General features: G+C 45.3%; 4 protein-coding genes across 14 annotated transcripts in view; 1 reads left to right on the forward strand and 3 right to left on the reverse strand.

Annotated features, from left to right (window-relative positions):
* Nucleotides 1–6549: 6549 nt before the first annotated feature.
* On the reverse strand, nt 6550–104867 carry KCNS3 (potassium voltage-gated channel modifier subfamily S member 3). Of its 9 annotated transcripts, none has more exons than XR_013837014.1 (4): nt 32723–32820; nt 30073–31599; nt 7083–7267; nt 6550–6685 (listed from the first exon to the last, which is right to left on the reverse strand). XR_013837014.1 is itself a non-coding variant. In XM_079969920.1 (4 exons), exons 3-4 carry the CDS (start codon nt 31541–31543, stop codon nt 28062–28064), a joined length of 1545 nt encoding a protein of 514 aa, XP_079826046.1. In that variant the 5' UTR covers nt 31544–31599; nt 34306–34478; nt 56263–56474; the 3' UTR covers nt 27257–28061. The 9 variants fall into 9 exon arrangements, 5 of the variants coding, with proteins under 5 accessions (XP_079826048.1, XP_079826046.1, XP_079826047.1 ...); XR_013837015.1 differs by having other exon boundaries at nt 6550–6839; XM_079969920.1 differs by lacking the exons at nt 6550–6685; nt 7083–7267; nt 32723–32820 and adding exons at nt 27257–28135; nt 34306–34478; nt 56263–56474.
* On the reverse strand, nt 84799–86257 carry MSGN1 (mesogenin 1). Its single transcript, XM_079970905.1, has one exon. It carries the CDS (start codon nt 85701–85703, stop codon nt 85215–85217), a length of 489 nt encoding a protein of 162 aa, XP_079827031.1. The 5' UTR covers nt 85704–86257; the 3' UTR covers nt 84799–85214.
* Nucleotides 104868–112040: 7173 nt separating the features above from the next.
* On the reverse strand, nt 112041–134845 carry GEN1 (GEN1 Holliday junction 5' flap endonuclease). 2 transcript variants are annotated; one of them, XM_079969751.1, is made up of 14 exons: nt 134715–134845; nt 128462–128656; nt 126617–126803; nt 125798–125974; nt 124424–124534; nt 121883–121956; nt 121179–121270; nt 119882–120032; nt 117177–117213; nt 117004–117084; nt 115970–116100; nt 114798–114859; nt 113800–113943; nt 112041–113545 (listed from the first exon to the last, which is right to left on the reverse strand). In XM_079969751.1, exons 2-14 carry the CDS (start codon nt 128620–128622, stop codon nt 112155–112157), a joined length of 2799 nt encoding a protein of 932 aa, XP_079825877.1. In that variant the 5' UTR covers nt 128623–128656; nt 134715–134845; the 3' UTR covers nt 112041–112154. The 2 variants fall into 2 exon arrangements, with proteins under 2 accessions (XP_079825877.1, XP_079825878.1); XM_079969752.1 differs by lacking the exon at nt 134715–134845 and adding an exon at nt 133578–133668.
* Nucleotides 134846–135255: 410 nt separating this feature from the next.
* SMC6 (structural maintenance of chromosomes 6) overlaps nt 135256–144179 on the forward strand; it is a 34756-nt gene continuing 25832 nt past the window's right edge. The window contains exons 1-5 of one of the 2 annotated variants that reach the window (XM_079969730.1): nt 135256–135468; nt 139420–139627; nt 140907–141024; nt 142303–142408; nt 143537–143673. In XM_079969730.1, coding sequence (XP_079825856.1) covers nt 139487–139627; nt 140907–141024; nt 142303–142408; nt 143537–143673 — 502 coding nt within the window. In that variant the 5' untranslated portion in view covers nt 135256–135468; nt 139420–139486. Of the gene's footprint in view, nt 135539–139419; nt 139628–140906; nt 141025–142302; nt 142409–143536; nt 143674–144179 lie in introns of both variants that reach the window. The other variant, XM_079969729.1, reaches the window with a different exon arrangement.

The raw sequence follows: 144179 nt of genomic DNA on the forward strand, positions 1-144179 counted from the left end.
CCAGCTCCCTCAGCCAATAAAGCGAGATGAGCACCGCAGCCCCAGAGTCGGCCATGACTGGACCTAATGGTCAGGGGTCCCTTTACCTTTACCTTTAAAAGAAGATTATATATATATAGTTATCAAAAACTGAGTGTCTTTTTAGAATAAAAATCTGAATAATCTAAATACTGGTACCTCAGGTGAAGTACTTAATTCATTCCGGAGGTCCATTCTTAACCTGAAACTGTTCTTAACCTGAAGCACCACTTTAGCTAATGGGGCCTCCTGCTGCTGCTGTGCCGCTGGAGCAAGATTTCTGTTCTCATCCTGAAGCAAAGTTCTTAACCTGAAGCACTATTTCTGGGTTAGCGGAGTCTGTAACCTCAAGCGTATGTAACCTGAAGCATATGTAACCCGAGGTACCACTCTTTGTGTGTGTGTGAGAGAGAGATAGAGAGAATTAAAAAGAATTCAAAACATTCGTTCCAAGGTAATGCTAACTCCATATGCTCATAAGGGGATATTATTCCATTCAGGGGATTCCAGGTACCAGTTCCCTTTACGTGCCTGCATTCTCTTATCATTACATCTTCTGCTTCTCATCTCATTTTTCTGCAGACAGAGAAATAAATTTTCTTCCTGGAGAAGCTTAAAGCTCTGGATTCTGAGGTGCTCTGTTTTCTGAAATATAGCCAGCAGTATAAATTCAGACGGCAGGGATTATAAATCTCCATGAGGAACATAATGCATTCCCTTCACAAGAGGAAAACGGGGGAAAAGGAAAACAACATATAGGCAGATAAAGTCGTCTTGTGTTTGCATAAACAAGATAAGTATAAATTATTATGTAAATGATAATGATTTTTCATCTCAGCTCAGTTCATTCAGAATGGGTTATTTTTTTACCCTGGGCCATTACTCATAGATGGCCCAGAAAACTGGGCTTTATCTTTTTTAATTTTTTGCAGGAGAAGAACAAGGACTGACAGCGTTGGTTAAAAATATGCTTCTGTTGTTTCAAAGTTAAACAGGATTTATTGTGGTTTTAAAACCTCTCTTACTTGACTGCAAAACATGTCATTGAGATAAGCCTACATGGCCACATATCTTTAAAAGGAAGCTAAACGTTTCTCTCACCATGGAAAGATGTAACCTAGAGCATCACTTCACACATTGATTTTACTTATAATTTGTGTTCTGCTTTTCCATGCTGAGATCCAAGTGGTTCACAATAATAACAAAAGCATTAAATGTTTCACAGATACAAGTTGTCTCTACTCATGTACAGGTATTTGTAGATTACAAAGGTAGAATTGACGTCTAGGGGGGAACTTTCAACAACATTCAGGGTGTACTGGTTTTTACTTTTTGAAATATGGCAACTCTACAGCAAGCAAAAACATTCCTCTTTAACCAGGCCTTGGGTTGACTGACATCCAATGCCCTTTTAAAATGGGGGTTGGGGGGTTGGGGGGGTTTACTGGGCTGTTGTTGTTTTTATTTTGATTATGTATTCTGTGTTTTTATAGTGTGATTTTATCCTGGGAACCACCCTGAAACACTAATCAGCACCACCACCACCACCAGAATCATAACCATAATCATTGGTACAAAGACTGTACACTCATTGAATGTAATGTATGAACATCCCTTAAGAAATACGAACCTGTGATTCGGCGGCAGCCAATGAGCTTGCCAGTTCCTGAGCAGAATTTTCTTTCTGATGAGCACAGAACCAGTTCTGCTCTACAACAGAGATTCATCATTTTTGCAGGAGGATACAAAATACAATATGGGACGCGGGTGGCGCTGTGGGTTAAACCACAGAGCCCAGGACTTGCCGATCAGAAGGTTGGCAGTTTGAATCCCCGCGACGGGGTGAGCTCCCGTTGGTCGGTCCCTGCTCCTGCCCACCTAGCAGTTTGAAAGCACATCAGACTGGAAGTAGATAAATAGGTACCACTCCAGCAGGAAGGTAAATGGCGTTTCCGTGCACTGCTCTGGTTCGCCAGAAGCGGCTTAGTCATGCTGGCCACACGACCCGGAAGCTGTATGCCGGCTCCCTCAGCCAATAAAGTGAGATGAGAGCCACAACCCCAAAGTCGGCCACGACTGGACCTAATTGTCGGGGTCCCTTTACCTTTACCTTACAGAATACAATAGGCAACATCAGCAAGGTAAGAGAAATATCTGGCTGGGACCTCTAGGCTTTGGTAACTCCAAATATCAGAAAGGGGGGTGGGTTATTCCAGCCTAAAGGTATAAGCTGATTGTAGCCCCTTTGCTTTCTCCACAAAAAAAAGTCTACAAAAGCTCTTCACTTTTGTGGTAAAGCTATAAAACAGCCATTAGATATTTCTTAAGCTGGAAGAAAACAGGGATCTCACCCTTTGCAAAAACAACCTTGTTTTTTTCAGCTCCTAGGAGTCAAAATAACTTAGAAACAAGAGGGTAAAAGCACCAGTAAAGGAAAATGTTTAAGAAGGGAACTGGAGCTGTGTATGCATAGATGTCAGATGCTGTGATTATTCATCATGAGCCAGCATCATGCAAATTCAGATATGGAAGGCAACTTTCAATTAGCTGGTCATGCAATACTTACCCATAGCCATGTTTCATAATCAATCACGTAGAAACGTTGCTTGCCTGCTGTTTATGACCCATGCTGCTACAAGACTAATGCGAAAATAAAAACTCTAATCATTATCAAGAATAAGAAGGGGAAGGAATGTGAGCCTCCTGCTGCGAAATACCATGGGGGAAATCGCCCCAATCTTGGTGACATGTTGGTGTGGATGTATATGTGGCTTGGGGACTTTGATCATTTCTATTTGAACTGCAGCTGGTCCTCATCCTAATTCCAAATGCCTTCTAGAAGTACTCAGTTTGAGACCTCTAGCAAGAATGATCTGTCCCTGCTGGGCGGGAGGAAAGGAGGCATAGAAAAGAGAGAGAAAGGAGGGGGCCCCAGAGAAAAATGGGTCAGAGAAAGAGTGGGGAAGCAGGTGACCTACTCACGTTTGAGTGCAGCTGACAGGGCCATCTTAAGCTAAGGTTACCAGACGTCCCTGTTTCCCGGGGACAGTCCCCCGATTTACAAATCAGTCCCCATACAAAATCCATTGAAGTTGAAAAGTGTCCCTGGATTCATTGAAAAAAAAATCTGGTAAGCTTATCTTAAGCATATCCGGCGCCGTGGCACAAAGCTCCCTCTGCCCCCCCCCCCCCCATTTCCCAAGTTTGTTTTTTTCCCCAGATAAATTTTTATTATTTTCTTCATATAATCTTTTCCCAACAATCCTTATTATCACAATATAATCCCTTTGACTCTGCCGAGTCTTGACTTCCCTCCCTCCCCGCAGCTGGTATATACATCACATTCTTATCGCGTATATTATTCTCATATCTCTTCTATTTTACATTGAAGGTATTATTCCAGTCCTGCTAGTGTCTTTAAACTTTTATAGTTCTCCTTTAAATATTCAATAAATTTACTCCAGTTGTTATTGTATCTCTGGTCCTCTTGGTCCCGGATCCTCCCTGTCAATTTGGCAAGTTCCGCAAAATCTGTCCTCTTCACCTGCCACTCCTGGATGTTTGGTAAGTCTTGTGTTTTCGATTTTGGGGCCAATAGAGTTCTTGCGGCGGCTGTGACATACATAAACAAATTCTGATCTTTTATTTTATTCTCTCTTCCCACTACACCTAGCAGAAATACTTCTGGTCTTTTGGTTTCCCAGAGTTTTTTAGGGAGGACGGCACTGCCGGTGGGGCTGGAGGTGGCGGGCAGTGGCTGGAGGGTGGCTCCTCCGGCGGGGAAGAGACCTGGACGCGGTGCCTCCCGGCTCAGCCAGCCATTTTGTGCCATGGGGGCCATGGCAGACAGAGGCTCTGGGCACTGTGCTGCTTCAGCACGGCATGGCAGAGGCGGGTGAGGGCAGCAAGCTGATGTCAGGAGGTGCCGCGTCCAGCCTCTGCCTCTTCCATGGCGCCCTCCAGAACTTGGTGCCCCGGCACCCCGCGCCACTAGCCTCTATGGGTAAGACACCCCTGGTAGCTGACAGAAATTGGAGGGGGAAATGTTGCCTAATTCTGATTTAAAATTTGGATTAGGATCCGGGTTTGAAGACTGAAAAAATGGTTTGTTTATGAAAAGTAAAAGAGTTGGCTATTAAGGAGTAAGAGTTTTGTGTAAGTTTGTAAAGCTGACAGAGAATCAAAATACTTCTTTCCCTTCCCCTATGTTTAAAAAATTCCTTGTATTTAACTTCTGTATATTTTTATAACTTCTGTATATTTTTCCTTTGTTTTTCAAGCTGTATTAAAAAATAATTTTAAAAAAGGACCTGTGAGACCAGGGGCCAGATTCAACTGAATAGCTGTGCTAGTTGGAGTCACCACAAGTCTTGCTAGTGCAATGGGAGCGTCTCTACCCCTATTGTTCAGCCTGGACACTGAGGTCCAGCTCCGAGGGCCTTCTGGCGGTTCCCTCCCTGTGAGAAGTGAAGTTACGGGGAACCAGGCAGAGGGCCTTCTCAGTAGTGGCGCCCGCCCTGTGGAACGCCCTCCCTTCAGGTGTCAAGGAAATAAACAACTATCTGACTTTTAGAAGACATCTGAAGGCAGCCCTGTTTAGGAAAGTTTTTAATGTTTGATTTTTTAAAGTGTTTTTAACATTTTGTGGGGAGAACCCCCAGAACGGCGTACATGAGAGTGGGAGATCATTCCAACAAGCAGATGGAATGATGGTTAACTGTGCAACACTGAATTCTTCCCCAAGATTCAAATGCCCAAACAGCCATGAAGCTCACTGGGTGACCACAGACCAGTCGCAGTCTCTTAGACCAGCCTTGTTGTGAAGATAAAACAGGCAGAAGACAAATAATACATGCCACCTCGAGATCCTTTGGAGAAAAGGTGGGATATTAATAATAATAATCAATAAAATACAATACTTGGCAGTTTCTATGGCATGAAAAGAGATCACGGGGAGGGAGGGTTGGGTTCAATGGGACTGCACTGTGGAAATCAATAAAATTAGACGCGTTGAATGACTACATAATGACTACATAAAGGGCAGGCACATCGAACTTTATTACCAGAGACATCCCAGAGAATTTAGTTTCATGCTGACAGGTAAAATATACTGCATTGACATTCTGAAGTTGGGGGACTCCCAGTTCCCATCAGCTTCAACCAGCATGGCTAACAGTCAGGGATCGTGGGAGTTGTGGCTGGCCCGGACATATTGAGTGTCTCCTGTCTTTAATTCACCAACCCAGTGGTAAAAATGAGACAAGAATGGCCAGGTATCGAGCGTCAGACTTCCTGAAAGACCCATCACTCACATTTATCACAGCTATACACATAATATAACTGGCTCAGCCAAGGCCAATGCTTATTAAACTGACAACCCTGAAGATATGGATCTCCTGTGTCCTTGTTCCCCTTTTCATGTTCTGAATTCCCTTCTAAAATTGACAGAAACTGGACACACCATGTTACACAACATAGAGGTCTTCACCAAATGGGTCTTCATCAATTTCAAATGCTAGTGTCAATGGGCTTCCTGTGACATCCTTTTTTTTTTTTTTTTTGCTGCAGAAATTGCTTTTGGGTTTCATTGCTTGCATGCACGAAAAGGGGGTGAATCTGAAGTGTATAGCTTTCAGTTTACAGCTCTCCCTTTCTTGCTTCGGTTCCGAGAAGGGGGGAACATGGCCAAGGACTCGACGTGAGGAATCGCATTACTGAGCTGGAATAAGAAGCCAAATCTGGGACAGCTGAGGCGGTCTTGTTTACACGCATATATTCAATAGTTCCTCCTCACCCCACTGCAACGTGGATGCCATTTAGGAGAGTTTGAAAGTCCCAAAGACATTAGAAGGCAGATCACGGGAACCACGAAATATTGTGACGTGCTGATATATCTCAATGGGTCTGAAATTGCCCATCCCTTCCCATATCGCTCCTGCTCGCGGGAGCCAGAGTGGTATGGGGGGCTTGCCCACTTCGCCGAGATGAACAAGCCCCCTACCACCCAGGCTCCCACAAGCAGGAGCTGTACCGGAGCTTTGTTAAACTGTTCTGCTGAGGCGCAGGCACTTTAAGAAAGCTGTCCCCTCGCCTTTTGCTTGATCAGCCAAGAAGCGGCCTTCTTTAAACCGCCTGTCTTCCAGCTAATTGAGGCAATTTGAGCTGGCAGTACATCACAACCGCCACCAGCCCAGCCCAGGCAGGCAGGCAGGAGTGAGGTGCAATGTGCTGTCAGCGGCTAGGGAAACATCATACCAGTTTCATACTGAGTCAAACCATTGGTCCATCTTGTTGAGTTATTGTCAACACTGACGGGTGGCAGGCTTCCAGGATTTTAGGCCACCCTACCTGGAGAAGCCAAGTATTGAACTCTTGACACTTCACTTGAAGTGAATGGTCTGCTGAGGAACCAAGGACTGAGAACTGAGAGATGTTATTAGACTGGATTGTGTGTGGTTTTTTTAAGCGGGTTTGGTTTTAACTATTGCTGCTGCGTATACAAGCACACACACACTAACAAAAGGACACTGGTGGTCATGACAAAATTTTATTGGTGTTGAGGTAGCCCGCCTTATCGTGAAGTAGTTTACCGGGATATTTGCCCAGTTGGCCTATTGGAAGTTTTTCTTCTCCTTCTTCTCCTTCTTCTTCTTTAAAATGGACATTTCTTAACAAGAACAAGCAAAGGAAGAGCAAGCAGTATCAAGTATAAGTCACAATACATGGTTATTATCGTCATCGTTTGGCAGCGGGAGGAAATGGCGGCAATCATCATGAGAGGAAGCATTTGGCAGAGTTAGGCAGCCCCCCGAGGACCGATGCTTTGTTAATTCATGTAGGGGAGAGGGAAGGGACACACAAAAAAATGGACATTATTAGGTCATATGGGGGTTAGGTGATTCTACAGAAACTCTCCTGCTGGCCGAAAGTATAAAATGAGGCTATCAATGGCATGTATGGCTTATTCTTAGTGGGATGGGGGACTGGTGCGAAGCTGTAGCAGCAAATGCACAATAAGCTGTAGCAAAATCCTGTCAGCGTATGGCCTCGTGTTTGCCACTTACTGCTTCTGATTATCTCCCCTAGTGCTGTGTAAGAGAGCTCCCTTTCACCATTCTGATTAGTTGGGTGCTGAAGTCTCTCTTCACTGTGCATGGATTTCATTTGGCTGTGCTTAGTGCCAGAGGGTAACCAGCAGACTACAGGTCCCGTCACAGGTGGGTCTTCGAAGAGACTAAAGATGCACGCTCTATATGAAGGAGACAAACATATTTTCTTTTAATGCCGAGCCCCGGGTTTCGTCAAAAAGCAACTCAAGACACAGCCGGTTCCACGACGTGCCTGGAAATCGTGGAAACTGGCATGGCGATGGGGCTTTTAATCTATTCGTACTGAGAATTAAGTTAGCACCAACAGTGTCGGAAGATAGGAGAACAAAAGCACACCTCTTTGTATAAAGAACACACACACACACAAACACCACATTCAAAAGTTGTTTACGCCCTACCCCAAAGGCCTCTGCTTTTCAAGCTGCACATGAATTCTTCCCCTGCTGTTTTCCTGTGGACAAGCTGTATTATTGCAGGTGGGGAAGCTGCAGATGTCAAACTACATCTACCACCATTGTTGGACCATGCTGCTTGGAGCTGGAATCCAAGTGGAGATTCCTCAATCCTGCTATAACAGAACTTTCAAAACCTTTAGGCACTGGGCAAGGTTATATAACCGATGGATGATCTCACTAAGGCTGGGCGATATCTGGTTTTCAACATCGTGATATATCACCAGCTGAACATCACGAGGCATTGGCTGGCTCCAGAGTTTTCCCCACACTGTGATTTTTGCATAGCATAGCATAGCATAGCATAGCATAGCGGACGCACACGCGTGCACACACACACACACACACACACACACACACACAATGATTCACAACATATTGTCAGGTTCAAAATTATGAAAACGACATCACAATATGGACTTCAAAACGGTTTTGGACGATATATCGCCCAGCCCTAGCATGTCACCGTGATGTGGTTGTTCTTCTGTCCCCCTGCCCCTGCCCTGCACTCCTCCAGCAGAATGAATTCCAAACTACATCAGCCACAGAATATCAGTGCAACATTTCTTTTGGTTCTATGTTGATTTTTTTTATAAAAACAAAACAAAAAACAAACAAGGGTGAAATTGAATTGCATTTCTGTCTTGTTGTCAGGCTTCAGGGAATCTCCCCACCCCCACCCCGTGGCAGTAGATAAGCAGAAGAAAGGAAAATGAGTCTTTGAAACTTTAATAATCACAGTAAGAGAACAAAGAACTCATCTCCCAGAAATGGCGGTGCTCCCAATTAAGGATCACACCCCCTTCTGTCCCTATTAATCTACGTCACTTCTACGTCTTGTAATCTGAGCTTGCACCTTCTGCACTTTCTGTTCTAACACTTTCAGAGCTCTCCATGACTTTGGAGAAGGGTGTGTGTGAATGCTGTCCAGAGATGGTGAATCTGTTAATCCTCTCTCTCCCAGTGTTTCTTCTCCTAGCTGTTCCCCATCCAGTATTTCCCAGTTTCTGCCTTCTGAACTATGCCCCTCTGCAAACCACTGTTCCAAATCTATACTGTCCTCCTGCTCCTGGGAAGATTCAGGATAAGGATCAGGTGGATGGGGAGGCTCCTGCCATTCCTCCTCAGTGCAGCCCTCCTCAACACTTGTCAAGAACACTGGTGTATATAATCATCGCAACAGCATTACAATGATAAAACTCAATATTACTCTTACTATTCAGCATAATCCAGTCCATACAGTGCCCATGTGCAGAGAATGCCCTTGGGTTTCCCCCGCCCTCCACCCTATCATGTATGAGCAGCGGGGGGAGATGAAAGTTCAGCCTCATGAGTTCATCAGGCAGCTGTGCTTTATACAAGTCACTTGGGCTCCGTGGCACAAGTGCCCTGCACCAGGTGGAAAGGGAGAACCAGATAAGGATCTAAGAGGCATGAATGTCCCTCCAACTCACCCTGATGGCCTCTTGCATTGCCTGCCCATGCAGTCTTGTTTGCATGTGCAGAAGGGGTAAGTTGGACCCTACACATTGCACAGCAGTGGTACACTCTTACAATGGACTGTGGCGTGTCCATTGCGTTTAGACAAAAATAAATAAATCCAGAGTTTTATCCCTGAGTTTGAATTTGCAATTTGCAATTTACCGTGCACAGCCCAAAAGTAATCTAAATGCCATTCATCTCAGCGGGTGGACGTGCTTAAATGTCTCCCACAGAAATCAATGGGACTTGAAAGTGCTTAACCTCATACACACAAGTACTGAACCAATTGATGAGACATCCTAGACTGTCCTACTCAGGGGTGCCAACTTGAATAAAATAATGGGGGCGCCCAGGTAAGCCCTGCCCCGCATAATCGATCACAAGATACAGCACACACACACTATTTGAATGGCAATGCCTATCAACTTTTGGGGGGCCCCAGCCCCCTCAAATATTTTATAGGAGGAGGGCAAAGGACCTTGGCCCCTAGGACTTGACTCCTATGGTCCTCCTGTAATTAAAAAACATGTTCTTGGATACCCACCACCCTTTTCTTCAGATCTATGTACTTTATTTCTTATATGCTAATGATTTCTTGCAGTGGAAAAACACACATGAAAGGTTAGACTCTGGTGTGTTTTCCAGAGGCTGGATCTGTTTCATGTGCTCTAAGTATCCTGGTCAAAGTACCTAGACTAAGGGTACATAGGTGTATAGATGCTAGCAGGGACTCAAAATAAGGATTGGATATATGGGAGCAGGTTGCGCTGTGGTCTAAACCACTGAGCCTCTTGGGCTTGCCGATGGGATGGTCAGTGGTTCGAATCTGCGCAATGAGGTGAGCTCCCATTGCTCGGTCCCTGCTTCTGCCAACCTAGCAGTTCGAAAGCATGTCAAAGTGCAAGTAGAAAAATAAGTAATGCGGGGGGGGGTGTAAATGGCATTTCCGTGCGCTCTGGCTTCTGTCAGTGTTCCATTGCGCCAGAAGCGGTTTAGACATGCTGGCACATGATCTGGAAAGCTGTCTGCTGACAAACGCCAGCTCCCTTGGCCTGAAAGCGAGATGAGCGCTGCAACTCCATAGTCACCTCTGACTGACCTTAATCATCCTTTTAGCTTTTTACCTTGAAATGGTGGTGGCTGAGGCCCATTGGGATTGGTGGAGCGGAAGGCAGGGTGACGACAAGCAGGTGGAGCCAAAGACAATGACTGGCAGAGCCAGAACCAATGATAGACAGAACCAACTAAATCTAGTTCTGTCCTCCTACTCTTCCCTGCTGAGTTCCATCAGGCTAACACTAAAGGGTGCTACTTTCTGGGTTGGTTGCAAGTGAGAAGGCAGGCTAAAAGGGATGCGGGTGGCACTGTGGGTTAAACCACAGAGCCTAGGGCTTGCCAATCAGAAGGTTGGCAGTTCAAATCCCCGCGACGGGGTGAGCTCCCGTCGCTCGGTCCCTGCTCTTGCCAACCTAGCAGTTCGAAAGCACATCAAAGTGCAAGTAGATAAATAGGTACCACTCTGGCGGGATGGTAAATAGCGTTTCTGTGTGCTGCTCTGGTTCGCCAGAAGTGACTTAGTCATGCTGGCCACATGAGCTGTATGCCGTATGCCGGCTCCCTCGGCCAATAAAGCGAGATGAGCGCCGCAACCCCAGAGTCGTCTGCGACTGGAGCTAATGGTCAGGGGTCTCTTTACCTTTTTAAGAAGGCAGGCAGGTGAGGGGCTGGTGGGAGTCAGACTGAGGCCGCTGGAACAGTGCCCATTCACACTAACGGAGCAGCCTCTGCTGTTGACATAAGAGCTTTTATTAACATTATCAATTGCGCATTTTAATCTGGCAAGTGTTCATTTGCAGTATGAATATACTGAGGACCTTTGTCTGAATGCAATAAAGTGCATCGCTTCATTACAACTTGCTATAATCAATGCCGACCTAATTCCCGGCTTCCCTTCCAGAGATCAGAGCTACACACAAGGCAGTCTAACACCTTTTCTAAATGCATGTGAGCAGGCTTAATATCTCTCGTGAACACTGAAAAAATGCTTTTCCCTACAGCTGGGACTTGCAGTCTTGAAGCTCAGAGGGAGGAAAGCCAACACAAAAAACATACTGGGAAGTGGGGGAGGAATTTTGCAGAGACAAACAAAAAACCCCAAGATAGATGTGGTGAGAAGGGTTATGTCCCCCAACCTGTAATCACAGATTTCCCTCTGCAAATGCATGTCCACATTAGCACCACGAGGCCAACACAGGGCTAGGAGCATCACATTTAGCCTTAAAATGTAGTTTCATTCTGAGGTCAACCCAGAAGGCTCGGTGCTGATGTCTAGAACTTGCTTACTGGTGACTGAGAAAGTGCACCAGTGTCTCTTTTGATGTTCTACGCGGCTGCCAGTTTCTCTGTCTGTGCTTGCCAGCATTGGCAAGGTGACTGAGAATGGGAAGTCAGCAGAGGGGGAAAACAGACTGTGTTTGGGTAACCTTGCACCCAAGGGAGACTCCCAAAACACATTCCCCATCAGAACTGCCTTGGACAGTAACACAGCTTCCCCTTTTGATTCACAGTTTCTCTGTGACATTGGCAGCAGCTACACTAATCGTCAGCCTCCTATCAGATCTGTTTGTGTGCCGCACTGCCAGCCAGAGCAGACCAGGAAATGCATGGCCAAGATGCCTATCAGGATATAAGCAACATGCAACTTATTGGCACAGCTACTGTTTGTAAATGCAGCTGTGTGAGAACAGTGCAGAGGGGAGCAGAGAGACAGTCTCCCAAGGTTTTCAGGAAACGAGAACTATGTTAATATACTGGGAGCGGCCGCCGAGACCATATAACACCGGTCTTGAAAGACCTACACTGGCTCCCAGCACAATTCAAAGTGTTGGTGCTGACCTTTAAAGCCCTAAATGGCCTCGGTCCAGTATACCTGAAGGAGCGTCTCCACCCCCATTGTTCTGCCCAGACACTGATGTCCAGCGCTGAGGACCTTCTGGCGGTTCCCTCGCTGCGAGAAGCCAAGTTACAGGGAACCAAGGAGAGGGCCTTCTCGGTAGTGGCACCCACCCTGTGGAACGCCCTCCCACCAGATGTCAAAGAGAAAAATAACTGCCAAACTTTAAGAAGACATCTGAAGGCAGCCCTGTTTAGGGAGGCCCAGCCAGATGGGCGGGGTATAAATAATGAATTATTATTATTGTTGTTGTTGTTGTTGTTGTTGTTGTTGTTGTTGTTGTTATAACATATGGGCCTAAGAAGAGCCTGCTGGGTCAGATGCCTTTTCTCACTGTGGCCAGATAGATGCCTTTGGAAACGCCAATCAGGATTCGAGCATAAGAGCGCTCTTGCCAGCAACTGGTATTCAGGAGGATAGCTGCCAACGTTCATTTTGTGAAGTTGGAAGCACCCTGGATCCTGGTTTCAGTGGACCACTGTTCAGTTGGAACAGTGACACAAATCCATCAAGTTAATGCAAGAGGGATCCACATATCCCTTGGTTTAAAGGCCAAACGAGATGAAATGAATGCAATTCACAAAATTAGCATTTTAAAAAATAACATTTACAAAGTAAATAGCAGGTGAAAGGGCCCTTGATATGGAGAGGCAAGGGGCTTTAACCATAATCCAGATCAAGGAGGGAGGCACACTTGTTTGAATCCGAAGGAAACCTTCAACTGGTAGGAACGGGAGCACTTTTTCCTAAGCAAAAAGGTGCAGGGGCCCCAATCTGGCTCATGAATACAGTGGGAGACAAAGGGTTAAAGCCCCTTACTTCCTACCTGGGTTGTAATCCAGATCCACCCTCCCCTAAACCTGCTAGTAACTTTTTAAAAAATAAACTGAGTGATAGCTGTATTCCTCTTCTTTACACACCAAAAACCTAACCTAAAAGTAGATATAAAAAATATTAAAAATATGTGACATTTGCACACTTAACCACATGACAACATTATCCATTCCAACCCCAAATCTAACCGTATTTTCAGCCTCATGTGAGTCCTAATGTTTTCTTCCAGATATATTTACCTTCAAATAAAAAGTGAAGCATTGGACAGTCTATGTCTAAAGCTTTTTTAAAACACCAGAATTTGCATTCCGTTTTTACATAGCCTTGTCATACCCAGCACCTATTTTTGACCTCTATCGTCTCTATTTAACCCCATTTTGCAGCAAAACTTTATGCATCTTTACCCAGAAGTCTCCAACTACTTGTAACCAACTGAAGATGTTTGGGTGCCAGGATGACACCTGCATCTCCACCATCTGGTGATCACTGGACCTGGACTGCTTTCACAATCAGTTATATCCTATCTGAATCAGTGACCTGATTGGCCTGCAGCAGCAGCCAATCAGGCTCCTGGATGAAGTGAATCAGCAACCTGGTTGGCCTGCAGGAGCAGCCAATCAGGCTTCCGGAGGAAGTGAATCCGCAACCTGATTGGCCTACAGGAGCAGCCCGGAATTAGCCAATCACGTGGGGCCCAATGTGTAAATAATGTATATATAGCTAGACGTTTTGGGGAAAGTTTCCTTCATTGCTACTATGAGCTGAATAAAGAGCATGAAATTCACACTCGACTCTGAGTATATTTCAGGAACCAAAATGCTTTTTCTGTGCAGCCTTTCAGTTTTCAAAGCTCCTAACCCAGCTTGAGGTTGCCCTCTGAACTAGCCATATGTTTCACTGAGGATCGATCACAGTCAGTCCATCCTTTGAAACATAAGACTTGAGAGCTGTCTTGCCCCAAAATGGCAACTAGACATTCCATTTTTTTCTAACACTGCCCAAGATTTCCAAAGGAGCTGAGTCTTCTTGGATGCACTTATTTCCAACCAATTTCTTTTCATTCATTTATACTCACCCTTGCTTCTACTGTTTAAACCCCATGGAGGGCTGAAGAGCACCGGGTATCGAAACTGAAAAGGTTTTAGAGGATGGGCCTTAGTTTCACAATTAACGGGCAATTATTGTGTGCCAAGCTCTGAGTGAGCTTTCCCTTGCCTGCTCATTTAAAAGAAGCCGGGGAGGGAAGTCAATTACTAGACATAAAGAGAGATTCACTGGCAATAACTGTAATGACTTTTTATCTTCCGTTCAAACCAAAAGCATGCGTGTGCATACAAACGGAAACTTTAAAATAATGCAAGCATGTTTTATTCTTAGATTCCTCCCTCTCACTGCCTAGGCTCCCTCTGAAAAGATGAAATGAAATTGTGATGGTGTCAATATGTATGGCTATTTAAAACATATATTCAAAAAGGCCTCATTAGAATGAAAACGTTCCCTTTCTATATTCATAGTCTCTGTCCAAAAATAGGCAAGTCATTGTGAAATCTATAATCGTATCCCACTCCCCCGTGAATCTGTCTGCCCATATACCTTCTCTTTACTTTGCTGAGATGGGTAGGAATGATTGAATCGGGAGGCAAGGAAGGTAAACAGATCAGGCAAAAGATTCCTGCATTGCAGAAGGTTCGACTAGATCAGTCTTTCTCAACCTGTGGGTCCCCCGATGTTGTTGGACTACAACTCCCATCACCCCTGGCTAGCAAGGCCAGAGCTCAGGGATGATGGGAGTTGTAGTCCAACAACATCTTGGACCCACAGGTTGAGAACCGCTGGACTAGATGATCCTAGTGGTCCCTTGTAACTCAGCAATTCCACAATTCTAACTCATGCCATAATGGCTGTGGCTGATAGGAATCTTGATACATGCCTTCCTTGCGTTCTACAAACACACACACATTCAAAGGATGATGCCATCCCTGCCTCTGTCTGAAAAGAAACAACAAAAACTGTGGTTTGATTCCAAGACTCAAAAGATACAGAGAGTGGTATCAAAGTCCGCTTATTTCAGTGGGTCATACCCTGAGTATGACTTAGTTGGATGTCACCCAGAGTGCTAATAATAATAATAATTTATTTATACCCCAGCCACTCTGGGTGGCTCCCAACAGAATATTAAAAACACGATAAAACATCAAACATTAAAAACTTCCCCAAACAGAGCTGCCTTCAGATGTCTTCTAAAAGTCAAGATAGTTGTTTATTTCCTTGACATCTGATGGGAGGGCGTTCCACAGGGCAAGCGTCACTACCGAGAAGGCCCTCTGTCTGGTTCCTTGTAACCTCACTTCTCGCAGTGAGGGAACTGCCAGAAGGCCCTCGGAGCTGGACCTCAGTGGTCGGGCTGAACACTGGTATACTGGGCTGAGGCACTGGATCTGCCTCTTGGTTGGAGTGCTTAAGCTGCATTTCTTGTAATATTTGTAAATAAACTCAAATATTCCAAGACACCATAAGCCTCCAATGACCTCCTTCCAAAGGAAGACAAACCCAGGTAAGAACTGCAGCCCTAGAACTTCTTACTGCTTGGAACAGCCTTCATGCAAAGACTTTCAGATCCTCCCTCTGAATGTTGAACAGGGGGAAAGGTTGCAATTTGATTTAGTGTGATTTTCATTGTTTATATGAAATCACCATACTTGTAGCTGCTCCAAGAAAATAATTAAGAACTGTTTGATGTTGTGTGTGTGTGTGTGTTTTTTTTTAAGATGCAACCCAGACAGCATTTTCTTTGATGATCCACTGTAGACAAACATTATAATAACATGACTTAAAGAGTTTGAAAATTCAAGTAAATAACCGCAAGGATCTTTTTTAGTGGCAGGCAAAAGCTTGGCCGCGTTTCCGAAATGATGAAAGGGGAAAAAGTACTAATGGCCATTTTGGCAGGATCTGAAATGAGGGTAGGTTCCAAAATGACCACCTCTGAAGATCAGCAGAAAATGCAATTCTATCAGCAGTTTCTGGATCAGCAGAAAAACCTACATGAGAGGTATGATACGCTAGGCCCTGCCTTCTCTCTGTGTCCTCAACAAAGCCTTGGCAAAATGAAGAGCACGTACGCATTTGCAGCTAAAAATGCAGAGAGGTTGTTTTTTCACCACAGGAAAACCACTGGAAAACAGAGGGGTGGCAGGGATGTCTTCATGCAATGCGCATTACATGATTGGTTTCCCTGGAAGCTCCTCCTAACTGGGACAGGGGGTGGGCGGGTGTGGGGGATTCCCTGGTCCTGAATGGGGTAACTGTGCCCCTGATGGACCAGGTGCGCAGCCTGGGAGTCATTTTGGACTCACAGCTGTCCATGGAGGCGCAGGTTAATTCTGTGTCCAGGGCAGCTGTCTACCAGCTCCATCTGGTACGCAGGCTAAGACCCTACTTGCCCATGGAATGTCTCGCCAGAGTGGTGCATGCTCTAGTTATCTCCCGCTTGGACTACTGCAACGCGCTCTACGTGGGGCTACCTTTGAAGGTGACCCGGAAACTGCAATTAATCCAGAACGCGGGAGCTAGACTGGTGACAGGGAGTGGCCTCCGAGACCATATAACACCGGTTCTGAGAGATCTGCATTGGCTCCCAGTACGTTTCCGAGCACAATTCAAAGTGTTGGTGCTGACCTTTAAAGCCCTAAATGGCCTCGGTCCAGTATACCTGAAGGAGCGTCTCCACCCCCATCGTTCAGCCCGGGCACTGAGATCCAGTGCCGAGGGCCTTCTGGCGGTTCCCTCATTGCGAGAAGTGAGGTTACAGGGAACCAGGCAGAGGGCCTTCTCGGTAGTGGCGCCCACTCTGTGGAACACCCTCCCTTCAAATGTGAAGGAAATAAGCAGCTATCCTATCTTTAAAAGACATCTGAAGGCAGCCCTGTTCAGGGAAGTTTTTAATATTTAACGCTGTACTGTTTTTAACACTTGATTGGGAGCCGCCCAGAGTGATTTATTATTATTATTATTATTATTATTATTATTATTATTATTATTACTCCTCTTTATGAAGATGCAGTCTGTGCACATGTGCAATGACTGTCTCTACTGTACACACCTCAGCTTAACTGTGAAATGAACGATGCTTACATTTTCAAACAGGGTGGAAAATGCACCTAATAGCAGAGTTTTTCAAGAAACTATAGGATAGATACATATTGCAGCAAACTTTCTGTGTACATGGCTTCAAACACCAACAGTGGGCTTGTGATGATGCCGGAGTAAATAATAATGTGTAAACAGCCCTAAATCAGTGAGGGGGTTTTTTTGTTTTGTTTAGGGGGGAGGGGATAGCATTTATGCAACTGTAGGGTTGCCATATTTCCTGAGGTAAAAACATGAACAAAAAAAGTTGCGGGAATACAAATTATTAAATGTGTTAATACGAACTGAAGTTAAAAATATTGTAGCTGTTGGATTACGATGAAGACCAAAATGTAATTGGATTAAATAAGACTCTGGAAGCAGAATTAAACAAAATTATCGTACCTTGAAATCTAGCACGTCTAAAATGTGTAATTGGCTTTTTAACTGATTGGTATTTGAATTAGAATGGCAATTTGGTATTGATACAATGTACCATATATTGGACTTTTGTAATTGAAAATTAATTAAAAATATATTTTCAAGAAGAAAAATATTGAGCTTTTTTTAAAAACAATCACCCACTTGCCCCCCGGCCAAGCGGTCGACACCAGAGCCCAAGAAACAGCCAGACCCCAGGTTGTCTGCACCTGTGCCTGAACCCGAGCCACTCACATACACACACATTTTTTTTTAACCCTCCAAAAGCCGAATTGGCTTAAAATTGTAAAAATCCCCCCGGATGCACATGTAGGCACCTCAAAGGAGGACATGTCCAGGATTTCCCGGACATATGGCAACAGCAACTGTGTAGACAACTAAGACATTACGGTACATAGGTAGCTCCCTGTAGAGAAATTTCAAGCATCTGAACTGTCAGGATGAGCAAGAATGGCTGGTGGCACCCACACAAGAACCCCCAGGGAGGACATAGAATAAAACTAATTTTCCCAAGGCAGCTCAGAAAAATATCTTCGCGATGTCCTATGCATGTTGATTCAGAAATGCACTCCACCGAGTTCAAGAGGACTTATTGCAAGCAAAGTGGGCAGAGGATTAAGACTGCAGTCTAAAACAATTAAACCACAAATGTAATAATCGAAGAACAAAAAACAACAACAAAGGATACAAGAACAGCAAAGCAGCAACCTCAAAGGGGTTTTTTCCTCTTTGCAGTTAATGCTAACTGCACCGTTACTTGCAACATCAAAGGTACTGCTTTGCACAGATGACTAATGAACAGGCACACACAACAACCCCCCCCCCAACTATTAAGTTTTCAGGATTTGGCCCACGGGATTCCAGCAGCAGCAGCAAGCACTGTTTTCTCACAAGAGCACTCTGCATAAGCCACACATTCCTGTAATGCAGCAAAGCCCTGGACGCAGTTCAGCACACCGCACATTAGCAGAGATTAGCTTTGTGCCAACCTTTCTTAAGGAAATGCAGCAATGTTTTGACAGGTACCCAGCCAGCACGTATAGCAATCTATTAGGCAACCTTGCACATATTAGCATTTCATTGGGGGGGGGATGCCCTCCAGGTGAGGGGATGGGGAGTCGGAACAAACCTATACCACTGGCCACACGCTCTTGCAGCTCACTTAAGGAAGTTAGTTTATCCCACAATGAATCATAGGTGATTTCATTTCCCACATTCGTTTGGGCTTTCTGTCTGTGCCAGAGACAGTCATCCAATCTTAAAGCTTATAGATATTTGTCTCAGCAGCCAAGGGAAGATACGAAAGTGCACTATGCCCAGGGCTGAAACTAAGTTCCGGCACCTCTCAGCCCCTCTGCCATTATAAGAGAACAGGTAAAGGAGCCCTGGACAGTTAAGTCCAGTCAAAGGCGACTATGGGGTTGCAGCGCTCATCTCACTTTCAAGCCGAGGGAGCCGGTGTTTGTCCACAGACAGCTTTCCAGGTCATGTGGCCAGCATGACTAAACTGCATCTGCTGCAACGGGACACTGTGACAGAAGCCAGAGTGCACGGAAACGCTGTTTACCTTCCCGCCGCAGTGGTACCTATTTATCTACTTGCCTATTTGCTTGATTGGCAGGAGCTGGGACAGAGCAATGGGAGATCACTCTGTCACGGGGATTCGAACCGCCAACTTCTGATCGGCAAGCCCAAGAGGCTCAGTGGTTTAGACCACAGTGCCACCTGCGTCCCATGTATAAGAGAACAAGGGAGGCCTTCATGGAGAGTTTTGGCACCTCTTTTTCTAGAAAAATAGCACTGAGTCAGACCATTGGCTCACCCAGCTCAATACTGTCTGCAATGACTGGAGCGGCCCTACAGGATTTCATACCTCAGTCATTCCCATCCCCGCCTGGAGAGGAATCCTTAAAGGATCCTGTAAACATAAATTCAGAATGCCTTTGCTTGCCAGGAGTTTTTTTAAAAAAATATTCTTACAACCAGCAGTCTCACCAAACTATTTGTTTCCTTACTCTGCTGCTACACATACCAAACGCCAACAATATATTATACTATAACTTACACTGGTGGTGTTGTTATTATTATTTATTGAATTTATAGCCTGCCCTATACCCAGAGGTTTCAGGGTGGCTCACAGAACAAAATCAGAATATAAAACCACAAAATATATAATCAAAATAAAAACAACAACCCAATAAACCTCCCCACAAAAGAGCCACATTTTAAAAGGGTATAGGATGTCAATCTGGTCAACCAAAGGCCTGGTTAAAAAGGAATGTTTTTGCTTGGCACCTAAAGGTGTATAATGAAGGTAACAGGCGAACTTCCCTGGGGAGAGCATTCCACAGATGGGGAGCCACTGCAGAGAAGGCCCGTCAAAAGGTGAGAAATGGGACTCACTGTACTCTCCTGATCTACATCCCCAAACTGGTTTGGGCATTCACGACTCAAAGCTCAAGATAGATTCACTTTCCTAGGCATATCATTATGGGTATCCTGTGAAGAGAGAGCTTGAATACTGTAGCCAGAATAGCACCCTCTGGATATTATAAGACAATTCTCACCATCTCATTGAAAGAGGTGGGTTTGCTTAGTGTGGAGAAGGGAGGTTTAAAAGAGAAACATCAAATACCAAATACTAATATTACTATGAAAGGAACATCAGCATGCTGAAGGGTTTTGTACCTTGGCTGTCCTTTGAAAGATGGGCCCTGGGAGGCAGGAAGGAGAGGAAGACATTGCAAAATATTACCCTCTCCAGAGGACATGCTTAATGCTCCCATGGCAAGTTATCAAGTGACTCTTGTGTCACTAGCCTAAAAAGAACACCCTTTTCCAAGGCATGACATCTTATTAGTTTTCCTTTTCCTAAAGTGTAAGCAGAATCCATAGTCACTTCCCTTAACTGTTACAAAACAGTGGGTGGAGTCATAAAGATGCCCAGAAGGGCTGGCTGAAGCCTTTAAATTATTCCCAATCTTAATCTTTTAAATGTTCCCTAAGACTCTCATGGAGCATTACCAGCACAGAATGCAGATGCTGATGAGAGAGTCTACTTACATCTCCATCCACTTTCTCTCTCACTCGCTGAATGGTCAAACCAAAGGCGATCGCTATGCCTCTAGAGCCCTAGTGATCAAGCAGCCAGCAGAGGGAGGTGTCACAATGAAGGGCGTGTCACAAGGACCTCCGCAACCTAGCAACCACCAGCACTCAACTGACACTGCTCTCAACTGACACTACTAAGTTTGCTTATATGGCTTTTTATCCATGTTCAGCTTTTTACAAATATGTAAAGTGAAATCTATCCCTTTATATTCATGTTTCCATTGTTCCTGCATCTACTGAGCATTAGCTATCTAATCTACCTCTCTGCTTCTCTGGTGCAACTGCCACAAACCAAAAGGCTATGGATAGGGCCCTGTGTCTTCGACAATTCACAAAGTGATTCATTGCAGCTCAGCAGCAGCCCTCTCCTTCTTTTTAGTGTCATCCTGTATCAGTGGCATAGCGTGGGTTATCAGCACCCGGGGCAAGGCAAGTAATTTGCACCCCCTAACCCATGGATTTGTGCCCCCTAACCCGTGGATTTGCGCCCCCTAACCCGTGGATTTCCCTAACCCCCAGATGTTGCGCCCGGTGCGGCCGGCCCCCCCTGCACCCCCCACGCCACGCCACTGTCCTGTATTGCTGAACAGTGGAAAATCAGAAATCACCCCTTGCGTGTTTATTAATTTTATTACCCTCCTTCACTAGCAGGTCCCAGGGCAAGTTACAACTATCTGGAATTATTGTTGTTGTTGTTGTTATTAATTAAATTTGTATACCACCCTATGCGCACAGGTTTCAGGGCTGTTCACAAGATAAGATCACAAAATACAAATACATAATAAAAACAAAAACCCAATAACCCCATTCCCAACACATTTTAAAAGGGCATTGGATGTCAATCAGATGGACCAAATGCCTGGTTAAAAAGGAATGCTTTTGCCTGGCACCTACAGGTGTATAATGTAGGCACCAGGCAAACTTCCCTGGGAAGAGCATTCCACAGATGGGGAGCCACTGCAGAGAAGGCCCCTTCTCATGTTGCTACCCTCTGGACCTCTCAAGGAAGAGGCACACGAAGAAGGGCCTCAGAAGATGATCTCAGAGTCCAGGTAGGTTCATATGGGAGCAAGCTGTCCTTGAGGTATTGTGGTCCTGAGCCATTTAAGGCTTTATAGGTCAGAAGCAGCACTTTGAATTGGCCCGGAAACTAACTGGTAGCTATTGAAGTCGGGTTGTTACATTACAATGAAGAGAAGGGCAGAGATGCTCAGAATAAATAAATTAAAACATGCCCCCTCCTCTGTGCCATAGTGTGATTTTTTTGTCTTTAGCCTGCCTGAGAAAGGACATCACAGTGCTTGAACACCAACCTGCTTGAACACCCACATGCTTCCCTTAACAATTTGCTGTCACCACGGCTATGAATTCTTATGCCCTGAACTAGTAGTGCAAAACTTCACCACTGCCTCCTTTACGGCCCCTGGGCACAATCTAGTAGATAAAGCTAGAATGGGGGGGGGCGCCAGGGGCGCATTGGAAGATGGCCGACAATACCATCTCTCCGTCTTACACGGGGTAATTAGAGAGGCTGATATGGGAGTATGCAGCCTCCCTTGTTACCCCAGGGAATGGGGAAACACTGCCTCGCCTGCTGTTGCCATAAATCACCCCCGAGTTCGAAAGAAGGGGGTGAAGGCACTAGGCGCACAGCACCCATGGGAGACGGCTCACCCGGACGCTGTCTCTGATTGCGCGAACTGGTTGCAGGAGCTCAAAATAAACAATTAGTGAGAAGCAAATGCACATATTTCAAGTGAAGAACGGGAGTTAAGACTGCTAATTGAAGTGACCTCTGTGAAGTAGAGCCACGGGTTGGATTCAACAGGACAATAAATCAAGAAGAAGATACATCAAAGGGTCGGTATGTCGGAATGGGACTGAAAGGGGGGGAAAACTTTTCTTTTTTTCTCTATGTGATTACCTAACAACACCTCTCCAAGAAAGAATCGTTGCACAATTGACTATAAGCAGGATGATTAAAAAACTGTGTGGAAATAAATTATTAACCAAAGGTTTGCCTTATGGAGACTTGGAAAAGAATAAGGGCTTTTGGAATGACGCAGCTATAAAAAGAGAGTCGCCATGTTGGCAGGTTTTGTTGAAAGATTGATGATCGAGGAGGAGGAAGCAATGGATGTAATCATATTGGACTCCTGGCAGAACCTCCTCGGAAGATCGAGAAAGGGAGTGACAGGCCTGTGAAGATTAATGAACGGAAGGTAAAATTGTTTCTCTATGGAAGTGATGAAAGGCGGCAGCTGTCTGAATATGACTCTTGGATGAATGGAAAAACCCACACAGGATTACAAAAACATTTGTTTTCAACTTGCTTGCAGAGACTATCAGAGGCCACCAAGAAAAAGGAAAAATATATGAAAATAACAAGAAGAGATGTGGAAAACAACAAGAAAGGATTTGACAGAATTGTGAACATTATTTGGACAGAATTGTGGATATTAAAGCAGCAGCAACAAGATGATTGGATACCTTTTGGAACTTGAAATATGGGTACCCCCAACAAAAATTTAAAATTTGGCTCTGTAATTTGGAATTAATGTTCTTTGATTGGTCTGTTAATAAAAATTATTTTTTTTAATAAAAAAAAAAGATAAAGCTAGAACATTTTACGTAACTGCTTTGGAGAACTTTTTAAAAAATAAACAGTTTATAAAGCTTCTGTTATATTTAAAGGAGAGAACTTAACGACGACTCACCAAATTATAAGGCATATGTATGAACAAAACAAAGGTTACAAATGAAGTCCGATGGCAAGAAAATAAATCTTTGGAGTACAACTCCAACTCTCTCATGGGGACTGGGGATAGAATCTCACCCACAGTACTGATTGGTATAGCCTGTCATTAACCTGAATTTCTGCACTTGCAAGGTTATAAAGACAAGGCTTAAGCGTTTGTGGATAGCATGCAGGGTCTCCTGTGCCCTGCATAGGTCCTTACCTCTTAGTCAGGCTACAAAAAACAAAACAGGAATTATCCAAACTATGCAGAATATGCACCTTTCCTTATTTTTGACAATTTTTCTTATCCCAGCTTTTCTTATCCCTTGTATACATTCTTGACCCAGGTTACATGAAGCTCTGAATAAGCCTCTCTAACTTTACTCCAGGGAATAAAGTTTTGCTTTCTTAAGTTTCCACCACAAACAGAAACTTGACACTCTTCCTACTTTCACATTGCAGAGATTACTGTGCTTTAGAAAGATCAGGAGAGTAGAAATAATTTCAGATAAGGTTATCGGTTCCTGCCAAAATTCATCCACCCCAAATATTTTCCCTAATGTATTATGATCTGGAAGCGGCTGGAGTCAAGATGCAATTTTGCGCCAAGTGAAATGATAATTTTTACTCAAGTCCTATGAACTCTCGCAGCTATTGCTTCATGATTGGTTAAAGCAAGAAAAACATATCCCTCTTTCTTGGATATAATTCAGCATTATATATGCTTGCAGTCTTTCAGGCTCACAGCCAGTTATTACATCCAAAATGGCAGTCCCAATCCACAGCACCAGGGAAAACTTGAACATTTTGAAAAACATAGCAATTTCATATTCAAAAGCAAGCCAGCTCCCTTTAGGTAGACTTGAACAATAAAGAACCAGTTTGACATCAGGTGAAGATCAGGTGGGCAAAGCTTGGCCAAAATGGCCTCAACCTTGAGAGTAAATGGGGAAGTCTGATTAGACCCATGGGCCTGAGGTTCTCCAATTCTGGAGTAGAGCGTCTGACTAGGACTGGGCTTAAATCCCTGCTCAACTACAAAACTCATTTGGTCGGCTACTCTCTCGTATTCTGTTCCAGGACAATGTGATGTCTTGCAGAAACTACAACTCCCATCATTCCTGACCTTCAGCCATGTTGGCTGGGGCTGATGGGAGTTTTCACCCACCAACAAGATCTAGCAGGAACCATGTTGGTCTTTCTTGGCCTTTCATGATGCCCCAAACCAGCTGCCTGAGGCAGTTGCCTCACTCTGGCTAACAGTAGGGCCAATCTTGCCAAAATGGAAATAGTAAGGTAAAGGGACCCCTGACCACTAGGTCCAGTCGTGGCCAACTCTGGGGTTGCGGCGCTCATCTCGTTTTATTGGCCGAGGGAGCTGGTGTACAGCTTCTGGGTCATGTGGCCAGCATGACTAAGCCGCTTCTGGCGAACCAGAGCAGCGCGCGGAAACGGCGTTTACGTTCCTGCTGGAGCAGTACCTATTTATCTACTTGCACTTTGATGTGCTTTCGAACTGCTAGGTTGGCAGGAACTGGGACCGAGCAACGGGAGCTCACCCCGTCGCGTGGATTTGAACCACTGACCTTCTGATCGGCAAGTCCTAGGCTCTGTGGTTTAACCCACAGCGCCACCCGCATCCCAATATGGAAATAGTCAGGGTCTAAAGTGAAGCACAGTAGAGGAAAGGAGAAAGGCTAGGGCCCAGCTCTCCCCAAACACTCATCTCTCCTGTGAAGTGGCACAGAGATTTCTCAAGTTAACAATAAAAGCCACTGAGATGGGCTTGTTGTTTGGACTAGGGCTACTCTGAAGCATTGGCTTCCCATAGACTTTCCCGTCCTCTGTCTTTCTGCAGACAAAAGCATATAAGCAGAGAAGATCTTAGGAAATGAAAACAGCACTACAAAAAACAGGCAACTTTTTAAAGGATTTGCACGGCATCGAGACTGAAAGATTCAGAGAGAGTAGGAAGCATACGCTCTGTAGCATCAGTCACAGCAATTTTTCTGAGCGCTTATCAGTGTGCCACACAAACTGCAGAATGTGGTTCTTTGGGGCTTTAAAAAGTAATAATAAAAGACAGAGACAGAGAGGTGCTCAGCGCACTGAAAAGTTGTAATGGGTTTATAAGAGCTATTGATTAATCTGAGAGCATTAAAAGAACTTTATCCAGACTTTTAGCAGATCTTGGTCATTTCACAAAGAATAAGGGACTCAGGCACAGGCGGTATGAGTCAGCATGCTGTAAGCCAGCTGCGCTTGTGGAGGCTGAACTTACTGCACTGACATTGTCCTTCAAAACTCACAAAAGCTGCTTAAAAGGAGTGGTTTAGCAGGGACTTGCTATACTCATAACTGCATGTACCAGCTGAACCAAGAAGAACCTGGTAACTAACGATGCTTCTAGCCATTCATGTCTTCCAGGGTGCATCTCTGCACAACAACCTTGTCAGGTATTCCAAGAAAACTGTTGCATGCAGCAAACCCAGTGCTTAACTTGCCTTCAGCCAAGAGAATGTCTGTGCTGGCACATGGAAGAGCAAAGAGCAGCAAAGGCATATGTCTGCCTTGCCCAGCCCACCACCAGCTAGCCAGGGCTGGGCGATTTATCAATATATCATCCAAACCCAGTTTAAAGTCCATATGGCGATATCGGTTTCATAACTTTTGACCTGGCAATTATCACAAATCATGATGTGTGTTAGGGCTGGGCGAAATATGATCCAAAACCAGTTTGAAGTCCATTTTTGACTTGCCAGTATATCATTAATCATTACATGTGTACATATGTGTGTGTGGGGGGGGGGTGTTATGCAAAATTCACAGCGTGGGGAAAACCGTGAAGCCAGCCAATGCTTCTCTCAATTCCTGCAGCCCCTGCTAACTCTGCCAGCTCAGTTCTCCCCTGCCTCCAGGTGTGTGTGTGTGCAGCAAATCACAAGAGCAGCGTCAGCAAAAACCACGATGCGGGAAAAACTGTGAGGCCAGCCAATGCCTCTGCACAGCTCCATCCTTATTTCAGACATCATGGCATATCGGAATATTGTGATGTTTAGCTGGTGATATATCATGATGTTGAAAACCAGATATCCCCAAGCCCTGGTCAGTGCTATCAATTTGATGTCCACGGTTTATGCCTGTGCTTCTCCCTCAAAGACCCCTTCTTAGCCACTGGGGCAAACTTGAGTTGCTTATACAAATTCAGCTAGAAGTGTCTAGCCCACTGGTAGCTAAACGTGAAGGTAAAGGTACCCCTGACCATTAGGTCCAGTCGTGGCCGACTCTGGGGTTGCGGCGCTCATCTCGCTTTATTGGCCGAGGGAGCCGGCGTACAGCTTCTGGGTCATGTGGGCAGCATGACTAAGCCGCTTCTGGCGAACCAGAGCAGCGCACGGAAATGCCGTTTACCTTCCCGCTGGGGCAGTACCTATTTATCTACTTGCACTTGACGTGCTTTCAAACTGCTAGGTGGGCAGGAGCTGGGACCGAGCAACGGGAGCTCACCCTGTCACGGGGATTTGGACCGCCAACCTTCTGATCGGCAAGCCCTAGGCTCTGTGGTTTAGACCACAGCTCCACCCGTGTCCCACAGCGCCACCTGCGTCCCCACTGGTAGCTACTACCTCTGTACTAAGCCAGAAGCTATTAAGCTGCAAACCTACCACCCCATCCTCCAGAATTCCAGCAAATCCTTCTCCCCAAACCAGTCTTTTCACTGAAAGCTGTCTACTAGCCCCTATATATCCAAGTCAGAAAGCCCCATGTTTTGCCTCTCCTAGTTCCTATGACTTTTAGAGAAGGGGTTGGCCAATGGCCAATCTGCAGCTACAAGTACACCTCTTCTGACTTCCAGTCATTTAACAGTGGGAATAATAAAATGGCACATATCCCCCCCCCAAAAAAAAAATACTATTATACTGCTGCAATGAAGAAAGCTGGAGTACACGGAATCATGGATTCTGTGTGTAAGTGCAGAAAGTTCAGTTCAGGTACTCAACACAAATTCCTGGATTCGGTGTTATTTAATCCTTAAATTGTACGTCTTTTCCACCTGATTCTGCTTGGTGGATCTCAGAGCTCTAACAAAAAACAAAGTAGATTCACAAGACTTCAGAACATTTTTGGCAGGTAGCCCTCAACAGCAGAAGAGAGTCAGAATAATAAAAATTACTCAGAAAGCATAAAAAGATACTGGAGGCTTCAGCTTCTCCACTCAGCTGATATTACAGAGTTTTCCTCATCACCACTCTTAACGGTATCTGAATCATTGGTCTCTCTGTTTTAAACACCACCAGGCTGGTTTGTGAGAATGATTGACAAGAGAAGGCTGCTTAAGTTAAGCTTTTTAGTGTCGGCTGAGCAATTTGGCTGCCTTAAATGGAGGTATGGGGGCTTGGCCATTCTGCTGCGAAGACCAAAAATGGAGTGCACCAGCAAAACTCCCTTGCAGTAGTAGGTTCTGCAGCTCTGGGAAGCTCCTGCTGTGTGTATACAATGTGTGATTTCATATGAGATAATTTAGCCTCCTCCAGGTGATTACAAGGATCCCTGTGGGCTTTAGTGGCCGGGTGGCTATCAGAATTTCGACTTGCAATCTCACGTACAAAGATGATAGCACCCCTATTCCATTTATAGTCAGGCGTAATGAATTCCTCCTACTGCAATCAGCGGAGAACCAAGCAAATGCTTCACTGCTTTGTCATGCGTCCTGCTGTCACCATCACCAAAACAAAGGAAGTACACAGAGGATATAAAACCCTGAGCCCATAAACAGGGGCAACACTTGACATTTAGTCCGGCTTCGTGGTCAGCTTGACATAGTCCGTAGCACTGCAAGTTGCGGGAGCACTCTGCCTCCCCCAAACTAGAAATTAATTGGAAAGAGAAAAATAAATGGAAATGTGTTTCTATGTGCAAGGATGGATTCACTTAAGAAGTCCCAAGATCCAGAAATTAAGACAGAAGTATACTGCCAAATTTGTACAACTGCTTGGCCAACACTATTATGGGGTGTACCTTCTCTCTGACCGGGGGAATGCTATGATTCGGATTTGTGGAAGTTGGCAGCTTAATTTTATGCTAGGGCCAAGGAAATATATGATATGGCTTCTGGGTTCCTTCCAGCTCTGCTATGCGTCCATTTAAAAAGCGAATTGAACCGAGTGAGTTGGAAGGAATAATATGGCTGACTCATTGCCTGACCCTGCCATCCACCACGTCGATCTATGGCTTAAGGGTAGGTTCGGACACTAAATCAAAGATGGAGAAACTAAGGCCTGAGGCCTGAACACAGCCCCTTCCCCCAGCTCCTCTTTGTGACCCACAGTCCTCTCATTGGATGCCATCCCACACCAGGTTTGTACAACACCTTCCTCAAGTGCTTCTGCCAATTGGAAGGTCCCCTTGAATAATGCTTCTTGCTTGCCTGTGTGCGTGTTTGTGTGTGTAGACAAGTAAGTAGGTAAAAAAAAGGTCGCCCAACCCTGTGGTGAGAAATGAAGGGTGAATGGCTGGCACATCAAGTGGCAATGCGCACATCTTTCCTGAGATCAGGCAGCTAAGCAAGACATGCATCTGAAACAGGTGCCTGTTCCTGCAAAACAAAATAAAGTGCCGGCATTTTGCACATCGAAAGGCAGGAGTTGGGAAGCCTTTTTTCTCTCCCTGGATCTGGCAGGTAGGGAAAGCCAGGGGTGGGCAAGGTTAAACTGGGTTTGGATGGGGTTACACCCAAAACCAGCCAGGACCAGTCATGCTCCCTGTTCCCCTTTATCCCCTTCCTCTTTCTCCCAGCCCAGCAGGCTGCTGGAGAAAGGACAGATCACACTCGCCAGATGTTTACACTACAGTCATACCTCATGTTACGTTTGCTTCATGTTACGTTCTTTCAGGTTATGTCCCGCGGCGACCCGGAAGTACTGGAAAGGGTTACTTCAGGGTTTCGCAGCTCGCGCACAAGTGCTAAATCACGCTTCGTGCATGCGCACAAGCGCCAAATCGTGCCGCGCATCTGCGCAGATAAGGCATTTCAGGTTGCGCTTTTTTCATGTTGTGAATGGGCCTCTGGAACAGGTCCCGTTTGCAACCAGAGGTACCACTGTACTGTAAATTGCTTGCAAGGGGCTTTCAATTTCTTCTCGATCACTCCATTAGTTTCCATTCCACTCCCTTCCTTCCTCCCACCAGGCTTCCTCCACTGGCATGGAATTAGGCTGAGGGCTGTATGCAAGCTACAGGAAACACAAGTGAATTGCACCCACCCATAACACAAAAGAAGGCCTAGGTGAACTATGGTTGAGGAGGAAAGCCTTTTCCTAGCCCTGTATAATATCGAATTTTAACCTCAAATGCTAACAGGCCCCCTGGGTTAGTTTAGGACTATTTGGTTTCTTAGCAAATATAGTTTCGTATGCACTTCTGTTCATTCTCAGGTATAATCACCCAAATAAAAAATTACATTTGTCCCAGCACATTTCCTGTGTGCTAGTAACCCACTATTTCCCAACGCACAATCCATTCAAACCACACATTCTTTAAAAGGTTATCGGACTTGGTTGCCAGACCAAGCACACTCAATACCATTTTCTGAAGCCATGTGAAAGAAACAAAAAACTAATCCACCACACACAGTCTATCTATCCTTAAGCCCCATCTAAACTGTAAAGAATGTGCAACATCATCAGAGCCAAGAATGCCCTAATATGGCAGAGAGTTAAGATACCCTGAGAATTTAAGTGCTCTTTGTCAAAGCTGTGCTAATATTAGAAGTAAAGAAAAGAGATTCAACTCATTTTCCTGTACCATTCTGCAAAGATGTTGTGTTATAAACATCGTCAAGATCTTGGATGCTTGAGGCGTCGGTTGAATCTTGATCGTTGGCTACAAATCCTACTGAAGAAAGGCTAGAAATAAAGGAGTGCATCCTTTTTGCATAAATATCCCTAATATTAAAATAAGGGAGCTCGTTTGTCTTCTCCTTGGGGTCGTTGTTGCACTGGTCCACATCAATATCCTTCTGCTTCTGGTAGTATTTGGAAAACTTGTTGAAAATGATCGTGATGGGAAGAGCTACCACTAATATTCCACAGATGATGCACGTTGTGCCAATGATCTTCCCTCCAAGAGTGACCGGGTAGGTGTCTCCATAGCCAACGGTGGTCATGCTAATGGTGGCCCACCACCAGCAGATTGGGATGCTCTGCAACTCGGATGTGTCATCATCTTTTTCCACAGAGTAGACCAGGACGGAGAAAATGGAAATCCCAACAGCCAGGAACAAAAGCAGAAGTCCAACTTCATGGTAGCTGTGCCTCAAAGTAGCACCCAATGACCGCAGCCCAACAGAGTGCCTAGCCAGCTTCAGGATACGGAAGATCCTCATCAAACGCAGGATCTGGACCACTTTCCCCATGTTCTCGATGTCTTCGCTTTCCTCCTCTTTGGTGTCCACGGCCAAAGTGGCATAGAACGGAATGATGGAGACAAAGTCTATGATGTTCAGCGGGTTCTTCCAGAACTTTTTCTGACTGGGAGCAGCAGCCAACCTGATCATAAGCTCAGAGGTGAACCAGATGATGCATATGATCTCCACTATTTCCAGAATAGGGTCTTCTATCTCCCTTTCGTTGGCATCCAGCTTCTGGAATTCCGGCATGCTATGGATGCACATGGTCACAATGGATGCTAGGACCACGCTCAAGGAGGAAACGGCAATCAACTTGGCAGACAAGCAAGAGGCAGGGTTCTCCATTCTGACCCAGATGTTCTTGCGCAACTCCCCCAACCATTGCTTATCAAACTTCTCGAGCTCCTTCTCAAAGATGGACGACTCGTCGTCAGAAGAATCCAGGCTTCCGGCATTGCTTTTCTGGTCCCACTCCTTGTCTAGTCCCTCTTCTTTCCTTTCTTGGTACCTGTTGCTGCAGCAAGAGTCAAGGAAGAGCTCGTTGATTCCCCAGTACTCTATTTCCTGGCAGAAGGAGAAGACACAGAGCTCTTCCATGATGTGAAGTTTCCCTGTGTAATAAAAATTCAGCACGTAGCGGAACAAGGAAGGGTTCCGGTCAAAGTAGTATTCCTTCTCTGCAACGCTGTAGTCATCGCACAGTTCCAGAATAGCTTCTTCTGAATGGCATTTGAGCAGCTTCCCAAGTCTCGTATGGGGAAATCTGAGCAGTGTGCTTTGGCCAATGGACTGCTTAAAGCCACCCACATTCAAGTTGACAAGCTCCTCATCTTGTCCCGGCCTGTGGAAGAATTCGCCGTACACCATTTTGAATGCTGTAAGTGTTGTGGCCAGCCGGCAAGGCACATAATATTACATCGCACCTAAAAAGCAACACAAGGTACACTTAGGTAATTCAATCTCGTTTTGTTCTCATTGCAAACACTTCTCATCTCTGCTTACTGCGAGTAGTCATATTAAAGGAAACGGGGAAGAAATAAAAATCTCACATGCAGCACTAAACAATTCAGCGAGGCAAAATTAAATTACTTACAAGGTTTATTAAGTCAGAGTTATAAAGCTTGATTAAAATAAAGTCTGGTTAGCACTACCTCCCCCCGCCTCCCCCAAACACCCTGCTGTGGAGAAAAGATGGTTAATTCATTAAGCTTGTCCTGTCCTGTAGCTGAACTATATTTAAATTAATGTTCATCCTTCCAAGAATTAAAGCGTAACTCTGGTAGGCTTAACTATAATGAATCTCACAAGAAAACAATATTTAAGTCTGTAATACATTTCCCCCTGTTTATACATGCATGGCTGTGTCCTTGCAATTACCAGGTTACCAAGATCCCTTCCTATGGGGAAAGAGTGGGTGGGTGCCCCACCCCTCCATCACACACTTCCCATTAATCTGCAATGAGAAAATTTTGTGTTTGATTCATATACAGTGGTACCTCTGGTTAAGAACTTAATTCGTTCTGGAGGTCCATTTTTAACCTGAAACTGTTCTTAAGCTGAGGTACCACTTTAGCTAATGGGGCCTCCTGCTGCTGCTGCGTTGCTGGAGCATGATTTCTGTTCTCATCCTGAGGTAAAGTTCTTAACCCAAGGTACTATTTCTGGGTTAGCGGAGTCTGTAAACTGAAGCGTCTGTAACCTAAAGCGTCTGTAACCTGAGGGACCACTGTACTTTCTAAGGGGAAATAATTGTTCAAAGCATGATGAACCTACCTGGACCCCGAGATCATCTTCTGAGGCCCTCGTTTGTGTGCCTCCTCCTCGAGAGGTCTAGAGGGTGGCAACACAAGAATGGGCTCCCTGTCTGTGGGATTATCTTCCCAGGGAAGTTTGCCTGGCGCCTTCATTATACACCTTTAGGCGCCAGGCAAAAAGGTTCCTTTTTAACCAGGCCTTTTAAAGAGAGGTAGATTAGATAGCTAATGCTCAGTAGGTGCAGGAAAAACGGAAGGTTGAATATAAAGGGAAATTTTTCATTTTACATACTTGTAAAACGCTGAACATGGATTAAAAGCCATATAAGGAAACTTAGTAGTGTCAGTTGAGAGGAGTGTCAGTTGAGTGCTGGTGGTTGCTAGGTTGCGAAGGTCCTTGTGACACACCCTTCGTTGTGACACCTCCCTCTGCTGGCTCCTTGGTCACTAGGGCTCTAGAGGCATAGCCATCTCCTTTGGTTTGATCATTCATGGAGTGAGAAAGAAAGTAGATGGAGATGTAAGTAGACTTTCTCATCAGCATCTGCATTCTGTGCTGGTAACTCTCCATGAGAGTCTTAGGGAACATTTAAAAGATTAAGATCAGGAATAATTTAAATGCTTCAGCCAGCCCTTCTGGGCATCTTTATGACTCCACCCACTGTTTTGTAGCAGTGAAGGGAAGTGACTGTGGATTCTGCTTACACTTTAAGAAAAGGAAAACTAATAAGATGTCACGCCTTGGAAAAGGGCATTCTTTTTAGGCTAGTGACACAAGAGTAACTGTGGATGCTGCTTACAATTGAGGAAAAGGAAAACTAACATGTCATGCGTTCTTTTTAGGCACTTGATAACTTGCCATGAGAACATTAAGCATGCCCTCTGGAGAGGGTAATATCTTGCATTGTCTTCCTCCCCTTCCTGTCTCCCAGGACAGCCAAGGTACAAAACCCTTCAGCATGCTGATGCTCCTTCCATAGTAATATTAGCATTTGGTATTTGATGTTTCCCTTTAAACAACCCTTCTCCACACTAAGTAAACCCATCTCTTTCAATGAGATGATGAGAATTGTCTTATAATATCCAGAGGGTGCTATTCTGGCTACAGTATTCAAGCACTCTCTTCACAGGAAACCCATTATGATATGCCTAGGAAAGTGAATCCATCTTGAACTTTGAGTCGTGAATGCCCAAACCAGTTTAGGGATGTAGATCAGGAGAGTAACTGTGAGTCCCATTTCTCACATTTTAACAGGCCTTCTCTGCAGTGGCTCCCCGTCTGTGGGATGCTCTCCCCAGGGAAATTCGCCTGGCGCCTTCATTATACACCTTTAGGCACCAGGCAAAATTGTTCCTTTTTAACCAGGCCTTTGGTTGATCTGACTGGCATCCTATACCCTTTTAAAATGTGTCTCTTTTCGAGGGATGTGTTGTTGGGTTGTTGTTTTTATTCTGATTATATATGTTGTGATCTTTTCTGTGATCGTAATGATGATGATGACCATGGATCTTAAGGATATGGGAACCTGTGTGTCACAGAGCAAGCCGGTCAGTAAATCACACTGTGAAAGTTGGAGTTAACTCCTTGTTAGCAAAAACTAATTGTGCACAGCACAATGAGCACAGCAACGTAGGAAACAGTTGATGAGACTGAAGGTCCCCACTTTCCTACAGCTGCCTCCTCTCCAGGGGTTTCCCCAAGATATCAGAGACTACGTCTGCACATTGCTAATCTCTCTCCTGCCCTTTTCATGCCTCTTCTGGTTCTGGGACACCAGAGGGAAGTTGACTTCATTTTCCTCTCCTAGCCATCCTTACAGATGGGTGCCTTGGGGGAAAAGGGGATATTTGAACTTATCTGATTTTGCTACTAACCAGAAGTGATCTGAAGCCTTCTCTTAGGGTACTTGTCAGTTCCAGAAGCATTTCCTGTCGCGGCAGTTTGCGTTTACAAGCATGGCGGTACTGCATACAAGAGAGGACTGAAACAACTTTCCTGGTTTAGGCAAAGGCCAGAAAGTTTCACGTTCGGCAAAATGAGAGGATACCTGTAGGAAAGAAAGAAAAATCATTGACCATTTTGTCATCTACACATATTCCAGTAAAAGTAGGCTAGGAGCACAGGCAGGGCTGGCCCAGTGTGGTGTAGAGAGCCAGCGTGGTGTAGTGGTTAAGAGTGGTGGACTTGTAATATGGTGAACCGGGTTCACTTCCCCACTCCTCCACAAGCAGCTGCTAGGTGACCTGGGGCTAGTCACACTTCTCTGAAGTCTCTCAGCGTCACTCACCTCACAGAGTGTTTGTTGTGGGGGAGGAAGGGAAAGGAGAATGTTAGCCGCTTTGAGACTCCTTAAAAGGTAAAGGGACCCCTGACCATTAGGTCCAGCCGTGACCGACTCTGGGGTTGCGGCGCTCATCTTGCTTTATTGGTCGAGGGAGCTGCCGTACAGCTTCCGGGTCATGTGGCCAGCATGACTAAGCCTCTTCTGGTGAACCAGAGAAGCGCACGGAAAGGCTTCCCGCCGGAGCAGTACCTATTTATCTACTTGCACTTTGGCATGCTTTCGAACTGCTAGGTTGGTAGGAGCAGGGACCAAGCAACGGGAGCTCACCCCGTGGCGGGGATTCAAACCGCCGACCTTCTGATTGGCAAGTCCTAGGCTCTGTGGTTTAACCCACAGTGCCACCTGCTAAGCGGGATATCAAATCCAAACTCTTCTTCAATGTCCCACCATGGCCACACACCCCACTGCTGTAAACCCAAGTGGCCATACACCCTGTGGCACCCATTGCAGCTTGCCTCCAGGTGGCGGCAGAGGAGACACAGCAACAGGTGGGCCACGGCAGCTGCAGGGCATGGTTGTGAATGCAGGGGGCTCTCTCACTGCTGGAGCTAAGCAAGAGGCAGCAGCAAACAGCCAGCAACAGCCAGCACCCAGCAGTGGCAAGTGCCAGGTGGTGGGTGCCTGGCAGCAAATGTCCAGTGGCACACAGTGGCACCCCTAAGAGCCTGCCGCCATGTGGCAACTGCCTCGCCACTTTTTGTGGGCGAGAGGGCCAGCCCTGAGCACAGCGGGAGGGAAGAAATTAAGCGGGAGATTGATAGGCAATCAAGTGATTTAAGATGTTGTGGAAGATTTAGGTTTTGGGTGAAGGGAGATACAAAACTATGGTTTGAAGCTGGTTTGCTGTCAAACTGCAGCTTTCTGGTTTGTTTGTGCTATAGTTTGTGCCATTTGAATTCTGCAGCGAACTATGGATATTGCAAATCATGGAATGAGGGAGAATATGAGGTTCCAGCAGATTGGCTCAGTTCAGATGTCACAAACTCCATTAGGCTAAGACTTATGTATAACCAGGATGGGGAATACGTAGTTCTTCAGATACCGTTGGACTCCAACCCCAGTTACCCCTAGCCAGCATGCCCAGTGGTCAGGGGGGGTTGTAGCCAAACATCTAAAGAACCAAATGTTTTCCATCCCTACTTTAGGGGAAGGGCAGGTACAAACAGAACCAAAATTGACAATAGACTGGTCAAAGATTATTAAGCCTCCTGTTTCTTATTTAATCAAAATGGAATTAAAAGGGGTTGTGCACTAGATTTTTATCAACAGAGGAATCTGCATGCACCTTGTTAAAGCCAATTTCACTTCAGGGGATAAAAATCAGGGCTCAGCAATCTTCCACTGTACTAGGCTATGATTCATGGCTCAGATTACATTAATACCACCCATTACTCACTGTGATTACCTAGTGCAACGCATCCATTCAGTTAATTAACAGACACAGGTTTAGGCAACGTGGCAAGTTCTTTTGATTCCAAAAGCATTCCAAGCCAACTTTATCAAGAAAACACTATTCTAGATCCAAGATGGTGGCCTGTATCCATCTCTTTGTCCAAAGGTTTTTCCATTTTCATTGCTTTTCAATGGCAGCAACTCAGTTTAAGGAAGAGAAGGCTATCAGCAGCTACTAGCCATGATGGCTAGGCATTACCTCCACTGTCAGAAGCAGCAGACCCCTGAAAACCAGTGGGTGGGAATCAGAGATGGCTGTTGCACTACTTTGCTAGCTTCCAATAGGCATCTAGGTTACTGTGGGAACAGGAGGCTGGTCTAGATTGGCCACTGGCTGGATCAAGCAGGCCTCTACTTATTTTCTTGTGAAAACCTTTATTCTGAAGGTTACATGACCAGAGACCAGATATATCTGGGCTTTCTGTAACAAAATACTACATACGAATGGAAAACTCATACTCAAAACCCAGAATAGACGCATTAAAATCAATGGACTAGTTGGGCATCACCTGTAGTGACGAATGAGGTATGCAGCAGGGAATTACTAACTTAGTGGGAGAGGGTCAGGGATGAGGTGGTGGGTAATATTAGATTGAACCTACACAGTGCTGATATCCCCATTGACTGGTCCTCTCCCCTCTGGTTAAGTTGCAATGTCTCTGCTGCTGGCTGGGCTGAGCTAGCAGGAATCCACACCGAGCAAGTTGGCGTTAACTCTTTATTAGCAAAAATAGGATCTTCACGCAGGTCATGCCCCCATGAAGCAGCTGTTGACTGAAGGTCCCTGTCTCCCCACAACCGTCTATGTCTCCACCACCACTCCCCGGGCTCTGAGCCTCCTTCCCATGGAGGTTCCCCAGCAGTTTCCTCCCATCATTCCTCTGTGTCCAACCAGGCAGGGTTCCTCCTCACTGATGTTCATGAGCAATATTACTTCACTGCGACAGAGAGTCCATTTCATACACCATAAAGGATTTGGGGGGTCTGTGAAAATTCCTTAAACAGATACATACAAATAACAAAGTGAGTGTCTGCAGTCCACTAACGTACATTATTTAGATGTTGACAGATGAATGGGTTGAGTTACTACAATAATAATAGCTAACAAGACAGCTTAATAAGAAGCTGGCTGTGCTCATAATCCAACATATATATTTCTTTTCTGTATATTTTATTACCTGCGAGAACAATACGAACACTGCAGAATAGTCTGTTGTTGTAAACAAAATCTACCCTTATTTCCTTGTGGGGGACACAAGAGTCCCTATAAAGTCCTTTGTAGGTTCTCCATCAGTAGGAGAAAATAACAGAGGCCAACCAGAGAATATTGAGAAGCAAAGCAGCTAGTAAGCCTGATCTTTATAGAACTGTTGTAAGAGGGTGCTCCACTCACAAGCAGGAGAAAGGAGGAGGACCGAGAACAAAGGTGTGCCCACCCTTATATAGACATTTTTAATTGCCTTCCCTGGAGCTCAAGACCACCCCTCCATACATCATACCTATATCACAGAAGGTGTGTAACCCAAGACCACCCCCCACAAACATCATACCTACATCACAGAAAAGGCGGTCTACAACAGAAATGTGAATGTTGTTGTTTTTCCTGTCTGCCAGGTTATCTGATAATGCCTTATCTGATTGCCCTTCCTAGTAGTCTGCCCATTCCTTTGAGATGGTGATCACCCAATTCCTGAGACAATGGGAAGGTTCGCTCACCCCCTCCCTCCTTGCAGAGAAAACATTTGGTCAGTTTGGGAGTAAAAATGGTTTCAAGGCAGTCTTCCTGTGCTGCTCCAGACATGTGGTCCACATATCTATGTACGTGCTTGGTTGGTATATTTATGAACATTTATTATATATATAAGACCTTAAATTTTTTATTACGCTGTATACAATTCCCAAGAAAATCAGAATTCTACAGTTTTAACACAAATATTCTAGCCCCCTCCTTGTAGATAAAGTTGACTTTAATGAGCCATTCACTTAGAAGTGATGACCTGTTCATCCGTATTCTGTTCTGACTACACACAGCTGGCTCAGTGACTGAGCACTTCGGGAAAATTGAAAGATCGCTATCACCCTGACCTAAGGAAAGTGGGTAAGTTAAGATAGTTGGGCTTAGTTTAAAGATCACCTGGAATCTTTGCCTCTGAGCAATATGCAGGAAGCTTCCATTTGGGGGTGGAAAACTCCATAATGAGTTTTCTTGAATGGTTGTCCTTCAGTTATACGACTCTGCAGAGTGACTGTGAAAGGCAAGAATAAGCAGAGTACCTCATTATGCCTTATCAAGACCAGCCTGTTCCAGCAGTAAAATAAAATGTCTCCCTTCAGACCAGTTTTAAAGACCACTAATCTTATTTCTCAGTTACTTTCAACAATACACAGCTTCTAGTAGCGACAAACAACAACAAAATCAATGCTGCCCAACGTGAACAATAAAAGCTAGGTCCTTAAAAAGGATAGAGTTTCCAGTGACAATTGAAAATCAATGTATTTTGGCCCAACACTTTCAAGAAATTCAATTAGCATGAAATACTTTTTTCCCCTTTCCTTTTTCAGTGAGGAGTCTGATGGACCGTTCTTCTCTAGTTTATCCTCTCATCAACCACCGCATAAGGTTGGCGGCCCTCAAGTGTTACATGAACTTTTACAAGTGAGACCATAATATAGTAATATTATATTAGACTGGATTCCTGAATCCACGACAGTTCCATGAACCATGAATCTACACACCATTCTAGAACCTAAGCAAGTTGAAAATCTTATCAAAACTATCTGATACTTTCCATAAACTCATCTCTCCAAGGATTAATCTGCTATGAAACAAATGAAGATTAAGCTTCAGTCCCCCCTAATCCCATGGGGCCCCAGAAGTGACTTTAATCCACATTGCTTTTTTAAAAAAAATAATAATGGGGCTAGTAGACTCAAATCAATTTATTTTTTCTTTTATATATTTCAACAATCCCAAAGTTTGAAAGTCAGTAGCACAGGTGTTGCAGACAACCTCACTGAAGATGATGACAGTGGTTACCCAGACCTCATTGCTGGTTGCGAAGGGGCCCCCTTAACAGTTCAGGCTTCAGGACCCCCCAAAATGTAGGTCCACCACTGCATCTATCATAAGCCACCCTGGAAATTTTGAACTATGTGGTGATACAGAACTGGGGGTCTAGAAATAATTAGCTTGGCAATGCAACAGCCACCCCCACTTCTGTGTGATTTAGGGCTGCACATCAAACTTGCAACACATGCAAAGGTGCAGGGCTCGCCTAGAGAAACATGGCTGTCCAAAGCCACCCTCTCTTAATATGGTGGAAGTGAAGTCAGCTTCCAGGGCAAGAGAAAGGGTGGGTCCTAAGACAGGAAGTGCTAGGATTTTCTTTGCATCTGTCAGTGGGATGGGGACAGAGAAGCTAAACTGGAGCCAGAAGTTTGTGGTCAGTGAAATAACCTCTGTCCCAGATGTCAACCTTGAAGGAGACAGATTTTTTTACCTCATGAAGTGTGATGCCCCTTTCCTTTTAGAATTTTGACCAGATGTATTCATCTGAAGCCACACCACAATTAAGTCGTCCCAATACTAGATAGGTTTTATTCATGTCATTTCCAAGCAGAGAACGATACAGCAACGTATGCACATTTAACTCATACACATTCAACTTTGTGCATGTGGCAAAATTTCCTTGGCAATCCCACCCGCCATTGGACCCAATGAGTTTTCACTGTACACAATTTTGGCATCAGTCACAATCCCAGGAATGTCACCCTCTCCTCCATTGCGGGCTCACTGTACTTCATTAATGCCTCCACCTCCACTTCTCCAGTATCTGAACTTTCGTTTTTGAGGGATCTCTAGGATACTCTAGGAACTTTTGTTTAGAGTAGATCCACTGAAAGTTAGTGGGTCTGCTCTTGAGTAAAAATTAGTGTCTCATAGTTAAGTGTCCTGTAGCAAATGTCCTGTTTCATCATGAAGGGGGGACATTCAGAAGAATGCAGGAATTGTAAAATCACACGACGACTTCATCATTACAAAAGGAAATGTGAAAAGCCTTAGGTTGGCAAGGCAAGGCTTGTTTGCCTTCCATGTACCATAACATAACTGAAGGTTAATGGATTGGTAAGCAGTAAAATAGACAGGGGAAAATGTAGGCTAGAATAGCCTGCATAACACTGTTCATTGCATTTATATATGGGCCATTAGCTTTAATTTCCCCCCCCCAAGAGAGAAAGATTGGTCCCATAAAATTGAAAGTGTTTGAATTTGGAAAGTGCATGCCTGCAGGTTTAAAAACCAAGCGTATATTGAAAAATGCCATAAATTAATATATTTGTGATTCTTAAAATGTCTAAGATGCGTTCACATAAACAACAGCTTTTATATCTTGAAGTCAACAAAGGAGAATTTAACTGACGGGAGAAATAGCTTTAAGTCATTTGGTATAAGCAAAAGTCGTTTATTTTATGAGTTCATTATAGTGAGAGCCAACATGTCACAAGTCTGTGAGAAAATGTGCACGCATTTGCAAAGCTTTGGTTTTCTAAAATGGCGACAGAACCCCCTCAGATTTCTGCAAAAACCAAGCCCACCCCTACAAAGAATTATATGAGTTGATTATGTTTCCCTCTCAGGTGCTTCAAAATCCCAGAGATGACACCAGCGCACTTGACGTAAATTACCTTCCTGAGAGCATATTTCAGAATTAATCCATGTTACATCCATAAGACCTCAACCCTCATCAGCCTATGTTACATCTGTAAGCCCTCCTCTGAAAGGAAATTACTGAAAATGGATGAAATACAGAATTTGTTTTGCAGGGTCCTTTTTAACTGACTGCATGTGGGATAGCATTTCTTCCAAAGGCCTGCAACAGAAACCATAAACAAGGGGGAACTGCGACAAATTGTTGCATTGCGCGGTGCTCCCATTCAGGGTTCCAGCCAGCTAGCTAAGCCTTCTTTCAGAATATTCCATCCAATCACCATTCTATCACCCAGTTTTCCATCCCTTCTCCAACTGCAAGGATTCCCTTGTCAATGAGTAAGCTCAGTCCACTACTGGGCTGCATGGGGGGTTTTTTTTGGGGGGGGGGAGATGGGATTTTTCATTCCTCATTTTTCAATCTCCCCACTTTTGTACTTCTGCAAACCTTGGGATCCCCTCAAGCCTGCCGATACTCCCTGCTGTGTAGGGATGGTGATGTTTCGGCTACATAAGGATCCACACTTTGAGAACGAGTTTGCTGTTGGTATAAGGGACAGCTGCAACGATTTTTCTGCTGCTTATATCTAAACATCCCCTTATGCTTTGAGCATACAAAATGCTCTCAGCTTCCAAACTGCCCCCCCCCCCAGCCCAATGCTTAAAATTACAACCTTGGGTTGCTGCTGAGAAAGAGGGCAAATATATTTAAATAATAATAATATGATTATTACCTAGCACACAACGATGAAAAATAAATGATGCCGGATTTGTTTAATAAATGCATACACCACATAACTACTCATATATTTTATCCTAAATTTTGTTTAAAAATGAAATGTTAAGAATTAAGAAGAAGATAGGGCTTCTTTTTTAAAGCAAGCCTTAATATCTTCCTTCTTGAAAAACCCATATCTGGTTTAATTTTGAATGCTTGCCGCATGGAGAAAGAGAACAACATCATCACCATCGACGACATAAAACTGGATGAATTAAGCATTTTAAATGCCTTTAAGTTCAGTGGGAGACTTGCAGCCCAGTCTGACCTGTGTTCATGTCAGAGTAAGCGCCAATGGCATAGCTGTCATCTTTTCCCTTTTCTTGCGAGGAATCCTATTCGGAATAAGGGAATTTCCCTTAAAAAAAGGGAAACGTTGATAGCTATGGGCAATGGTCCCCAGGGGGTTAACTCCCAAGTAAACATTAACAGGATCTGGCTGTTAAAGCCACTCATTTAAACTGCTCCTATTGAAGCCAATGGGATGAAGAGTAAATAGCTCAGGAACACAATTTACACCAAGCAGGGCTTGAACTGATGGCTTCCGGGTACTTAAAAAGTCACATTCAGCCCTCACTGAGGACAATTTAAAGGAGTGGTGGAATGGCTTCATGTTCTTGTTTGACACAAGCTGCTAAAGACAAAGAGATGGCTGATGGGAATTGGAATCCAACAATACCTGGAAGACCAGCAAGTCCTAGTTTACAGCTTTATTGCCATAATAACCCATCACAAGATTTAAGCACCCCTGTCAATATATGTCCATTTGGGCTGATTAATTGCTGAAGATTGCGAGTAGTACCATAGTGAAATGCTAAATGTCCCTGCTTCGTCTACAACAGATTCGCACCCAGGTTCCTCATGGGCTAAAGTCAAGCAGCATTCGCTCACGTCCGTTCTGCAACACTTGTCATTATTGGATTGATTTTATTTTGTTGCGGAGAGAGGAGATGTGATAACCTTTTATTGAACAAGCCGTTTCAATTAAGAGCCGGCAAACTTTCTGCCCCCAAGGAATGGGCCGTGTGCTTACTTATCCCACCAAGGCTGGCTTAAAACAAACGAACAAAGAGGTATTCCTTTACATATATCCACTGCAGTTTTTCGACAGGGCGCTAGTTTATTGTTTGTTTGTTTGTTTGTTTGTTTTGCTTCTGCTTTAGCCATTTGGAGAGAGATTCCACTGAAAAGCTTCACAGGGTGATTTTCATGCGAAACTTTCCCTGGAACATCTGATCACTTCCTGAGAAAAGAGTACCAAGTTTAGGGTGCTTTTGCTAAGATTTATTTACCAAATTACACTCAGGGCAATGGAATTTGAAGGAGCAGCTGTTCTCACTGGCAACAAGGAACAGAACATCCTAAGGATGTATTTTGCTAGCAACACTTTGAATTGTGCTCAAAAACGTACTGGGGACCAGTGTAGATCCTTTAGGACCGGTGTTACATGGTCCTGGCAGCCATTCCCAGTCACCAGTCTAACTGCTGCATTCTGGATGTAGTTTCCAAGTCACCTTCAAAGGTAGCCCCACGCAGAGAGCATTTCAGTAGTCCAACTGGGAGATAACCAGAGCACTTACCACTCTGGCGAGACTGTGGGCAGGTAGTGTCTCAGCCTGCAAACTAGATGGAGCTGGTAGACAGCTGCCCTGGACACAGAACTGACCTGCGCCTCCATGGACAGCTGTGAGTCCAAAATGACTCCCAGGCTGTGCACCTGGTCCTTCAAGGGCACAGTTACCCCATTCAGGACCAGGGAGGCCCCCCACACCTGTCCACTCGCCGTGCCCCAAGAACAGTACAGTGGTACCTCAGGTTAAGAACTTAATTCATTTTGGAAGTCCGTTCTTAACCTGAAACCGTTCTTAACCTGAGGTAACACTTTAGCTAATGGGGTCTCCCGCTGCTGCCGCTGCACCACTGCTGCACGATTTCTGTTCTCATCCTGAAGCAAAGTTCTTAACCTGAGGTACTATTTCTGGGTTAGCGGAGTCTGTAACCTGAAGCGTCTGTAACCTGAGGTACCACTGTACTTTGTCTTGTCAGGATTCAACCTCAATCTGTTAACGGCCATCCATCCTCCAGCCACCTCCTAACACTCACATGGGACATTCGCTATGATATCCCTATAAACAGCCATAAAAGGTAAAGGTACCCCTGCCCGTACGGGCCATTCTTGACAGACTCTGGGGTTGTGCACCCATCTCACTTAAGAGGCCAGGGGCCAGCGCTGTCCGGAGACACTTCCGGGTCACGTGGCCAGCGTGACATCGCTGCTCTGGCGAGCCAGAGCCGCACACGGAAACGCCGTTTACCTTCCCGCTGGTAAGCGGTCCCTATTTATCTACTTGCACCCGGAGGTGCTTTCGAACTGCTAGGTTGGCAGGCGCTGGGACCGAGCAGCGGGAGCGCACCCCGCCGCAGGGATTCGAACCGCCGACCTTTCGATCGCCAAGTCCTAGGCGCTGAGGCTTTAACCCACAGCGCCACCTGCGTCCCACATAAACAGCCATGGCTTTCCCCAAAGAATTCTGGGAGCTGTAATTTGTTGAGGGTGCTGAGAGCTGCTAGGAGACCCCGATTCTCCTCACAGAAGCAAAGTTTCTGGAGTTCCCCCTACAAAGAGATGTTGGTTGCTAAACCACTCTCTGGGAACTGTAGTTCTGTGAGGGGAATTCAAGACATGCTTGTGATCTCACTGTGCACAGACTTTATGTTACAAAACAATCTCCTGACCAGCTCCCAAGAGTTACTTTGCACAAGACAGCCATGCGTGTTGCTTAGAAGGCTGTGATCACTAACTTTTGAGAATCGTTCTGTACAACTGCAACAGCCACTCTCTTCCACATCAAATATGCCGTTGGACGACGTCATGCCGCTGACACATCTTTCGGCTTCTGGAAGAAGGTACAGGGTTATAAAGACTAGGACTAGCCACCTTAGAAACAGTTTCTATTCAAATGCGATTTTGGTTTTAAACGCAGTGTAAGGTAGTCTCAACCTAACAGTTTGAAAGCACGTCAAAGTGCAAGAAGATAAATAGGTACTGCTCCGGCGGGAAGGTAAACGGTGTTTCCGTGTGCTGCTCTGGTTCGCCAGAAGCGGCTTAGTCATGCTGGCCACACGACTTGGAAGCTGTACGCCGGCTCCCTTGGCCAATAAAGTGAGATGAGCACCGCAACCCCAGAGTCGGTCACGACTGGACCTAATGGTCAGGGGTCCCTTTACCTTTAAGGTAGTCTCTATGGGAGTATATTGTATTTAATTATGGAGTATCAGAGTTCTTAGGGGGCTAACCAGGCTGGGATAGCTGGGATAGCAGGCTTGTTGGCTCTTGAATGTCTGATGTAGATTTTTTCAATTTCATTGTTTTGTATGGGACAATGACAATAAAGATTATCGTATCGTATTGTATCATATCGTCACCGATGCAGCAAATTTTAGGGGATTCACCCTATAATTAGCTTCTGAAGAATCAATAAACCCAGCAGCAGTTTATGTTCAATCAACTCCCCCCCCACACACACACACTCCAAAAAGCAACTCCTATAGTTAAAACTGAAAGCGCTATATATTGTGTGCGCTGTATATTTTACGGTACTAGGAAAGCCAATTATTAGAGTGGCCATTTTCATAGTCCAAGCCCAATTTATAATCCTGTTTAGTTTCACTCAGGATACACCGAAGTCAATTTTTTTAAAAAAGACTAAAAGCCAAAATAAATAGGGTATGTTTTAGCCTATCCCGCCCCCCCCCCCCCCATCATAGCAGTAAGGCTCCATGTGCAATTAACTGTCCGTTGGGCTTATAAGTCAGAGGATCAAACTATAAGGCTGGGGAGATCCAGCACAGTGTTGAGAAACCCAAACAGAGCCTCAATCCCCACCCCCACCCCCTTTTCAAACCTCTGTGGGATTTCTACCAATTTTTTTAAAAAAACCCAAAAACCGTTTTTGCTTCTCACTGCTGTTAATGTGTTACCACAACCAGTTTTTGGTAAGTTTTTTTAAAAAAATGATTATGATTTTCTCCCCTCCACAGTGGAACAACTCTGAAAACTAACCACCTTTTCATGTTACAGTCGGAGTTCAAAATTAGCCACGCACCAGGCACATTTTGCACCTGACATCAACCAGTAGTAACCAAATGAAGATGCCCGATATTTCCTTCATCTGGAGGTACATACCTGGGCATCACTGGATCTTGACCATTTTCAGTTACCAGTTATATTTCATCTGCACTATCGGAATGAATTTCAGGAACCAAAATGCTTTTTCTGTGCAGCCTGAGTAGGAGTGGTGAATGACGTTATAGTGAACTGCCATGACTTGTCTTCACTTACCCCCCCCCCCACTGCCCTGATCACATTTGTAAAGAATATTCTTATGTTATGAATGGTCCGTGTCACCATTAAGAAAAAGAGAGATCAGACTAGGCCAATATATATGTGGACTGTCCCTGGATCAGGTGTTTTTTCTTCTTTAAGTTCTCAAGCCTGTTAACCTAGCTCAAGGTTGTCATCTGAACTAGCCAGATGTTTAACTGAGAATCAATCACGGTCAATCCATCATTTGAAAATTAGAGTCCCAAAATGGCAGTTAGGCATTCTCTTTGGTGACTGTAACAGCTCAAAAGTTTTTCCATACAACTTTCTGGTTCCTGAAATTCATTCTGGCTGTGCAGATAAAATATCACAGGGAGAATTCTACAGGATGTGTTGCTGGTGTGTGAAAACAGTCAACAACCAGGCATAGCACCTCCAGATGGTGGGGACATCAGAGGCGCCATCCTGACAACCGGACATCTTCACCTGGTTGCAACTGGCCAATAGCCAGGTGCAAAATGCACCTTGCACCTGGCGAATTTCAAATGTTGCTTGATATGACATGAATCTATGGCACCCGCCCCCCTGAAAGAGGTACCGTATTTTTTGCTCTATAAGACGCACCAGACCACAAGACGCACCTAGTTTTTGGAGGAGGAAAACCAAGGAAAAAAATATTCTGAATCTCAGAGGCCAGAACAGCAAGAGGGATCGCTGCGCAGTGAAAGCAGCAATTCCTCTCGCTGTTCTGGCTTCTGGGATAGCTGCGCAGCCTGCATTCGCTCCATAAGACGCACACACATTTCCCCTTACTTTTTAGGAGGGAAAAAGTGAGTCTTATAGAGCAAAAAATATGGTAAGTCTGGTATAGGTCACTCCCCTCCATATTATAGGATGTGAGGGTGATTAGCAGAGGACTACTGATTTAAATCATCATCAATCTTTATTACGGTCCAGAGACCGTAGCAACCCATAAGCTTCAATAAACAAAAAATCACTAGCAACCCGTAAGCTTCAATAAACAAAACATATAAACCTACCAAGACCCTGAGATCATCTTCTGAGGCCCTTCTTCGTGTGCCTCCTCCTCGAGAGGTTCAGAGGGTGGCAACACGAGAACGGGCCTTCTCTGCAGTGGCTCCCCATCTGTGGAATGCTCTCCCCAGGGAAATTTGCTTGGCACCTTCATTAATGTTTGATGTATTATAGTATTTTAATATTCTTTTGGAAGCCGCCCAGAGTGGCTGGGGAAGCCCAGCCAGATGGGCGGGGTATAAATAAAAAATTATTATTATTATTATTATTATTATTATTATTATTATTATTATCATCATCATTATTATTATTATTATTATTATTATTATTATTATACACCTTTAGGTGCCAGGCAAAAACCTTCCTTTTTAACCAGGCCTTTGGCTGACCTAATCAATATCCTACACCCTTTAAAATTTGGCTCTTTTTTGGGGAGGGGTATTATTAGATTTTTATTTTTATTTTATATATTGTGGGGTTTTTTGTGAACCGCCCTGAGATCTCCGGGTATAGGGCGGTATATAAATTCAATAAATGAAATGAAATGAAGGAGACTCCTTTAATACCTAGTGCTTTGGTTATATCTCTTCCCCCTTTTGATTCACTGAGAGCGCTTCGCCCAGCCTCAACCCCTCTGCCAATGCAGAATAACAGCACCTTGTACAGTGGTGCCTCGCAAGACGAAATTAATCCGTTCCGTGAGGCTCTTCGTATAGTGGTTTTTTCGTCTTGCGAAGCAAGCCCATTGACAGCTTAGCGGATTAGCGCTATTAGCGGTTTAGCGGCTTTTAGCGGATCAGCTGATAAGCAGCTTAGGGCTTAGGAAAAGGGGGGGGGGGAAGGGGGAAAAACCCCGCAGGAACTCGCTAGACATTTTCGTCTTGCGAAGCAAGCCCATAGGGAAATTCATTTTGCGAAGCGCCTCCAAAACGGAAAACCCTTTCGTCTAGCGGGTTTTCCGTCTTGCGAGGCGTTCGTCTTGCGGGGCACCACTGTACTCTGACATTGCATGTTCTGCCTACAGCCAGGCAGCAGCACAAAAGAATAGGTTGGTTCTACACCAGCCGAATGCTGATGGGCAAGCAGCCTTTGGAATCCACATACCGCAGCTCGGTTGCATAACTGAGTGCTAATGGTATGGTGCTCGGTTTTTTCCTTTCTTTCTTAAAAAGGCCAAACCACAGGAACCAGGAATCAAAGGTCTACTCAGCTAGATTCAGGAGCCACACTATTGCTTGGGTGCCTTGCGGCAAGCTGTCATGGATTTGGAAATAATAATAATAATATTTTAAAAACCCACCACAATGGATGCATCTTGTAATAGTCTGGTACCATGTTGAAGTGACGGCAGTGAACAGTACAGACAGCTCAGGACGTTTTAATAGGGTTTAGCCAGGGTGGGGTGGGGGAAAGGTGTGTGTTTGTTTTCCCAGTGAACATAAAACATGGCACAATATCAATAAGGCTGATAATGGACGTCGCAATAAGCTGTCTGATCCGCAGGTCAAGTGGCCCATTAACAGGAATCTTTTTGCACTGAGATGCAAACCTCTCTAGAGCTAACTAAACAAGCAAACCGGAGTCACTCATTTCCATGTGCTTTAACACCCTACTATCATGTAAGACCTCCTTCATGGATCACTGCCTTGTCACGGTGAAGGGGCTTGAATAACTCCAAGAAGTTATGAGCTATGCCGTGCAGGGCCACCCAAGGTCATAGGTGAGAGTGTGAGAGTGGATTGAAGACTTATACAAACTCGCAACATATGAACAACTTGCATATAAATGCAGACTTGCCATGGGCAAATTCAATGATATGTGGAATCCATTCTTTCAAATACTGTAATAGGTTAAGGTCTGGTGAAGTACAATAACAACTTTGTAAACCGTATAGTGGTACCTCAAGTACCTCAGGTTAAGAACTTAATTCGTTCTGGAGGTCCGTTCTTAATCTGAAACTGTTCTTAACCTGAAGCACCACTTTAGCTAATGGGGCCTCCTGCTGCTGTCGCGCCGCCGGAGCACAATTTCTGTTCTCATCCTGAAGCAAAGTTCTTAACCCAAGGTAATATTTCTGGGTTGGCGGAGTCTGTAACCTGAAGCGTATGTAACCCGAGGTACCACTGCATACAGTTTTGGGTGTTTCCCCTCCTCCCCTTTACTTTCCATTATATATGGGTGCTGTTTCTCTTTTTCTGTCTTTTATTCACATCTCACCACATTTAGTGCACATATAATTATGTACTTTTTAAATAAAGATGTTGGGGGGAAGGTGGGAAGGTTTCAAACACCAATTTCCATTTTGAGGAGCCATCATATCATCGGTTACTGTGCTCGGCAGAAGCAGAAACGTGTGAAGCTCTCTTGTCTTATTCGTTGTTTTCTATGAGGTCTGGATCATGGCCAGGAAACTGACCAACCCCATATTACGGCACTTCCTAAGTGACATTGAATTGGCCATTATTACTTTTCACTGCTCTAGAAGATTTAGTTCAATAATTAGGATTACCTTGAGGGCTAAGTGCCAATTATTCGCCGGGTCTTCCAAATGTGCTTTTCCTTCTTCCATGTTGACATGTCCTTGGAACAGTCAGTGTGGGAATGTTCCCTGATATAGGACCACTCTGCCTCTCCACAGGGTCAAGGCAGGACAAATTCTGACCTCTGGTTTATAAATTTGCCTCCAGAGAATTACTTTTAATTTTAACCAGGCATTCTTGTTTCTTAAGCTTTCCTACTGTTTCGTGGGGAAGCCCTGGTTTTGGAGACTGGAAGCCTCTTTGTTGCTTATTGCTAACGATTACAGATACAGTGGTACCTCTGGTTACGTACTTAATTCGTTCCGGAGGTCCGTTCTTAACCTGAAACTGTTCTTAACCTGAAGCACCACTTTAGCTAATGGGGTCTCCCGCTGCTGCCGTGGCACCGCCACACGATTTCTGTTCTCATCCTGAAGCAAAGTTCTTAACCCAAGGTACTATTTCTGGGTTAGTGGAGTCTGTAACCTGAAGCGTATGTAACCTGAGGTACCACTGTACCCTATTTAGACTACTATGGATATAGCAAGAAAAGGAGAAAGGAAGAAGAGGCTATATAGCTCAGTGGTTGGAGCATCTGCCTTGGAATCAGAAAGTTTCAGGTTCAATCTCAGATAGTGAAAGACGCTGTGTCTGAAAGCTAGAGAGCTGCTCTCTGTCACTGCAAACCAGTGTTTCCCAAACGTGGGTCTCCATCTGCTTTTGGACTATGATTCCCACCATCCCTGACCACTGGTCCTGCTAGCTAGGGATGATGGGAGTTGTAGTCCAAAAACAGCTGGAGACCCAAGTTTGGGAAACACTAGTGTAAACAGTACTGAGTTGCATGGAAGTTTGTCTGATTCAGCAAAAGTACTTCCTTACACATAACCTCACTTTAAAAAGAACCTTATCAGTCATAAATTTCACATGCCCAGCAACAGGGACGATTTCAGCAAGATCTATTGATTCACAATGCCAGGTCATCCTCTTTTATTATTCCCATATGTACAAGTCAAAACCAGGTGAGGGTAGCCAGTGGGCCTCGAACCCTTGGTGAGTTGGGAACTTCCCCTGCATGCAAAGACAGGCTCCAGCGGATTGAGCAGACAAGACCAACAGTGGGTCCAAAGGTCAAGAAGGAGGTTTCTGCATGTGCTGGAGGGGGAAGAGAGGGGCAGATGGGTCCAAAGTTCAAGAAGGAGGTTTCTGCATGTGCTGGAGGGGGAAGAGAGGGGCAGATGGGTCCAAAGTTCAAGAAGGAGGTTTCTGCATGTGCTGGAGGGGGAAGAGAGGGGCAGATGGGGCTGGTCCACCTGGGAAGCCAGCCCAACCAGGGGAAGGAAAACTCTGGTACTAAACCTCAGCTGCCTTGTGGGATATGTTCAGGAGAAGAACAGGCTAAGGAGTAAACCCTACACACAGCCTTCTAGCTGTTAAGTCCACCAGCCCTTGTCATATGGGATCTTGAGTGGTGACGTCTAGCTAGAATGTAGTTTCAGCCCAATTCCTTTGAGAACTTTTGAGTAAATACGCACAGGACTGGACTGTAAGGTAAAGGTAAAGGGACCCCTGACCATTAGGTCCAGTCGTGACTGACTCTGGGGTTGCGGCGCTCATCTCGCTTTATTGGCCGAGGGAGCCGGCGTACAGCTTCCGGGTCATGTGGCCAGCATGACTAAGCCGCTTCTGGCGAACCAGAGCAGCGCACGGAAATGCCGTTTACCTTCCCGCCGGAGCGGTCCCTATTTATCCACTTGCACTCTGACGTGCTTTCGAACTGCTAGGTTGGCAGGAGCAGGGACCGAGCAACGGGAGCTCACCCCATCACGGGGATTTGAACCACCAACCTTCTGATCGGCAAGTCCTAGGCTCAGTGGTTTAACCCACAGCGCCACCCGCGTCTCGTTGGACTGGACTGTATCTCGCCACAAATGTCTGGAAGGCAAATCACAAGATATCATGAAATCCTATCATGAGACCCAGTACGGTCCAGCAGTTGGGCTCAGATCTGGGAGAGAAGGGTTTGAATCCCCACCCAGCCATGAAATTTATTGGGTGTCTTTGGAACAGCCTCTCCCACCTCACAGGGTTGTTGTAAGGACAAAGTGGGTAGCGGAAGAATGAGTTCAGGCCACCATGAGCCACTTGGAGGAAAAGTGGATTATAAATGTAAAATACCACAGCGCATTCAGAGTTATCCATTGGTCATTTGGCAATCTCTCCCATTAGACCCTCACTTTGAAGTCCTTTGCTCTTCATAAAGGACACCGCTAAAATATTATAAGCTCTGGAATTTTGCAAGAGAATTGCCCTGGATACCCACCGCATCCAAGAGAGAGACACCCGGCAAGTACTCCCACCCAAAACATACTTTCTTAGGGTCATTCCTACGTTAATGATGCCTTTCTTCTAATGTATTTTGCCGGGGAACGTTCATTTCTAACTCAAAGCAACCACAGTGTGCAAGGGAGGGAGCAATCGGGAGAGATCATTCCATCCGTGACGTTTTCCCATTAAATCACACACCCCACCAAGATACTATTTGTTTTCTGAAAGCATACTCGCTGCAAAATTGCTCCAGATTCCCCCCCCCCCTCAAGCAAACACACACACACCATGCCAGCTTCTTTTAACAAGAAAGAACGTGCTTGCACCAAGAACGTCTGCAAACACACACACACACAACTAAGCGAACCTGGCTGTTCTCCTCCTGCAGGCCCCTCAGCTCCTTCCGACACTTTTGCTGACAAACCGGACCACATTCTCAGCAAAGTAGTGCAACCCAGCATCGCTCCTTGCCAGTCCTGCTCTGCGTGAACGCTAGCCAAGGGCTGGAGAAAGAGATGATTTCACACTAATGGGTTACTGTAATACAGTAAAAATTCCACAGCCGGGGTGGGGGGTGGAATTAATGAAGACAAAACCCCCAGTGGCGAACTTCTCTGGTTCTCTTCCCCTCTCCTGTTCTTAAGAAACGCGTTCACACCCTTGTTCTCTGCAAAAGAAGTCTAGAAAACCCCTCTTGGATTTAGAATCCTTCCCCCACAAAGACGCTTGAAAACGGTTCCTGTCTACACATATGGTGTGTGGTTGTGCGTGGAGGGGGGAGTTCATCGTCTGTTAATGGCAATTACTGTTGAATGTGCACATTTAAATCAAGTTGCGGGTTCACTTCACTACAAACTCAGTTCTTGGTTTTTATTAAAGATTTTCTTGTGTTACGAAACAGCCAACTAAACCAGGAAAAGTACATATAGGCAGTGCTTTTTTTCTTTAAAAAAAACCATGTTTAGGGGCACTCTCAATTTCCTATTCATATTGAAATACTGCCCCTCAATGAGGCCAAATTTTGATTCACAAAATGTTTAGGGGTATGCGTACCCCCAGGGAGAAAAGCACTGCATATAGGGTCTCCACTTTTGATTCACTGAGTCTTTTTCACCATTTAGTTACGTTTGATATGAGACACTATTGTCATAGACATGCGATTGAGGGGAAAGAGAGGGGAGAGAAGGAGATATCAGGAGTGAATATAGCCCACCGGTTCCAAAACGTATGGGAAACTGCCCTACTAGAAAAGTTAACCAACAAACTTGGGACAAGCAAAGGAGGATGCCTTCACCATGGTGGGTCTCCCCTTTATCACACACACACAGCACAACAAGACAATGGCCTATTCCCAGCCCCTCCCCAGCATATAAATCAATGTGGCTAATCTGACTCAACAATCCAACCCCCAATCACTCATACAAACACAATCCACACTGCAACCAACCAAAGGCTACAAACTCAAGTTTTTGTCACTGTACAGCTACAGCCAATCGCTTCTTGGCAAGTGTACCTGCACAAGACTGACATTTCCGTTAGCCAGGTTCACATTCTTTACATACTACACTGCAAGTAAAGGTAAAGGATCCCTGGACAGTTAAGTCCAGTCAAAGGCAACTATGGGGTTGCGGTGCTCATCTGGCTTTCAGGCGGAGGGAGCCGGCATTTGTCCACAGATAGCTTTCCGGGTCCTGTGGCCAGCAGGAATAAACTGCTTCTGGCACAATGGGAAACCGTGATGGAAACCAGAGTGCACAGAAACGCCATGTACCTTCCCGCCACAGCAGTACCTATTTATCTACTTGCACTGGTGTGCTTTGAACTGCTAGGTTGGCAGGAGCTGGGACAGAGCAATGGGAACTCACCCTGGGGATTCGAACTGCCAACCTTCTGATCAGCAAGCCCAAGAGGCTCAGTGGTTTAGACCACAGTGCCACCCGCATCCCTCCAAAATACATTTACCTTACATTTACCTTAATGCATTGTAAGGTAAAGCAACAAAGGGTTTGCACCACTAGAAATAACTTCCTGATGGGATGAGCCTCTCAGTTGTAGAACAGGCTGCCCTGATTGTGGTTTTTAAGCAAATGCTGAAGGCTACCTATCAAGAGATACTGTGGCTATGGATTTCCTATGTGGACAGTGGGATGCACTTGGGTCTCTGAGGAGCCCTTCTCTTGTTTTAATTGTAACCTAGAAATATAATGCATGAAACAATTAAGATAGCACAAAAAATAAAAGGGAGAAGAGAAAGAACTAGCTGACTACATCAATGCCTAAAGCATCCCAACTGAAAGAGGGTTCACATCAATTCTCTTCTACAGGGTGCTGCTGCACAGTTCAACTTTTGGAAGATGATTTTCGGCTTCTTCTTGGTTTTGTTACAGAAACTTAACTTGATTATTATTACAGTGGTACCTCACGTTACAGGGACGCAGGTGGTGCTGTGGGTTAAACCACAGAGCCTAGGGCTTGCCGATCAGAAGGTCAGCGGTTCGAATCCCCGTGATGGGGTGAGCTCCCGTTGCTCGGTCCCTGCTCCTGCCAACCTAGCAGTTCGAAAGCACATCAAAGTGCAAGTAGATAAATAGGTACTGCTCCGGTGGGAAGGTAAACAGTGTTTCCGTGCGCTGCTCTGGTTTGCCAGAAGCGGCTTAGTCATGCCGGCCACATGACCCAGAAGCTGTACACCAGCTTCCTCGGCCAGTAAAGCAAGATGAGCGCCGCAACCCCAGAGTCATCTGCGACTGGACCTAATAGTCAGGGGTCCCTTTACCTTTTAACACGTGTTACAGACAGGATCCATTCCAAAGGCCCGTCTGTAACGTGAAATGCCCACAACTCGAAGCGCAGTGTCTGCGCAGGTGCATGACGCAATTTGGAGCTTCTGTGTATGTGCGAGTGGTGAAACTCGGAAGTAACCCGTTCCGGTACTTCCGGGTTGCCGCAGGACGTAACGCGAAAAGACGTGACATGAAGCAGACGCAACACGAGGCATGACTGTATATTTTTTAGGAGGAAAGATTAAACAAGAGTGTTGTGAAGCCTGACCAAAAATAACCAAAGCCAAGTTAAATAGTTGCTTCCAAATATTTTTGTAATATCTGATGAAAAAACAAAAGAGAAGGGAGAACGCTGATCAGGTCACTAATGGGATAAGAAGGAGCCAGCTTCCACTGTCCCTTTAAAACACACTTAGGAAATTGAAAGGCATTTTAAAAAGACAATTAATGCACCTTGATTTTGAGAAATAAATCCATTTTGAGTGCAGTAATACCATTACCATCCAATGTACCATAGTACACTAATACTTCAAAGAAAATTAACCTAGACTACTATTAAAATCTGTATTCTGGAAAGATGGGGTGGATCTCTGCAGTATGGGCTTCCAGGTGACCATTGTTTTATTATTATTATTATTTCAGCATTTGTCATGATTTGTTTGCACAAAGTTTGGGGAGAGCTTAGACAAAGCCAGCTATTTATCAAGCATTCATCCCAATTTGTTTGCAAAGGAAGTTAGATGGCATTGTGTCAAAGCAAGCGTTTTTGAGTCCCTTTTCCAATCACGTTCCTTATCACAAATAGTCTGGGGTGTGTTTGTTCCTTTGGAGTGGGGGATGTGTTATACAAGAGGATCAACACAGCATTTAATTGCCCAACTTGAATTGAACAATATATTGATTGCATCTCATCCTAAAATAGCAGTAGCCTGGAAGCACCCACATTTTAAGGAACATCTCCCTTGCAGATGGCAAACCTTGAGTTGCAGGACTGCCAAGATCAGCAGAATGTGACCCGTGTTGAAACATAACTGTTTCTCCTGCTCCGGAAGGCATGACCTGAACCAATGGATTCAAGTTACAAGAAAGGAGATTGCAACTAAACATCAGAAAGAACTTTCTGACAGTAAGAGCTGTTCGACAGAGGAATGGACTCCCTCAGAAGGTGACAGACTCTCCTTCCTTGGTGGTTTTTAAGAAGAGCTTGATTGGCCATCTGCCATGGATGCTTGAACTGAGATTCCTGCATTGCAGAGGGTTGGAGTAGATGACCCATAGAGGACCCGACTCTGCAATTCTCTAAGTCTCAAAGAGTTTGTCATTCCCCTTACTAAGCACACAGAGACACAGAGTCCAATCTGATGCAGTTTCATGCTAAAAAAAACAAACACATTCCCTAGTAAAAGACCAAAATTACTACAGTACTTTAAAGTAGAAAACCAAGTTCTGTATCTGAGACATCCCCCATAGAATTACACAACATTCACATTTCAAAGAGAAAAAGTCACTCCATTTCAAAGGGGAGAAACGATTCCAAGTCAATCTCAGCAAAACACCCACCCTTAAAACACACACACAATCCATGAGGCTTCACTCTTCTGAAAGGACATGCACGGAGCATGAGAAGCTGAGCTAGAGCTCAGCCCTGGAAATCTGTTCGTCGGCTTCATGCGAGATACCCAGGCTGCAATCCTAACCACGTCTACTCAGAAGCAAGCCCCACTGAATTCAAACTGCAGGCTTAGCTAGTACTTGCACATTCCACCTGCAGCCTAGATGGCAAGGTCACCGCCTCTGAGCGTGTGCAGGGTGCCTTCCCTTCTCAAAAGAAGCACAGCTCGCCCTGACACAACCCCTAAACTGCAGGGCTGAGTTTCCACAACAGTGTCCCCTATGGGACCCTCTGGCGCTGCAAATAAGAAACGGAGCGGCGCTCTCAGTTTTACGCAAGGTGTGGGGGGGGGCGGGATGGTGCTCTACAAGTTTAATAAGTTAATAATAATAATAATAATAATAATAATAATAAGGTACGGGGGAGCCCGAAGAGAGTGGGGGGGCATTGTTCTTCCCAGTCCCTTTTACGTGAACTGAAAACTTGGGGGACGCAAAGACAGGCGGAGAGGATGTAGCGAAGTTTCTTTTGCGCGCACGAAGCAAAGGCTGGAGAGGCAAAGCGAGGCGACCCCAGGGAAAGTTTGCGGGGAAAAGGCGGACCCAAACGAAGGCAAATGGGAGCCGAAGGGGGCGGAGAAGAAGAGGGACCCCCCTCCCTGACCCTCTGCACCGCGATGGGGAGGGGAAATACCTGGCACTGGAAGCGTGGCGCGCGGGATAAGGGAGCTGCTCCGTGGAGCAGCTGTCGGCGCGCGTGGCGAGTCCCCAGGACGCAGCGCGGCTTTGGCAGGCGCTCGCCGGCAGCCCCGCAGCAGCGGCAGGAGGAGGAGACACAGAAGAAGGGCGGTCCTTCGGCCTCCCGGCTTCCCCCCCACCGTCTCCTGCAAGCCCCACATTGCGGGGAAGGAGGCGCGCACGGGATGCTCGCTGCGGGCGCCCGGACCGATGAGGAAGGCCACGCGAGATGCTTGCCCGGAGAGAGAGGGAGAGAAAGGGCAGAGGTGGCAAAAATGTAACGCGTCGCGCTGCGCATCGTGACGACGCAGGAGTCAAGTCCCACAGAAGTCCAGTGCTCCGAAGTTAAGCTGCATCCTGTACGTTTAGAGCACGAGACTTTCTCTCTCTCTCTCTTTTAAAGGAACTTTAGTTCCCCCCCCGCAATGCTACAATTCCCAGCACCCTTTAAAAAACTACAGTTTCCAGGATTCCTGGGGAGGGGGGAGGATAGGCTGTAGTTATTGCGCAGGATTTAGGGTTCCCCCACAGAAATTGATGAGCCAAGGGGGCCTTAAGTAATAACAGCAACTTATATTTATATGGGTACCTACTCAAAATGGAGGGGGGGGGAGAGATTTGGTGCTGGTTCAAGGCACCATATTACCAAAGTTGGCCCCTACAGCATAGGAGCCAATTCCTAGGGGCTGAGGTTCCCCCCCCCCATAAATTATTTGAGGGGGCCAAGCCCCCCCCCCCAAGTTGATGAGCATTGCCATCCATATTATGCATGTGTGGTGCATCTTGTGATTGATTATGTGGAGTGGGGCTCCCCCCCCCCATAATCTACTCAAGTTGGCCCCCCTGCCTTGTGCCCATTGTCATTCCTGACTAACAGTTGTGCTGAACTGGGTGTGTGGTTGGTGGAAGCTGGAGTCCCCATCATATTGCCTGGTGGAGGACCACAGATTTCACCCATCCCTACCTTAGGCCACGTTAAGGGACGCGGGTGGCGCTGTGGGTTAAACCACAGAGCCTAGGACTTGCCAATCAGAAGGTCGGCGGTTCGAATCCCCGCGACGGGGTGAGCTCCCGTTGCTCGGTCCCTGCTCCTGCCAACCTAGCAGTTCGAAAGCACATCAAAGTGTAAGTAGATAAATAGGTACCGCTCCGGCGGGAAGGCAAACAGCGTTTCCATGCGCTGCTCTGGTTCTCCAGAAGCGGCTTAGTCATGCTGGCCACATGACCCGGAAGCTATATGCCGGCTCCCTCGGCCAATAAACCAAGATGAGCGCCGCAACCCCAGAGTCGGCCACGACTGGACCTAATGGTCAGGGGTCCCTTTACCTTTACTTTACCTTTACCTTAGGCCATACTTCCTTCAACCTCTGGGGATGCTATTTTCCCCTGTGGCAATACCTATAGCCCACAATCGTGCTTTGGCAAGCTGGGGGAACCGCTCATTGGCAATGAAGGAGAGTGGGGGTAAGGCAGCAATGTGCCACTTGTCACTGAGCGGTTCCTTGGCTTGCCAAATCAAGATTATAGACTAGAGGCATCATCACAGGGGGAAATAGCTCTGGAAATTTACCTAGCAGTGCTTCAGGAGGATGGAAACCTGGAATCAATAATTCCGTGCAGGCAAGTGGTGCTGATCAGAGAGAGAGATGAGAGTCCTTGTGTATTGAGAGCGTTTAGTCACATTCCCACTCTGCTCTCATGAATAATGGAAACATTTCCTTCCCCCTTCTTTTGTATCTGGATGAGGGAGTGCACATAAAATGCCGAACTCTTCCAGACTCTCCACTTCCCTGGAGAAGATGCATTACCCAGTTCAGGCAGATGTCCTACAGATACACTTGTCTGAGTCCCTCTGAACTCTGTGGGGCTTGCTTTTGAGGAGACACATGTAAGCTGTCTTGTGGATGGGACAGCATTGTTGTTGTCAATTTGATTTATTATCCGTCCTTCACTATAAGGTCCCGGAGCAGGTCGCGACAACAATGCAGCAACTTACGCAACATCTCTGTAGTGTTTGCTCTGTCAACAAATGCATAAAGAGGCAGACGAGGAAGGCAAGTATATATGCCTATACGGCACAGCCAGCCTCAAAATTCCCAGCTTTGGGAATCGGCTACAGCGCCGCACCCCAGTTTTTCTAGACGAAGGGCCAAGCTAGGCATAACTGCTATTCCCACCTTTATCCCTTGCACATCTGTTTTTAAAACCATATTAAACAGTACCAATGGATGCTTTCCTCCCATTGCAAAAGGGACGTGTGAGGGCAAAAAAAGAGAAAAAAGTAAAGGACCCCTGGACGTTTAAGACCAGTCAAAGGCGACTATGCAGTTGCGGAGCTCATCTCGCTTCAGGCCGAGGGAGCCGGCATTTGTCCACAGACAGATTTCCAAGTTATGTGGCCAGCATGACAAAACCGTTTCTCGTGCAACGGAACATTGTGACAGAAGCCAGAGCACACAGAAATGTTGTTTACCTTCCCGCCGCAGCGGTACCTATTTATCTACTTGCACTGGCATGCTTTAGAACTGCTAGGTTGGCAGAAGCTGGGACAGAGCAACGGGAGTGCACCTGGTCATGGGGATTCGAACTGCTGACCTTCCGATCAGCAAGCCCAAGAGGCTCAGTGGTTTAGACCAAAGTGCCACCCACTTTAAAGCCCACCACCATGAGGTCTCAAATTTCAGCTGTGTTCTGTGCAGTGCCAACCCCTCACCTTCCACCTCAGAGTTGTGGTACTCTTGAGGCTCTGCACCTCATGCAGCCAAACTGGTCAGTCACACTCCCCTAAATCTGCCTTTGTCATATTCCAGATCAGGTCCTTCCTCTTATGCCATCTTTTTTCTTAACAATTATTTCAGTCACAGACCAGTTCCAGCCCACAGACAATATCAAGGAAGTCATAAAACACCATAGGGATAGATTTGTATTTGCAATTAGGTATAACAGGGACAATACAGATATAGCAACAGTTAAAAAATATATAAATTAAAACTTAGTCAGTAACATATAACCTAAAATTATCATTTAAAACTTTAATCATTATGATAGCACAGCTTGTTCCCTAAGTTTTATGGCAATCGCACAGAATTTGGCTACCCTTAACATGATCTCAGGGACGCAGGTGGCGCTGTGGGTTAAAGCCTCAGCGCCTAGGGCTTGCCGATCGAAAGGTCGGCGGTTCGAATCCCTGCGGCGGGGTGCGCTCCCGCTGCTCGGTCCCAGCGCCTGTCAACCTAGCAGTTCGAAAGCACCTCCGGGTGCAAGTAGATAAATAGGGACCGCTTACCAGCGGGAAGGTAAACGGCGTTTCCGTGTGCGGCTCTGGCTCGCCAGAGCAGCGATGTCATGCTGGCCACGTGACCCGGAAGTGTCTCCGGACAGCGCTGGCCCCTGGCCTCTTAAGTGAGATGGGCGCACAACCCCAGAGTCTGTCAAGACTGGCCCGTACAGGCAGGGGTACCTTTACCTTTACCTTTAACATGATCTCAGGATCCTTGTCCTCTAACAGGGATTTTAGACATTGAAGTTTTTTCTTAACAATAACAACAACAGCATCAACAATAATTTATTGTTTATATGCCACCCATGTGACTAGATTGCACTCTGGTCAGCTCCCAACAAATTAATCACATTAAGCACAGTAAAACATCAAACATTAAAAACTTCCCTATACTGCTGTAAGAAAATAAAGTAGATTAGCTAAGATGTATAAATCCAAATCAGATACGTGTAAGGAAACTGAAGGAACACTTTTTCACATGTGGTGGGCATGCAAAAAAGTTAAAGGATATTGAGAAATGATTTACAATGAGATGAAAAAAAATGTTTAAATCAACTATTCCCCTCCCCCCCCCAAAAAAAAACCCCAGAGGCATTCTTTTCAGGAATGGTTCAGACAGAGGTACCCAGGAGTAGAAATATATATATATATCAATGCGACAACAGCAGCTTGGATCCTGTTAGCCCCAAAATGGAAAGTGGGTGAGGACACTAATAAGGAGGATGGGCAACTTAAGACATTATAAAACGCACAACTTCCAGGGTTAACAAGCAGATTTAGAGAGCAAGAAGAACGTATATTTAAAGAGGAGTGGAATTTTGTTGTTGAATATATAGAAAATAATCGTACACAGACGAAAACGCCAACAGCATTAAGGTAAATTCAACAGCACAACATATTTAAAAGGGATATTAAAACTGGGGGGGATTGAATTAAATGGATATACAAGAATATGCAGGAATTGTGGTAAAAATAAAGGAGCCTTGAAAGGGGAAGGAGGGAAGTCGTTGAATGCATTGGTATACTGAAAGATTTTAAATTGCGGAAATGGGTATTTGAAAATTTTTTCATAAAAATCATTTACAATAAAGGAGGAAATATCCACACAGTCATTAAAGGAGCTTTAAGGCTCTTTTCTTAACCCCTAATTCCCATCCCGGATGGGCAAAACCAGAGCAACAGTCCCTTTAGCAATAATCGACACAGGCTGGACGTGGCTCCTTTAGATCATCTTTGCTATCTTGTGTGTTTACGACGCACAAGTTTGTTTTAGACAGACGGATCCCGCTTTCCTATGATAAAAATCAAGTCCACATGCAAGGAAACTTATGCAGCACAACAGCATTAAGAGCAAACCTAACAATCAAACCGACCTCCGTAAAATGGCATCATAAACAATAGCACCATGATGGAGAAAGAAAGCGGGGCCAAACCACAAAACGCTTTAATGTTCTACAATAATTAAAACGAAAAGTCCTGGGACTTGGTCCCAACGTGAAGCACTCCTGCTGTTGGGCAAAGACGCAATTCCTTGCAGCCATTCAATGCACAGGCAGAAAACATCTGAGGAGTTGTCATATTGCAGTGGGGGCTTTCTAGGGTTGCCACATGTCCTGTATAATAATAATAATAATAATAATAATAATAATAATAATAATAATAATTGTTATTATTTATTACTTATACCCCACCCACCTGGCCGGGCCTCCCCAGCCACTCTAGTCAGCTCCCAACAGAATATTAAAAACACAATAAAACATCAAACATTAAAAACTTCCCTAAACAGGGCTGCCTTCAGGTGTTTTCTAAAAGTCAGGTAGTTGTTTATTTCCTTGACATCTGATGGGAGGACGTTCCACAGGGTGGGCACCACTACCGAGAAGGCCCTCTGCCTGGTTCCCTGTAGCTTCACTTCTCGCAGTGAGGGAACTGCCAGAAGGCCCTCGGAGCTGGACCTCAGCGTCCAGACAGAACAATGGGGGTGGAGACGCTACTTCAGGTATACTGGGCCAAGGCTGTTTAGGGCTTTAAAGGTCAGCACCAACACTTTGAACTGTACTTGGAAACGTACTGGGAGCCAATGTAGGTCTTTCAGGACTGGTGTTGTATGGTCTCGGCGGCCGCTCCCAGTCACCAGTCTAGCTGCTGCATTCTGGATAAGTTGTAGTTTCCAGGTCACCTTGAAAGGTAGCCCCACGTAGAGCACATTGCAGTAGTCCAAGCGGGAGATAACCAGAGCATGCACCACTCTGGCAAGACAGTCTGAGGGCAGGTAGGGTCTCAGCCTGCATACCAGGTGGAGCTAGTAAACAGCTGCCCTGGACACAGAATTGACCTGCACCTCCATGGACAGCTGTGAGTCCAAAATGACTCCCAGTTTGAACACCTGGTCCTTCAGGGGCACAGTTACCCCATACAGGGTTGTCCTTTATTTCAGTGTAAAATATCCAGTAGGAGAGAGCAAGAAGGAATTGAGAGTGAGCCTCCTGGGGGCAGTGGGAATAGCACTGGAGCGATCCCAAAGAAACCAGAGTTCGCAGGATTCCTTGGGAGAAAGTTTAAATCATGGGTCGGCAAACTAAGGCTCGTGGGCCGGATCTGCCATGATTGCCTTCCAAATCTGACCCACGGACGGTCTGGGAATCGCCGCGTGGATCGCCAGCACGCTCGTTCTTTCCCTCTCTGTCCCTCTCCCTCACGCGGCGGCGCTGCCTCCTCCCTTCCTCCTCCTGGCTTCTCCCCACCCTGCCTAGAGGAGGAAGGGAGCTGGGCTTTGTTGGTGCTAGCTCCACTCCGGCGCCCTTTCGCTCTCTGCTCATTTTCCCTCCTCCTCCACCACCGCCAACCCCTGCTGCTCGCAAGACACAGAAGCCGCAGTTGGCTGAGGAGGAAGAGAAGTTTGGATTTGATATCCCGCTTTATCACTACCCGAAGGAGTCTCAAAGCGGCTAACATTCTCCTTTCCCTTCCTCCTCCACAACAAACACTCTGTGAGGTGAGTGGGGCTGAAAGACTTCAGAGAAGTGTGACTAGCCCCAGGTCACCCAGCAGCTGCATGTGAAGGAGCGGAGACGCGAACCTGGTTCCCCGGATTATGAGTCCACCGCTCTTAACCACTACACCACACTGGCTGAGCGCCCGAGCAGCCGCCATTTAAAGCAGCCCCTTTCCGGAGCCCTTTCGCGTGCCGCTCATCGTCCCTTGCTCATTCCTCCCCCCCCCCCAAAAAAAATAAGAAATATAGTCCAGCCCCCCACAAGGTCTGAGGGACAGTGGACCGGTCCCCTGCTGAAAAAGTTTGAAAACCCCTGGTTTAAATGTATGGCACGGATGTGATCAGGAGGGCCAGAATATGCCACAACAAGACAAACCACCTCTCCTTGTGAGCCCATTTCATGAGTAAGCAGTTCGTTGAGCACTGAAGCAGCATTGCTTAATCAGAAAATAATAATAATAATAATTGATGCGGCTCGTTCTTAGCCCAGAAGAGTTTTGAAGTGCAGAAGGCATTCAAGGGAAGAAGGAAAAAAATCAATCTTCCTCGTATTTGTACTGCTTTTTTCCCTGGAAGGTATTGGTGCTGTAATAAGTTCTGTTCTCTAAAGAGACCTCGGCGGAATTGAGAACAGACTTCTTTGTAACAATACAGGATTCACTGACATCTCGCAACTGTTGTAAGAGTAGCTTTGGGAATCGTGCGGTCGTGCTCGGAATATGTTCGGGATGCACGGCGAGCTTTAAGTGCTGTGTCAGCAGTTCCGGGACTGGTTAGGAACTGTTGCGATATTCATATAAAACAACACTGGAAATAGAACACTTAGATTGATCTCATGAGGCATGCACAGTGCTGTTTAGGAGCAAGCCTCCTTTGCTTAAAAAAAATATGTTGGCCTTCCACTTACCGTATTTTTCGCCCTATAGGACGCACCTTTTCCCCTCCAAAAATGAAGGGGAAATCTGTGTGCGTCCTATGGGGTGAATACAGGCTTTATCTGACGCTTGGAGAGCGAGAGGGGTCGGTGCGCACTGACCCCTCTCGCTCTCCAGGCTTCAGGAAGCTATCAGCAAGCCTGGGGAGCCCACGGGAGTTCCCGCAGGGCTCCCCAGGTTGCGGATAGCAGCCTGCCGCCCCACGCGCGGGGCACCCTGAAGCAGAGCGCCCCGCGCGCCGGGCAGACATCCGCAGCGCCCCGCGCGCCGGGCAGACATTGGCCAGCCCCACAAGCTTGGGGGACAGTGGGGAGGCGCAGCGCCGCCATCCCACTGTTCCCCAACCTGGTTTGGGGGGGGGGAAATGAAGGAAAAAATTTTTTCCTTTATTTCCCCCCCAAAAAACTAGGTGCGTCCTATGGGACAAAAAATACGGTACTTAAACTCTGCAGCTGTGTATTGTACTTAGTTATAACTCGCACTGTAAAGATCAAGTATCTGTATTAGACATGGGGAGTTGGGCAATGCTAATGATTCACAATTATTATTATTATTATTATTATTATTATTATTATTATTATTATTAGAATTTATCTACTGCCCTACACCCGGAGGTCTCAGGGCTGTACACAGAATAGAATCAGAATATAAAGCCACAAAATATATAATCAAAGTAAAAACAACAATCCGATAACCCCTGCCCAACACATTTTAGAAGGGCATAGGACGTCTATCAAATCAATTTTGATTGAAGGGGAGGAAGATAATGCAAAATATTACCCTCTCCAGAGGGCATGCCTAATGCTCCCATGGTGAGCTTTCAAGTGACTCTTGTGTCACTAGCCTAAAAAGAACGCCCTTTTCCAAGGCGTGACATCTTATTAGTTTTCCTTTTCTTAAAGTGTAAGCAGAATCCATAGTCACTTCCCTTCACTGTTACAAAAAAGTGGGTGGAGTCATAAAGATGCCCAGAAGGGCTGGCTGAAGCCTTTAAATTATTCCCGATCTTAATCTTTTAAATGTTCCCTAAGGCTCTCATGGAGCGTTACCAGCACAGAACGCAGATGCTGATGAGAAAGTCTACTTACATCTCCATCCACTTTCTCTCTCACTCACTGAATGATCAAACCAAAGGAGATCGCTATGCCTGTAGAGCCCTAGTGACCAAGGAGCCAGCAGAGGGAGGTGTCACAATGAAGGGCGTGTCACAAGGACCTCCGCAACCTAGCAACCACCAGCAGTCAACTGACACTACTCTCAACTGACACTACTAAGTTTGCTTATATGGCTTGTAATCCATGTTCAGCTTTTTACAAGTATGTAAAATGAAATTTATTCCTTTATAGTCAGGCTTCCGTTGTTCCTGCACCTACTTAGCATTAGCTATCTAATCTACCTCTCTGCCTCTTTGGTCCTATATTGTTGAACAATGGAAAACCAGAAATCACCCCTTGCGTGTTTATTCATTTTAGTACCCTCCTTCATCAGCAGGTCCCAGGGCAAGTTAAAGGTAAAGGTAAAGGGACCCCTGACCATTAGGTCCAGTCGTGACCGACTCTGCTGCCTTGTGGGACATCTTCAGGAGAAGGAAAAGCTAAGGAGCAAGCCCCACCGAATCTGGAGTCCCTAAGATGATTGTATGCCTCCTTCTGACAACTCCTGCCACAAAGCTGGTGCCAAATGTCCTGCTCTGCTTTCCTTTGGACCACATCAGTGAAATGGAGATGGTGGTCTTGTTGCTTGGACTTTCATATACAATGGCCAGGCTTGTGCCCTGGGCAGGTCACTTTGGCGCTACTAATGTAAGGTTAAAGGTAAAGGTAAAGGGACCCCTGACCATTAGGTCCAGTCGTGACCGACTCTGGGGTTGCGGTGCTCATCTTGCTTTATTGGCTGAGAGAGCTGGCGTACAGCTTCCAGGTCATGTGTGGCCAGCATGACTAAGCCGCTTCTGGAGAACCAGAGCAGCACACAGAAACGCCATTTACCTTCCTGCCCGAGCGGTACCTATTTATCTATTTGCACTTTGACGTGCTTTCGAACTGCTAGGTTGGCAGGAGCAGGGACCGAGCAACGGGAGCTCCCCCCATCGAGGGGATTTGAACCGCCGACCTTCTGATCAGCAAGTCCTAGCCTCTGTGGTTTAACCCACAGCTTTACCAGATGTTTTTCAAAGAATCGGGGGACTTTGAGGTCTCTTCCAAGTCTTACGGTTCTAGGACTTCAACAAAAACTTTTCCTCTGCACTTCTCCCATTTATTTGGGGATATATATATATATATATATATATATATATATATATATATATATATTCTCACGACATACATCATTACTGCAACAGCCGGAGCACATCAGCAGAGACAAATTAGCTGAACGTAAGCAGCACTTTGATGAATAAAGTGACTGAGTGGCAATTAAGTCGAAAAACACACGGAGCCCATTAAGACAACATGCATACCTATTGCCAATAAGCATCCCTTCTGTTCGGCCTGAGCGGCAATCTTTGAGCGATTTTGCAGCCGTCTAATTTCTTTTGTCTAGTCATCACCGGCTTCGTTGGCTGGGAAGTATTAGGAAGTCTTCACGCCACATTTGGCGGCGTCTCATTATGGCGCATTGTAAACCAATCCGCAGAAAACGAAGGCTGAATCTCGCCGGTGATTGGGGTGGTTGTTTTCTCCCTCGCTCGTCTGTTCCTTGTGATTTAAGTGCACCGTTGTAAAATTCCGCCTGGCGTCATTGCTTTTGTCGCCGTAAAGTTGCTTATTGCCCCATTGTAGAAGATGGCTCATGATCCTGGCCAAGAACGAACAGGCCTATAAAGTCCTTGACGCAATGGTTTCGTATCCAGGTGGTTGTCGTTGAAAACGGAGACAACTGCCGTGCCTGCTCCCCACACACCATTGTCTGAGAGGCTCCTTCTTTGCTTTCACACTCCCTCCCAGCCCCCTAGAGCAGGGGGTGGGGGGGTGGGGGAGAACTGTTTGAGCATGCTAGGCCAATATAATAATCTATGGCAGCCCCATGAGCCACGTTTGACAGGTGGCAGGCATGCCAAGTCCAGGGCGTCTGCAGCCTTCCCGGGATTGCCCACTGGCAACTTCAACTTGCAGAGGAGGGGGAGATCCAGCGTGACACAGTGGTTAGAGTGTCGGACTAGGACCTGGGAGACCAAAGTTCGAATCCCTACACCTCCATGAAGCTCACTGGGTGACCTTGGGCCAGCTGCTGCCTCTCATCCTAACCTACCTCACAGGGTTGGTGTAAGGGTTAAAAAGGAGGGAATAACCATCTACTATTGCTTATTCATTGATTTAATTTGCACATTCGGGGGGAAATGGTGGAGTATAAATGTAATAAATGACGGAATAAATAAATAAGCTGGATTGCTGGGATAGCTCAGTTGGTAGACTCTGAATCTCAGGGTTGTGGATTTGAGCACCACATTAGGGAAAATATTCCTGCCTTGCAGGGGGTTGGACTAGATGACCCTCGTGGTCCCCTCCAACTCTACAATTCTGTGAATCTATGATACAGGGGTCCATGAACTCAGAAGTTTGGGAAACCCTGCATTATAGGAGATGATAGATAGATAGATAGATAGATAGATAGATAGATAGATAGATAGATAATGATGGGGTATAAGGGTTAATTGAACAAATGAAAATGGCTTAACCTTGGTCTCTCTAGTCACATTATCACCTAAAGTCTCAGGCAAATAGATATTTCCCAGCCCTCATAGGCTAGATAAAGGTAAGGTAAAGGACCCCTGGATAGGGGACGCAGGTGGCGCTGTGGGTTAAAGCCTCAGCACCTAGGGCTTGCCGATCGAAAGGTCGGCGGTTCGAATCCCTGCGGCGGGGTGCGCTCCCGCTGCTCGGTCCCAGCGCCTGCCAACCTAGCAGTTCGAAAGCACCTCCGGGTGCAAGTAGATAAATAGGGACCGCTTACCAGCGGGAAGGTAAACGGCGTTTCCGTGTGCGGCTCTGGCTCTGGCTCTGGCCAGAGCAGCGATGTCACGCTGGCCACGTGACCCGGAAGTGTCTGCGGACAGCGCTGGCCCCCGGCCTCTTAAGTGAGATGGGCGCACAACCCCAGAGTCTGTCAAGACTGGCCCGTACGGGCAGGGGTACCTTTACCTTTACCTTTAAAGGACCCCTGGATAGTTAAGTCCAGTCAAAGGTGACTATGGGGTTGCGGCGCTCATCTTGCTTTCAGGCTGAGGGAGCCGCTGTTTGTCCACAGGCAGCTTTTCAGGTCATGTGGCCAGCATGACTCAACCGCTACTAGTGCAACGGAACACAGTGACAGAAGCCAGAGCGCATGGAAATGCTGTTGTATCTTTCCGCTGCAGCAGCACGTATTTATCTACTTGCGCTAGCACAGGGGTCAGCAAACTTTTTCAGCAGGGAGCCGGTCCACTGTCCCTCAAACCATGTGGTGGGCCGGACTATATTTCCTATGCCCCACAAATAACCCAGAGGTGCATTTTAAATAAAAGGACACATTCTACTCATGTAAAAATCCGCTGATTCCTGGACCGTCCGCGGGCCAGATAGAGAAGACGATTGGGCCGGATCCGGCCCCCGGGCCTTAGTTTGCCTACCCATGCACTAGCATGCTTTCGAACTGCTAGGTTGGCAGGAGCTGGGACAGAGCAACGGGAGCTCACTCCGTTGCGGGAATTTGAACCACCGACCTTCTGATCGGCGAACCCAACAGGCTCAGTGGTTTAGACCATAGCGGTTTAGACCACATAGCATCCAAATCGGCTATGTACATATTGCTGGCTTGAAATGCTGCAAGCTTTTCTCTCTGCTGTCTCCAACTCCCATTTGCATTTTACTGTCCACACCAGAGAGGGGCTGGGCATGTCCTCCCCTGACTTGCGTTTTGTTTCCCTTCACCTGAGCTTGCCCAACTCCCGTTCTCGAAGCTGCCCTCTGCGCGTGAACTGGAGCTTAACTGCAATGCGGATGCACCTTAAGTTTCCCATTCAGACTAAGCCCACGAGATGAGCTCTGTGCAGGACCACAGCCACCCACGCCCAACCGACCCCTGGGACTCGAAAGAAGGATGTGGAAATTAAAACAATTCATTACATTCCAAACGGACGGCGCAGTCATCAATAAATAAATGCCTCGGGTGCAATCGTCGATATGGATCCGTTGAACTATTCAATAATTAAATGTAAACTGTCTGAAGAGAATTATTAATTATTTTCATGTATTATTCAGCTGGCATCGCTTCTGAGACAGTGATAGTCTGGAGGGGTGTCCCAAGAACCAGGGGGGATGAAGTTCAACCCAGAGAGAAAATGAGAGATGCATTGCTAAAGCAGAATCAGCCGTCATAAAGCAAGCTCTGTCTGGGATGCTTGGCTTGGTAGGGAAGGGGATTCGTATAAAAGCAAACAACGGGAGATTCCTCTCTATAGCAGCGCTAGAGGCACTAATTTCAAGAGATTTTGTGCTCTCTCTGGTGGGCATCCTTGGAAATGCAACCCAGCACCTCCAGTAATGTAAAATCACCTGATTCTCCTCACATTATGTCAAATGAGGCACAACAAAACAACAACCACCGATTACAAAAGCAACCAATATAGTTAATTTTGGATTTGTTTGGGGTTTTTGTTTGTTTGTTTTTGTGTGTGTTTCTGGTTAAGGTTTCTCCTGGAGGAAAGTCTTTACATTGGCAAGCGGTTAAAGGAAATTTTCAAATGAATACAGTGGTACCTCGGTTCTTGAACATCTCCATTGCTGAAGCTTTCGGAACCCAAACACCAAAAACCCGGAAGTAAATGCTTCCGTTTTTGAACATGTCTCAAAAGTCGAACAGCTTCCGCAGTGTGATTTTCCATTTTTCCAACTGAACTTGCAGCCAGCCCTTTGCACCTCGGTTTTCAAACGTTTCAGAAGTCGAATGGTCCTCCAGAATGGATTACGTTTGAGAACTGAAGTACCACTGAAGACAGCTGCAGGGGGTTAGACTAGATTACCCTTGGGGCCCCTTCCAACTCTAGAATAACTCTACAACTTTGTGGTCCTAGGGTCAAATGCACTCTTTTCCTTCACATGAGCATTTCAGAAAGGAGAAAAGGTGGGATTGCTCAACCATTTCAGCAAATCGCACGTGACCAAGACCTACAAAATGTCGCAGCGTGTGGATTGCTACTGTTCAGGCTGCCAGCCAGTCAGCCTTGCCGTTCTCCAGAATATTCCATATCATTTCACAGACACACCGAATTTCTGTTCCTCATCCTGGAATCCAGACATTCTATCTCACCTACTCACCCCATCAGCATTCTGCATCCACTCAGCAGACTGAGATTGCTTTGGGCCCTGGAGGGCTTTTTGTGAGATGTAACATAAGCAGTCAAGTACAATGCTTCCTGTTTGCCCAGACTGGACACACAGGGGGATGTTACTCCAGCCAGGAGGACTTCCTGTCACTCCTGGCCTGGAGCATCCTCCCCCTGCATGTGACCAGGTAGATGGGCGTGACCCTGTGAGACCCTTGTAAAAGGGCCAGTCACACAGTCATCTTCCCTTGCTCTTCTTTTCTTTTGCTGCTCTCTTCTATTACTGATGCATTTGCTGTGTGCTGGCTCTCGGTCAGCAGCACATGGGCTCATCCCTCACAAAAGGATGAATTCACACCTTTCCCTGTATCTGTAACTACAAGCTAAAGCCTGCCTTCAGGATCATACTGTGAACTGAATGTAAGTAAATTTCTTACTACTTTTAAGAAAAGACTGTTGTGTCTTTATTCTTTTTAAGAGGGAACAATGGGGATTTACCAGGAATAATCCAATCTGGACAAGCCAGACTGGATTGTTTAACCAAAGCCAGTGTGGTGTAGTGGTTAAGAGCGGTAGTCTCGTAATCTGGTGAACTGGGTTCGCATCTCCGCTCCTCCACATGCAGCTGCTGGGTGACCTGGGGCTAGTCACACTTCTCTGATGTCTCTCAGCCCCACTTACCTCACAGAGTGTTTGTTGTGGGGGAGGAAGGGAAAGGAGATTGTTAGCCGCTTTGAGACTCCTTAGGGTAGTGATAAAGCGGGATATCAAATCCAAATTCTTCTTCTTCTAAAGAGATTCAGTTGAGTCTACCAACTAGCTTCCTGCAATATATTGGGGTACAGTGGTGCCCCGCAAGACGAACGCCTCGCAAGACGGAAAACCCGCAGGACGAAAGGGATTTCCGTTTTGGAGGCGCTTCGCAAAACGAATTTCCCTATGGGCTTGCTTCGCAAGACGAAAATGTCTTGCGAGTTCCTGCGGGTTTTTCCCTCTTTTTTCCCCCCTTTTCCTAAGCCACTAAGCCGCTTATCAGCTGATCCGCTGATAAGCCGCTTAACAGATGATCGCTAAAAGCCACTAAACCGCTAATAGTGCTAATCCGCTAAGCTGTCAATGGGCTTGCTTCGCAAGACGAAAAAACCGCTATACGAAGAGCCTCACGGAACGGATTAATTTCGTCTTGCGAGGCACCACTGTATGTACTCTGCTACTGACTCTCTAGCATGAGTGAGGAAAGATAATATTTAATCCATCTATCCTCCCCTACTATCCACAACACCCCCACACTTTTCTCCCCCTAGGACTAGGTCATGCATCCAAAGCATATACCTTCCCCCAAAGAATCATGGGAACTGTAGTTCACCTCCCACAGAACTACAATTCCCAGCACCCTTAACCAACTGCCCTTCCCAGGATTCTTTGGGGGAAAGCCATGTGGTTCAGATGTGCTTTGAACAGATGGTGTGGCCGAGACCCTAATGATTTCCTGTACTTTGCCTTTCTCCTAGCCTGCTGACAGATAGCATTACCCCCTTGTGGATAGGTAAAAAAGTAAAGGATCCCTGGAAGGTTAAGTCCAGTCAAACTTGACGATGGGGTGCGGTGCTCATCTCCACTTTCAGGCCAAGGGAGCAGACAGCTTTCTGGGTCATGTGGCCAGCATGACTAAACCACTTCTGGCGCAACGGGACACCATGATGGAAACCAGAGCCCATGGAAATGCCGTTTACCTTCCCGCCACAGCGGTACCTATTTATCTACTTGAACTGGTATGCTTTTGAACTGCTCGGTTGGCAGGAGCTGGGACAGAGCTCCCCCCGTCGCAGGGATTTGAACTGCTGACGTTCTGATCGGCAAGCCCAAGAGGCTCAGTGGTTTAGACCGCAGCGCCACCTGCGTCTCTGCCCCCCTTGTGGATAGTGTTGTTTTGGCTACATAAGACTAGGCGCTCAGAACACAGAGTTTGCTGTTAGTATGCATTCTAAATTTAAGTTAGGTATCAGCGCCAAAAGCGATATTTCTAATATATAGCCAACATTAAAGTGCAAAAAGGCTGTGCATTATTAACAGTGTTTGAGAAGAAGGGGTTATTTCTCTGTACAGCAATTGCTGATAACCTAAGGAAGAACCACATGCTTTAAACATACCTCCATGCCATTTAAAAGATGCTCATTCCGTGTAAATATTTCTTGAGTTGAGACAATAAGGGACAATTACATTTCTGTGCCCATATAGGTAAAGGTAAAGGTACCCCTGCCCGTACGGGCCAGTCTTGACAGACTCTGGGGTTGTGCGCCCATCTCACTTAAGAGGCCAGGGGCCAGCGCTGTCCGGAGACACTTCCGGGTCACGTGGCCAGCGTGACATCGCTGCTCTGGCGAGCCAGAGCCGCACACGGAAACGCCGTTTACCTTCCCGCTGGTAAGCGGTCCCTATTTATCTACTTGCACCCGGAGGTGCTTTCGAACTGCTAGGTTGGCAGGCGCTGGGACCGAGCAGCGGGAGCGCACCCCGCCGCAGGGATTCGAACCACCGACCTTTCGATCGGCAAGTCCTAGGCGCTGAGGCTTTAACCCACAGCGCCACCTGCGTGCCCATATACTGACATGTAAAAAAAAAAAAAAAAGATTTGGTGGTGGAGGAACAAGTGATCCGATTTGGGTTAAAGCCTCAGCGCCTAGGACTTGCCGATCGAAAGGTCGGCGGTTCGAATCCCTGCGGCGGGGTGCGCTCCCGCTGCTCGGTCCCAGCGCCTGCCAACCTAGCAGTTCGAAAGCACCTCCGGGTGCAAGTAGATAAATAGGGACCGCTTACCAGCGGGAAGGTAAACGGCGTTCCGTGTGCGGCTCTGGCTCGCCAGAGCAGCGATGTCACGCTGGCCACGTGACCCGGAAGTGTCTCCGGACAGCGCTGGCCCCTGGCCTCTTAAGTGAGATGGGCGCACAACCCCAGAGTCTGTCAAGACTGGCCCATACGGGCAGGGGTACCTTTACCTTTACCTTTATTATTTGCAAACCAGACAATCCAAGACTGTGTCTTCATTAGTACCATTCCCAACCTTTCTTTCACACTGTGCGGTGTGCATTTCGAAGCTATTCTGTGTACATTTCCCTGTGTGCCATGTCCCAGGCAAAAGGAGAGGTGAACTCCTTGCATCCTTCTCTTCATATCTGCATTGCAGCATTATACAGATCCTTCTCGTTCCCCTCCCCATGTTCTGCTCTCAGAGGGCAGAACAGGGTCGTGCGAAATCAATTTCAAGCAAAATTGACAATGCAAATGTTTTCTTTTGCAGGTTGCAGGCTGATGCCGCCTTTGACACTGATTAACTTAAAGTTAACAGGAACTTAAGACAGGCATGCAGAGGTTTCTAGGTTCCTTGCAGGGTGATAGTGGGTGGTTAGGGAGAAAATAAAAAGAGCAATTTACAACAACATTGTCAAAGGCTAGAGAGACCTCCTAGGCTCTGAGTACACTTTGGTGGGGATATGTTGAGCACTGCTATAATTTGAAGTGATTGATGGTGTCAGGGACTCAGCGGGAGCGCAGGGAGGAGAGGACATGGAAAGCGAGGGGGAGCAATCCGAGGGCAGCGTAGGAGAATATGACAGCAGCTCGATAGATTCCATGAGCCTCTCCAGCGAATCGGAAGATTCACAGAAGGGGGCGCCGATGGGCAGGACAAGGGGCGACCCAAGGGGGACACCCCAGAAGCAAGGGGCCAGCGGGGACTCCCAGAGCAGCAGTTGCAAATCAGGACCAGCTTCCCCACCAGAGCGTAGTGGGGGGGAGGAGTCCCAGGTGTCAGAGCCCACACATGCACCAACAGCGAGAGAAGATGAGTCAGGGTGGACCACGCCTCCATCAGAGAGCGAGTTAACGGTTAAGAGGAAAGTTGCAGGCTGGGCGCGCGCGCCAAGTTCAAAGGTACAGGCGAGCGGCACAGAAGGTAGCCCGGATAGGGAACCAGGTCCTAAAGCCCGCCGGAAGGAGGGGCAAGAATCGTCAGGGTCAGCGTCAGAGGAGTCCAGGAAGGATGAGACCCTAGCGGGCAGGAGGGCCCAGAGGAGAAAGGAATTTAGGAAGAGGTGGAGCAAAGCGAGAGTCTTAAACTGGTGTGGAAGGGGAGGAGACTCAGACAGGACTTCGCCGGTCTAAGGTCGGGACGTAGAGCTGCACGCTGCGGCTTTAAAATGGAGACTGAATCTCAATAAAGACTTTTGTACATAACTACAGCCTAGCGTTGGTCCTCTGTGAGCTGGGACCTGGAGGCAGCTCTGACAGTAAGTCCTGTCTCTAATTTCAAAGAACCTCGCAACGTGAGAGGAAGCAGCGAGGGGCGAAGATTGGTGCTTCGCGAGCTCACAAAAGCAGCACAAGATGACTACAGAAGAACGACTGGCAGCTTTGCAAGAAGCAGTGGTACAACTTAACGCAGAAATACGAGCGGCAAGGAGGAGAGAAGAGGAATCAGATGCTGTCTGCAAGGATCTGCAAAACAGGTTGGAAATGTTGACTAAACAGGGGCCACCGGCAGCCAAATCCGAAGGGATCGGGCTCGGGAAGAGAGGGGGGAGCCTGGTGTCGCATTTCGATGGGAGTCTGCAGCAATATCCTAACTTCAGAGCAGACGTAGTTTTTGCGCTAAAGTTGCTGGAGAAGGACTTTAGAGATGAGCAGGAGAAAGTAGGCTTCATACTAACGCATCTCCATGGAGAAGCTAAAGCGTGGTTGCGCAATCTGTGGAGAGATAATGATCCAGCCCTCCAAAACGCAAAAGCCTTCATTAAGGCGATGGACGCTTGTTTTTTATCAGAGATAGATGTGGATGTCGCTAGAAGAGAGATTCACGGTCTGAAACAAGGCAGAGCCACTGTAAGGCAATATCATTCCCGCTTTTTTGCATTGGTCAACGCGCTGGGATGGGAAAAGGACTCAGCGTCCGTCAGGGACCTGTTCTGGGAGGGGCTCAACGGGGCTGTGAAAGACGAAATCGCAAGGGGGGAGAGACCCCGGAGCACTCAAGAAGTGGTCCAGAAGGCGCTGACGATTGGGGTGCGGCTGGAAGAACGTCCCTGGAGCAAAGATGAAGGGCGTTGGGGACGCACGCCAGCAAGGGCACCTCCTTTCTTTCCCAGAGACTCAGCGCGCGCTCAATCCACGCCTCCACTGGGAGGGGGAGAGGAGCCGATGGAGATAGGTGGTGCCAAGGCTCAGTCAGCGACCAGAGCCCTCACACCAGGAGCAGCCAAGGTGAAGCCTCCTAGAGGGAACAGGAAGTGTTACATCTGCGAAAGTGCTCAGCATATGGCAAAAGAGTGCCCCCAGAGGCTCCACAAGCACAATGCAGCCTCAGCAAAAGTAACAGAAGCAGTTCAGCAGAGGGAACCGCAGCAGGGAAACGACGAAGTCTGGCTGGAAGCAGAGCCGCTGGGGCCCAGCCAGACGAATCAGTAAAGCAGTCCCCAGGAATCTTACAGCCCACAGACCCCCTCCCGCCCAAACCAGTGGTGCAGCTCACCGCAACACTCCAGCTTCCCAATGGGCTCACCATGGAAGTGCCTATTACCATTGACTCTGGTAGCAATGCAGACTTTATGGGGGTGGATTTCATCAAGCAACATAGCATAGCGCTCCTGCCTGCCACGATGCCCCTGAAAGTAGTGACAGTCGATGGAAGAGAATTGCTGGGGGGACAGGTGGTACAGCAAACGCCGCCAATGGTGATGCGTATTGGAAATCACCGCGAAGTTATCAGCTTCAACGTCACCCAACTGTCAGACACGCCCATAGTGTTGGGCATGAGCTGGTTGGACAGGCACAGCCCGGCATTGGCATGGTACCAGCGTAAATTGACCTTCTGCTCCTCCTACTGCGCAGAACATTGCATCATGACTAACCAGGAGGACGAGGGGCAAGAGGATGACCCACAGCTACAACTGGGCATGCTGCAAGCGGTACCCGACAAGTACAAGGCGTTTTTGGAGGTCTTCTGCGAGAAGGAAGCGGACAAGCTGCCTCCCCACAGACCCTACGACTGCAAGATTGACCTCCTGCCGGGGGCAACGCTGCCGACCGGAAAACTGTACTCCATGTCTGAAGACGAACTGCAAGAGCTCAGGGAGTTCATAGATCACAATTTGAAGCGGGGATTCATCCGAGAATCCAAAGCAGTGGGGGGCAGTCCTGTGTTCTTTGTGAAGAAGAAGGACACGCCCCAGAAGAGGCTTGTAGTTGATTTCAGAATTTTAAATTCGAAAACCAAGCCCACGGCTTTCCCGATGCCCAAGATCGACGACTTGCTCGCGACGGTGAGGAAGGGACGCATCTTCACCAAGCTGGATCTACGAGGGGCGTACAATCTTATACGCATGCGGGAGGGCGACGAGTGGAAGACGGCCATGTTCACGCCCTTGGGCACCTATGAGTATAGGGTTATGCCCTTCGGTTTACAAAATGGCTCCCACTGCTTCCAAGCATTCATGCATCACGTGTTAGCGGGGCTCCTCTACAAGAAGTGTGTCTGCTTCCTGGACGACATTCTGATCTTCTCGGAATCGCAGGAGGCTCACGAGGGAGATGTCAAGGAAGTCCTGCAAAGACTACGGGAGCACAGGCTTTACGCCAAGCTGGAGAAATGCCAGTTCGACATGACGGAGGTGGATTTCCTGGGCTACAAGCTGTCCGACAAGGGAATCGCCATGGACAGTGCCAAGGTACGATCAGTACTGGACTGGAAGAGCCCGCGCAATCGGAAGGAGGTCCAGAGGTTTGTCGGCTTTGCTAACTTTTATCGCAAGTTCATCAAGGGTTTCGCTATGCAGACGGCGGCCATCACGGACACCCTCAGCTCCAAGAAGAAGAAGTTCATCTGGACGGAGCAGGCGGAGCAGTCCTTTCAGAAACTCAAGCGTCTTTTTGCTTCCGAGGAACAACTGCTGCATGTGAACCCCAGCAAGCCCATGAGGGTGGAGACGGATGCCTCCGACAGAGCCGTGGGGGCAGTCCTGTTGCAGCGAGACCTGCAAGGGGATTGGAGGCCGTGTGCTTTCTACTCCAGGAAACTCAGCAAGTCGGAGCAGAACTACACCATCTGGGACAGAGAGTTGCTGGCCATTCATGCAGCATTCAAGGCGTGGCGGCACTTCCTCATCGGAGCCAAACACACGGTGCAAGTTTGCACGGACCATAAGAACCTGGAGTACTGGCGCACGGCGCGGTTCCTGAACCAGAGACACATCCGCTGGGCGGAGTTCTTTGCGGATTTCGACTTCAGGATAGAATATATCCCCGGAGACAACAACGTCATGGCTGATGCGCTATCCAGGAAGCCGCAGTATCTGGAGGAAGCAGCACCGGTAGCGGCCAAACACATTTTCGCACCCAAGGCGTGGGCATGCGCTTCTGCCACAGTAGACCTGGAAGCGATACGGCGCGAGCTGCTAACAGATTCCTTCGCGCGCTCCAAGATGGAGGAGGTGCGCAGCGGCACGGCGAAGGACGACGAGTTCCAGATACGCGACGGACTGCTCCTCCGCAAGGGGGCCATCTACGTACCGGGAGATGAACTCCGCGCGACAGTACTGCAACAGCTACACGACGCACCCAGCGCCGGACATTTCGGCAAGGAAAAGACAGTGGAATTAGTAGCCAGAGACTTTTGGTGGCCCAAGATGCGGGGAGAAGTCGCGGATTACGTCACGAGGTGCGACACCTGCCAAAGGGCCAAGCCAGTACACAGACCGCCGGCGGGACTGTTAGAACCGCTACAGACCCCGTCCGAACCGTGGGAGAGGGTAGCCTTGGACTTTGTCACTGACCTGCCCAGCTCGAGGGGCAAAACAGCAGTACTCGTGGTAGTCGACATGTTCACCAAGATGGCGCACTTCATTCCTTGCGCGAAGGTGGCCACAGCGGAACAGACAGCCAAGCTGTTCATAGACCACGTGTTCAAGGTGCACGGCCTGCCACGGTCTATCCTGTCCGACAGGGGGCGCCAGTTCATCTCGAGTTTCTGGCGGAAGCGGATGGGAATCCTGAACGTCAAGGTCAACCTAGCGTCGGCAAGACACCCGCAGACCAACGGACAAGCGGAGAGGGTCAACGCCGTCATGCAGCAGTACCTGAGATGTTACGCCAACCAGCAGCCCTCGACCTGGGTGGACTATCTGCCCCTGGCCGAGTTTGCCTACAACAACACACAACACGTGTCCACGGGGGTGACACCGTTTTTTGCCAACCACGGGCGACATCCCAGGACCTTCCCGGGCTTAGAGAAAGAGGGGGAGGGGGAGCCACAGGGAGCAGAGGCATTGGCAGAGGAGTTACAGGAGGTCCATGAACAGCTCCGTAGACAGTTAGACCTAGCAAAACACGTATACAAGATGCAAGCAGACAAACACAGAAGAGTGGGGGAGGACATACGGGTAGGGGACTGGGTCTGGTTAGCGGCCCAGGCAGTGCCGGCCAGATCCTTAGCTAAGAAGAAGCTAGGACACAAGCAGTTGGGCCCTTACCTAGTCGAGGCACAGATCAACCCAGTGGCTTTCCGTTTGACACTACCGGAGGGTTCCAGAATGCACCCGGTCTTTCATAGATCGGTGCTAACGCCCTACAAGGCACCTCACAGGTTTCAGGAGCCAGGAACAGCTCCCAGTCCGCTTAGAGATGCACCCATGACAGGGGGGTCGCCGAGGGCGGGGCCACTCAACGAGGTGACGGAGATTTTGGACTCGAGATGGGGGGAAGAGGGCGTCGAATATCTCATCGCAAGGGAAGGTGCCCCGGCCAGCGCCAACAGCTGGGTGCCGTACTATGCGGTGGAGGAGCACTACCTCAAAGACGAGTTCCACGCACTCTTCCCACACAGGCCCATGCCGGAGGATTATTTTGATGAATATCTTTTCACCCCCACACTCTCAGCCAGTACGTTTCAGGGGTTCTCCTCGGCTGAGGAGACGGTTCCAGAGACTACCTCGCCGGAGGGGTCGGTCTCAGACTTGGGTGCGGAGCGCTCTTATTGGTGGGACACTCAACCCGAGGAGGAGTGGCGCAGGAGACTGCTCAGAGGGCCCTGGCACGCAGACTACCCAGAGGAAATGGGGGAACAAGGGGGCATGGACGGGTTGGGGGAGGATCCTGGTTTCGAGCACGCCGGCAACGAGATGGAAGCGGAGGAGAGCGACGTCGATGTACCCGTCACGGACTGGCAGCATGCCAGGGGGGAAGACCGGTATCCGGCAGGCACCCCCATAGCATTGGAGCACCCGGAACCCACGCCAGAAGAGGGGGAGGGGGGAAGGGGGGGCTTCGAGGGGGGGATGGATGTCAGGGACTCAGCGGGAGCGCAGGGAGGAGAGGACATGGAAAGCGAGGGGGAGCAATCCGAGGGCAGCGTAGGAGAATATGACAGCAGCTCGATAGATTCCATGAGCCTCTCCAGCGAATCGGAAGATTCACAGAAGGGGGCGCCGATGGGCAGGACAAGGGGCGACCCAAGGGGGACACCCCAGAAGCAAGGGGCCAGCGGGGACTCCCAGAGCAGCAGTTGCAAATCAGGACCAGCTTCCCCACCAGAGCGTAGTGGGGGGGAGGAGTCCCAGGTGTCAGAGCCCACACATGCACCAACAGCGAGAGAAGATGAGTCAGGGTGGACCACGCCTCCATCAGAGAGCGAGTTAACGGTTAAGAGGAAAGTTGCAGGCTGGGCGCGCGCGCCAAGTTCAAAGGTACAGGCGAGCGGCACAGAAGGTAGCCCGGATAGGGAACCAGGTCCTAAAGCCCGCCGGAAGGAGGGGCAAGAATCGTCAGGGTCAGCGTCAGAGGAGTCCAGGAAGGATGAGACCCTAGCGGGCAGGAGGGCCCAGAGGAGAAAGGAATTTAGGAAGAGGTGGAGCAAAGCGAGAGTCTTAAACTGGTGTGGAAGGGGAGGAGACTCAGACAGGACTTCGCCGGTCTAAGGTCGGGACGTAGAGCTGCACGCTGCGGCTTTAAAATGGAGACTGAATCTCAATAAAGACTTTTGTACATAACTACAGCCTAGCGTTGGTCCTCTGTGAGCTGGGACCTGGAGGCAGCTCTGACAGATGGATACTAAAACATTACAGCACACTTTATTTCAAAGGACAGTGGGTGGTATTCAACTCAATTTTACTCAGAGTAGGTGCATCAAAATTCATGGACCTGACTTAATCATGCTCATTACTTTTGGTGGCTCTACTCTGTTTAAAATCCAGTTGAATGCCACCCTGCATTTTTCTGTTCTTACTACATGTAAAGGTTGCCTGCAGCTGAAATTATTTGACAAAACCAATAAATAAAATAAATAAGAAAGGAATATCCCAATATTTCAAAGTATGCTTGGGTAGAGATTTATTCGCACGTATGTAAATTTCCCTAAAATTTTGATTATCTTTGTACAACTGAAGAATTAGGCTGCAATCATAACACTGCTTACCTTGGAGTAAGGGCTCCTGAAATAAATGGGCCTTTATTCTAAGTAAAGATGTCTTGAATTCCAGCCATCATAGAACCAGAGAATCATAAAATTGGAGAGTGGGAAGGGACCCCGAGGGTCATCTAGCTCAACCCCCTGTAATGAAGGAATCTTTTGCTTGATGTGGTGCTTGAACCTATGACGCTCAGATTAAGAGTGCCCTACCAAGTGAGCTAGGACGTGGGTGGCGCTGTGGGTTAAACCACAGAGGCTAGGACTTGCCGATCAGAAGGTCGGCGGTTCAAATCCCCTCGATGGGGGGAGCTCCTGTTGCTCGGTCCCTGCTCCTGCCAACCTAGCAGTTCGAAAGCACGTCAAAGTGCAAGTAGATAAATAGGTACCACTCCAGCGGGAAGGTAAATGGTATTTCCGTGCTTCTCTGCTTCGCCAGAAGCAGCTTAGTCATGCTGCCCACATGACCCAGAAGCTGCATGCCGGCTCCCTCGGCCAATAAAGTGAGATGAGCGCCGCAACCCCAGAGTCGGCCACGACTGGACCTAATGGTCAGGGGTCCCTTTACCTTTTACCAAGCGAGCTACCCCATAAGCACTTTACCACAAGACAAAATGGACCTGCTTGATAAATCCTTCCTCTCACCCCAGTATGGTTGGGCCTTAAATATACTGTCTTCGGTTGTATTTGAGGGTCAATTTCAAAAAATTCTGCTGGAAAAATGCTTATGTCCATGTGGAGATGGCAATATTGAATCAGTAGCTCATGTGTTTTTGGCTTGCACTCTTTATAACTATTTGAGGAGTGAGGTTAGGGTCTGCTACTATCCAGTCCAGGTCTCTCAACCATTTGCTACTGTATTCTAGCAGATCAAGATAATCAGGTGACAGCCAAAACTGCAAAAAAAATTAGCAGGGGCAATTAGAATAAGATCTACTATTTGATTATTGATGTAAACCTCCAAAATGTATTTTGTATAGTTAATTTTTTGCCTCTATCTTCAGTACAGTGGTACCTCGGGTTAAGTACTTCATTCGTTCCGGAGGTCCGTTCTTAACCTGACTCTGTTCTTAACCTGAAGCACCACTTTAGCTAATGGGGCCTCCTGCTGTCGCCGCGCCGCCAGAGCACGATTGCTGTTCTCATCCTGAAGCAAAGTTCTTAACCTGAGGTACTATTTCTGGGTTAGTGGAGTCTGTAACCTGAAGCGTATGTAACCTGAAGCGTATGTAACCCGAGGTACCACTGTACGTTGTGTTTTATTTTATTGCTATGGCTAGTGGCTGATGAAAATATTCTTCTGATTCTGTGGTTGGGCCTGTGGAATGACTGTGTGACAGAGCTGTGTCTCATATGCTCGCCATCAGAACACAGAGCACTGAGGAAGATGGGACACTTCACACTTCTTATATTGGAACCCATGCAAGGTAAGGGAAGCCATGTACTTTGGAGAACCCTGCTTTGGGCTTTTGCCTTCATGGGCTGGACTCTGGGTAGCAATCACAAGATTGTTACGGATGCAGTCCTGAAATCTCTAGCTCCTTGATGCCTGTGGAAAGCACAGCAGCGGCTGGCATCTAAACAATCTGGATTGCAGCCAGAGAAGATTATAGAAAACCAAAGGTAGCTGTACTAACCCCTAAGGAGTTGGGAAGTCAAAACTCACAGCTGGGCAATAGCTTCATGGAAATGTCGCAGGACTCAGCTATACAGATGCAAATAAAACATTTTAAGTGTGTTTTAAGTATGATACACTAGATGGTGATGGTGAGTCTTATGGAAAACTCAGTGTATTTTTAAAAACGCTTTTAAATAAAATAAAATAAATTTCAGAACGGTTTTTATGTGTGTAGATTCCACCACAAAAGTGCAACAAGGTTCCGAGTTCCCCAGACTGTTTCATCAGGCAAGGTGTTACACAAAACAGGAAAGGGGAAGGAGGAGAAAAAACAAGAAAGGAAAGAAGCAACTTAAAAAAAACACAGGCAGATTTTGTTGCCCTGCTTTGTGTAACATCTTGCTTGATCCAAGAATTCAGGAGAACACAAAGCTTGCCCCAAAGTTGGTCCCAAAAAGGCATTATTTCCCAGCTGCAGATTCTGCAAAGAGCAGATCACAAGAGGCTGATAGCGGTGCAAGCAAGTCACCAAGGGATCAGAGAATTGTAAAATTGGAAAGGGCCCTGAGGATCATCTAGTTCAACAGCCTGCAATGCAGGAATGTGCAGTTGTCCCAGACGGGGATCAAACCTGCTACATTTTATCACTCAGCAGTTAAAATCCTTATTCTATAATACTAAAGACTTCCTGGTCACTCAGGTATGTGGGGGCTCCTTCAAATGTAATGCAGTTGCTATTCAACAAAGGACTTTTAAGCTCAGCCCAGTCTACTCAGAAGCCAACCCCACTGAATTCAATGGGACCGGCTTCCAGGCTAGGGCTGCCATATGTTGGAAAATTCCTGGACATATCTGGGATTCTTCCGTTGGAAATAGCGTCTGGGTGGAATTTCCAAAAATCAGTAAAAATGGCTAGGGAAACCTGGGCATATGGCAACCCAAATCAGGTGATGGGGGGTTTGGGGGGCAAATTTCCTAAATTTCCTAAAAAACAGCTTTAAAAAAATCATTTGTGGGGGGCGGATTTTGAAGAACTTTGTGCCAGAAAAGCTCAACAACCTTTTGAAATATGGCAACCCTGTGAATCCAGGAAAGTGTGGATTCAGCCTAAATGCAGGAATAGGATTGCAGCCTAAATGCAGGAATAGCATGGAACCAGTGTGCAGGCAGTCACATGAGCCAGCTGCTGCGTGTGCATGTATATCACTGCATAAACACACACTGGGGACACGTGTACATTCACACACACTCACACACATCACATGTGATGGTCTAGACATGGATTGCGCAATGCTGTCTGCACAGGAGCCCTTTTGAGACAGGGGCCCTGTCCTGTTTTAACAGCTTACACATCTCAGCTGTAAACCTCATGAACTGCTTGCCAGGAAATTTGTACATTGCTTGGAACTAAGCTTACTTTATGCACCCTGAGGACACATGCCTCCTGCATCAGTTATTTCTGTTTAGATACCAATAGACCAGGGGTCAGCAAACTTTTTCAGCAGGGGGCCAATCCACTGTCCCTCAGACCTTGTGGAGGGCCGAACTATATTTTTTTTGGGGGGGAAATAACGAATTCCTATGCCCCACAAATAACTCAGAGATGCATTTTAAATAAAAGCACACATTCTACTCATGTAAAAACACCAGGTAGGCTCCACAAATAACCTAGAGATGCATTTTAAATGCATTTACTCATGTAAAGACATGTTGATTCCTGGACTATCTGCAGGCTGGATTTATAAGGCAATTGGGCCAGATCCGGGCCCCGGGCCTTAGTTTGCCTACCCATGCAATAGACTAACCATCTTTTCTTTGTTCCTGGTTGCCATACATTTGCTTTGAGCTCTATCCAATAGACAGCAGTTCTACATTTGCAGAGGCATAGATGCTTTCAGATTGAAATGAACCATAGCAATGTACTCTATGTTGGAAATATAACTATCCTGGGAATATTTGACAGCGGGGGTGGCGGGTGGGGCAGGAATATTTTCTAAATAGTAACAACTAAAAACGATCTCGGATTAGAATTCCAACGCTAATCTCTTTCAGGGATATAATCAACCCATATGGAAGCAGCTTTTTATTTCAAAGTTGTTGTTTCCTTTCCTCCACCAAAGCTACTGTAAAAAATGAGTGAAGAAGCATTTCTCCAACTAAGCATACACATCTTTATCCTGCTGCTAATATAAAGTGCCTACAAACAGCAAAGAGACATGATAGCAAACATACAGGGTTTAAAAAGGGAAAAAAAGAAAGAAGAAGTCCACAGATCACCAATTCAAAAGCATACCTAAGCAAAAGAAATTTGGTCAGCTATAATTAATTTTAAAAAATTGTTCCGTGGAATCATGATCCTTTCAAACCCACACTGTCACCATTGTTCCTGACTGAGATCTGGTCCTCCTTTGCCTCGTCCGATACAAACATGCAGCTATGGGCAGCTCCCTTTAGATCAGCTTGTTTGCAGAGCAGCTTCTGAACAGGTCCACGCTTGCCCGATGGAAAGTTACTCCTTAAAGAAAGGAAAAAACGACTCCCGCTTCCTCGGTGAGGAAACCTTCCCAGAGTCTCCCAGGCCTCTCTATACTTGCTTGACGCTGTTCAGCAGGTCTGTGAGCTCGCCAATGTACTTGATGGTGTATTTCAACGTCTGTATCTTGGTCAGAGGCTGACCCCTTTGGCTGTAGACGGGAGGCAGGTAGTTGCGAAGAGTGTGCAGCGCTTCGGCCAAGGTCCTCATCCTCAGCTTCTCCCTTTCGCTGGCCTTTCTCCTGCGCTGAACGGACATCCTGACTTTGGAGCCCTTAGCGAGGGCTTTGCCCTGGCCAGGGCCTGGGAGATAGACAGGAGGAAAGTCCATCAGGTTATAGCTCCTGTTGCTGCTGTCGCTGCTGCTGCTGGCACAAGGCATCTCCATCACAAGGGGACAAGGCGAGGATGCATAGGATTCGAAGGAAGGGGATGGAGAGATGCTCTGGGGAGATGAGCTCTGGCTGAGCTCCAGAGGCCCAGTCTTCCAGTCCCATGAGGAGAAGTAGGAAGAGTTATCTGACTCCGCGCTCCCTTCCATGCTCACCAAATCCTGGCCCGATTTGTGGCAAGGGGAAAATCGGGAACGATTTCCTGTCAAAGCTGCAAGCAGGGAAAATCTGTGCCCTCCCTGTCTGCGGAGACCCTTTTATGATAGAGGGAGGGGTGGCGTAAGAAGTGACAAAATGGGAAACGGGGAAGGGGCGAAGGTGTGGGGAGGATTCAAAGGAAGGCAAGTGCCAAAATGGAAAATGAACTCCTGGCAGTGTTACTTTCCTCTCTATGATAATTATCAACCTTTGGCTAAAACCCATTTAAGCTAACAGGCCATAGTGAGAAAGAAAAGTGGTGGTGGTTGAGGGGGAGAGATTATCATCTTGTAGCAAAACCAATTGAGCCTTCTTATCTACATTTAACAGTGTCCTGTGGAATAACTGGCAGTGGGAAAGGAAATATAGAAAACAGGCCGCAGGATCAACACCTAGGTTTCAATTTTATTTGACTGGATTGGATTTAAAGTGGTAATTAGGCTGACAAGGACACAACGACAACAAACTCCTATTACATATCCTTCCAGTGCTCCTATTTCCTGGTTTAAAGAAGCCATCCCAGTTTCTGATTTGATCCCAGAAATGTCCCATTTTTCCTGTAAGGTAAAGGTAAAGGGACCCCTGACTGTTAAGTCCAGTTGCGGACTTTAACAAAATAGTATATATTTTTAAAAAGTGACTATGGTGCTTCATGAAGAATAAATCAGTGTTAGGAATTTATTTTGGAGGGCTAAAAGGTAAAGGTAAAGGACCCCTGACAGTTAAGTCCAGTCGTGAATGACTCTGGGGTTGTGGCGCTCATCTCGCTTTACTGGCCAAGGGAGCCCGGGTTTGTCCACAGACAGCTTCTGGGTCATGTGGCCAGCATGACTAAGCAGCTTCTGGTAAACCAGAGCAGCACACAGAAACGCTGTTTACCTTCCCGCTGGAGCGGTTCCTATTTATCTACTTGCACTTTGACGTGCTTTCAAACTGCTAGGTTGGCAGGAGCAGGGACCAAGCAATGGGAGCTCACCCCACTGCAGGGATTCGAACTGCCAAACTTCTGATCGGCAAGCCCTTGGCTCTATGGTTTAGATCACAGCGCCACCCGCATCCTTCATTTTCCTTAGGATGTCCCTAAGATGTCAGAGCCATCTGAAAGCAGTCCTGTATAGGGAAGGTTTTTAAAAACTGTTTTATTATGTTTTTATATATGTTGGAAGATGCCCAGAGTGGAATGGTATGTCCCTATTTGGAGAAATGTTGGAGGTTATGCTGTTGAATAAAATATTCCTCATGGAATTGCTTCCAATAAAATGTGTTCCACTATGTCACACACACACACACACACACACACACACACACCACAAACGCAGAATTGATTCCCCACATTTCACTCCCCAAATATACTAAACTGGGGAGATGGAGAAATGATTTTTAGATTTTTAGCGTTCGCATTGTCTTCTTTCTGGATCTAAACATTCTAAATGTCCATTATGATGAACATTCCTTTTAAAAGCACACACCAAAAACAAGCATTAAAAGCCTTCAAAATTATTATAACCCCTATACAGCACTTACAGCTCCTTGCACAAAACAATATCATAATATGCAAATATATTAGCTTTTAGAGGCAATATTGCCTTTTGCCTACCCACCACCACAGAATAGTACAGATGTTCTACTTGGAATAATTTTCTCATATTGGTCTGAATGGCCAGATAAAATAATGGAATTCTTTCTGAAGGCATTTCGATCAATCCCATTATCTACATTTAGCAGGAACAGTAGTGTCACATTATTTAGACAGAGCTTGGCTGACTCTTTCTAGCGGATGTAGCATAATGGTTTAGGAGATTACAGCCACTATCCTTTTTACCTGGGAGTAAGTGCCACTGAATTCAATGGGGCTTACTTCTGAGTAGACGTGTATAGTTCTGTACTACAAGTTGGGAAATCTCTGGTTGGAATTGTGTTTTTGCTCTGAGCTCACTCAGGGCTTCCATTAACTTTTTTTTTATGGCTCCCCCATCTGCAGTGCAGGCATGAGGATAATAACTTACCTACTGGAATTGCTGCAAGGATTTTAGATTATTCATTTATTTAGAATACTTCTACCCTGCTTTAGGGCCCTGAGAGGCTGTCAAAATGAAACCTTGTACAGGAACAAAAATTACGCTGTCTCCATACACACCATGCATTAAAAGCACAGCACCCAAGAATCCCGAGAATGCTGAGGTAAACCACAATTCCTGGGTTCTCTGGGGGGGGGGGGGAAGTAATGTGTTCATCCTTGTTCCTCCCTAGTGTCATAGCCAGGCAGCAGTTCCACCTAAAATCCTCAAAAGTAAGGGAAGGGGTCAGCCAGAACTCAGCGAGCTGATTATGAAAGCAGCCTTCCTTTGCTGGTATTTACCAAAAAGCAGCTCTCAAGCTGAAATTCCGGAGTTATCATCATAATCATCAACACCATCACTAATAATAATAATAATAATAATAATAATAATAATAATAAAAAATTCGTGCGGCCTTTCCTCTCCGTATTGCCCTTTTTTAAAAAAAATATTATTTTTAAAAATTGTTTTTATTAAATATTCTCTTGGGTTACAAAGGTCCGTACAGCATCTCTGCTTTCACTTCATAGATTTCTTTCTACAGATCATTCATATTCGGCGTGAGATGCAGGCATTATAGACAATATAAAGTTGGGGAGGCGAGAGCTGGGGGGAGAGAAGGGGATGGTGGCTAACTTTCATTCTTCTACATAGTGTATGTATAGGGTTTGTGTGTCAGTGTCACGCAAGTAGCTTCTATTTCTATTTGTTTCTTGGTTTTTGTTAGCCATGAGAGAGATTGGGGGGGGGGGGGACTGTGTTGCCCTTCTCATACTGAGCAGGTACCACTACATACCCTTCAACATTTCTACAATGAAAACAGAGACACTCTGTTCCATAATAATAATTTTACTGTTCATACTCCAGCCTTCTGACTGGGTTGCCCCAGCCACTCTGGGCAGCTTCCAGCATACATTAAGATGTAATAAAACATTTTTTAAAAAAACCTTCCCTATACAGGGCTGCCTTCAGACAGCTCGGGAGTCGGATAACTCCATACCCTCCAATAGTTCTCCAGTGAAAATAGGGATGTCCTAAGGAAAAGCGGGACATTCTCGGATCAAATCAGAAACAAGGTCGGCTTCTCTAAATCTGGGACTGTCCCTGTAAAATAGAGATACTTGGAGTGTATCTCTATTTAAAAAATAGAAGACAACTGAAGGCAGCCCTGTATAGAGAAGTTTTCTTTTTAATGTTTAATGTTTTATTATGCTTTTAATAATATTTTGGAAGCCACCCAGAGTTGCTGGGGCAACCCAATAAGATGGGGGGCGGTGGGCGTAAATAATACAATTATTATTATTATTTATTATTATGGAATAAGATGTTCCTACTTTCTGTGGAGAAATGTTGGAGGTCATGTATCCCCTGGACTGCAGGCAGTGGAGGGCAAGAGTTAATTTCAATGGCACGGGCTTCTCAGAACTCCTCTCGAATTGTGATAGCAAGCTATAAGCCAAAATAGATGGACTAATTAAAATCTGAGCATTTTGGGTTGTGGTTATTAAACTTTGATTGCCGTTTTATATGAACGCAGAGACAAAGCGTTCCTGAAATTGTAGACCTCATTTGGCTTTTCCCGTGAACATGAAGCAAAATGTACATATAAAAACCTGCAGAAGAATGTGGAAGCCTGTAACGTCCCCCAAAAAAAACATACCTCACAGAGGAATGGTCTTGATACCTTTTTCTGTTTTGAATGCATAGCACATGGTGGGCATTAGGTGCTGGCTGAGGGCAAGCTATGGTTGGTGGGTCAGTGTCTATTCACCCTAATGACCTGCCTTCACTGATGGTTAGATACACAAATACAGTGGTACCTTGGGTTACATACGCTTCAGGTTACAGACTCCGCTAACCCAGAACTAGTACCTCGGCTTAAGAACTTTGCTTCAGGATGAGAACAGAAATCGTGCTCTGGCAGCAGTGGGAGGCCAGAACTAGTACCTTGGCTTAAGAACTTTGCTTCAGGATGAGAACAGAAATCGTGCGGCAGCAGTGGGAGGCCCCATTAGCTAAAGTGGTGCTTCAGGTTAAGAACAGTTTCAGGTTAAGAACAGACCTCCGGAACGAATTAAGTACTTAACCCGAGGTACCACTGTAGTCTAACCTGATATGAGGCAGTTTCATACTTCCCAAGAAGAAAATTATTATAAATTAATTTGGAGATGGTATTTAACACCAGTCAGATTAAATCAGGGATGCGGGTGGCGCTGTGGGTAAAACCTCAGCGCCTAGGACTTGCCGATCGCATGGTCGGCAGTTCGAATCCCCGCGGCCCGGGTGCGCTCCCATCGTTCGGTCCCAGCGCCTGCCAACCTAGCAGTTCGAAAGCACCTCCGGGTGCAAGTAGATAAATAGGGACTGCTTACCAGCGGGAAGGTAAACGACGTTCCGTGTGCTGCGCTGGCTCGCCAGAGCAGCGATGTCACGCTGGCCACGTGACCCGGAAGTGTCTCCGGACAGCGCTGGCTCCCAGCCTATAGAGTGAGATGAGCGTACAACCCTAGAGTCTGGCAAGACTGGCCCGTACGGGCAGGGGTACCTTTACCTTTACCGTTAGATTAAATCAAATAAACAAGGAATATTGTGTGTTATGGTGGAGGGGGTACCAGGAAACAGGGAATTATGTTCACATATGGTGGAGGTCTAAACATGTACAATTTTTTTTGGCAAAGGGTTTTTAAAGAGATAACAGAAACCACTGGATTGAAGCTCATCGAAAGTCCAGAGGTAGCATTATTATCAATTAACGATGGTGTGGAAGGTTCACAGGCTACAAAGGAATTGCTCACAAAATTTATTGACAGCTGCACGAGTTATTATAGCTAAGAAGTGGAAGGGGCAAGCAGAATATACAGTGGTACCTCGGGTTACAGACGCTTCAGGTTACAGACACTTCAGGTTACAGACTCCACTAACCCATAAATAGTACCTTGGGTTAAGAACTTTGCTTCAGGATGAGAACAGAAATTGCATTGTGGTGGCGCGGCAGCAATGGGAGGCTCCATTAGCTAAAGTGGTGCTTCAGGTTAAGAACAGTTTCAGGTTAAGAATGGACCTCCAGAACGAATTAAGTTCTTAAACCGAGGTGCCATTGTAAAATGGAAGAATGGTATAAAGAGGTGTGGGATATAGCTATTAATGATAAATTAACATGTGCCATTAAGGTAAGATGGGGAATATGCAGGAGAAATTATTTTGAGGAAATATGGAGGTTGTTTGTAAAATTTGTACTGTTAGAACGGAAAGGGGTCAAACCATTGCAAGAGGTGTTGAAAATTTGGGAGGTTGGATAGTTACAATGGAATGGTCTCAGTGCTGGGGCGCACATTTTTGTTCTTATTTATTTATGATTATTACTTTGCAAAAAAAATAAAGAAAAAGAAAAGAAAAGTGCTTGTGAAAAATGATCTAATACTTGCCATTGTAAATTATGCCACTTGGATCCCTCTTGCCCTTTGTACATCTCACCACTGAAGTCACTATCACACGATAAAAACATAACATTCTCTTTTTACTATCGTTAGGAAAGAACCAAGAAACAGACTCATTCTCTTTTCCTGTGGCTAAAGAGGTTTTTAATATATAATATCTAGGTAGAATTCATATTTGGGGGGTCTCTAAATTTTCTTCCACCTCATAAAAATTGGGGCAGGAAGGGGAAAGACCTTTTCAGTCGCTCAGTAATCTCATAATGTTAAAGGTTTTCGAGCTATGCAGCTCATATCGTAGGCGTGCTCGGTGACACCATAAAAAAACAAGATTTCCTGCCTGAGTGATAGGTTTTTTTTGGTTTTTTTTATGACTCCAACAATTTATTCAGTAATTTGAAGCCAAGAAACATTCAATCTTCAGTCGGTCAAGGGAGCTGTGGACTCAAAAAGGTTGAAATCCTCTGCCTTGGACCGATGAATGTCTCAGGGTCATGTGTGAAGCAGCCCCAGAATCTGATTCGCACAACCATGCAGGTTGGGTTTCTTGATCTCACTGGTGTCTCGCAAAGGCGGTGTCCTCTGGTCACATACTAGCAAGATCAGGGCCAATATGCCATATCTGAGAACCTCCCATGTGAACATTTGATCCCCCCAGAAGTGCCAATCTCAACTGACTGAGATGTGACAGCAACTTCCCAATTCATTAAGACAACTGGCCTCTAATCAACCGGCTTCCTAGATGAAAACAGTCTCATGTGCCGAATTTACACCTACTCACCTTTTAAGTACAACTTTTATGACTTGGCATTTTCCAGCTGATATTGAGGAGGGTCTTTTTAATGCCCCTGTTAACAGAAGTTGAAAGGAGATGACGCCGTGTGGTTGGTCTTCTTTAATGTCTGCTTCTCGTTTTAAACTAACGGAAAAGGGTAAGAAATAGTACAGAGTGCAGGCTTGTTGTTATTATTTGAGCAGAGAAGAGTGAGGTTTCCTTCCTGTCAAAATGTACACTTTTTCCAAGCGCAATTTCAACAAAGAAATCCAAAGACGATATATTGCGTCTCTGATTTAAAGACCTATAGTAAATTCAGTATAAACACTTAATCACCAGCTTTCATTGCTTCACAAAATAGCTTCAATTTCCCCCGATCTTTGAAACACACACTCAGAAGTAAGCCCCACAGAGTTCAGTATGTATTGTATAGGGTTTCAAATTTAGCAATCCTGTCTCCTCACTTGCCTTTACATAACTGGAATACTTGCTAAAGTGAGCTGATGAATAGTCTGAAATTTTATTTGGTATGAATGGTACGCATAGGTGTCTTTTGATAAGTAAGTTATCATTTCAATTTTTCCACAAATGTAAATAGGATGATATTATAGGAATTAAAGGCCATGCCGGTACCTCAATACAGATCAGCTTAGATCTAGTACACATTACCATTTTGTAATGGCAACGTTTAGCTGTTAACTGGCATGTCTATGTCATCAGAGATCTAACACCCCAGGTAGAAGATTCATATCACTCCCTGTCACCTCAAATGTCCATCCTTTTCATTCCAGCTTTTATTTAATAATAATTATTCTACAGCAATTCTTAGTTTGTATTAAGCTCTTTGCAGAGGGTTTAAAGGTAAAGGTAAAAGGACCCCTGACCATTAGGTCCAGCCGTGGCCGACTCTGGGGTTGCAGCGCTCATCTCACTTTATTGGCCGAGGGAGCCGGCATACAGCTTCCGGGTCATGTGGGCAGCATGACTAAGCTGCTTCTGGCGAACCAGAGCAGCGCACAGAAATGCCGTTTACCTTCCCGCTGGAGTGGTACCTATTTATCTGCTTGCACTTTGACATGCTTTCGAACTGCTAGGTTGGCAGGAGCAGGGACCGAGCAGCAGGAGCTCACCTCATCGCAGGGATTGAACCGCCAACCTTCTGATCAGCAAGCCCTAGGCTCTGTGGTTTAGACCACAGGGTTTACACGACTGCAAATTAAAACCTATTTTCTTATTACAACTAAAACAGGCATTTTAGACTGATTAAAGAAATTGGTAATATTATGGAAAATACATTCATAATACAACCAAGAAAACCATCATTAGGGAGATTGAATGAGATAACATATAATGTATTAATCGTAGGGCAAGTGCGGGGAATTTGTTGACAGCGGCTCAGATATTGATATCTAAATATTAAAAGTAACAACAAATGCTTAAGGGAATGGATATGAATGCATAAAATATCATTAAAATGCAGCTCCATTATAGTGGAGTCAGTTTACCTTTTGACCAAATGGTGAGAAAGGATTTGAATGTCCATGAGAGCCAGTTCTTGAAATCCACTCTGCAATTTGCAGGAATTATCGCCGGTGTGGGGGAGCTTTGGTTCCTCCAGATAATAATAATAATAATAATAATAATAATAATAATAATAATAATATTTTATTATTTATACCCCGCGCATCTGGCTGAGTTTCCCCAGCCACTCTGGGCAGCTTCCAATCAAGTGTTAAAAACAATACCGCATTAAATATTAAAAACTTCCCTAAACAGGGCTGCCTTCAGATGTCTTTTAAAAAGAAGATAGCCGCTTATTTCCTTCACATTTGAAGGGAGGGTGTTCCACAGGGTGGGCGCCACTACCGAGAAGGCCCTCTGTCTGGTTCCCTGTAACCTCACTTCTCACAGTGAGGGAACTGCCAGAAGGCCCTCGGAGCTGGATCTCAGTGTCTGGGCTGAACCATGTTGCTGAACTACAACTCCCATCATCCCTGGCTGTCGGCCATGTTTTCTGGTGCTGATGGGAGGGGTCATTCAGCAACATCTGGAGGGCCAAAGCTTCCCTTGGATTAATGAGAAACACCCCCATACAGATCCTACATGCAAGTTTTCCCTGCTGAATGTGCTTGGTATACAATATGGTGGGAAGTTGCAGTACGAGCAGGAATCTGATCTTCCTTCTTGTCTTTTAGGCATAGACTGATGCCTTTGCATACAATATTGCTGTGTTCCACAGTCCTCCCTAATGCAAAAAAATGCCACTATTTTATGCAGATGAGTGTGTACAAAAAACAAACAAAATGCAAGCCCCACTCTCCCCACAACCTCTGGCGGCTACCGCCATATAAATGAGGAATTTGTCTTCCAAAACGTACTCTCCTATTGCCATCAAAGTTTTTTAGCCTGACATTTCATTTTTATAAAGTGTATGCTCAGAATAACAATCGTCTCCCATTTGTTTTCCTTTCTGCAATCTTGTCAGATGAGGAAGCTACATGACAAGTTGTTCGGGCTTTGTAGAGAGAAGCAGCTTTCCCAAATCCATCCGTAACTTTTTAAAACGAAAGAATCAGCCTTCCAAAACAGATCTGATAATTATTTTAAAAATGTATTTTCCAAGCATGATCTAGGACATTTCCTCCCCCTCCCAGCCCCCTAAAATGACGCTGCCTTATGATACACTGTCATTCCAACAGAGGCTTCTGTGGTGTTAGAAATGCAGGCTTGGTTCGTTCATAAGCCAGAGACTGATCTGCTAAAATTATTTAATGAGTTGACAGCCCCAGCCAAAACATTGTAGAATCCTTCTCAGAAGATTCTGTGGTGATAGATTTCCAAGGTCAGTTCATAGAAGAGAATAGTAATTGAAAAGACAGATTTCCACACTCAAAACCTCCTGCAATGTCTGCATTGGTTTTGGAAATGCATAAAACAACAACAATGACATCTTTGACCCATCTGCCATGCTAGAGGCTGCTGTGATTCCTGTAATCCTGGTGCCATTTCTCAGGCAGGAGTCTGAATGTACTGCCAAAATCTGGGTTGATACCTGAGTTTTGGTCTCATGCCTAGAGGTTGCACATGAATGGCTTGCTTCGTAGAGAAACCTGAGGCGGTTGCATTTAAATAGGCAGCTCTGTTGCTAATATACCTGGAACTAGATTCACCGTGAAATGCAATTCACTAATGCTAGTATTGGCAGCTGTGGGGGAAGACACAGATGAAAAACAGCTTGGCTCAACTCTAATTTCTTTGACTTGATCTGCCAGGCTCTGCCGCACATATTTATCAGACCATGGCAGGCAATCATAGCTCTCTTATTCACTAAAAGGTTAGAAGTGAAACCACACAGACAGATGCATCAGTCTTCTGGAGATCAAAATTAGTGATGGAAATGTCCTGGAGGCAGAACTGGAAGGGACTTCTGCTAAAAAGTGAAGGCGCTTTGGGTCTGTGTGACTACATAGGCCAGAAATTGACCATAGGTCTTTCTGCTTTGAATGCCAAAGGTCCCCATGTTTGATCCTTGCAATCTTCTAGTGGAGCTGTGGGAGAGACCTCTGTCTGAAACCCTTCAGGACCATGGACAGTACATGAAGACAACACTGTACTGATCTGGAAGATCATTGTCCAGACTCAGCATAAGGCATGGGTAGGCAAACTAAAGCTGGGGCCGGATCCAGCCCAATCGCCTTCTAAATCCGGCCAGCGGATGGTCCAGGAATCAGTGTGTTTTTACATGAGTAGAATGTATCCTTTTATTTAAAATACATCTCTGGGGTATTTGTGGGGCCTTCCTGGTGTTTTTACATGAGTGGAATGTGTGCTTTCATTTAAAATGCATCTCTGGGTTATTTGTGGGGCATAGGAATTCATTCATTTCCCCCCCCAAAAAATATAGCCCAGCCCCCCACAAGGTCTGAGGGACAGTGGACCGGCCCCCTGCTGAAAAAGTTTGCTGACCCCTGGCATAAGGCAACTTTCTATGCACCTAACATGGTTGTCGGGACTGTGTGCCAGGACACAGTTCTGAAGATATTGGATAATCTTACTCTTAATTTATGGGGGAAACAGTTTCTAGTCTAGAACGGTTTTGAAGATATGTTTGAAAATGTGTGGGCATTGCAGGCTGAGATCTCAGAAGCCAGAAGGGTGGCTGGATAAAATTACCAGCAGTTTGACGTTGGGGTCCAGTACGCTGTACAGTCTTCCTCTTTTGAGGGGCAGATGGGGCTCATCAACCTAGGAAGGTAGCCCGTCTAGGAGAAGGAAAACTCTGACTGTAAACCTCCACTGCCTTGCAGGATAGCTTCAGGAGAAAGAGCAAACCCTATTGAAATCTGGAGTGGAGTCCCTAAGACGGTCAGATAGCGTCTTGTATGCCTCCTTCTGGGAACTACTGCAGTCCAGCTGGTCCAAAACGTATTGCTCTGTTTTCCTTTGGACCACATCAGCAAAGCCAAGAGCCCAGGACAACCCAGATGGTAAAGGACCACTGGACAGTTGAGTCCAGTCAAAGGACTATGGGGTTGCGGCACTCATCTTGCATTCAGGCTGAGGGAGCTGCCGTTTGTCCAGAGACAGTTTTCCGGGTCATGTGGCCAGCATGACTAAACCGCTTCTGGTACAACGGAACACAGTGATGGAAAGCAGAGCACATGGAAATGCCATTTACCTTCCCACCACAGAGGTACCTATTTATCTACTTGCGCTGATGTGCTTTCAAACTGCTAGGTTGGCAGGAGCTGGGATAGAGCAATGAGAGCTCACCCCGTTGCACAGATTCGAACTGCCAACTTTCCAATTGGGAAGCCCAAGAGGCCCAGTGGTTTAGACCACAGCACCACCTGTGTCCCTGCCCAGATGACAAGACTAATGACAGCAACTTTCTCTTTCTCCTGCAAATCTCTGCACTACCCAAAAGCCATCACCCAGAGGACATTCTGAATGCCCTGTATGGGGAACAAAGGACTACGGCAGGAAGGACAATAGTCCCCCTTTCCTCATGCTCTCATCCATGTTGAGCTACAGCAGTTCTAGTGTATTGTGCCCTGTACAGCTCCTTCTCATGCTTAGGAAAACCAAAATAAATTGTGCCTCATTGTACACATTGCAGAACAAATTGTGCGATCTAGGTGAATCATATGGGACCTATCTTTCGGAAATATTTTTTTAAAAAATCCCTTGGAGGGTTAAAATCAACAGGAACCAGTGTACACCTTTGGTTGGTACCTTACTGTTGTATTAAACCTTTGAGAACTTTATTTAAAATAAAGATAGCTACAGTACCATAATGTTAGAACGTGTGAGTTTGTGTTCTGGGCCAGTCTTCCTCCAAAACTTTTGGACTACAATTCCCATCACCCCCAACCAGAATGTCTTATAGTCAGGGATGATGGAGTTGTAGTCCAACCAGGTTTGGAAAAGCATGACTGGCATCACTACTAATCAGCTGCTTTGTTTGCTATAAATCAGACTAAGCTTGCAGCCTTATTACCTGAGAGTAAGCAACATTAATGGGATGCGGGTGGCACTGTGGGTTAAACCACAGAGCCTAGGGCTTGCCGATCAGAAGGTCGGCGGTTCGAATCCCCGCCACGGGGTGAGCTCCTGTTGCTCGGTTCCTGCTCCTGCCAACCTAGCAGTTCCAAAGCACGTCAAAGTGCAAGTAGATAAATACGTACAGCTCTGGCGGAAAGGTAAACGGCGTTTCCATGTGCTGCTCTGATTCGCCAGAAGTGGCTTAATCATGCTGGCCACATGACCCAGAAGCTGTACACTGGGCTCCCTCAGCCAATAAAGTCAGATGAGCATCGCAACCCCAGAGTCGGCCACGACTGGACCTAATGGTCAGGGGTCCCTTTACCTTTAAGCAACATTAACATACAGAGACTTCCTTCCGAGCACACAGTTGTATTATAAAGCCTACAATCCGCTTCACATAATTAAGTGTTATTGAGCAAAGAATGACATTTCCAGCTAAATATGTTTAGGATCTGGATCTGGAAGGTTGACCTAGGTTTTCCTTGTTGTTCCTAAGAAGAGCTGATCACTTCACCTGTTGTTTTTTAAAAAACAAAACACCCAAACAGGGATGGAGGCTGGTGGTTAAAAGATCAAAGACTATAAATGTGTCAAACTCTGAAATGCAAATCACCTGCCACAAAGTTGAAGGAGCAATTCCTGCATTGACACCTTAGTGTCAAAGGCTCCAATTAGGTTGAACTGATGGAAAAGAAAAGGCCAAAGACAACATATTTATCGCCTTTTCGGATTTGTTATCTCCCCAGTTGAGTTGGACAATGGCATGAAAGTCTATCATTCGGAATTATCTCTCCCTAAATTTGTCAAGTGACCTATTCATACATGGTGAAGCTGCATGCAACTGCTGAAGAGAGACTGGGGCCTGAGGGGAAACCATCACTGCAAATAAAGCAGCAAAGAAAATATGTCTCTTATACTTTGACATATTCCATATTTCTCCAAAGGCATCGACTCATCATGAAGATTTTTGATCTGGCGTTTTTAGCTGCTCCTGATATATGTAACTTTCTGTGTGTGGTAACTTGCATTTCATAGGCAGCTGGAAAGTGTTTCTGCTATATTTCTATCAGCTTAACGTTATATGTCAATTTTACCAGGAAATATTTGGCAGCCCTCCCATGTGTTGAAAGAACGTATGGGGGATTATAGTGTTGTGCCAACATCCCTGCCATGGAATGTTTCTCTGCCACCTGTGTGGGAAAGGCTGTTATTCAATTCCTATTCCTGGGAACTTAAAAATCTGCCTTATATGGAGTCAGAGTTAGTGGACGAAACCAATACAGTGGTACCTCTGGTTACGAACTTATTCGTTCCGGAGGTCCGTTCTTAACCTGAATCCGTTCTTAACCTGAGGTACCGCTTTAGCTAATGGGGTCGCCTGCATGATTTCTGTTCTCATCCTGAGGTAAAGTTCTTAACCCGAGGTACTACTTCCAGGTTAGCGGAGTCTGTAACCCAAAGTGTTTGTAACCCAAGGTGTTTGTAACCCAAGGTGTTTGTAACCCGAGGTACCAGTGTAGTGGGTCCAGTGATCAAGAAGGCAGTTTCTGCTTGTATTGTAGAGGGAAGTGAGGGGCAGATGGGGCTTGTCCACCTGGGAAGTTAGCCCATCTAACAGAAGGGAAACTCTGATCCTAAACCTCAGCCGCTTTGTGGGGTATCTTTGGGAGAAGAAAAGGCTAAGGAGTAAACCCTACACAAATCCAGAGTGGACTCTTGTAGGCATCCATGCGACAACTCCTGCAGCCCAACTGTTGCCAGACATATTGCTCTGCTTTCCTCAGGACCACATCAGCGAGGCTGCCTGGGCAGCCCAGGAGTTTCATACACACTTCCTAGGGAGGTCACTTGGGTGCTGCTAATGCAGCTGGATGACTTCAGCCCTGGAGTAATAATAATAATAATTTATTATTTGTACCCTGCCCATCTGGCTGGGTTTCCCCAGCCACTCTGGGCGGCTTCCACACAGACCAAAAATACACTAAAATGTCACACATTAAAAACTTCCCTTCCTTAAGATGTCTTCTGAATGTCAGGTAGTTGTTTATCGCTTTGACATCTGATAGGAGGGTATTCCACAGGGCGGGCGCCACTACCAAGAAGGCCCTCTGCCTGGTTCCCTGTAACCTCACTTCTCGCAATGAGGGAACCGCCAGAAGGCCCTCAGCGCTGGACCTCAGCATCCGGGCAGAATGATGGGGGTGGAGACGCTCCTTCAGGTATACTGGGCCAAGGCCGTTTAGGGCTTTAAAGGTCAGCACCAACACTTTGAATTGTGCTCGGAAACGTACTGGGAGCCAATGTAGGTCTTTCAAGACCGGTGTTATGTGGTCTCGGCGGCCACTCCCAGTCATGAGTCTAGGTGCCGCATTCTGGATTAGTTGTAGTTTCCGGGTCACCTTCAAAGGTAGCCCCACATAGAGTGCATTGCAGTAGTCCAAGCGGGAGATAACTAGAGCATGCACCACTCTGGCGAGACAATCCGCGGGCAGGTAGGGTCTCAGCCTGCGTACCAGGTGGAGTTGGTAGACAGCTGCCCTGGATACAGATACTGGAGACGCTATGTATTGCCAACAGCAACACTGACTGGTAGCATCTTTCCAGAGTTTCAGGCAGGAACCGTTCCCCTCAGAGATGAGAGGGATTCAATCTGGGACCTTCTGTGGACAAAGCACTACCACTGGAGCTATAGACAGTCAGCCCCCTGCCCTACATCCAATCTCCTCCAGGCAAGGAGGAACCTGACCCAACCAGACTCTCTCTTCATATGGAGCAGCTCTACCTATGCATCAAACCCAATGGGAAGTGCATTGATGGGGCCGGTGGGACTCTCATGCATTCCTTCCATCCATGGAGCAGTGGGCTGTGTAAGCACTGGTGTGCTTTCGAACTGCCAGGTTGGCAGGAGCTGGGACAGCTGTGTAAGGAGGTGCGGGTGGTGCTGATCAGAAGGTTGGTGGTTCGAATCCGCGCGACAAGAGTGAGCTCCCGTTGCTCTGTCCCAGCTCCTGCCAACCTAGCAGTTCGAAAGCATGCCAGTGCAAGTAGATAAATAGGTACAGTACCTCTGAGGTGGGAAGGTAAACAGCGTTTCCATGCGCTCTGGTTTCCGTCACAGGCACCAGAAGCGGTTTAATCATGCTGGCCACATGACCCAAAAAGCTGTCTGTGGACAAACACCGGCTCCCTTGCCCTGAAAGTGAGATGAGCGCTGCAACCCCATAGTTGCCTTTGACTAGACTTAACCATCCTAGAAAGCATCTTAAAAAGCAGAGACATCACCTTGCCAACAAAGGTCCGTATAGTTAAAGCTATGATTTTCCCAATAGTGATGTATGGAAGTGAGAGCTGGACCATAAATTGCCAAAGAATTGATGCTTTTGAATTATGGTGCTGGAGGAGACTCTTGAGAGTCCCATGGACTGCAAGAAGATCAAACGCATCCATTCTTAAGGAAATCAGCCCTGAGTGCTCACTGGAAGGACAGATCATGAAGCTGAGGCTCCAATACTTTGGCCACCTCATGAGAAGAGAAGACTCCCTGGAAAAGACCCTGATGTTGGGAAAGATCAGGAGAAGGGGCTGACAGAGGATGAGATGGTTGGACAGTATTCTCGAAGCTACCAGCATGAGTTTGACCAAACTTCGGGAGGCAGTGGAAGACAGGAGTGCCTGGCGTGCTCTGGTCCATGGGGTCATGAAGAGTCGGACACGACTAAATGACTAAACAACAACAACAACAACAACCATCCAGGGGTCCTTTACCTTTACCAAATTTGTGTTCTTCTTTAGCTCTATGTTATCACCCAGAGGCAAATGCGAAGAGAAGGTGCATCAGCAACTAATTAGCTATCTTACAAATATTTCCTCCTAAAATAATATAAATAAATAAATAAATAGGGAAACTACTGTAACAGGAGGCTGTCTTGTGTACCTCCAAGAAACAATAATTAATCCTGTTTTTTAAAAAAAGAGTTGATTGCATTGTGCTGAAGCAGAAAATGAAAACCACATTTATTGACTGAAAGAGAATTTTAAATATTTTTAGAAATAATTTTCTCACTGGCTTTTCTTTCCTATCTTGAAGCCTTCTCTGAAACTTTAGCATTAGCACTTTTAGGATAAAATGCAGACAGCTCACAGTGAGAAAGATTAATGGGAGCTGTTATCACGAGTCAAGGTAAAAATCTTTTCATGTCTAAGGAGGTGTTGAAGCTCTGCCATTTTACATCAGCAGATGAAAGGAAGCCGCAGTTAGCAATATTACTAGATCTGTTATAGGCTAAGTGCTACTGGTGAAATAATAAAACTCAGTGGTAGATTTAGCACTTTGCCCTTCAGGAAGGAAAACACGTCTTATTTCTAACACTGTCTCAATGTGCAGTGCAGCTTTCTATGCTAGTTTCTAAACACAGCCTCCCTTTGTGTCAAAGAGAGTGTTGATCCACTATATATATATAAAAAAACCCATAAATCGTTCTGTTAAAAAGAAAGGTCATCTAGATTTGATAAGAATTTAAATCTAGAGTCTTGCTTGGGGAAACAAGGTTTTGGAAGCAGTTTCCAGAAAGTACAGTGGTACCTCAGGTTAAGTACTTAATTCGTTCCGGAGGTCCGTTCTTAACCTGAAACTGTTCTTAACCTGAAGCAACACTTTAGCTAATGGGGCCTCCCGCTGCTGCTGCACCACTGGAGCACGATTTCAGTTCTCATCCTGAAGCAAAGTTCTTAACCCGAGATACTATTTCTGGGTTAGCGGAGTCTGTAACCTGAAGCGTATGTAACCTGAGGTACCACTGTAGTTATGTACAGTCCAAAAAAAAACCCCTAAAGTCTAGTGGCACTTTTAAATACCTCCACATTTCTGCTTCTTTTCCCCTTCCAAGGAAGCTTCTTCTGGAAAGACATCCCTTTTAAGGCTAAGACATGTAATGATGGATTTTGTAATGCACAAACATTTTCTGCAGTATCACTACCTCATATCTATCATTTGCTAAGGAATGCGAAAAGCAGTCTAGCACCTAGATATTAAACTGAGTTGCCTTTCAGCACATCAAAGGTAATATCTACAACAGTTCAGGTTTTGGGAAGCTTTTCATGTTTCACTTGTTTAAGTACAGTAGACACTTTCCTAGCTACAGGCACAAGGAAACTTCTTGCACTGTTTAATACCAACTCCTAACAGATCGAGGATGCTATACAGCCTTAAACAGCTCAGGACCTCAAGACCACAAGGACTGTCTATTTCCATATGAACCTACACGGATGCTGAGATCATCTTCTGAGGCCCTTCTTCATGTGCCTCCTCCTCATGAGGTCCGGAGGGTGGCAACACAAGAACGGGCCTTCTCGGCAGTGGCTCCCCGTCTGTGGGATGCTCTCCCCAGGGAAGTTTGCCTGGCGCCTTCATTATATACCTTTAGGAGCCAGGCTCCTTTTTAATCAGGCCTTTGGTTGATCTGGTTGACACCCTACGCCCTTTTAAAATGTGTTGGGGCTGAAATGGTTTAAAAGCCATATAAGCAAACTTGGTAGTATCAGCTGAGAGTAGTGTCAGTTGAGTGCTGGTGGTTGCTAGCTTGCGGAGGTCCTTGTGACACGCCCTTCATTGTGACACCTCCCTCTGCTGGCTCCTTGGTCACTAGGGCTCTAGAGGCATAGCCATCTCCTTTGGTTTGACCATTCAGCGAGTGAGAGAGAAAGTGGATGGAGATGTAAGTAGACTTTCTCATCAGCATCTGCATTCTGTGCTGGTAATGCTCCATGACAGTCTTAGGGAACATTTAAAAGATTAAGATCGGGAATAATTTAAAGGCTTCAGCCAGCCCTTCTGGGCATCTTTATGACTCCACCCACTGTTTTGTAACAGTTAAGGGAAGTGAGTGTGGATTCTGCTTACACTTTAGGAAAAGGAAAACTAATAAGATGTCACGCCTTGAAAAAGGGCATTCTTTTTAGGCTAGTGACACAAGAGTTGCTTGATAACTTGCCATGGGAGCATTAAGCATGCCCTCTGGAGAGGGTGATATCTTGCATTGTCTTCCTCCCCTTCCTGCCTCCCAGGGCCCATCTTTCAAAGGTACAAAACCCTTCAGCATGCTGATGTTCCTTCCATAGTAATATTAGTATGTGGTATTTGATGTTTCTCTTTTAAACATCCCTTCTCCACACTAAGCAAACCCACCTCTTTCAATGAGATGATGAGAATTGTCTTATAATATCCAGGGGTGCTATTCTGGCTACAGTATTCAAGCACTCTCTTCACAGGATACCCATAATGATATGCCTAGGAAAGTGAATCTATCTTGAGCTTTGAGTCGTGAATGCCCAAACCAGTTTAGGGATGTAGATCAGGAGAGTACAGTGAGTCCCATTTCTCACCTTTTGACGGGCCTTCACTGCAGTGGTTTCCCATCTGTGGAATGCTCTCCCCAGGGAAGTTTGCCTGGCGCCTTCATTATACACCTTTAGGTGCCCAGCAAAAACATTCCTTTTTAACCAGGCCTTTGGGTGACTTGACTGACACCCTACGCCCTTTTAAAATGTGTTGGGGCTGAACATGGATTAAAAGCCATATAAGCAAACTTGGTAGTTTCAGTTGAGAGCAGTGTCAGTTGAGTGCTGGTGGTTGCTAGGTTGCGGAGGTCCTTGTGACATGCCCTTCATTGTGACACCTCCCTCTGCTGGCTCCTTGGTCACTAGGGCTCTAGAGGCATAGCCATCTCCTTTGGTTTGATCATTCAGCGAGTGAGAGAGAAAGTGGATGGAGATGTAAGTAGACTCCATGGCAGTCTTAGGGAACATTTAAAATAGGGAGGTCCTAAGGAAAAGCAGGACATTCCAGGGTCACATAAGAAACTGGGACAGCTTCTGTAAATCTGGGACTGTCCCTGGGAAATAGCGGTACTTGGGGGGCCTGTTACCTGGCCTTTGACACCAGAGAGTTGTATTTTCAAGACTTGCCCTGTTGACATCCAATGCCCTTTTGTGTTGGGGCGTGTGATTGGGCTGTTTTTGTTTTATTATGTACTTTGTATTTTTATATTGTTATCTTATCCTGTGAACTGCCCTGAAACCAGTGGGTATGGAGGGGTATACATATTTAATTAATAACAACAACAGTAATAATTTTAGATAGTTGTAACTTGCCCTGGGACCTGCTAGTGCATATAGGACCAAAGAAGCAGATAGGTAGGTTAGATAGCTAATGCTCAGTAGGTGCAGGAACAACAGAAGCTTGACTATAAAGAAATAAATTTCATTTTACATACTTGTAAAAAGCTGAACATGGATAAAAAGCCAATTTAGTGTCAGTTGAGAGTAGTGTCAGTTGAGGGCTGGTGGTTGCTAGGTTGCGGAGGTCCTTGTGACACGCCCTTCATTGTGACACCTCCCTCTGCTGGCTCCTTGGTCACTAGGGCTCTAGAGACATAGCCATCTCCTTTGGTTTGATCATTCAGCGATTGAGAGAGAAGTGGGTAAGTAGATTTTCTCATCTGCATTCTGTGCTGGTAATGCTCCATGGCAGTCTTAGGGAACATTTAAAAGATTAAGATCAGGAATAATTTAAATGCTTCAGCCAGCCCTTTGGGGCATCTTTATGACTCCACCCACTGTTTTGTAACAGGGAAGGGAAGTGACTGTGGATTCAGTTTACAATTTAGGAAAAGAAAAACAAACATGCCAAGCCTTGGAAAAGGGCATTCTTTTTAGGCACTTGATAACTCGCCATGGGAGCATAAAGCATGTCCTCTGGAGAAGCTAGTATCTTGCATTGTCTTCCTCCCCTTCCTTCCTCCCAGGGCCCATTTTGAAAGGAAAGCCAAGGTACAAAACCCTTCAGCATGCTGATGTTCCTTCCATAGTAATATTAGCATTTGGTATTTCATGTTTCCCTTTTAAACCTCCCTTCTCCACAGTAAGCAAACCCACCTCTTTCAATTAGATGGTGAGAATTGTTTTATAATACCCAGAGGGTGCTATTCTGGCTACAGTATTCAAGCACTCTCTTCACAGGATACCCATAATGATATGCCTAGGAAAGTGAATCCATCTTGAGCTTTGTGTCGTGAATGCCCAAACCAGTTTGGGGATGTAGATCAGGAGAGTACAGTGAGTCCCATTTCTCACATTTGAACAGGCCTTCTCTGCAGTGGCTCCCCGTCTGTGGAATGCCCTCCCCAGGGAAGTTTGCCTGGCGCCTTCATTATACACCTTTAGGCACCCGGCAAAAATGTTCCTTTTTTAACCAGACCTTTGGTTGATGTTTGACATCCTATTCCCATTTAAAATGTGGCTCTTTTCGGGGGGGTGGGGTTGTTATTGGGTTTTTATTTTGATTATGTATGTTGTGATCTTTTCGGTGAACCGCAGAATAGGGCGGTATATAAATATTATATAAATAATATAAATATATAAATATATAAATATATAAATATAAATATTATATAAATAATATAATATATAAATAAATATAAATATTATATAAATAATATAATATATAAATAATATAAATAATAACAATGATAATAATACAGCACAGGTCTGCTCAATAGTAAGTCCCATTGAGTTCAGTAGGATTTATTTCCTGGTAAATGTGCATAGAATTGTAGCTTTAACCTTAGTTTTCACTATAATGTGGTAAAGTCTGATTTAACCCTAAGTATGCAGAGGACGCAGGTGGCGCTGTGGGTTAAAGCCTCAGCGCCTAGGACTTGCCGATCGAAAGGTTGGCGGTTCGAATCCCTGCGGCGGGGTGTGCTCCCGCTGCTCGGTCCCAGCGCCTGCCAACCTAGCAGTTCGAAAGCACCTCCAGGTGCAAGTAGATAAATAGGGACCGCTTACCAGCGGGAAGGTAAACGGCGTTTCCGTGTGCGGCTCTGGCTTGCCAGAGCAGCGATGTCACGCTGGCCACGTGACCCGGAAGTGTCTCCGGACAGCGCTGGCCCCTGGCCTCTTAAGTGAGATGGGCGCACAACCCCAGAGTCTGTCAAGACTGGCCCGTACGGGCAGGGGTACCTTTACCTTTACCTTTATGCAGAGGACGCAGGTGGCGCTGTGGGTTAAAGCCTCAGCGCCTAGGGCTTGCCGATCGAAAGGTCGGCGGTTCGAATCCCTGCGGCGGGATGCGCTCCCGCTGCTCGGTCCCAGCGCCTGCCAACCTAGCAGTTCGAAAGCACCTCCGGGTGCAAGTAGATAAATAGGGACCGCTTACCAGCGGGAAGGTAAACGGCGTTTCCGTGTGCGACTCTGGCTCTGGCTCTGGCCAGAGCAGCGATGTCACGCTGGCCACGTGACCCGGAAGTGTCTCCGGACAGCGCTGGCCCCTGGCCTCTTAAGTGAGATGGGCGCACAACCCCAGAGTCTGTCAAGACTGGCCCGTACGGGCAGGGGTACCTTTACTTTACCTTTTATGCAGAGGACTAAGGGACGCGGGTGGCGCTGTGGGTTAAACCACAGAGCCTAGGACTTGCTGATCAGAAGGTCGGTGGTTTGAATCCCCGCAACGGGGTGAGCTCCCATTGCTTGGTCCCTGCTCCTGCCCACCTAGCAGCTCGAAAACATGTCAAAGTGCAAGTAGATAAATAGGTACCGCTCCGGCGGGAAGGTAAACGGTGTTTCCGTGCGCTGCTCTGGTTCGCCGGAAGCGGCTTAGTCATGCTGGCCACATGAACCGGAAGCTGTACGCCGGCTCCCTCGGCTAATAAAGTGAGATGAGCGCCGCAACCCCAGAGTTGGCCACGACTGGACCTAATGGTCAGGGGTCCCTTTACCTTTACGCAGAGGACTATAGTCTTAGATCTGCGAGCAAAGCTGTAGTAAGGCTTATAGGAAAGTGAAACTTGCATGCATTTATAGATATATATGCTTATCTGTTAATATTAAACAGCCAATTTTATTAAGCCACGGCAAGGCTGTATCAGTGCCCTCCATACTTGTTACAGTACTGAGAATCCTAGCATTTATTTGCAGAAATAGGATTCTAGGCTATGGCAAAACCTTAAAAAAACAGGGCACATTTACATCGCAAACACAAATATAATACCTTCTCTAACAGACCCTGTGATATGCAGTTTTACAAGAAAATGTTATCCCTTCTTAAGATTCCTTGGGAACAAGGTAAACCATGCTGGCTAAGCTGCTTTCAGGCTTTTATATTCACATTTGCAGAGTGCCACAATAGATTACACACACACACACACACACACACACACACACACCCTGGGTAATGAATAGATGTTTAAAGAGAAGGTTTAAGAAGTGCCAAGTTCTTAAATTTCCTTCACAGCTTTGTCACGTTTCTGACCAGTAAGACGAACTAACTTGCACATATAGCAAAAGACAGAAACAGACAACTTGGATACAGGCATCTGAAATAACATGTATTTTTATTTGAAACTTGCAAACTACACAGCCAAACATTAATGGCAGGTCTGTTGGCCCGACAGCAGTGTGATTTGCCACAGCAGATGAAATTCACCATTCTAAGCTGAGCAGAATTCTGCAGGGCAAGAATCTTATCAATAACGCACAACTGGCAGAAGGCTTGAGATGCTTCCACTCATGAGATACTTTGTGCTGGAAAAGGAGAACTTAGGATGGGATGTAGTGACATTGCTACTTGTTGCCTTGTGCGATGGTCAGTTTCTCCCAATATCAGGAGAAATGTTAGCATTTCGCTCCTCCGTTGCTAGGTGTGTGATTGTTAAATCACATGTTAGTGTTTACTTTCTAGGCTTGGAAAGTGTGAGAACGGAAGTCAGTCTTATCCCTCTTCCGCTGTACTATACTTTTGTACTTTACTTTCTCTCTCTCTTGGAGAAGATGTGAGAGGACGCCATGGTTGTTTTGTCCTGTATATATTGCTTAATAAACCACTCAGAATGCTATACTCGTGCTCCACAGTCGTTTCTGCTATACTCTGCTGAGTGTGCATATGTCTTTTGATATGTGTCGCTGGTGCGCACTGGGACTGATTTGTGAACGTCCCGGGCTGCGCTTCATCAGGAAGACGCCCAGAGAGGTCTGTCTCATTCCGGGGGATGCGTGTGCCCGCAGGCGTGTTCCAACAGGTATGCAGCTAAAAGGGACTTCTCCAGCGACTTCTCTGGAGGGCCTAGAGCCCACAAACCACAGCTGTGCAGCTGTTTCTGAGCTAGCTCAGTCAGTAGAGCACGAGATTCTTAATCTCAGGGTCATGGGTACGAGCTTCACAGTGGACAAAAGATTGCATGTTTTTATAATAAATTTGAAAGTAAGGGAGGGATTTGTTAATTAATTAATTCGACATGAGAATGCAGAAAGGGGAGGTACGAGGAAGTCGGGAGAGTAAGAAATATGAAATTAAGAGTTGGAAATTATACATGTTGCATGTTTTTTGTTGTTTTGTTTTCTTTGTTATGGAAAAAAAAAGATATGGAAAATTGAATAAAAATTATTATAAAAAAAAAAAAAAGATTCCTGCATTGCAAGAGGTTAGTGCATTTCACATCTAAAACAGCAAGTCCTCCCAATTTCTTACAAACTGGTTTTAGGGCATGTCCCAGCCACATCTGTGCACACCCAAGCCCCATATTTTCAATGGGCGAGTTAAACACGTCCGTCTCTTCCAGTGCAGTTTCAAAGTACCTTAATTAACTTTACGTGGATTTCGCCTTAATTTCTAGTTTTTGCAATGACCATCCTATGCGCGTCACAAATCACTTCTGTGCATGCCTATAGGTTAAAACGCCATGCAATTCTCCCACCTTACAAAATAATATCATCAGGTAGCAAACTTTGCAGCAAACCCCCTGCTTTATAGGAATGCAGAAATATATATTGCCTCGGTTCCCTCCCATAACCTGTGGTTTGCATCTGGATGTGACATGATAGACATGCAATATCTGGGACCAGATAATTTTTTGTTGGGGGAAAGAGTACGATGGACATAGCAACGCTTGTTATAGGTAAACATGAGTAACAGTGCACTATAAATTCTTCTGCACGTCATTTCACCATTTAATTAAGTCTGTTTGGGACAACTGGGCTGGCTGGGGCTGTTAGGAATTGCTGGAGAACCACAGATTAGCCACCCCTGCAATTATACACAATGTTTATACAATTACACAATGCTTTTAAGGCTGTAGTTTGGCAGTTAAAACCACAGATAGTCATGGGCTTCAGACACTTCTCTCGGGCTGCAATCCCACACCCACTTTCTGGGAGCAAACCCCATTAAACACAATGGGACTTAATTTTGAGTAGACGTGTACAGAATTGCAGTTTGGATAAGGTGTGCAATCCTAGGGACACGAATATGAAAAGTAAGTTCAGCTGAAATCAATAGGATTTGCTTCCCGGCAAATGCACTTAGGACTCCAGTATAAAGAAGTAAAATACTTTAATCATCAAAAGGGTTGAGGTGTTCGACTATTACATAATACTGCCCAGATTTAATTTAGGCTTTGATTTAACCCCATGGCCGGAGGTGAACTGCCATTCTTTTTGATGTTTAATTCAAAGGCTTTTGGCTCCAGTGCTCACAAAATCAAAAGAAAGGGCACAATATTGATGTGGTAAATATATAATGCCAACATGTGACACTGATCCATTGACTTGCTGCTGATTTACTTGTAGTATACACTTTCCAGGGAAAGATACTGCACAGCAGTAAATTCAGCTGAGCTACAGTACGCTCCGAGAATAAAAGGGTTGACTATAAGCGAGTAGCTACAGCTGCATTTAGCTGAACTTGGAGAAAGGGGGGGGGAGGCACTGCATGGATGGGATTGTTTGTGCTCTGGTGTGACAGTGGACAAGCAGAGAATAATCAAGATGCCACTGTCTGTTTGCATTGAAGCTGCCTGAACACTGACATCTCACTTTCTACCAACGATCTCCCAGCTTCCAACTACCGAAGAGAGCAGATTGCATCTTTACAGCAACTGGGATTGTCATGATTACTGAAGGCATTATATCTGGTTTACCCGTGTATTATTTCAGTGGCCTGCAGCACCACAAAGCATTCAGTATACAGTGGTACCTCAGGTTAAGAAGCAGTGATGTACAGTGGTACCTCGGGTTAAGAACTTAATTCGTTCCGGAGGTCCGTTCTTAATCTGAAACTGTTCTTAACCTGAAGCACCACTTTAGCTAATGGGGCCTCCTGCTGTCGCCGCGCCGCCAGAGCACGATTTCTGTTCTCATCCTGAAGCAAAGTTCTTAATCCGGGGTACTATTTCTGGGTTAGTGGAGTCTGTAACCTGAAGCGTCTGTAACCTGATGTGTCTGTAACCCGAGGTACCGCTGTATTCTGAAGTGGTACAACCTATGTCCCTTCTCCCTAAGTTAAGAAGTCACTGCAAATAGAAAACCAACATAACAGGCAAAGGGATAGGCAAAATTCATTCTCCTTGATGTGTCGGGCTTAAATTTTTTATTTTTTTTGCAGGGAGTTTATTCTTCCTTCTTCATTTAAACAATTTCTATACTGCTTAACTACAACAACCTCTGAGTGGTTTACAAGGATACAATACAAAAAGTAAAAATCAGTTAAAATTATAAAATCAAAAATGCCTGCTGGAATGGAAATCTCCACAGTAGGGACTGGAAATTCAGCAGGGAGGGGGCCTGTCTGATCTCAAATGGAAGGGAGGTCCATAAAAACTGCGCCCACAGTATTAAATGCATGGTCCCTGGTGTCTATGAGCTGTGCTTCTGAGCCACGGAGGACCACTAATAGTGACTCCCCTAAAGACCCCAGCAATTGGACAGGGATATAAGAGATCGGGCGTGTCCTGAGGTAATCCTGGACCCAAGTTGTTAAGGGACTCGAAAATTAATACAAGGACCTTGAATCTGGCTTGGTAGTGTATGGGCAGCCAGTACAAACTTTTGAGGAACAGTTATGGGCTGGTGATAGACTTTCCCCATCAAAAGTCTAGTCACAGCCTTTTGCGCCACTTCCAGACCAGGCCCAAGGATAACCCCACATAGACCACATTGCAATAACTGAGTACTGAGGTTCTTACACAGGGCAGATTTCAAGAGTGGTATCTCCCATCACAGCATTCTTGTTTTGCTTGCAAACCCAGTCCAAGATCCCAGAACCGTGGGGGTATGTTCTGTGATTTGGTCCATGGAAAGCTCTAAAAAAGACCCAGTCATATTGCATAACCTTGAAGTGTGAAGATATCTGGTATCAACAGCACCACAATCCAAGTGGGCAGAAACAACTTGCCACACGTTCGGTAATTGGATCGACAAAGAAAAGTTGCTTTCGATCACTGCCACAGATGCGGTGCACCTCAAGAAGGGGTGCAGATATGATGTACCTCAACAAAAGAAGAATACGCTTATGAGCCATCAGCACAATCCACAGCCAGTTCTACAGGAAACCACAGTAGAGCTATAAAGACTGACTGAAGAGACTAGTTAATTTCACACCAGCATTTAGTTCTACTCATTCCGGATCTCTCCCTGTGTCCTTGCTCATTAAGGTTGTGTCTCTTTATGTAGATCTGTCGGTTGAGCTATTACAAAGGTTACGGAGAGGGAAGGAGAAGAGAGTTTAAGAAATGCCCAGAAGAGCAAAATGCCAAGGGATCCTCAACTGCTCTGTAGTCTTAGTTTCAGACGTTCAGCCAAAGGAAGGGGGCTATCAGCCCAGGCGGCAGCCTCACTTGCCTGAAGTGGAGAGGTTTGACAAAGCTTAGATTCTGAGAGTGTCAGAGAATTGTGAATGTGTGCAACAGGAAGCTCTTCCACTGGTAAATTAATGGCAGGCCCTTTAAGAGAGTTCTCTCCTGGCACAACTTCAGCCACCAATTCATGGCTGCTCCTTTTGTCCCTACACTTGTCCTTCAGCTGAACCACGCGACCCTTCCTTCGCCACTTAGGGCTTCTGTGAGGTTTCTTTCTACCTTTCACATTTTCACCATCACTGTCTTCACTGGAGTAAATCTTTTGGCACACACTCTTCTTCAGTGATCTTTTATGAGTGGCCGGCATGGGCTTTCCCCTCATCCGACAGCTATCTAGGACTTCCATTGACTTGTGAGACAATCTTGGTGACTTATTTCCCAAGTAAGTTGGTTTTCGTGTTCCGGCGCCCAGAGACACCAAAGTTCCTGGACTAGTGAGGTTATCTGACGCCCGGGCTGGATTTTCATAGTTTTTGAGCAAGTTTGGCAAGCCAAGTCCCCGCAGATATTTTCCTGGTAATATGCTTTCAACTTCCTGAGCACTGTCATTTAGCTGAGCTGAAGGAGATGGAGCTTTTCCCTCAGGGCTAGATGTAACATTGATTTGTTCTACCATTTGCAAAGAGTTTAACAGAGACATATCTGAAAGGCTGGGAGAAGCTTCCAAAGCAGAAGGCTTCAGAATTGCCCGCTCTTGTGAAGATAAATCATTTTGACCTTTATGAAGGTCAATTTTGGAGACAGAGCACTCCTCACTCATTGGTAGATTTGGATCATATCGCACAGAATTCAAAGACGGGGGAATGATTTCAGCTGTTTTGCAGTGCAGTGAAGAGTGTTGATTCGGAAAATTTCTACTCGCATCTGACTCGGATTCCAAACAAGCAATATTAACCCGCTTTGGGGAAACGCTGAAGGATGTTCCTTCCCAGTCAATGTCACTCAACTGCAGATGGGCAATTTGGGAAGATGCACGCAATTTTTCATGTTGCGAGCTCGGAGACCCATCAGGAATGCAATTATACTCTGTATTTTGCAAAGTAGTCACAAGCAAGGTAGATGGTGGGTTTTGACTTTGTGTGACTGCAGTAGGAAAATGTGCAGTTACAGGTAGGCCCTGAAATTTAGAGCCTTTTTCTGGGACCGTTTGAAAACCAGAAACAGTTGTAAATGGACGCTTAGGATCTTTGCCGGAAAAGGTTTCCTCATCAGATAGCATGTTCAGCCGAGAAAGAAGATCTGCAATTTCACTGTCCCCAGCTAAGCATTCTCTCTCTTTAGGTTTCTTCTTCTTACCTAAAATAACCAGACAAAACAAAGTCACCTTGTAAAAATGAGGCTTTGTTCCTTGTGATGAAGTTAACAGAAGCAATCTGTGATTTAAAGGGCAGTTAAGCAAGGGCTGGGGAAAGTGACTGAGAATCTGCTTACATTATAATGCTTCGCTGACTAAGATGCATACATCTCGGGAGGATAATGGGCAATTTCACAAAATGAAAGGAGCGCGGTGTTTATTTAATCAACAGCAAAACCCGATGCTTCAGATTTACCTTTGTTCCTTTCCTTGCATATTTCCAACTTCTCCATATGGTACCGGGCAACCACTTCTGGATACGCAGCCTCAAATAATGACGCCTCTTCTGTTGTTATTAAAAAGGGTTCTGCAGGCTGATCATCTGCTGTAGCGTAATGATCTGGAGCAATGAATCCAGAGCATGGAAACAAAATACTATCAGGTACAAATGGGCAGGTTCAGGGCTGCAGAAAAGATAACTCTGTTCTCATTTAGGCACTGTGCAATCCAAGGGAGTAGCAAATGAACTGTCATTTCCTAAGCCCTGTGGGTTGTTGTTTTTTTAGGAGGGGGGTTGTTTCCAGTTTTCCCCCCTGGTCTCCACATTGCTCCCCCCCCCAATTGCTCCTCCCATGAATATCTAAGAGAGGAAAAAATTGTCAGGAGGGGATACAATCTGCTCCAAAAGTGTCGTCACCAGGGTAGGACTTTCAGGCAAGAAGTCACTGATGGCCTTCTGTTGCCCAGTAAAAACACATATGTTCTCCCAGGCTTTTGGAGGGCTTGGTTGACTCTGCTTTGGCGTTTTCATTCCATAGCATCATAAAATTATAGAGGGGCAAGGGACCTCCAAGGGTCATCCAGTCCAACCCCCTGCAATGTAGTATGTATGCATTTATTACTGCTCTGCTACTCATATAGACATTTATATGCATCCAGGGTCTAGGGTGGCAAGCACATATATTAATTGTTTGTGTGTGTGTGTGTGTGTGTGTGTGCGCGCGCACACACACACATGCGTGTGTTAGTTAAAAATAAATCTAAAAACATTCTCCCAACCAGCGATCACTAGACACACAGGGCCATTCCGTCTTTTATTTTTAACATTCCAATACTGCTAAAGTTAGTTTCTTATCACATCATCCTGGTCTTCCTTCCTTCCTTCAAGGTGGTAAGGAAACTTTTCATTAAACCAGCATTTAAAGCAGCATTGTATGATAAGCCCAAAGAACACAGAAAAAAAACAGCACCAACCTGGCTTTTGCCACTCTATTTCAAAGCAAGGAATGCCATTTTTAGTTCGGGTCTTGATTATCCTGTAAAATAAAGATAAAAATGAGGGGGAATTAAAATATAGGAATCCCTGTGGATCCACATGTGTGGGTGAACAAAAACAGAATTGGGTGGGTTGCCAAGATTCAAAACGCAGGGCTTGCGCAAGAGAGTCCCAGTAGCAGAGTATGAAACTCACAAAAGTTAAGTAGCAGTATAGCGTTAGGAATATAGGTTGTTAGATTTTTCTTATCCCGTTTCAACTACACATAGCAACTGACCTCTTTCTACCCCTCTTGCAATTAGCAGCCCACACAATGTTAAGCAAGTTTAAAATGCTTTACTTACAGATTCAGATGCAATTGTGCCATGCAGCAGCAACAATAATAAAGGCAAAATACTCTTTGGTAGAAAATACAGAATATGATTCCAAAAGCGCTGTAAACTTGTGAGCAAAGTCACACACGTTCATCCCATTACATGATGTGGAGAGAGAGAGAGAGAGAGAGAGAGAGAGAGAAAGAAAGAAAGAAAGAAAGAAAGAAAGAAGAAAGGCTTTACTTCCTCCCTCTTGTGGCGTGACCTGGCTGAGTCTATTTGTGGTCCTTTACCCTTTCATACACTAACTAGCACTGCGCTTGCTGGTTATATTTGGCTGCAATATTCCACAAAAAGCAAAAACATAAACCATTTTAAAATAGAAGAATGCAAACAGAAAAATGCCCAAGCAGTTAAAAGTTTGAATGAAATTCAGAATTTAAGTTACTTTAAAAGGGGGGGGGGGGTGTTTCAATATTCTATGAATCCAGTGCTTATTTAAGAAAAGAACAGAAAAAGCTAACTGACTATTATTTAGGAAATATGAGAATGGCATTAAAATAAATTAAAACTTTAAAAACCCACCACTTATGGGGCTAATCTTCCACGTGGCTGCAATATTTAAAAGAATACAACAATCCCACCATTTATGTGGGGGTTATGTTCTGGGGATTTTACACTACATCAGAAATACAGGACTGATTTAAACCCCCATATATAAAACCCCCCATATATTTTCCACTTCCACAAGGCTATCAGGAATACAGATTTTCTCCAGCAACAGATATGAAAAGAAACAGGGGGTGAGAATTCCTCCAACTACCAAATTAAATTACCGTTGTGCCTGCAGTTGCTGTGGGTCAAAATGGCCAGACTTCCTTCTGTTCATGTCATAGTATGTGAGGAGGATGCACAATTTCTCACAAGCGTAATGCTTGGACCAGTCCATTTTCTCAAAAGCAAATTTCTGTAAGTGTGAGAAAAGCTCTAAACATGTGTCCTCTAAAACTGGTGCCACAGTATTGTTGGCGAAAACCTTTTCAAGTGCCATGTATGAAACAGTTTACTTGCCATTAGCACACAAGAGAGGCTCAGTTAGTTTCCGAGCACAATTCAAAGTGTTGGTGCTGACCTTTAAAGCGCTAAACGGCCTCGGCCCACTATACCTGAAGGAGCGTCTCCACCCCCATTGTTCAGCCCGGACACTGAAGTCCAGAGCCGAGGGCCTTCTGGTGGTTCCCTCACTGCGAGAAGAGAGGTTACAGGGAACCAGGCAGATGGCCTTCTCAGTAATGGCACCCACCATCAGATGTCAAGGAAATAAGCAACTATCTGACTGTTAGAAGACATCTGAAGGCAGCCCTGTTTAGGGAAGTTTTTAATCTTTGATGTTTTATTGCATTTTTTATATTCTGTTGGGAGCCGCTCAGGGGAAACCCAGCCAGATGGGTGGGCTATATATAATTTATTATTATTATTATTATTATTATTATTATTATTACCAAAAGCCCACCATTATCATGAAAGAAAGTCGTGAGCACAAGAGTATGCTCCGTGCTTGTGATTCCCACCAGCTGCCTCTAACAATGGAGGTAGAATATAGCCTTTGTGGCCATTGATAGCCTGTTCCTCCATGAATCTGTTGAAAGTCACCCAGAATACTTCATTTTCTAAAACTGCTTAATTTGAGTGCTCATATACAGACACAATTAATCGACATTGGAATAATTACTTTTTTTGTGTGCTTACTTTCCGTAATTTTTCTATGAAGATTCTTCTAACCAACAAAATGGCAACTACACATCATTACTAGCTGGGCTAAATGCTAATGCATACAATCGGTTTAACCATCAAAATCGACAATCTGTACCTGAAAGGACAATAAATTTGGCCTCCGGCACCCATTTAACTTCATCGGTTTATCTTTGCTGATTAGGTACTCTTGGATAACCTTGGCAGGAAAAAAAAAAAGAACAAGTGAAAAGGAGGCTTCTGGATAAGAAGATTCCAGGAAGTATTCACCTTCAAATCGGGTCTAATTACCTCAGGAAATGGAAATCCTTTGCATGCTTTAGCCTTCCTGTGAATAAAAATGCATACAATTAGGAAGAGGTTAGAAATGTGAAGTGTGAAAAGGAGCTGCCTTCAGAGCTGTAACCCTAATGCGAAAGGGCAGGAGAGGTGAAGCGACAGGCAGCTAGCTAAAGCAGTCTGGATTCTGGACTCGGAAATAGCTTCCTTGTTTCTGCAGTTTATTCAAAAGGTGGCTTGAAATATACAGCATGCTATTTACTGAAAGAGAAGTACTTGAAAATGATTCATAAAGGTAAAGGTACCCCTGCCCGTAAGGGCCAGTCTTGACAGACTCTAGGGTTGTGTGCCCATCTCACTCAAGAGGCCGAGGGCCAGCGCTGTCCGGAGACACTTGCGGGTCACGTGGCCAGCGTGACATCACTGCTCTGGCGAGCCAGAGCCGCACACGGAAACGCCGTTTACCTTCCCGCTAGTAAGCGGTCCCTATTTATCTACTTGCACCCGGGGGTGCTTTCGAACTGCTAGGTTGGCAGGCGCTGGGACCGAGCAGCGGGAGCACACCCCGTCGCGGGGATTCGAACCGCCGACCTTTCGATCGGCAAGCCCTAGGCGCTGAGGCTTTTACCCACAGCGCCACTACTCAACCTCTGAGTAGGCTGGCTAACATTTACAAAACAGAATCAGATAAGTGTTGGAAGTGTAAAGAAGTGGAGGGAACATTCTTCCCCATGTGGTGGACATGTAAAAACGTAAAAGGGTTCTGGGAAATGATTTATAATGAAATGGAAAAAAAAATGTTCAAAACGACTTACCCCCCCAAACAGAGTCCTTTTTGTTGGGGATAACCCAGACTGAAATTCCCTGGTCTCAGAAAAGATTATTTATGTATGCAACAACTGTGACCCATGCTTTGTTAGCCCCCAAATGGAAAGTGAGCGAGATCCTACCTAAAGAGAACTGGCAATTTAAGTTGACAGAATATGCACAACTTGCAGATTTAACATACAGAATAAGAGAGCAAGAAGAACATATGTTTAAAGAAGAGTGGAAAACATTTTTTGAATATATGGAAAATAACTGTATATAGTTGAAAACGCTGGCAGCATTAAGATAAATTCAACAGAGTAAATAATTTTTGAAGGATGTAAATGTGGGAAACCGATTTGAATGGTTATAGTAAAATATGCAGGGATGCATGATATGTAAAATGAACCACAGAAAGAGAAGAAGGGATGTCATTTTAAAGTTTGTAAAATATTTATTTGAAATTGTAAAACAGAAAGTTTAATAAAAATTATTATTATTAAAAAACCCCCCAAAAAACAGAGGCTATTTTTCCTCATTTGGGTAACGAACAAGGTAGTGTAGAGGTGAATTCTTACTACATAAAAACACCAACAAAATATGAAATTAAAGAACCAAAATAAGGTATCCATTTATCTGTTTGCCTAGTGAGGCTGAGCGAAAACGCAAGCACCGAAAAAATCCCTTTATGATGTCTGCGGCTGTGAAGGTCAAAAAAGAGCTGAGTGAATGGTCTTGTAAGGTAATAAAAGCATTCTGGGAAATAATATGAGATGAAAAAAATGTTTAAATTAACTTTTGTAAAAAAACCAAGAGGCTTTTTTTTTTACTAGGAATTATAGGTGTGAATATTCCAAGGGAGCAGAGAAGACTTTTTATGTATGCAACAACAGCCACACGGATGCTACTAGCCCAGAGATGGAAAGAAGACAAGGTCCCTATCAGAGAAGAATGGCAAGTTAAACTTTTGGACTACACCGAAATGGCAAAACTGACCGGAAAGCTCAGGAACCAAGAAGACCAAAACTTTAATGGGAGAAATTCATAATTTATCTTGGAGACCACTGTAAGCAGATAAAAACATTAGCAGGACTGCAATAACACTTGTAAGGTAGCAAGTATTACGGTGAGAATAGAGTGATCTAAAATATGGACTATGGAAAAATATGCGGTAGAAAAGGTTAACAATAGGACCCAAGGAGGGGAAGGTGGAAGTCCAGAGATTTGGAGGAATTTCTAACTGTGGATTGTACAGTTGGATTGTTATATCTTTATGCAGTGGTACCTCGGGTTACATACGCTTCAAGTTACATATGCTTCAGGTTACACTCTGCTAACCCAGAAATATTACCTCAGGTTAAGAACTTTGCTTCAGGATGAGAACAGAAATCATGCTCCGGCGGCATGGCAACAGCAGGAGGCCCCATTAACTAAAGTGGTGCTTCAGGTCAAGAACATTTTCAGGTTAAGAACGGACCTCCACAATGAATTAAATACTTAACCTGAGGTACCACTGTATTTGTAAAATCGAATGAAAATTATTTCAAGAAAAGAAAGAAAAGGAGCTGAGTGAAAAGGCAACTGCTACACCACTGAGTGTACGTTTGTGGCCTCCTGCCATAGGCAACTCCTGGGGCCCTCCCAAAGTTGACGGGCATCGCTAATCAATTGGTGCGCATGCGCCGCATCTTGTGACCAATGACACGGGGCAGGACATTCCTAACTCACCCCCCCAAACAAATTTAATTCAAGTTGGCACCCTTGCCTCCTGCTAAAGCATCTGAAAGTTCCAAAACAGAGCTCTGCACAGGTGCAGAACCCACCTGTGGGACTGCACAGGTGAGACCCCCATAGAACTGGCGTCCTTTTCCTGAAGCAATTCGGGGAAACGCACATCGAAGCACACCTACTTTTTAATGCCATTCTCCACTGTGCTGACTCGCCGGTCTTGCTCGGAGGAGTGCCAGTCACAAGGGCAGCAGAATTCCGCATCGTGGGGTTCACAGCATGCTGCGCTGCCGCAGAGACGGCACCCGGCACTCTCTTGATCTTTATAAGCTCCTGCAAGAAAATGGCGACGACGGTTGTAATGGAGATTTAATAGAGTTGCGTCAACAGGGAAGATGCGGGAGGAAAAAAGTTAACCCAAGGACCCACAAAGGGGAGGAGGGAAGTCCATGGGAATTTATGGAATTCTCTTTGTGTTTTGGGCGCTTGGGGATCGTTTGTAAATTTGTAATAGATTTATGAAAATGGAAAGGAGAGTGCAGGCTTCTTAAAATGGAGAGGTGTGTCCCATAAAGTTCTGAATGAGGTATAATTGCACAAGTAGCTGAAGCATTTCTGTAGGTTTCATTCTATCTGTAAACAGCTTTGAGGTTTTTTTCTTACAGTCAAGGGTATATACATTTTATGAAACAAAACAAAACAAAACAAAACAAAGCAATAAAACTAACAAAACAAAAATAAAATGCCAGGTACTGTATAGGGGTTTGTTTGGTTGCTGTGTTGGCTTGGCTTAGCTTGTTGTTCAAACCCAAACTCATGGTTTGGCTCCATCCAGGCAAACCACATGGTGTAACCAATGTCTGTTCTACAGTTTGCAGCTTGTGGAAGAGCTAAATGACAAGCCCAGGTTTGGACAACACGCTAACCCAAACCATGGCTTTTCCTCCTGGCACCACAACAGCAGAACGACCAGAAAGAAGCTAAGCTTCCCCAAACCCGTCTCTTGATAGCCTGCATGCTCGCACTAAACTATGGTTTGGTTTAGTGCAGGCATAGGCAAACTTGGACCTCCAGATGTTTTGGGACTACAACTCCCATCATCCCCAGCTAACAGGACCAGTGGTCAGGGATGGTGGGAGTTGTAGTTCCAAAACATCTGGAGGGCCGAGTTTGCCTATGCCTGGTTTAGCGTGTCACGCGAACCAGAACTTCGGAGTTATCCATGGTGAGAGAAAGCAGCATATAGATTATTATTACAATAATAACAAACAACACACCACTTGCGCTACACAACGTTCCTTCGGGGAGAGGCTGATTATAATTTTCTGTAGAGAGAAAAGGATTTGGTTATCACTCACTTTTCATGGACTGGTGCTGGCTCAATCCAGTCTCCTTTTAAGAAACCTTTTAATGCTACTGCACACCTGTTTAAAGGGAGGCCTCTGTGCACTGCACTTCTAAAGTCACAGGCCGACTCACCTGGATGATGACACACGGCGCAATGAATCACCTTGTTTACTGCTAGGGCTGGGATGTCATCATCTTGGAAGTGGTCTTTCCAGTGCGCAAATCTAAAATAATATTTAAAGGATGAAAGTACACCAGTGCTAGACATGTAGAACATTTGCTCAGAGGCACCTGCTACTGAAGCAAGTAGGACTATTCCAGTATGTCAGGAGATCAACCTAGAAACTGCTGTGAACTCTGGTGACAAAGACTGATGTATAAATGAGTACAGTGGTACCTCGGGTTAAGTACTTAATTTGTTCCAGAGGTCCGTTCTTAACCTGAAACTGTTCTTAACCTGAAGCACCACTTTAGCTAATGGGGCCTCCTGCTGCTGCCATGCCGCCGCCACACAATTTCTGTTCTTATCCTGAAGCAAAGTTCTTAACCCGAGGTACTATTTCTGGGTTAGTGGAGTCTGTAACCTGAAGCGTCTGTAACCCAAGGTACCACTGTACACTCATTGAAATCAGTGGGCTAGTTCACTGATTTCAATAAGTCTACTTGAAGTATGACTAATGTTGGATGTCATCCGTAGCAGGGAAATGTATCTGAAAACTCGTGCAGGGTTTATAGGATGCTAATTTTCACTAAGCAACTGTATGACGCACATTGCTCACACAAATGTACAGCTGACAATTTGTAAATTCTAGCCTACAAGATAAGATAAAATATACCTTTGCAGTAAGCTCTCTCCCCTCACAGTCTTAATCAGCTTTAAAGCCTGTTCTTTTCCAACTCCAGGAACTCCCTTTAAGAGACAAGAGAATAGCACACACATTGACGTAGCAATTTACAGCAGCATTTTGAGCACTGCAGTGCGAATACGAAACTTTTCCCGCAGTATCTTTCATACAAACTGTTAAATCATCAGCGTGGCAGGTGGTTGAAATGACAGTGATGGTCTAAACAACAAATGACTGAATGAACAAAGTGCCTGTACAGTGGTACCTCGGGTTAAGTACTTAATTCGTTCCGGAGGTCCGTACTTAACCTGAAACTGTTCTTAACCTGAAGCACCACTTTAGCTAATGGGGCCTCCCGCTGCCACCGGAGCACGATTTCTGTTCACATCCTGAGGCAAAGTTCTTAACCTGAAGCACTATTTCTGGGTTAGCGGAGTCTGTAACCTGTAGCGTATGTAACCTGAGGTACCACTGTACACATTTTTTAAAATGCAATGGGCAGCTTTGACATTTATCTGCTGCAGCAGACAAAATGTGGTCAACATGGAAAGGAGCGACTAACATTCACGTTGGTTTGACCTGTAGCAAATTATGTGTGAAGCTCCTCTGTCTGGTTGGGATGTTGTAAAGTTGGAGCAGATGACCCCCAATGTCCCTTTCCAACTCCCCAATGCTACGCAAAGTTAAAATGGAGGGGGGGGTGGAAGGTCAAATGTGAAACAAATACTAAAGAGAATCAAAAGGCAAACATCCTCTGACAAAAGCACACTGATTACTGGAGAGATGCATTGCTCACAAACAGTGCAATCAGTTACAGCCTGACAGGGTCAGGGAAGGTGACTATTATGAGAATGTGCAAAGAATTATTATAAGCAAAGCCTTATTTTTTTGGTTTTGTAAAATCAATACGTTAAAGGATGCGCTCTCCCTCCCTCAATCTCTCTTTCAAACAAGTGTCAGATGGAAGAGCTTTGAATTGCTTTACCCAACTTTCTGGAAGAAACAGATTTAAAAGCTTCACAAATCAGATTGTTAAAGCACGCCCGAGATCTTGCAGTAAAACATGGGTTTGCTGCTGGAAAACTCAAAAAACAGATTGACTGAAACGGAAGGAAGGGCAAGTAGCTGGCTGGATGAAGAGGATGATATTCTGAAATTGAAAGCTGGCAGGAAAACACTGGAAGATTTTGTTCAGACAGCTACATCACCTGAAGGGAGGTCGCGGGAGTCAAAGGAGACAGAAATGTTTGCAGCAGGAGTATGCCTGCATTGAAATAGTGGCATTGCAAAAGCGTTCACACAGTATGGCTCATTTAAATCTCTAGATAGAATTAGTAGTTTGTGCTTTGCCTATATGTACATGACCAAAGCAGTGTAGTTTGACTGCGATTATTGCTGTTTTCAAGCTGTCAGAGAGCAATGGAAAATTAAAATATTCATGTGGCCAGGAAGAACAATTAGGGAGTTATAGAATGGGCTGCAATTCACCCAATGTGACTTATTTGTTCAGCTGGGTATAGGCTCAGTCACTTTCCTGCTTTATAAATTCTTTTTCCAACAAGCATATACTCCCATTCAATGCTGGTATGATTCACAAACAAGAGCCGAGCCCTTTTAGCCCCACTATAGACAGCAAAAGTTACGCAGTCCAAAGAATTGCTTGTGCCAAAGGAACAAACAGGCAAATTTGTTCTGAATCCAAATGTACATGCCCTGGCTTCAAACGTTAAGCCCTATATGCCACCAAAATGGTCTCCCTCGGGAGGTTCCGGACTCTCCTTCCTTGGAGGTTCTTAAGCATAGTTTGGATGGCTATCTGCCATGGATGCTTTAGCTGAGATTCCTGCATTGCAGGGGGCTGGGCTAAATGACCCTTTGGGTCCCTTCCAACACTACAATTCTATGAAAATATCCTTATTGACTAGTGCTCGTCTGTTGGCTGGATCAAGAGTCCCTATGAATGTCTCTTGGGATAACCCAGCTGCAGGAAGTGGTGGGGGAAAGTTTTTCGTGGATTCCTCCTTCTGCCTACAGCCCACTGAGAAGCTGCTCCAGAGGGCTGGAGGACCCTACAAAAGAGAACGGGAGACGATATGGTGGACTGCAGGTTGAATCAGAGAAAATCAACTTCCTTCCTCTCTCCAGCAAGAGGCTCCAATGCATCTCGGTCTGTTCCATGAATGGAAGGAGTCCTTTTATTCACAAAAGGGACACTTCAGGATCCACCCCCATTTCCCCGCCTTTAAGAACAAAAGATGGGTTGGGAATCTCATTTCTCAACACTACGCACACGTTTACTTGGTTGCTAGTCTCAAGTATTTCAGCAGAGCCTTAGAGCTTAGGATCAGGGCCTTGGAAAAGCATGGGGGAAGGGAAATAAATCTATTAGGAAACACCGACTAGGAACCAGCATATGAAGACAGTTGACAGCATATGAAGACAGTGTCATGTCCGGGGAAGGTTACGAGCTAATGCAAAAAGATCAGCTGTTCACTCCAGAACGTCAACATTTTTGTTTGTTTGTTTTGTTACCTTAGGAAGATAATCACAACCAAGTAGAACTGCTAATCCAATCAGTGATTCTCTGTTGCAGCCCAGTGTCTTCTCAATAGCTAACATTGAATAGCAGTCGATGTGCGGGTCCTGCAAAAGAACACAGTCAGATGGCGACACCCTCTGGCATTGGGAAGACAGGCAAACTAATGCCAGTGTACTGGAAAAAAGTAAAGATCATCAGTGTCGAAGCAGTGATTCTTCAACATCAACTTCATTGGACTGGTCATGTTGTTCTGACGCCTGATAATCGTCTTCCAAAGCAACTACTCTATTCCAAACTTAAAAATGGAAAGTGTAATGCTGGTAGACAACAAAAGAGGTTTAAAGACGCTCTCAAGGCAAATCTTTTAAAATGTAGCGTAACACCAACAACTGGGAATCACTGGCCCGTGAGCGCTCCAATTGGAGAACAGCCTTCACCAAAGGTGTCATGGAATTTGAAGAAGCACGAACTCAGGACGAAAGGGAGAAATGAACTAAGAGGAAGGCACCTTTGGTAAACCCTCACTGTGATAAACTCCTGCCCGGAAACCTATATCCCCACTGTGGAAGGATGTGCAGATCCAGAACTGGCCTCCACAGTCACTAACGGACACACTTTTACAACAATCATAAAAAAAAACCTTACTCGCCTATGAGTGATCGCCAAAGCAGAAAGAAGATCACAAAGCAGGAAGAAATGTCGTTAACCTAGTTTCTTCAATGAGCACTGAGGAAACACCCCTGCTACTACCAGCAGAAAGAAACATTCCTCCAATGGCTCTGAGAACCTCCAAGGTGAAGGATGAACTGGCAAACTATGGTTTGCTGAGAGCCAGGGGGGAAATCAGAGCTTATGAGAGGAGGGAGTTGCAGTAACTAAGATTTCTCAAGGATTGTTGAAGTTAGTGCACTTCTGACAACACATCAAATGAAATATAAATAGATAGGCAAACTCATATGCCCCTTGAATTCCATGATGGAAGAAAAGTGGGAAATAAATAATGCATATAAATAAACCTATTTAAAAGAGAAACCACAGCAGGATAACTGCTAAGAGTACCAACTATAAAATACAGTTATTTGCATTTATTTCCTCGCTGCAGGGTCACCTTCGCCATGTGCAAAAGGTGGCAATGAAAGAAGGGCCTTCTCAGTGGTGGCTCACCAATTATAAAACTCTTTCCCCAGAGAATTTTGCCACGTGCCAACATGGTCAGCCTTTAAGCGTCCAGCCAAAAACATTATTGTTTACCCAGGCTTTGGATCTTATTTTAATCAAACTGTGAAATGATTCTGGTCCGGTTTGGTTTTCGTCTTTTAGCTTATTTACAAAAAGAAGCTCTTTGAAACAAAGCTCCAATAAAGTACCTTTATGTTCATGGTAAAATTCCGGTAAACTGTCTGAGCACCGTAGAGGAAGGCGTCACCATCATTGGTGATGCAGGCATCCACATAGCCGTTCAAGTTCAGATAAGCACACATGGCTTCTGCTTCACCCGCTGCCTGAACCCAAGGGACCCCTAAGCACTCCAACATTTCGAGGCACTAAGGAAGCAAAAAACCCAAGAGAACATGCAGTTAGACCTAAAGCAGGAATTCAGTTCTTTGCAAAATTATGCACGCTTCCATCAAATGGTCACAAGAATCGCCACAAACTTCTGAACCAACTTTCCCCCTGTGCTCTGCTCCATAAACACTTCACTGAGGTGCAGATCGCTGCCCTGCAATAATTCATAAGTTCTTTAAAAGAGACAAGCCGTATGAAAGCACAGCACTATAAAATCAGAGAACATCTTCTCATGTCATTAAATCAATAGGAGGTGAAGCTCATAAACGATAGACAAGAGTCAGGACAAACCCTAAATCTTACAAACGCGTGTCTGGAGCTATAAAATTGACATGCAACGTTGAAACAATGCCTTCCCAAAAAATAAAATGAAAAATGCTTCACGGTCAATTAAGCATAATTATTCTGCAGTTCACAAACATTAACAAATCAAACCAGAATTGGTCAAATACAATATATTATTTTAAAATATTTTTAAAAAATTATACAAAGTAAATAGATTAAATATTATTAATAAATAAATTTATTATAAATGAATGTATGCCTGTGGTTAAATAAAGGTAATGGAAGCAGTATTCAGTATCCCGAACACTGAAATTCAGCCACCCATGGACACTTGCCTCTTTCAGTAGAGATTTAAAACGAGATCTCCCTGTTCCTGCCTTCCTGGATTTTCTGGATGGGCCAAAACGAGCTTCTGTCCTCTTTCGCATTGTGTCTGCTTTCAGCTCTGGGGACTCCCCCTCCATGACAAACACCAAATGGATTCCCATTAGTGTTAACAGAGAGACTCGAAAATAAAGATTCCTGCAATAGCAAGAGAGTTGAGCCACTTTTGTGGAAGGGTACCAACTATGGGATCGCTTCCCTTCTGACGGTACATCATACACCGGTCTCACGTGCTGTTTACTTATGGGTCAAGACCCGCCAGGGCTTTGGCTGAATTGATGTCTTGCCTCCTGCTGCCCTGCTGCTGTTAACAAACTTTTTACTATTGGATAGTTTTGTGGTTTTCTTTTGAGATTTTTAATATCGTTCGTACTTGGTTTTAATTGTGGGTGCTTTTGTAGCTCACCCTCGGCCCATTTGGTGAAGGGTAGGATATGAGCATATGAGGGTAGGATAGACAGCATCTTAAAAAGCAGAGACATCACCTTGCCAACAGAGGTCCGTATAGTTAAAGCTATGGTTTTCCCAGTAGTGATGTATGGAAGTGAGAGCTGGACCATAAAGAAGGCTGTTCGCTGAAGAATTGATGCTTTTGAATTATGGTGCTGGAGGAGACTCTTGAGAGTCCCATGGACTGCAAGAAGATCAAACCTATCCATTCTTAAGGAAATCAGCCCTGAGTGCTCACTGGAAGGACAGATCATGAAGCTGAGGCTCCAATACTTTGGCCACCTCATGAGAAGAGAAGACTCCCTGGAAAAGACCCTGATGTTGGGAAAGATGGAGGGCACAAGGAGAAGGGGACGACAGAGGACGAGATGGTTGGACAGTGTTCTCGAAGCTACAAACATGAGTCTGACCAAACTGCGGGAGGCAGTGGAAGACAGGAGTGCCTGGCGTGCTCTGGTCCATGGGGTCACGAAGAGTTGGACACGACTAAACAACAACAGGATATGAGCATTAATAATGATGACGATGACAATGGATTTAAAGTTGGCCAAATATTTGTTAAGACAGATCAATTATATTTAACTTTTTTTAAAACAAACAAACCATGATGTACAACATTCATGCAAGATCAACAGTCACTATCTCTGTGACCATTTTTTATGTTGCCTGTCAAACACACCCAGATACGTGAAGCAATCACTACATGTGGAAATGTGAAACTTCATAGGGAATTATGGGCTGGGAAAGGAGGCACGCAGCAAGAATTTGAGAGCCGTATTTGGAGTTCACTGGAGAAGAGGTTTCAGAGAGCGATCCATCCTTGACTATACTTCATCCTTTACACCTTATCATCAATGGCTGTGGGAGCCATGGATTCTCCGCACAACAAAAATAATTTCACCAGTAACAAGGGCTGGATCTAGACACGTCAAAGACGTGCTTCAGTTAAACGTGTTGTAAATTCATACAGGGAAATCCAGTAGGGAAAGACAGGCCTCCACAGCGCCATCTGGTGTCACAGCGTTATATTGCGTATATAATGCATATAAACTGATTTTTCTTAACCAATCTGGCCCAGCCCAAGATCATCCTGTCTCCCTTGCTAGGTAGCAATGAAGATAAGCAAATAAATAAATATGGGATTGGTTACATTCACTGTTTTCTCCTTGCGTTTTGCTCAAGAACTGGGTGAAGAGCGGGGAGAACAGGGGAAATAAACTTCCTTCCAAGTTCTAGAAAAATATTTAAGCTATACCTTATATTTGGGAAAACACTAGCGAGTAAGCAAATAATTTAATAATCTGTATGCTGCTGACAATAATGTAAGACAGCAGCATTGTACGTACCTAAGGTGAGGTTTTCTGACTATCCCAACCATCTTTTTAACTGTTTGTGCTTCACACACCCAGAGACTTAAATCAACAGCCAAGGTCTTTCCTTTAAGGCTGCTGAAGGGGACGTGTTGTTTTACAGGTTCCAGGATCTGCCACAGGCTGGTCACTCCCATCGTCACAAATATTCTGGCAGTACGAGGACATCAGCTGCGGAGATCAACATAAAATATAACTGAGGTCTCTTGTGATGAAATTTAAATTACAATAAAGAAGGATTTTTAAGGAAATAAAAATTATAAAGCTGCAATCCTAAATATATTTGAATGAGTCAGCCCCATTGAACGCAATGGTACTGAAATCTGAGCACACGGGATTCTTATCGATTTGAACCCTGGTCCTAGTCCAATACTCTAACCACTACCCCACACTGGCTCTTTCACGTGTACAGGATTGTGCCCAAGTACATTGACAAAGCACATTTTGCTACGGTGGAAAAATCCCTATTCCGTTCAGTACGAATGATTCAAATAGCATTTGATGATAAAAAATAACAAACAGCAAACGAGCAAACTTCTGAAACAACAATTGGATATTAGCTCCGCCCAAGGCATGAAGGAGAGCAGCAACAACTGGGAAAAGATAGACATAATATTTTACAAGGACAGAAAGAAACATCACAGACAGAATAATGGCCACACACAGGAAGAACAAGGATATACGGTAGTTTTAATGCTTCACCTGTAGATTTATAAATCATTTAATGTGTCATTACGAATGGAATTCGTTAATACTGCAGTAGTTGTACAAGGGATTGCTATTTTGACTGGAGGTAATTGAAATTAATAAGATTTTGGAATGTAGAAATGAAGTAAATAATCAAACCATCAATTCTAGCATTGATGGGGGGGAGGCACTTAAATTACCTAAATTAAATAATTTGGCATTTGAATGATTGGTATTAGTAATTGTATTACAATTTGGCATTTTTATAATGAGGCTATTATTGGATTATTGTAATTGAAAATTAAAAAAAAATTATATTAAAAAAAATTGTCAGCATTCTTTTAGCAATCTCCATTTACAGCCCTTTTGAACTCTTGGTATCGCCTCCTTTCAATCTCTGAACTGCTTTTCTTAAAAAGAGCTTCTTGCTCTACATCATCTTTTCTTTTGTATTGCACATTTGTCACCCAGCCCATTCTAAATGTAGCACAATAAACTTTAAAGCATAACCTGTGAAATCAATCTGAATTGGCTTTCACCAACTGATTTTACAGTACAACCCTATGCATGCTTACTTAGAAGTAAGTCCCACTATATTAACTGGTGCTTGAACTCAGGGATATGTAAAGGATTGCAGCCTTCATCTGTTCCTGACCCTTCCTTGCAATAGTCCCTTCCTATTCCTGATTTCCCTTTCTGGCACTTTCCCTTTTGCCTTTGATGATGCCCATTTCCCCTTGTTATTTTTCTCACTTCACCCTTTCCCACCCTCTTATAGCAGCCTATTTATTAGTAGCCTAATTTAGGGCTCTGTTTCTCCTCTGCCTTGCTCTAAGTATCTCTGCAGTTACCCTTCTGCAAATGAAATTGTGTGGCTATTCTTCTGCATTGTACCAGAGATAGTGTAGTTAAAAACAAGAGAACCGACCCATGTGATGCTGACACAAAACCCTATGTGAAAGGATGAAAGTTTAATCTCGCCCCCTCTTCTCTCCCTTCCAACCTCCCCGCCCCCGCCCCCGCCCCGCCACCTTATACTGTCTACAACATTAGTCTCTCACATTGAATAGAACTGGCCTGTAGAAAGGACTTTATGATCTGAAAACAGAGATGATGTATGCACTTTTGTGATCCAAGGAAATCTTTAATATATATTTTTTTAAGTTAACACAGCTTTGTATTTATGCACAGGATCTTAAGAGTTGAGGGAATGGGAAGAAACTAACAGTGAAATCCTATATGGGACCATGAAGAAGTTAAGCCCCACTGAGTTCAATTGAACTTATTCCCGTGAAGTCTGTGTGTATAGGACTGCAGCCTGAGACTGTAAGCGACCTTGTTATGCAAACAGTCTGAATGATTACCTCTTATATTACGGCTTTGCAGACAAAACTCTCACACACAATTAGCATCCTGTTGAAACTAGGGACAGTATGTCAGAAGATGGTTAGAACGGTGGGTCTGGCAAGCTCTTTGCCTTTCAAGAAATCGCTGCTTTTGAGAAACTCGATTATCAGGAGATGAATCGAGTACTGTGACAAACTGCACAGAGCAGGGGTTTCTTAAAACAGAAGGATAAAGCATTTAGCATGCATAGCTCAGTAATCCTTACAGCACCCTGAGTGGGGCAAGTGGAAGATGAGACGCATCCATCTCTTTGAGGCAAGGTGTGAGGAATCTTTGAAACCTCTAGATGCATCTGAACTACAGCTCCCATCAGCCCCAGCAGGCATGGCCAATGGCCAGGGATGATGGGAGTTGTAGTTCAGCAACAACTGGAGGGCCAAGCGTTCCCCACAGCTGCCTTAAAACCACCCCATGGAAGTTTGTGGCTGAGCTGAGTCTTGAACTGGGAGCCTCCAGCTCATTCCCTAAACTATTATGTCCAGAAGTTCCCGATTGTGGTAGCTGTGTTGGTCAAAAAGCAATACAGTTAAGATGTGTAGCTGTTCAAATGAAAACTTTCCCATTCGCCAGGCTTTTGGGCTTCACAGGACATTGTCACAAAGCAGCACATTACCTTGCCAAGCCTACAAATCAGGAGCAGCCAATGCTTCGGATGTTGTGAACTACAACTCCCATCATCCTTCACTATTGGCACTGCTGGCTTTGGGTGAAGGGAGATGTAGTCCATGTGTTTTGTTGTGTGAATAAACCACATTTTGATGCATGTGCGTAAAACACATAATATAAGAAATCACCTAAACATTAAATACAATCTTGCAAGCAAGCCTTACCCCAGGGTCTAAGCATGAGGCCAACTTTTGGTACACTGAAACAACTGAAATTTGGTGAAAAAGGAATTCACTAGGACACCTTTGATAAAAAAAAATAGAAGCAGTGCCATCTAATGGGCGGAAATGTGTATAGCATTAGAGCTACAGAAAAAACACCCATTGCTGAAGCACAGAAATTGACTGGCATCCCTCTTGCATGGCTTGCTGGTGTGTTGTTTTTAGACCAGGCTGCTCATGATTCACCTGTGTGTATTGACTTCCCAAAGTAAGTGCCAATACCAATCCTTCTGGGAATCAACTTTCTACCTCTCATTATTCATTTGGAGAACTATCCGTTTATTCCTATTATTTGCTTCCTGCAACTTTAACTATTAAATTTGTTTTTATTAACGGATTTTCATCGTTAACATGGGTACATGCAACGTCTGTTTTCAATTCGGAGAGTCCTTTCAACTTGACTAAGCTGCGATTCCCAAGAGGATCCCTCTTATTCCTTGACTGCTAAGCTTACTCAAGAGTCTTCAGTGTGGCCATGACAAGATCTGCTCAGTGGATTTGGCCAGAACCCTTAACTGGACAAAGAGATTGGATTGGCGACTTTCATATTCTCTCTTTCTACAGAGCCCCACCCCATGAACAATAAACCATAGGCTTAGGAGGAACCCTAAGATGACATCTAGAGCAGCCCCCCCATCATATAACAATAATATAAGTGCCTAGGGCTTCTTAAAAGAAAACGATACCCACATCAACGTAGAGACCGATACTGCATACAGCAGGGAGTCAACTCCATTTAGTTTCCATTGGAGAATTCCAATTGGAAATGCTGTGTAAAATGCGAGCGTGGAGACTGCAATTTTGATGACCCATAACTGGCAGCATAATCTTATGCCTTTTACATACAAGCAAGCCCTGCTGCGTTCAGAAGATTGCCATGTAAGGCTGTGTTAACTTGTGAAGGACAACTGAGGGAAGCCCTGTTTAGGGAAGTTATTAATATTTGATGTTTTATCATGTTTTTAATATTCTGTTGGGAGCCGCCCAGAGTGCCTGGGGAAACCCAGCCAGATGGGCGGGATATTATTATTATTACTACAGTGGTACCTCAGGTTACATATGCTTCAGGTTACAGACGCTTCAGGTTACAGACTCCCCTAACCCAGAAATAGTGCTTCAGGTTAAGAACTTTGCTTCAGGATGAGAACAGAAATTGTGCTCCGGCGGCGCGGCGGCAGTGGGAGGCCCCATTAGCTAAAGTGGTGCTTCAAGTTAAGAACAGTTTCATGTTAAGTATGCGCGATCCAAAAAACATTCGGCAAAAGCTTTGCCAACTTAACACACGCAAACACCCCTCCGCTCTCGGAATAGTTTCCCTGCTGCACCTGCCAAAAGAGGGTAACATCTGAGAATCACACAATTGTAGAGTTGGAAGGGACCGCCCCCCAGGGTCATCTAGTCCAACCTCTTGCAATGCCATTGGTGAAGCAGACTCTAGTCCACGACAGCTAAAAACCTGTTAGGGTAGGGTTACCAGATGTACCTGGTTCTCGGGGACAGTCCCCGGATTTGCAAATCTGTCCCCGGACAAATTCCATCCCTGGATTTCATTAAATGTCCCCGGGAAACTTGGCAGTGGCAGTCTCAGCAGCCTGGAGCCAGGCTTCATTGAAAAAAATCTGGTAACCATAGGCTAACTGGATGCAGGAGAGTTTGGGGGGGGAGGAAAAATGCTCATATTTTTTCGAACGCGCCTGCACGGATTTCTTCCGCCGGATTTAATACATTGCATGGTAATTCCGCCGGATTTAATACATTGCATAGTGGGGTTTGTTTGTTTTTTAAATTAACCAAAGCTCAGTTTTAAAGCAAACTTTGATCTGTGATGTTGACTTTTCTTTCTTATTTCTTTCTCTATTTTAAACAAACAATCTTTATAAATTTTTAATTTTTTTTAAGTGTCCCCGGATTTATTGAAAAAAATATGGTAACTCTATGTTTGGGTCTTTAAAGGTCCCGCAAGACTTTTGTTTCCTCGCTCGTTTTCTTGGCATAGCTGTTAACTTTTCCCTTTTCTTGCGACGAATCCTATTCGGAATAAGGGAATTTCCCTGAAAAAAAGGGAAACGTTGACAGCTATGGTTCTTGGTGCGACTGACTGACCAACCAACCTCCAGAAGTCCTTTCTTTCTGACAGCAAATGTTGGACTCTCCTTCCTTGGCTGGATGGCCACCTGTCACGGATTCTTCAGCTGAGATGCCGTAATAATAATAATAATAATTTATTATTTATACCCTGCCCATCTGGCTGGGTTTCCCCAGCCACTCTGGGTGGCTTCCAACAAAGATTAAAAATACATTAAAATGTCGCACATTAAAACTTCCCTGAACAAGGCTGCCTTCAGATGTCTTCTAAATGTCAGATACCGTATTTTTGGCACCATAACACTCACTTTTTTCCTCCTAGAAAGTAAGGGGAAATGTCTGTGTGTGTTATGGAGCGAATGCCTGTGGGTGGCGGGGGGGGATCTGCTGCAGTCGTGAGCAGAGGATCCATGGTTCCCCTTCCTTCCCTCCTCCGTGGTTACAAAGCATGGATCCACATGGATCCTCAGGATTTTTGCATTGGGCTACTCCAAACTCACTGTCAGATCACATGTCTGTGGCCACAGCATGAACCACAAAAATCATATATCCACTATTTTGTTTCGAATATTTTTTTTCTTGTTTTCCTCCTCTAAAAACTACGTGCGTGTTATGGTCTGGTGCGTGTTATAGAGCGAAAAATACGGTAGTTGTTTATCTCTTTGACATCTGATGGGAAGGCGTTCCACAGGGCGGGCACCACTACCGAAAAGGCCCTCTGCCTGGTTCCCTGTAGCTTTGCTTCTCGCAATGAGGGAACCGCCAGAAGGCCCTCGGCGCTAGATCTCAGTGTCCGGGCTGAACGATGGGGGTGGAGACGCTCCTTCAGGTATATTGGACCGACGCCGTTTAGGGCTTTAAAGGTCAACACCAACACTCTGAATTGTGCTCGGAAACATACCATGCATTGTAGAGGGCTGGACTAGAATTCAGTGTTTCCCAACCTTGGGCCTCCAGATGTTTTTGGCCTACAACTCCCATCATCCCTAGCTAGCAAGACCAGTGGTCAGGTATGATGGGAATTGTAGTTCAAAAACAGCTGGAGGCCCAAGGTTGGGAAACACTGGATGACTCCAGGGTGTCCCGTTCCAACTCTACCACCCTATGGCTCTAGGAAAGGTTCTTGCGAGTCGCCTTGTGAGGAAGAGAAAGAGAGATTTCACCGAAGGGAGCCGAGCCGACTCTGTGGACGCAGACCCACCTGGGTCCCTCAGACGACACGGCGGCGGCGTCGCGGGCCCTTCCGCGCTGAGGCGAACAACGGCACCCAAGCGCCGACGTTCGTAATTCCGCGGGCGCCAAGCGCGCGTGCGCGAAATTGTGACGTAAGCGGGAGGGCGGGGCCAGATGGGCGGAATCGGACGGCCTGCCGCTGAGGGGAAGGAAGCGGCATGCCTCACATTTCTGGTTCGCAGTTGAAGGTGGGTAGTGGGTGGGCGAAACCCGTGCCAAGAAAGCGGGGTATGGACGCCCTCGAGTGTTTTGGGTGAGATCAGAGGGGCTCTTTCTCTACCATCTCCTTCTCTTTTCATTTCTATTTCTAGCTCTATCGTCGTCACGTTAGGCCAGTTCCCCGCATATGGCGTCTTTCGGATGGGAGCCGGAAGCGACGACAGGAAGGAAGAGCTTGACACTTACCCTCTTTCCTCTCTCCTTGCCAGAACTGCGCGTGCGCCCTAAGGCCGCGGGACGCGGGGCTTTGCCGTTGGGAGAGGCAAAAAAAGAAAAAGGAAAAAAGAAAGGAAGCATAAAGACGCGCGTCGTCCTCGCTAGCGCAGCGCGGGGCGGTCGCTGATTGGATAGCGCGGGGAGGAGATTCGCCGCTCTCGCGCCCCGGGGCGTCGTGCGCAGGCGCGAAGCCTTTCAACGGTTTCCCGCTGAAGCGCCAGCTGCGTGGTTTCGCTTTCTGTTCCTGAGGTGAGTGGCGAAGAAGGAAAAGGGGGGAATTAGGTCGCCTGCTTTCTTTAATTTTTATGAGTTTCAAGAGGTAAGCCTTAAATTATTATTATTATTATTATTATTATTATTATTAGTGAAATTCATTGGACTCATTTTCTTGCCGCTAAGCGTCTTTACAAAAACAACCCCCCCCAACGTTCAATAAAAAGCAAGGCGAGGGGTTGGGGGGGGGAAGAGACATTAAAAAGGAAACATTATTTGCCTCATTAATAACACAGGGAGCCGGATCCTGAGCAAGTGGCTCCCGAGTACTGTATTGTCAGGCCCAGGGCAGACTAGAAAGAGCGCATAGCTATAACTATGGAAACGGCTTCCGCAAGAGGCTGGGATGTTTTTAAAAAGAGGGTAAGGCCACGACAAAGGAAGGTAGGATACAGTAACGAATGGCGTATGCGGAAATGGCGAAACTTGCCAGAAGAATGAGAAACCGGGAGAACAGAAAGGAATGGAGGTGGTTTATTGAGTATTTACAAAAAAGGAAACAGATTAAGACATGGGCAGGATTATTAGTAAAACCTACAGTGTTTTTTTAATTATATACATAAAAAGGTAAAGGTACCCCTGCCCGTACGGGCCAGTCGTGTCTGACTCTGGGGTTGCGCGCCCATCTCGCTTAAGAGGCCGGGGGCCAGCGCTGTCCGAAGACACTTCCGGGTCACGTGACAAGGTGCATCTGGCGTGCCAGCGCAGCACACGGAAACGCCGTTTACCTTCCCGCTGGTAAGCAGTCCCTATTTATCTACTTGCACCCAGGGGTGCTTTCGAACTGCTAGGTTGGCAGGCGCTGGGACCGAGCAGCGGGAGCGCACCCCGTTGCGGGGATTCGAACCGCCGACATGACGATCGGCAAGTCCTAGGCGCTGAGGTTTTACCCACAGCGTCAGCCGCGTCCCTGCCAATTATATACATACATACAGTGGTGCCCCGCAAGACGAATGCCTCGCAAGACGAAAAACCCGCTAGATGAATGGGTCTTCCGTTTTGGAGGCGCTTCGCAAAACGAATTTCCCTATGGGCTTGCTTCGCAAGACAAAATGTCTTGCGAGTTTTTCCAACTTTTTTTCCCTTTCCCCCCTTTTTCTAAGCCGCTAAGCCACTTATCTGCTTATCCACTAAGCTGCTAAGCCGCTAAAAGCTGCTAAGCTGCTAATAGCACTAATCTGCTAAGCCGTCAATGGGCTTGCTTCGCAAGACGAAAAAACCGCTAGAGGAAGAGAATCGAGGAACGGATTCTTTTCGTCTTGCGAGGCACCACTGTATATAAGAAGAGTTTGGATTTGATATCCCGCCTTTTACTCCCTTTAAGGAGTCTCAAAGCGGCTAACATTCTCCTTTCCCTTCCTCCCCCACAACAAACACTCTGTGAGGTGAGTGGGGCTGAGAGACTTCAGAGAAGTGTGACTGGCCCAAGGTCACCCAGCAGCTGCATGTGGAGGAGCGGAGACGCGAACCCGGTTCCCCAGATTACGAGACTACCGCTCTTAACCACTACACCACACTGTATATAATTAATAGATACACACACACACACACATACACACACACACATGTATATATATACACATAGATGTACGTGTGTGTGTATGCATATATATATATATATATATATACACACACACACATATATATACATATACATGCATATGTATATATATTTGTATATTTTTATGTTTACTGTGTATATGTGTGTGTGTATATATGGTATATCTTAGAATAGACAGATAAAAGAAGTAAGTTAAGACAATTTGAAGTATGCAGGAAAAGACGAAAATAAATGTAAGGAACTGCAGAAAGAGGGGGAAGGGAGTCGAAATTGAAAATGTTACAATTTCAAAAATAATTGTAAAGTATATAAATGGAAAATAAAAATTGATTTATTTTTAAGAAGAGGGTTAGGCAAATTCAGAGGATAAGGTTGCCAGTGTCTATTGGTCATGATGCCTGTGTTCTTCCTGCACTAATCATTAGTCGTCTCCCCCCCCCCCCAAGCATTGTAACCTGATAAGGGCTTGTTTAGGTATAATTAGGAAAATACATGGGTAGTAAACCAGGGGGTGGTAGCTGATGGGTCTCGAACCCTCAGTGAGTTAGGGACTGTTCCTACATGCAAAGACAGGCTCTGGCAGATTGAGTGGATGAGACCAATAGTGGGTCCAGTGGAAAGGCGGTTTCTGTATGTGTTGCAGAGGGACATGAGGGGCAGATGTGTGTTGTCAACCTGGGAAGGTTGGCCATCTAGGAGAAGGAAAACTCATATCCTAAAGCTCTGCTGCCTTTCAGGAGATCTTCAGGAGAAGAAAAGGCATAAGGAGTAAACTACACAAATCCGGAGTGTAGAGTGCATAGTTATTTCTTTCTTTCAACAAAAAATTAACTCATAGCAGCCTTTGCTTGCTCACCCAAAACCAGGATGCAAGGCTCATTTTCTGTTTAGTTGATAAACCCTCACATGGTCAGACTCCTCGAGGCAGCTGAAGTGCTGGCTCATTGGCCCATGTAAGAGAGGTGTTGGGGCATTCATGGACTCTTCCTGTCCATGTTGTTCTGGCTGTAGATATTCAGTATCTAAATATCCTATCTAGATATTCAGTGCAAGGTACTGTACTGCGTATTTCAGTGCCAAGGAAGTTGCCAAAGCCTTAATATGAGAACCATGGAGCGTACATCACAAAAGAAAAAAGTGCAAGAACACATGCCAGGTAAAAAATGATAATTTAAATTATTGGCATTTCCATTATAAAGCATAAATTAAAAAAAACCAAGCAGCCTAATTTTGTGCATATTTACTTAGAAGTAATGTTCAGTTACTCCCATATGGCAATCAAAGGAAAATTCCTTTGGTTTAAAGCTGGAAAGTGCAGGCTTATGAAATCTGCTTTTTTATTATTTGTTAATTGCATTTATATTTCACCTTTTTCTCCAAGGAGCACAAGGTGGCATACATGGTTCTTTTCATTTAACCCCCACAAAATGTAGAGGGAGGTTAGGCTAACAGGCATATACTCTTAACAGAATAAAACTTAACAACTACAGTAAAGCCTCTCCTCCTCCAAGAGGGGAGGTGTTGTGGGCGGGACGCGATTTCTGCGTCACGCAGGGGGCGTTACGCCCCCTGCCCCACTCACCTGGCTGGCACACCATGCCCACAGGTAAGCGCCCAACCGGGCAGCTTGGAGGGGGCGTGGTTTGCAGTTTAACTTACTGCTGTGCCAGCCATTCCGCCTCATTTTCCGCCTTCTCGTTGCGAGTCAGCTAGGAGTCATTGCAGGGAAGAGCTCAGCCACGAGGTTTGGAGTTGTGTGTGTGTGTGGAGGCTTCTTGGTTCCTGGCTTGCCTTTTAAATTTAGGAGGCTTGTGTGCGCTCATTGCTTTACTGCTTTTAAAAACCCAGGCATCCAGGTTCGCTATCTGCGTTAGTTTTCGCAAGCTGCCTTGCTGTGTCCTCTTTTCCATATAAAAACTTACATTTAACCTTCTATTTCCCCCCACTCCTGGCATGTGGGCTCTCCAGTTTGTCTGTTACCTTTCTTAAGCTGCAGCTTGTTCCCTTGCCCAGCACGTGGTCTCTCCGCCCCCAGCGAGGTCTGAGTGTGAGTGTGGCTCCGTCTTTCTTTCTCTCTCTCTCTCCTCTTTGCTGCACTGTGCGTTTTCTCTCCCCGTGCGTTTTTCCTTCCCCTGCCTCTGCCTTGGTGGTTGTGCGTTTTATTTTAATTTTTGGCCAGGGTGCTTGTGCGTTTTCCCCTCTATTGCCCTTGCCCGTCTGATTGCGTGGCTGGTCTGGGTGACTGAGTGGGTTTGCCTTACATTTTAATTTGTTGGCCAGGGTGCTTCTACGTTGAATACTATAAAATAAGGAAACATTTATTATATAGTTTCATTAACTTTCCCTCCACTTCCCCAACATTACAGCGCCAGAAATTTGCCAGATTTCTGATGAAATATTTCCAAAATAATTTCTGTAAGCACAGAGGCCAATATGTCAAAGAGAAAAGAGAGAAGCTTTTCAGCATCATCATCTGAAAAAAGACCTAGGCAAGCCACATTTGATTCTGATGATGACCCTAACGAAGAGGAGTTGTCACAGCTACAGAGTGACAGCGGTTACTACTCACAGCCGGTAAGCAATTTGTCCCACAATGTGGTTTTATATTATGCCTGAGAGAAAAATGAAACTATTGATGATCAGACAAGCACGGGGGGTGGGGTGGGGACGGGACATGTAAGTTAAGCACCTGTGCTAGGAGAAGGTAAGTACTATCTACTGATAGTAAGTACTAAAGCTGGAATAGGGGATTGCATGCTTGGAGCCAGATTTCTACATCTCCTTAATTACCGCTTATTGTCAGCTTTTGTTATAGCCATTTCCAGGGGTCTTTTAAGTTTCCATTAACTTGAGGGCCTGCTTTAAAAGTTGAACTCTCACCTGTCTGCGACAGAAGTTGGTGGAACTTAGGCATGGGTAGAAAAGTTTGAGGAGGAGGCTATGCCAGCCAACCCTCTCCCTTTTTTATCTTACAGATTTAAACTTTCATACCGAATAAGCCCAGTAAACAAAAAACAGATAATGAAAGGTTAGAAGCAAGGGTGTGGGTACTATGGCACAGTGTATGTATGACTACCTGCTTGCAGGGTGCAAGTTGAGTATGCTCTGTGCAATGAACTCTTCAAAACCATTAAGAATGATGCCTTATGCTGAGTCTGGTCATTGGTCAGTCTTTGCACCCCAGAGCATCTGTAAGGAAGGAGGTAGTTTTTCAAGTACAGTAGTACATATGCTTCAGGTTACATACGCTTCAGGTTACAGACTCCACTAACCCAGAAATAGTACCCTGGGTTAAGAACTTTGCTTCAGGTTGAGAACAGAAATCGTGCAGCAGCGGCAGCAGGAGGCCCCATTAGCTAAAGTGGTGCTTCAGGTTAAGTACAGTTTCAGGTTAAGAACAGACCTCCAGTACTTAACCTGAGGTACCACTGTATTGTATATGGAACACCAGATATTATGGTAAGTGTGGCATGAATGAAACTGCCTTGCACGTGACAAAAATGCACAGGAGTTCATTATTACCTGCTCACTCAGCTTCCTTACCCCTGCGCCTAAAGTGGATACTTTCAGGCAAAATATCTCTTTATATTTCGTTAGTTGCACTTGGACTTTACCATTGCTCTCACGTTTTTTAGGGAGACTCATTGGACACAGTTTGTGATCTGCTATATAGGCTACTACTTTAATTGTGTGGGGAAATGGCAAATGAGAGCTGAATGTTCTGCTAGTAAGGATTATTCAGACACCCCTTGGTATTGTTAAAAATATGCAAGCATTGTGATGATCTGTGACTTTCTGTTTGTGTACAAAAGATGGGTGATCAGTTTTAAACATCTTTGTAATGTATCTGTAGGTGTCAGGAGAAGTTGGAATAATTGAAACTATCCAGCTGAAGAATTTCATGTGCCATTCAATGCTGGGCCCCTTCAAATTTGGACCCAATGTCAATTTTATAGTTGGAAATAATGGAAGTAAGTTTTTATTTATTATTTTAAATCATATGGAAAATTATAATATTGGCATTTCTTCCATTCTGCAGCATATTTCTTATTTATCAATTTCTAATATACCAGTTTTTCTGAACAAAAAGCAGAACACTAATAAAATACATATAAAAGATTACAAACAATAAAGAAGCAAATTTAGTACCTCTCAAACAATAACTAAGATACATATGAGAGAAGGAACAGCAGAAGATTATGGGGAAGGGGGAAAAGAAAACCCCCAAATCAAAAAGAGAAAGCCTCTCTTATGAGTGGTCATTATTCTTATAGGTATTTAAGCGTTTCTTTGGAACACAGAAACTGTGTTTTATCAGGTCAGACTTGACTGTCATGTCCAGTGTTGTACATTGTAGCTGACAGTAGCTCTCTAGTCTCAGGCATGCTCTTTCACATCATTGCCTATCAGAAACTATATTGCATTACTTGGACTTTTTGCCCTACTGTTCATATTTTTCCTCTCTCCCTACAAATAAGTTTGAGCCTGTATCAGAAGAGGGCAAAACAATCAGTTAGGCTCTTTTCCACAAAAGCTTATAACCAAATGAATTTCACTAATGAAATTTATCTTATTATTTTGCAGTTATTTCTATTGAATCATTGAACAGAATAAGAATCCTCTATTTTCTAACTTTACCTTGCTCATTTTGCAGTGAATATGTTGACACACTGAGTTATCATCAAAGCCCACTTTGTGACTGTCAAAAAAAGCATTAGCAGTATGTACTCATGCTCCTCAGTTGAGCTTTTCCAGTTGGTTCAGGGCCTCCTGACCCACGAGATGTGAAAGAACCATCAATGGCTTGCTGCGATATATTTGTGTAACACTTAAGAGAATGCTAGTTACAAAATTCTTGTATTTATTTCATAAAATGTATGGGCCACTTTTGTAAAAAATAGAAATTAAGCTATATGATGCAATTAATACCAATACATTATTAAAGTGTACATTAAAAACCCAGTAATGCAGCAGCAAATATGAAACAAATGAATATTGAAGCTATAGCTGACCTAGTCTCTCATGAGAAAAAGTGTCATTGAGTTATTTCTACCCAAGAGTGTTTTTATGTTATGTAATCACATGCTTTATAACCCAGTAGCTTCTTTAGGAATGGTCTTTTTTAAAAAGAAAAATAAGGGGAGGGGAGGAATGGTCTTTTAAAAAAAGAAAAGAATAAGAGACATTTTTTGCTGCCTTAAAAATAGCTTGCCAACTATTAAGAGCTTAATAAATGTTGCTTCATTCAGGTGGGAAGAGTGCTGTGTTAACGGCCCTTATGGTTGGTCTTGGAGGAAAAGCTACAGTGACAAATCGAGGAACATCTTTGAAAGTATTTGTGAAAGATGGACAGAGGTAAGTCAAAATTCAGTATTAAGGCAGAACGAGTAAGAACAGTACCAGGAATGGAGGGAAGAATTTCCTGTTCCTCCAGAAATACTCTGCAATGTTTGAGGCCAGTGTCAGGTGATGAGATCTCTGTAAGAGTAATACATATTAGCTAGCTACCTACACCAACCATTTGTGGTGTCAGCAATCTTTGAGGCCAGTGTCAGCCATTGTTAGTTCCCAGGAGAGGTTAATCGTAAGTCTGTACAACTCCTCCAGTCCATCTTGTAATTGTTGCAGTCTGCAGATGTTACGGCTTGAGTGTTAAGTTATGCCTTTTTTCTTACCCTGCCTCCTGGTCTAGAAACATTGGGCACTGTTTACTGATATTTGTGCTCATTTTTACAAAGGTGTTGCGTACTGTGGATTAAAAATAATATCTTCCTTGGCATAAGGCTTAGAGTACTTATTTATTATTTCATAAAATACACTGCATAGAATCATAGAATCATAGAGTTGGAAGAGACCACAAGGGCCATCGAGTCCAACCCCCTGCCAAGCAGGAAACACCATCAGAGCACTCCTGACATATGGTTGTCAAGCCTCTGCTTAAAGACCTCCAAAGAAGGAGACTCCACCACACTCCTTGGCAGCAAATTCCACTGTCGAACAGCTCTTACTGCATGATTGTAAAAGAAGCTCAAAGTGGTTTACAAAAAAGATAAAACAATAAAATCAAGAAAAATGCACAGCCATGCTTTTAAACATACAAAAAGTTAAAATACTAAAACAGATTAAAATCTCCTCAACTTCTAAGCTCCTGGGTAGGCTTGTCTAAACAAGAATGTTTGTAGCAGGCACCAGAAAGAGTACAGTGAAGGTGCCTGCTTGATCTCAAGAGGCAGGGAGTTCCAAAGTACAGGTGCTGCCACACTTTACAGCTGCGGAATGGGTCTAATGTGGCACCTGTAGTATTGCCAATTCTGCCGATTGAAGCAGTCTAGTGGGCACATGTTGGGTAAGGCAATCTCATAGGTGACCTGGTTGCAAGTTGTTAAGGGCTTTATATGCTACTGGCAACACCTTGAACTTGGTTAAAAAGATAATTTCTTGAATTTACATGTTAATTAAAATCAGCTCATTTTTTGTCTTCAGTTCTGCAGATGTTTCAATAACGCTGCGAAACCGAGGTGAAGACGCGTTTAAACCACAGCAGTATGGTGACTCTATCACCATCAGTCAACGCATAAACTTGGAAGGACATCGTAATTACAAACTGAAAAGCAGCACAGGTACTTTTAATTTTTATGAAGTATTCAAAGAAGCTCTATTTTTAGAAGAAACGTGAGGTGAGCTGCCTTCTTTCTTAAATACAGTAAGCCCATAGCTTGTGTGCATTTAACTTGTATGCATTCAGGCTTACCTGCATGGCATTTTTTTGAACAAAATGAAAAAGGGGGTGGGGTTTTGGGAAAAATGAAGTTGACAATCCTACCTGACATTGAACCTATTGACTGCAATTTTAGGCACGATCCCTGGAATGTAACCCCCACATAAGTTGTGAGCCTCCTGTATCCTCTTGTAAATGTTGGTATAACATGAGCATGCAGATACCTTGTACCGCTCAATATTTTTTTTGTTGGACTGCTTTGGCTTGCTTCGGCATTAGCAAGAGTAATGATAGGATTGTGTCTGCATTATACTGGTGTCTACCACGACGTTGTAGGCATAGTAATAAGTCAGAAGGATTGGCCTGGTTTTTCACTCCTCAGGCTTCCCTGTCAATGTTACTAGTCCA

The sequence above is a fragment of the Podarcis cretensis genome (genome assembly GCF_951804945.1).
Source record: "Podarcis cretensis genome assembly, chromosome: 3".
Classification (NCBI taxonomy): domain Eukaryota; kingdom Metazoa; phylum Chordata; class Lepidosauria; order Squamata; family Lacertidae; genus Podarcis; species Podarcis cretensis.

Bases quoted from the DNA above. Each gene is read 5' to 3' on its own strand.
- MSGN1 (XM_079970905.1), bottom strand. From the start codon at position 85,703: ATGGAAGGGAGCGCGGAGTCAGATAACTCTTCCTACTTCTCCTCATGG.
- KCNS3 (XM_079969921.1), bottom strand. From the start codon at position 31,543: ATGGTGTACGGCGAATTCTTCCACAGGCCGGGACAAGATGAGGAGCTT. The intron at 28,136-30,072 runs GTACAGGAAAAT...ATTAATTTCTAG, and splicing joins CACAACATCTTTGCAGAATG to TTTGGGGGAGGCAGAGTGCT.
- GEN1 (XM_079969751.1), bottom strand. From the start codon at position 128,622: ATGGGAGTGACCAGCCTGTGGCAGATCCTGGAACCTGTAAAACAACAC. The intron at 125,975-126,616 runs GCAAGTGTCCAT...TTGCTTCCTTAG, and splicing joins TTAAATCTCTACTGAAAGAG to TGCCTCGAAATGTTGGAGTG. The intron at 114,860-115,969 runs GTAATTTAATTT...TTTATTTTACAG, and splicing joins CAGCAACTGCAGGCACAACG to GATAATCAAGACCCGAACTA.